The following is a 121,896-nucleotide window of genomic DNA, read 5'->3' on the forward strand; positions in this document are numbered from 1 at the left end:
CCTGGCCAAACCCCGCCCCCCCCCAGCTCAGTACTGAAGAAGGGAAGGGAGGCTGCTCTAGTGCCCCCCAGCTTCTAGCCTGAGCCACTGCAAGTATGTGCATGCATGTCTGGGATATCTGTGCAGTTAGAAACCAGTTCAGCCTAGCCAGGTTAGACTAACCTGCAAAGATTTAATCAATTCAGGCTCAGGCTTTTTGAATGTCTGTCCCTAGCCTTACAGGTTTAAACCAGTTTCTTATCATTTGAACTGGTTTATGTGTAACTTCTGTCCCCAGCCAATGTAGTCTTTGCAAATTCCTTTGTACTGGAAGAAGGAGATAAACTGATTAACTGCCCTTACACAAGAATTTCAGTTGAGGAACATTTAATAATGCAGTACTCAGTGCTATAATATTATCTTAAATTGATTAAATTGCCCTTTACATTTTCTCAGCTCTATTACCAAGACAGATCAGAAATGCCATTAGCAGATCAGTATTAAGGAAAATATGTATGCAAACTGGTAGCTGTCTCTAGCCCTTTGGCTCTGATTAACAACACATTTAAGCCATGTCTTAACTTTAAGCACATGAACAGTCTCATTAAAGTTCTATAACACTACACCTGTGGTTATTGCTTCAGAGTTTTTCTGAGTATGGATGAGATTATGAACCAGTTTAGTGAATAAGGAGTTCTGTTAGGCACAGCCCTCCCTTCCTAGTGTCATGTGTGGGTATCTGTCCTGTATGCAAGAGGATCCTGTAAGGGCAACAGAGGATTTTTTTCTTCTGTGCTGGAGTTCTGAAACTACTGCTGGATCCTGAAGCTTTCCAATAGTCCAAGTTGTTAATGCAATTTTATAGGAAGCAGTGTTGGTGCTTTCTGTATCTATGTCAGTGATTTGCAAACTTTTTAGACTCAAGGTATCTGTCATTAGACTCAGGGTACCCTTCAGATTATGCCAGCTCTTAGCTTCACTAAGTTTTTGATTATGGAAAAATAATGAAGCAATTCTTTTCTTGTAAAGAGCTCAGAAAGACCACAGCACATCAGGGCATTTTTGACCCTACGCTAATATCTAAAATAAGGTCTCATTGTATAAGATAGAGGTTTTGGTACCATTCTTTGCTACATCTGGATGTATTGTCTTGTAACAAGACTAGGATAAATTCATTCCATATTTTTTATTATCCTTAAGGTACAAAAGTATATTGGAAAAGGAGAGGTATAAGTTGTTATTTAACCTGTTTGCCTCCATTGTTTTTTCATGCTTAGTATTACTTGTTGTGGTATTACTTGTGGAAATGAAAAAAATAGTTTCCCTAATTTTTCTTTGGTTAGAAAAAATACATAACTCCCATAATAATTATGTGGTTTCTTCACAAGTTCCTGAACTATACTTCAAAATATCACCTGTATATAACAAGAGAAGAATCATGCTGCTGAATAGGGCTCATCTTTAGATAACTTAATTAATTTAAGTTGCCACTAGGACATTGTAGGTTCTGCTTCAGTAATTGTCACTCTTTTTTCATTTTGAAAAGCATAACCTCTCAGGTTTCATAATAATCTTTTCAAAATGCAACAGAACTTGTCCTTATTTAGGATGTAAATTGGGCCCTTGATTATTTCTAGTAAGAGGAGACCCTATTGCTGTTTGCAGTAAATCTGTTCCTTTTGGGAAATCTGCAATACATACTGACTGATCCCTGGACTTAATCATGTTAATTCACCTTACGGACTCTTGTTGGAAATGTTATAAAACAAGTTAGTGGATAATGTATGGAACAACCCAATTAATAGCAAATGTGAGTTTATAAAACAAATTACAAAGCTGAATAGAATTTCCATCAGTTAGCTATAAATATTACAAATTAAGTTTGTAATTAGGACACAAGTGAAAACAAAGTGAGGGAAGGAAAGAGTATGTTCCATCTCCAGCAGGGCACTTAAAAAGAATAGAAGGTTATGTTGCTGAGCACAAATGAACAAGACAATAAAGAGAGAACATCTCTGGTTTATTTGGTATTTTATAAGTCTTTGAAGCACAGATGAGCTAACCAGAGTTAATTTTTGTCTTGTAAAAACCCTGCATATTAGACTTTGGTCATGCAAAGCCAAAGTTGTTTGAGTCTATGTTCTATCCATGACTATTCCCCCAAGGAGGACTTGAATAAAATATTCCAATTTAGGTTACCTCTAAAGTGCTCTGTTTAAATGGAAAGTGTTAAATGATGGGAAATGAGGAAACCTTTGTTCCAGGATATATTTGGGTAGGTCATAATTCAAGTTTTAAATTTGAAAAAGGTAAGGCCAGGAAAGATCACTATGATCATCTAGTCTGACTTTCTGCATAATGCTAGTCAGAGAATTTCACTGATTCCTGCAGAAAACCCAAGGAATTGTTGTTGGATTAAAACATGTCCTTTAGAAAGGCATGCAAGATTCTAAATAGTAAGTTTTCCACTATATCCTTTAATAAGCAGTTCCAGTGATTGAATACCCCATCCATTTTTAATTTTTTAACTTCACAGACCTCAGCTTCTAGTTATGGAAATGTTTTATGCCACTGTATGTTAGCTCAGGGCTGTTCAACTGATGGCCTATAGGCTGCATGCAGTCCACAAGTGCTGAACTTGCGGACATTGGGTCCTGCCCTCCTCTGTCCTTACATGATTGACTCCCTGCACTCCCTTGAGTACCACTCCCACAGCTGCTGGTAGCTCCTTCCCTTGCCTGCTTCAGCTCCTGCTCTTGCCTCCTGGTGCCATCACTGCCTACCCCCAGGCCACTGGGGTTTCTGGACTCGCCCTTTCTCCTCCAACTTCCACTTCCTATGGTCCCCCTAGGAGTGGGGCAGAGGCGGTAACAGGGTGGGGTCCAAATATTGGACCCTCTGTTAGATTAAACCCTGTGTTAGATTAAAGACCTGTCTAACATATGATAGCATCTCCATTTAGGTACTTCAAGACCATGATTAAATCCTTTTCTTTTGAGTTCTTTTGGTGTCATATTGTAAGGCAGTGGTGTCAAAGACAGCCTGCATGCAGAACCGTATCATCCAGCCCACAATGCTGCCTGGGAGTCTCAGATTGGACCCATTTACCACATGTGGCATGTGCCAGACCAGCCCCCTGCACTGCCTGGGAAGCATCAGGCCAGTCTGGCGCACATTGCAGGTGGCACACAGGGCTGGCGGGGGGCTCACGCTACTCCTACACTTGGCCTCAGTCTGGAACACATGCTGTACCTAAGACTGGTCTGAGCCATGTACTACCAGTGGCATCAGCACCAAACTGGCCCCACATACTAGATCCAGTATGCAGGGCTGGTCTGTGGGCCTGCTTTCATCTGAGGACTGGCCCAGTGGCGTTCATCCAGCCAACAGGGCCTGATGAGTTTGACACCTTTGTTGTAAGGCATTTTTTCCAAGCTACAAATCATTCTAGTGACCTTTCCTCTGAGCCCTCTGAAATTATAGTTAATTCATTTGCTAGACATGCAGTATTAATATCCCAAAGATTCTGTTTATCTAAAACTGTACTCCAAAGTACCTGTCTGGACACACACGCACATTGTACAACAGAATACAGAGCCAGAATGTATGTTTAAGTTTTTTAGGACTATTTTGAGGGATAAAATGTTATATTAAATCCATGATAGATCTTATATTGGACAAGATCTGTTGTCTCCCATTAAGAATATGTGCACTGTACAGCCAGAAATCTTCTACATAAAATTCTTGCTTTACTGCTTTCAAAAAAAGTATTGATTTTGTAGCTGATTGAAACCAGTAATATAAATGTCAAAGTGTGGACAATTATATAGTAGACTCCACTTCCAATGCTATCACTTATAATTTAATTCTATTGATTTGAGAAGATTTACCCTGGATTTAATCCAGAACCACACCCGTAGACCCTGGGCAAAACTGGAGCTAAATTCATAGGACTAAAAAGGACCTTCTAAGTTCTTGAGTCCAATTGCTATTGCATGGTTGCAATTTCCATTTTCATTCCAGTTTGTAAAGAAAAAGCAGCTTGTATTCGCCAAACCAATGCAATTAAATAGTAGTTTGCTAGATAAATACAGATGGGTTCAGCTTTCAGGGTAGCCAGTGGATAACATTATGGTTTTGTGATATAAGCAAAGCTTTGTGACTGGATTGATGGAAATAGTGTGATTTTAATAAATGTCTTTTTTTTCTTGCTCATTTTTTTACAAGACTATATGTTTAAAATTTTGCCTTCTAAAATACTTCCACCCTCTTAATTTAGTTAATTCAATGATGTCTTTGGAACTCAGTAGTATTTAGATCATATTCCAGCCTTTCCCTGACCCATTTTTCACCTCAGGACCCATCAGAGAATTCTTGGAAGCTGATCACAACTCAAAGAAAAAATCTGTATTATACATCATTTAATATTGAAATCCCTCTATCCTGCCCACCCCCCACAGCTTGTTAACAACATCATGGGGAAAAAATTAATTGCATTTAATCCACAGCACTTGTCGTCTTATTCATATTTTATGACCAAAAAATGTCCAATACTGTTTAATCCATAAAAATTCCCAGAAAGTGTAGAGGGAACAGGGAAATGTGTTTTGTACAAGGTTCAGCATAATGGGGCCATGATCTCAGCTGGGAGCTCCACACACAACTGTGATACAAATAATAAGTACCATAATATTCTGAAATTTAAGAAAACAAGGCAAAGGTTCTGCCCTGAATGGCAACAGAGAGTGGATTACTATAAAAAAAAAAAACCCTGCTGCAGTTTCCTTTTATGTTTGGGCTGCAGACCTTCTTCCTCTTTGTCCAACTGCATAAATATCCTGTTGGTGCATTCTTTTCCTGTCAGCAGGGATACCTCTGTTAGGCATCCTTCTAAACTCATGTTGTAAATAGCCTGCTCAGAACAGTTTTTATTAATAGAAATGTATATGGGAGAGGGTTACTTAAGGGAAAAAAAGAAAAGAAACTCAGTCTATATGAAAGCCACACATTCAGTGCAATTACAAAAAAGTCACAAATACCTCTTCCTTTGCAGAAGGAAATTTGGCCACCACTTGGTCATTAATGATTTGAAATAACAGAAGCATTAGGTGCTAAATTGCTGACTGGAGCCAAATATTTCATTTTAGGAAAATACAGTGGGATCAAAATGTATTTCATATTTTGTTACACAGGATTCTACTTGGATATTTCTCCCCAGAAATAAATAGCATTGATTTACACTTTGCTACATTGTGTTCCTTTACTTACATTGTTAAATGCTGTCCAAGTCTAAGAGTGTTGCAAATTCATTATCATGTGAGTAGTCTTGAAAGAAATAACTAAATTGGGCAAATTTTAAACAATATTTATCTCTGTAATTGACATTCTCGTCTGAAAGCATGCAATGTTGTCTGTTTTACTTCCAATGTTCAGACTGTTTCTGCAGGATATTATTGAATTGTCATTCAATAATGTCATTGTCACAATTCAAGAAGGATGTGGAGAAGCTTGAGAGAGTACAGAGGAGAGCCACGCGCATGATCAGAGGTCAGGAAAACAGACCTTATGATGAGAGGCTGAGAGCCATGGGACTCTTCGGCCTGGAAAAGCGCAGGCTCAGGGGTGATCTGGTGGTCACCTATAAGTTTATCAGGGGTGCTCACCAGGATCTGGGGGAACATCTGTTCACCAGAGCACCCCAAGGGATGACAAAATTGAATGGTCACAAACTCCACCGCAACCTATTTAGGCTGGACATAAGGAAGAACTTCTTCACTGTCCAAGCCCCCAAGGTTTGGAATAGATTGCTGTTGAAGGTGGTTCAAGCACCCACTTTGAACGCCTTCAAGACACATTTGGATGTTTATCTTGCTGGGATCCTATGACCCCTGCTGACTTCCTGCCCCTGGGACAGTGGGCTGAACTCGATGATCCTTTGGGGTCCCTTCCAGCCCGAATGTCTATGAAAGCTATGAAATCATCAAGCAGACAGTGGGTACATCTACATGAGACTTTTACTGCATAGTTGACTAATTAACATCTCTGCATCTACATGTATGCCTCTATTAGGTTTACATATACTTCATATAGACCTTTGTAATCTCATAATTTCCAGACAAGCGATAGCTCCATCCCTGTCTTAGTCATACATCCTGAAGGACCACTTGAACTTCACTTAGGCAACTTGTACTGCCATGCAATGTAGTCTCCAGAAGCCACTCTTCCATCCTAAGGAGCCACTTATAACAAGTTAGATTGCTTTTGTTATAAGCCCCTTTCTTTCAAAAAGTTCACAGCTTCCTGAAAGATTGTTTTTCAGATTTATATTTTCCATTTTCAATCTTAATAAAATGTTAATACTTCTGGAAAGCAGAAGCAAAATCTTCTTGGTCATTTTTGATTTATAAGTGTAGGAAAAATCTCATCATAAGGGAATGTTATATGATTATCTTTGTATATTTTTAAAATGCCTGAATCTTACAATATGAAATATTGAGGCTGACAGGTCCTCTGCTGTAAGAGTGTGATTATCAAAGGAGCCTAAATTAGACACCCAACTCTCATTTCAGTAGGAGCTGGCTGACTAATCCTTACATTTCCTTGGAAATCCCAGAGTAGGTTCTCCTATTATTTACACAAAATGACTGAGTTTGAAAGATTTATAGACTTGTTTTTATTCATGAGCAGTAATTTTTGCTTATATTGTGAACTCCTGTGTTAACTGGAGAATTAAATCCCATCTCTACCATGCAGCCAGTGTTAATGAACTGTGCATTATTGAGATGAGGAAGGGCAAGGGAGAGGAGCAGCAATTCTTCTTCAGGTTGCAAAAAAACAGCTGTACTGCCTCTCAGTTCCTAAAGCAGCCTGAGGGCTCCCCCGCTAGGTGTTTACCATTCTGAAATATTCTGTGATACAAGAAATCCAATTCTAAGTGCAGCATTTTACAGCCTGTGCAGGATTTACCCCTCAGTCACAATCATAGTGGATAAGTCTGTGTTTGTGCAAAGCTTAATGCAACTGGGTTCTGGTTCATAACTAGGAGCCTTCAACACTATTAGAGCACAAATAATAATATCTGCACTAAATATTTTCATTAGAACAGGTCAATAAACAGGGAAATGCTTTTTGTAAACAAAAAATGACATTTCAAATTTGCTTTCATTCTGCATGGTTTAAAAAAAGGACAATTTCCTGGTCTTTCACATACTGAGATGTTTTTACCTAAAACTGGGGGGAAACTAGCATTTGTATTTTCAGTACAAAATATAAATTTTTTGTAAACCAAGTATTTTGATGAGAACTTTTAAAAATCATTTCAAGAGAACTTTGTAAATAGCTATAAAATGTTAGTAATATCAATGCTTTATCAAAATGCTTTCTTTTTTATTAAAAGGACATTGTTATGTACCAAAAATAGTTATAAGAGAAAACATTGATGATGTTTATTTTCAATATAGCAAACTCCCTTTGCACTCATCCTTTAAAACAGAAGCAGATTGTTTATTGAATTCTTAAAGCTTATATCTCAAGAATTGCAAGCTCAGTAAGGGAAAAGTCTCCCTCCTGTGGAGTTTATGGTCTCTGCAGATTTCCTCCTGCAGAGGATAGAAGGAGAGTCTTCCTTTACGTCAAAGTTGGCCCAAACTTTAAATAAGCTCAAAATTTACCATTGTGGATGCAAAGGGCAGCCATCAAACAAAGAGAAGTAGTTAGCCATGTTAGTCTGAAGTCAGGCAGAAGGCAGAGTAGACTGGAACCATATAGACTTACTAAATTATATCTGCATAATCTTTCATAAGCAGTGACTTACTTTATCAGCTGCTATCTGATAGCAGCTGATGTAGTAAGCTGCTGATTACAAAAGCGCATGCATCTCTGATTTAGTTAGTCTATAGCAGGGGTGCTCAACCCGCAGCCTGTGGGCTGGATCCAGCCAACGAAGCCATATAATCTGGCCTGCAGAGCTCCCTCAGGTCCAAAAATTTGGCAGTGGGAGACCAGTGGCAGCATTAACTTCTGGTCCCCTGCTGCCAAATTTCTGGGCCCTAAGTAGCCCCACAGCCCAGATAGTGTGGCCCTGTGCACTAGATCAGGCACACAGAGCAGGATGGGGCCAAGACAGCATAGGATTTGGTGGGGGCATGCAGGGCCAGGTGAGGACAGTGGAGGCTTGATCAAGGCATATAGGGCTGGCCGGAGGAGCCTTGGGCCCCACCCAGGCACGGGCAGCATGAGCAAAGGTAGCATGGAGACCAATCCTAGCATACAGGGCCAGGTGGAGGCAGCATAGGGGCAGATCCCAGTCTTCAAGGCCAGGCCAAGGCAGTGTGGGACACGAATGGGACATGCAGAGCTAGCCAGGGGTGGCATGGACCCGATTCAGGCACACAAGGTTGGGTGGGGGCAACAAAGGTCTAATCCAGGCACATGGGGCTATGTGAAGGCAGTGCAGGGCCTGACCACCATGAGGCCAGGGGAGGCAGTGGTGGGACCAGTCCTGGTACACAGTCTGATCCAGCCTGCAGACTGGCCCCATGACACCGGTGGAGCCAAAAGACTGAACACCACTGGTCTATAGGGTGCAAATCCACCCTGACTTCTGCAGTAACCAAACAGAAATGGATTGAGGAAGCCTTGGGAGATTATGGCCCTTGTGAAGTCAGCTCACCATTCACATTAACAGTTCACAAGTCAGTTCACGGGGCATGAAACACAATAACTCCACAAAAAAAAATCTGAAAGTCCAATCAATGGGTTTTTTGAGAGAGGGAAAAAAAGAATATTCTATCTGTCTATAGAGAGATTTAAAAATGTTCCTTATTACAGAACAAGTAAAGACATTATTTTAAATTAAGTGCTAATTAATTAAATTTACCACTTATTTACAGTGGAAGAGAACCAAAGACTGGTACATCAAGCAAGAAAATCATTTTCATCACCCTAGATAGATATCTAATATTGTAGTTAAAAGACTCTTTACCTCATTTTTAATCATAGCCTAACATATGAATTCAGTTTGTTCTGAGGTTTATTGCCCATCATGCATTCACAAAATTATGTTTTCAATATTCGTGTAGCATTATCAATCCACAAGAGCATTTGTTGCCAAATTTCACGTATGGGAGGGGAAAAACCAGTAAAGCATAAAAAGTGCTGATTAAATGTTGATAATTGTTACCTTTTTAAAGTTCTCTTTTAATGCTTAAACTACTTAGGATCTTTCAAAAAGATTTTGCATCTAGATGCTTTTTGCAAGATGATTTATGTCATTCTCAAAGATCTGTATTTTTGTTACGGATCACATACTCAGAGGTCCCTGTGTGCTCTGGCGCTTCCATGATGATCATAACACTCAGTCAGATAGGGTCATCTTCCACTATTCTGAAGTATTATTCTGCTAGGATTTGACCTGCATTACAATATTGTCTGGATGTTAATATAGGCAAAAGCAGAAATTATGGAAATATATATGACAAAGGAATGCTGCACATCCAGTAGTTTTAATGTGATCGATTTCAATTTACAGGGCTAGCAACAAATATGTATATAATATACACACGCAAATGCGCGCGTGCACACACACACACACACAATGTATAGGATTGATCAGTAGGAATACAGATAGATTACTCTTATTAATAAATGTACTGTGTATATCTCTTAAGATTGCAGGAATGTGGCCAGGAGATGATTACAGAAAATAGATGTTTGAGGTATAGTAAAGGATTGTTAATTGTTCCAGTTAAACTAAATTATATTCTGGACCATATTCTTGAAAGAGGTTTATTTACTTTTACTTGCGAGCATGGGAAGATTCAGTATTATGAGCATGCTGCACTGGAATAAGTCAGATACTATTAGGTCCACAGGAACAATACACACTTCCTCAAAAATTAAGATAAGGACTAATTCTATTCTATTTGTAAATCAATCCACTGGCTTCACAAGACTTAGAGCCAGATTTCACTATACTTATTAGACAGCTGTGTACCCAAGTGGGGTGAACAAGGGAGACAGAAAAACAACATTTGCTGGCACTGCCATGCAGCTATGCCAGGAGCACCAACAGTTGGAAGTTGCCACTGTTTTTGTGCAGCACTACTGTCCCAGGTACCCACCTGCTGTTACACCTCTGCTATTAGGCACTCAAGTACATTTAGTTTTGTAACATGCTCCTTGTAGACTTAAACTAAGTCCCAAAAAAGGAGTGGGGAAATGGACTTGGAGTAACAGTTTTCATGAACTTGAGCGGGGTAGAACAGAATCACACTTAGGTGCCCAAGTCCACATATGTACTTAATAGATGGAGTAGGTTCTGGCCCTTATTCTACATTTATACCAGGTTTGTAGAGTAGAAACTGTTCCAGTTGTTATTAAGGTTTAATATTGTTCCATAATAGTTTGACTGCAAGGCTTCTGCCCTCAGCTGGCAGGTTTCTGACTAGGAGTGAAGGCTGATCTAGACTTACGTAGATCTAGCTGACCTAGCCTCAAGTTAAGAATCTCATCATTGCTTTTACCCACACTCATATCATGCAAAGCTTTTTATCAGGGGACGTGGGGCTGCACATGTGCCCTGATAAAAAGCTTTGCATGATATGAGTTCACATGCTATTTATCAGATAATTGTCATGTTAATGCCACCATAATGTTGCAACGTGACCCGTTTCTGATCAAAAGAGTACTTGGCAGGTAAAATTTATATTCAATGTAAGTCATTTCAATTTATGCACCACACAAACAAAAAACCTAGATACTCTGTAAAGCCAGATGCATCTGTAGAATTAGATTTAAAGAGCATAATCTGCTCAGAGTAACAGCTCTCACTGCAAATGTAATTACTCCTCTCTTAATCCATTTTAATTAGGTGAGCAGAAAATAGGTGGGCCAGTTTAGTAAACAAACCTTGATAAATGTAATCAAGAAAGACATTACTTCAAAATTACTTGCTAATGTTTTTTCCCCCCTGCTATTTGGTAAATTGAGCTCAACTGTCTATATTTAGCAAGAAGTAAGAATATTTATTTATTTTATTTAAATTTTCTGTATTCCAAGCCAAATTAACCTAAACAAATTACAAATCCGTGAGTCAGTCCAGAACCACAAGTGGCCCTACTACCAGCAAACATCCTCCACCCCCATCTGGAGTTTCAGATGTTCCCAAAATCTTTGGTGGGCATTCTACTTGCAGGCCCAAGCCCAGAGGCTTGGGGTTTGGATACCCCCGAGTTTTGCTTGCCTTCAGCCATAGGGCTGCAGGAGCAAGCTAGGAAGGAGCCTCCCATTTCCATAAAGTGGGCATAAAGCCAAGACCTTCCCACTCCAGCAGCTAAGTGGGATGTTTACTCTACATTACCCTTGGCCAGTACTATCCCTGTGCCAGAAAAGTGGTCTTCCCTGGGTGCAACTAGGAAGACCACCTCTGTGGTCACAGTGTTTCCCTTGCCAGGCAAGCATAGGATTACCTTGATCTGAGCCCACAAGAGGCTGAGATATTTAACTCTGAGTCTCATTCCAGACTGCTGTGAGATCTTTTCAGGCAGGGGGTGGGCAAAATATGGCCCCCAGGCTGGATCCAGCCCTCCAGGCCAATCTATCTGACCCACAGGGCCCCTAAAATATTTAGAAAATTAATATTTATCTACCCCCAGCAGCCTGTCAAAGCTGAAAAGAGCCAGGGGCAGTAAGACCCAGGGGGATACTCAGCAGGACTGAATAGCCCAGCCCCACCCACCCCCAGCCATTTCACTCCCTTCCTGCCCCCGCACTGCTCCAGCGCCACATGGGTCCCGGCTGCATCGTCAGACCAGGGAGCATGGGGCCGTGCTGGTACATGTGTGTGTACGCAGGCAGGGAAAGTGCATGGGGGGGGCAGTCAGGGACAGTGTGTGTTTACGCAGGCAGGAACAGTGTGTGGCAGGGTAGGGACAGTGTGTGTGGGGGGGCAGTCAGGGATCACGTGTGTGTATGTGTCTGTGTGTGTGTAGGCAGGGGCAGAGTGTGTGTGTTCATAGGCTAAGTTCCACATGCACACCCCACCATACACATGCACCCACACCCCCCTCGCCCTGGCATACACACAGACCCCCCCACATCCCCTCACACATCCCAGGCACTCAGTACCCCACAAACCCCACACTCACCCACACCCCACATATCCACACACACACACATGCTCTCTCACCCACATACCCACACACCCACACCCCCCACAAACCTATATCCACCCCCACAATATACAAGAGTAAGACTTCATTTTAAGCTATTGTGCAATCACCTCTATGTGCACTACACATACAGAAGTAAATCAAGACAAAAATATTTTTAAACCAAATTAACGAATGCTGTAGATGTTTGTTTTTTAGAATATAATTTGATATTTTTCTGGTTCTGAATGGCAAAACCCCTTGCTGAAAGGAGTACTTCTGGGGGCAAGGGGAGGGACTTCTGGTGGCAAAAGTTAGGGGTTAGGGGGTGGGACTTCCAATCACGAGATGGTGACCAGGGCAGGGCACCTGTGAAGGGGCAGGGCTACAAACGCGGCCCTTGACAGCTTGCCAAAACTCAGTAAGTGGCCCTCTGCCCAAAATAATTGCCCACCCCTGCTTTCAGAGTTGCCTGTGGAGCCCAGCCCCCTGTGTGAGAAGGTTAGTGGTCTCCTTCCCCTGACACAGCCCCAGAGCTCTGTGGACAAGCAGCAGGTTGGCCACTCCTCTGAGGACTCATATGGCTGCTGCCCCCTCTGGACCCCCTCTCCCTCCCCTCTGTCAGTGCCTGTGACAACCACCTATGTGCTCTGAGCAGTGCACTCTGCAACAAGCCATGGTGGCAGACATGGGGCTGTACAGTAGACTTATCCCATTTTTCTCAAGTTTCTGGGGCCTCAAGAACAGGTGGTCAACCAAACGTTAATGAAGGACTCATAGCTGGTGCACAGCAAAGCCTCACTAAGGAAAGTGAGCAACCCCAGCTGGAGGCACGTATAAACTTTCCTCTTTCCTGACTTGGTTTATCTGAGCGTGCATCTTTACATGTAGCAGCTCCAGGCACTGGGTATCACCACTCACAACTATCACCATTTCCATCTCAGGACAGCCTCCTCTGCAGAGTGGCAGATGCAAAACAATTTCTAAACTAATGGTGATGGCCAAGTGAATCCATGTTTATCAGGATAACTGCTTTAAATAAGCTGGTAAGGGAGAGGGAAAGAAACATTCACTGCTTTGGTCTGCCCGACTTACCTGCTTTATAAAATGCTCAGGCTGATGCCTAAGGCCTGCAGGTAGGTTTACCAAAATAAAGCTTAGCAGACAATAAATAATTTAGCATCTTACTGCAAAAAGACCACACTGTAAAATAGCTACTATCTCAGGCCTTGTGATGTGCACATTCATTTTAAAAGCACATCACATTCATAGGAAAGTAGGGACCTCATGAGATTATCTAGTCTATCAACATGGTTCTATTTGGCCAGGTACAGAAGTTACATTTATTGTATGGTTGGCACTGCTTGCTTCTGACCTAACCTTAGGCACTTGGAGTAAAGCTAGAAAGTTAGAGTACTTCTGCCTCAGTCTTCTTGAACGCCTGTACTTAGCCTCTGATGCAAAACACAAAACTAAGAAAAAGGGCAAAGGAAGAGGGTGAGAGGCAGAGTAGAAGCAGGCAGTATAAGACCCCAGAGGAGCAGCTGTGTGGCAGGGGCCATGTTTGTTCCCTCAGGTACATACATGTTCATTGTTAACTAAAGGAGACAGCTGAGTGGAAATAAATAAAAAGCAAACAAGCAATAGAACCCAAACAAAGCATCAGAAAAGGAAGGAAGAAAGGGTCAATACCATGCATGTCTCAAAGACTTGGACAGGTGGATAACTAATTGAATTGCAATCGTATTGGATAAGGAGATTAGGCATTGGTTAATTTTATTTCAATTATGGTTTACAATTTGATTAGGAAGCACATGAAGCACTCTCTGTCTCATGACTCTCTAGTGTAAAGCCTTGACCATCCACATCCTGGTTGTCCCTTGCTAGTTGCTCAGTGGCTTTGGTTCTAGCCGTTGTATTCTAGGAGACATTAGTGCTAAGAGAAATAGGTGATAAATATTAGCAAACCTGGATTTGTCGAGAGCACATCGTGCCTAAACAATCTGATTTCCTTCTATGACAAGGGTGATGGGCTTTCTCAGTAAGGTGAAAGTTGTGGGTGTGATATACCTGGAGTAAAGTCAGCATTGTGACATTGTCTTCCACAACATTCCTAGAAGTAAACTAAAGATATATGATCTAAATTAAGCTATTACTCAAATGGTTTAAATAGGATGATTCTGCTTTGAGCATGGGATTAGAACAGAAGATCTCCTGATGGCCCTTCTACTCTTATCAGCTCTGTAGAGTCTGCAACAGAACTTGGAGAAATTGTTTTCATTCATTGCCTTACTGTTTCTTTGCAGACTACATAGTAATTGCAAGGGAGGAAACGCAGTACCTTGTACTTCTTGAAGACCCTAGAGGAATGGGCAGGGTACCCAAACACCATCTGATGAAGCACACAAAATAATAGCTTAACATCAATGTGTGAAGTGTGGAGTTGCAGGAACAATATTAACATAGGTTTGAAACTGCTATTTTTCCTTGTACAATTTGACCTGGTTCCCCTCCCACTTAATTAGCTAGACATTGGAGTAGCTTCTTTGATCTGAGTGACTCCTGGCTTACACTAGAGTAGGTCAGAGAAGAATAAGGCCTTTTGTCCTTCACATTGCCGTCATTTTGGCTTGACTTCAAGTGCTTAGGTAGCCACAATGTAATAACAAAAGAAAGATTGTCCAGTGAATGTAGTACTGTTAATAATTCCTACAGGAACTCGTATCCTATTACCTAGTGTTTGCATTCAACAAAAGCCATACCAGAGGTTAATTTTTGTGGATTATATCGTGACTTAAATTGCAATTATTCTTATTTTCAATTTAACATTTTCATACAAAATTATGCAATTGCAGAGTGTATAACTTGGCAGACCTTACTTCAGCTGGATTTTGTCACAGTAGAGGACTGTACTATTCCTAATAGATGTTCAAGAGCTGAAGTGACTCTTTTGGTTTTCCTTTTAGACACTTTACAGAAATATGTTAAACCATTCATGATCCTTTTATTTGAAGTATATCTCATTCAGGCTAAATTTAAAACAATTTAAGAACCTCATGACAGTCATTGTATTAGCTTAGATCATTCAATCAATCATTTCATGATAATCTGTAAGAAATGTTTAATTTTCTTAATTCAGCCATGACTTATCCCTATTTCTTCTATTTAGAAAATGATGACATGCTCAAAATAAACTATCCAAAAAAAACCTACTTTATAACTTCTGAGGCCCATGAGAGACCAGTCATCTCTTAATAGCAAGTATATTTTATCTTTGTTTTTCCTATGTTATGATGATTATGTACATCCCTTTCTAATGCTAAGAATTCATGTATTGCTTGTAACATTGCTATATGCAATAAAATAATTTAATTCCTAGTCCCAATCATTGTAAACTTGGGAAATAGTGCAGTGTCAATAGTCACATTTCTCACAGGGAAATGACTGGGGAAGAGAAAATTATATCTGCTTATTAACTGAACTTCTTATTGTTCCTCTCAGATTTTCCTCTCCCCAGTGGTGTTCAGTTAGCAGCAATAGCATTACCACCCTGCTTATTACTCAAGCTTTAGGAGCCATCTTTATTGTCTCCCTCATAATCAGTACATCATCATCATCATTTAAGCCTGGCAGAGTGGAGGGAGTGAGAGTTCTTCCATACCAGTATTTCTTGCCAAAGAAGACTTGGCACTGGCTCCAAATAGCTATAGCGAAAATGAGGCCTTGAGGTCCTCACCAAAGGACCCCTGACAGAAGGAGAGAACTGGCAGCAGATGTTGTTATAAATCCCAGGGGTTCCCAATCTTCACATTGTGACCCCTAAGATAACTGTTTTCAGGATCACAACTACTCTGTCCTTCCTAGCTAGTTAGAAGAGAGGCCAAGGGTTGTATTAGGGATAAGACTATGAACTGCTGTTCTAGTCCAAAACTGGGATGTCATGGATTTCCCATGAGTTAGGGGTCAGATTACTATTTTGGCATATGGAGGAGGCTGAGTTTCACGTAGTCTGAATTGCCACTGCAGGTGTTTTTTTGATGGTGGGAATTATGAACACACAAACTAAAGAAGGTGTAAGAAGACCCCTGCCAGTGCAGAACTATTGTCTCCAAGGCACTCTCTAGAGCAGTGTTGAGTCCAGTTGTAAATGTCCCAAATGATGGCTTTTTACATTTCCCTTGAAAGTTTGTTCCACAGCCAAGGATTTTTCCATGTGATTGCCAGTGGGATAACTTTACACTGCTGATTTTTATTCCCATAAAATATTTGTAGGGTGTTACGAAGTGAGATACGTGCAGGTGGACCTGTAACCCCTTTATGGAAATCTGCTGTATTCACTGGCTTTGGATCTCTGCACAGACAAAGATCTACCTACATGTGCCTCATTGCAGAATCAGGTCCTTAGCAAGAGATAGATAGATAGATAGATAGATAGATAGATAGATAGATAGATAGATAGATAGATAGATAGATAGATAGATATCAGAACTGAGCCACGTTTCCCTAAGCAGAACTTGACATTTTCTTTCACTGTTTGTCTCATTAAAAGAAATGGCAACCTAAAAATATCCAGACTTTTTAATATTTAATAAGACACATTTTATGGCATTTCATATTCAACCTCCTCATTTAATTTCTACTTTCAGAAGCCAGTTTTGAACATTTTATGTTTTTTATTACAACAATTTATTATATTTGCATTCTCATTACAATGTTTACTGCAACAAATAACTGCACTGCATTTAATAAAAAACTTTTTCTTTTTATATTCAGTTATAGAGAGACCTGCAATGCATATGCAAAATCAAAAGATCCCCCAAATTTCAGGGCAGATTGTTTCCATCTCCAGCTTCAAACATTTTATGTACATTGCTATAAAGATTTCATGCTCATTTTTAACGTAGCATGTGAATGCATCAGCCTTCTGCCTCTTCTTTTTTTTTTCTGCTGTCAAGTCAGAACAATTCACTTTTCTTTCTTAGTTTGTATGTTGCAAGTAGATGCCAGATTACTAAAGTTACACTAAAAACTTCTCATCTACATACCCAATTCAGATCACATTGGACCAAAACCTTCTGTTAAAGACCCAGGAGTTAACACACCCTTTACCTCTTGAAACCAAATAGTCATCTGCAACAATGTACAGAATTCCATGTTTTTTAAGTATAAATAACTGTTTATTCTTTCCTCAATATCAACCTCCTTTCTTTAATCAAGCTAATCAGTGGTAAGGTATTTGAGAAGATTACATTCAGTGCCTGTTTTTTTCTCTTACCTCCAAGAGCACTCAAGACCTGATTGACTATATTAAACCTTTCTTTACTAGTATTAACAGTTCCCATGTGGATTCCACCCAGTGGGTGTTTGTCAGCATTTCTAAGGATATACTTATAACAATGGCTTTTCATCCAGGAGAATAGTCAATGTTTTATACAACTGAGGCTTTAATCAGAGATTTCTTTCAGGGAATAAATCACCATGTATTTTAATTTGCTTCCCTGTAAGATCCACCAGGCATATCAATTCTTCATAATGCTGTCAGTAAGCATTGAAAGGAACTGAGAAATGCAGCCCCATTTGTCTCTAGAATACAGCAATAGCAAAGAAATAATGGTAGCAACCATAAGCAACATCAGTTCTAGAAGATAGATGTGGTCATCAAATGAATTGTTTGACAAGTGCTCTTGATTTTCATTTAAACTGAACTATTCAAAATGTTTGATGCAACCATTTTATCACCTGTAGAGCTTTCTATGGGTAATAAATGTACAAGATTTTTACATTTCTTTCACAATGCAATCCAAAATATAACAGCATCTTGTATTTATGCACTACCATTTCTCAAGCGCCTAACATTATTTAAAAGCTGTGAGCAAAAGCTTCCATTGATTACCTAAACAGCACAATGAATGCAACCCTCATGGGCAGAGAGGCTGCCATTTTGATGATGAATTGCAGAGGTGACTGAGACAAGCAGGAGAATCCATGATGAAGAGAAAGCATTAGTCTATTGTGTGATTAAAGCCCTAGATAGGGGCATAGGAATTGAACCCAGATCTCATATTGCCACCTGAACTTTATCTGTGACTTGGGCTACAATGAAGAAACTCTCATAGCTTCAGTCCCACAAACTGGGAGTGAAAGGGTTTTTTTCTCTGTTTTGTGATTAGAATGGAAGTCATCTGGAGCAGGAACTGACCATTACTGTGAGTTTATACAATAATGTATTCAGTATGGTTCCAATCCTCAGGCATATAATATGAAAGATAGGATGCCCCTATGGCTGCTTCCAAAAGAGGTGATTGAAAAGCCTACTATTCCATGCAGTCAATTCCTGTCTATATCCATGAGGATTTGTGGCTTGTCTACACCTCACAACCCAGTGGGCTATTCTTCCTCAGAGCTGTCCTTCCTAACTAGTTAGGAGACAGGCCAAGAGTACTCCTCTTCAGAGCTATTCCTTCCTGGAGGAGTAATAGAACCCCACTAGGCTTAGTCCTAGAACAAATACACTACAATTCTTTCCCACAGCTGTGACTTAGCAATCAATTAATTGTCTTCCCCCTCATTTAGCATACCTGCTTAGCAGAAGGCATGTTTTCCTGTGTCTTTATATGCATGAACATATGTATATACATATGCATGCAAAAAGAGGTATCGCTTAATCTGGAATGTCTCCAGGAATGCTGCATCAATACTATTATTTTTGTAGAAAATAATACAGACTTGTGGCAGTGCACTTTTGGTGCCTGACACCTTAAGAGGCCTGTACACACAGTGGCAGCCAGCAGGTGTGGTGTGGCTTAACGAGGAGATCACATGACTGCAGGAGGGCTCCTGGATTGAAGAATGGAGCTGGCCAGCCTCAGTATAAATCCAGGCCTTCCAAGCTAAGCGGGAAGTTGTTGCAGAGAGCCAGAGGGATAACATCACCTGGCTGAAGCTGTTGCTCCCAGAACACCTGGAGGTTAAGGGTAGGAACTATGGGGATGGAGGAGGTTCCTGGTCCTGGGGCATGACCTAAAACTACACCCTGCTGGGGGTGGATGGTGTGATGGGGCTGCCTGTGGTGGAGTAGTCCCTAGGAAATGCCACACCAGTGCCTCCCTAGTGAAAGGTAAGTATGGGGCACCATATAGCCCCAGCCCCTACGACCTGGTGGGTTACCCCCTAGGGGACAGGTGAAGGGTGCAGACATGTCATCAGGCCTGAGACCCAAGGGGCATAAGACTGAGAGCCCCAGTGAAGGGGCAGAGTAGTGGACCCAGAAAGAGGACGTGTAAGAAAGCAGTAGACTCAAGTGTGAAGGCTGCATACAGTAGGTTTTGCATGGGCAAGCCTGAAGGACTGCACATGGGTTGTGTAGATTAGAGTTGCATGGGTGGGCCTGAAGGACTGCATGTAGGCCAGCCTTGGTGATTGAGTGAGCTGGGTTTGAAGGGGCCCAAAAAGTTGGATCTGTATATGAGAGAGAGGGCGAGCAGCTCAATAACCTAACCAGAGAAACACTCGATTGGCCCATGCTGGGGCCAGGACCAGACTGGTCAAAGGGCCAGAGCACCCACCGCAAGGGACAGCCAGAGTCAGGGGCCTGAAGTTCTGACTGGCCTAGAGGCAAGGCCAGGGCTTTTGTGGCCAAAAGTCCTGGAGGTGGCCACTGCCAAGAGGGAAGAGGGCTTGTGGAGTTTTGCAGCCCAGAATGAGGGTAGAGAGTAGACTGCCTGAGGAGGAAGGATCCAGGTGGGGTCCAAATGTCAGTTGGGCATAGAGTGAGGCCCATCGTGGGGCTGGGGCCACATAGCGATGCCATCTATGAGGCATGGGACATGGTGTAGGGGCAGTACAGAGCCATGTATTACACCCTTGCTATCAGGGATCAAATGGGCAACCTTCCCCCTTGTAAACATCTATTTTGGTTACATCAAAGGCATGGCAGGAGAGTCAGGTGTGTGGACTGCCCTAGAGTAGTGGGAGCAGTAATAGGGCATGTGAGAAAGAAGTAGACTCAAGTGAGAAGGCTGAGATGGCCCCCTGTCACAAGACTCCATTGAGCAGTTTTTTAAACACAATGTCCATCTTTTGTATGTGCAATTCTGCTAAAATGAATTTGAATATACATGAATCATATGTAAATGCAGCAGCATCTCCCTGTGCAAAATCTGCTTCCATGTGAGGGCAGCAATAAAATCAACAAGACTTTGAAAGTAGTTGTGAAGAGACCTCTTTGACTGAGAAGATGGTGCTTATGACAGCAAAATATGAAGGGTAGAAGGGACAAGGTGGGGTACATTTTTGAAATTCTAGTGCAGGTACAAAGGTATCCTTGTATTAACATGAATGTCAAGAACATTGGCAATGTATAGGGGGTGCACGCAGATTCACACGTACCCCCTGAGCTTGGTGGTGCAATCACCTGCAGACAGTTGCCGCTCTCCCCTCCCCTCGCCGCCGACAACACCAGCGGCGTCTGCGGTCAGTCCCCTATTACCGCTGGCTGCCACTGGCAGCATCTGCAGGTGGTCGCTGACTACTAGTTGGCACTCACCACCTTCCCCCTCCTGCTGCCAACAGTGCCGCTGCCGCCTGTGGGAGCTCACCGTGCCCCCCAGCCTCCAGGGACACACAGCATTCATGATCAAGAAGTAATAATTCACGCAAGTTTTCATATTGTCTATAGGTGTACATAAATAAATGCACAAGCACACACAGGACACGTCAGCACCATTGTTACTGCGCCATCATTTAGTATGTAGATATGCCCACAGACTTTCACAATTTTTGTGTAGAAGTAAAGGTGTCTAAAAGAAAACCTTTAGAAGTATTGAAGAGACTTACCAGGAATAGCAGACACCTGAAGTGACTCTCTCAGTTAAACAATTGGCCATTGGTTTCAAAGTAGCAAGTAGTTAGCACAACTACAATAAGACTCCACTTGTGCTATCTGCCATGCCAAGTAAGGTACAGACAAGAAATATATTTGGCTACCAGCAGAACTCCATCCATCTGAGTGAATATTCCACTTTAAATTGTTGAGATGTAAGCAGCAAATCCAGCAGTAGCAAAGAAGTTATCGTCAGTTGCATCTCTAGAGTTCAATTTAGGCAATGTCTGGGAACACACAGAATATAACATGGCTTTGCTGATTCATTAAAAACATTCCTCATATTCTGCCAAAAAATATTTTAAAAATTCATTGGGCACCATGGACTACATCTGTTCCTGATGCATGCCATTCTCACCAGTGGCCTAACCCAAGGGATAAATATGGCCAGATTTGTTAAAATTTCTAGGAAGTGCTTTACAAAGCATCTGGTGTTATCATTTTAGGTTGATGAAGAGCCATGGAATACAAGGGATACTGGCACCGTAGGTTTTAAATTATCTTCAGGGGCTGAAAGAAAAGCCATTTGTGCTACAACTTTTCTGAGGTAAAATGAAGCAGAGTACAACAGAGACCAAAACTGGAATGCTAGCATTATTATAATTATTCATTTAAATGATTCCAATAATTAGTAGTGGAAGCAATATATCCAGATCTTCAGTTGATATTAAAATGACACTAAATTGGGAGCCATGGCACAATGAGAAACAGCCCATCAGTGCAGAAGACTTCTACCATTCATGTCTAGCACCTGGGCTAACAGATGGCAAGTGCTACAAAGCTGATAAATATAAATGAATTAGTCATGCAACAAAGGAATGAGGAGAAGGAGAACAGGAAAAAGCTTGAGCATATTGATCAAGCAGCAGTAGGAGCATGTTTGTAGAAAAATCCCCACAGTTTTGTTTCATTTTGCAGATGGCCTGAAGGAAAGGAACTTGATGCCAATTCCTGTTTTAGTGATGTTGTCAGGCTCTTAATTCATAAATATATGTAAAACACCTTGCAGTCTTTGGATGGAAGGCACTGTAGATATGCAAGCACTTATTATCAGAATACAATCAAATCAGTTTATCACTGTAACAGGTGTCTTCTCATCAACATATTTCTTTAAAAATAGCCTTGAAACATGGAAGAATCTCTCTCTTGGAGGGGCCAAGGGGATGCATAATTTAGACTTTATATACAATATAGCCTGTTGAAATATTTGAAAAAGTTTAAAATAAGCCAATGTGGCTTGGATTTTGCTCAAATGTACTCTTTCATGATAAGACTTTGGTTACTAGTTTATGGCCTGTTGATCTGTATCCATCGTCTGCATTCATGTTTTTATTTTGTAGCATTATGATGTGTCCCTGAACAGCAATAAGGCTGGCTGGACTCTCACTTGCAAAACTAATATTCCATGCACCAATGACGGGCAAATAATAACATATTAAAAGGTAGATATTGAAGAAGCATTCCAAAAGTAAGAATTTTTTCTTAACTGTAAACTATTGTGAAAACTTCTAGAGAATAAACTTTTCTTGTACCACTCTTGCTTCTCTTCTTCACCAAATCAAGAAAAACCAGCCACATAGAAATGAAAAATAAAGGAATGGGAAAGTTATCATAATGTCAACAATGGGCGTGTCTCATTCTGACTGTAGGGTTGAGTTGGTCAGTTCATATCTTACCTTCTCCAGGTCATCCAGATTACCAAAAAAATGTGCCTATAAGGAGTTGGCAAGTCTGACTACTCACAGGAGAAGTTATTCTGTTGAGAAATTATTTTGGACATATAGCATTCCTAAACAGATTCCAGCTTCTGGGAATTACCAGTGTGACAGAACTGTTATGGGTCTTAAGCAGAGATAGCCAATCAAGCAATTATAGGCCATCTCTGTAATTCCATAGGCATGGGAGAGTGAGGACGTCTGTCAGCTTTAAGGCTGCTGTCCCATTAGAGCAGCCCAAACCTACTGGAGAAGAGGCCAGCATCTAACACACTAATTCTCACCCAGAGTGCCACGCAGTATGAGGTATGCAAACGCCTACATATGATTCACAGGATAAACCCAGAAAATTCAAATAAGTGCCCATAGTGTCGAAAGCATTCTAACCTGTTATGGTCTATCTGAGTTCTTTGCAACAGAATAATTGATCTAGTTATTTTTCTTAAACAAGAAATGAGTGAAAGCGGAGAACTGGTACTTTCTGAGTGTAACAAGTCTAAAAAGGGTGAGAACCACTGATCTAACAAAATATGTATATATGTATGCACACATTACCTTTTATTCAATTAATCTGTAGTATGTTTTGTAAGATTAGTTCACTATGTCGTTTTTGCATGAATTAGTTCTGTTTATCTGGCATGTAGTTAAATATCTCTTACATGCATATGTAAAGTTATAATAAAATTATAATAAATAACATTAGGCTGTTGAGTAGGTACTAAAGCTTGCATGTTAATACATATCCACAATAAAGTACAATTACTGCTGCACATGCATTCTCAACTGTGACCTTTCTAGTTAGGATGAAAAATAGATGCACAGTTCACATGGTTGGATTACCTCCGAAACACTTTCATTTGTCAATGGGGGTAGAAGAAAGAAAAAGTGAGAAAACAGGATTTCTTCCAACAAATAAAGCATTTTTAAAATTTTGAATTATAGATTCATAGATGTTAGGGTCGGAAGGGACCTCAATAGATCATCGAGTCCGACCCCCTGCATAAGCAGGAAAGAGTGCTGGGTCTAGATGACCCCAGCTAGATGCTCATCTAACCTCCTCTTGAAGACCCCCAGGGAAGGAGAGAGCACCATCTCCCTTGGGAGCCCGTTCCAGACCCTGGCCACTCGAACTGTGAAGAAGTTCTTCCTAATGTCCAATCTAAATCTGCTCTCTGCTAGCTTGTGGCCATTGTTTCTTGTAACCCCCGGGGGCGCCTTGGTGAATAAATAGTCACCAATTCCCTTCTGTGCCCCCGTGATGAACTTATAGGCAGCCACAAGGTTGCCTCTCAACCTTCTCTTGCGGAGGCTGAAAAGATCCAGTTTCTCTAGTCTCTCCTCGTAGGGCTTGGTCTGCAGGCCCTTAACCATATGAATGGCCCTTCTCTGGACCCTCTCCAGGTTATCTGCATCCCTCTTGAAGTGTGGCGCCCAGAATTGCACGCAGTACTCCAACTGCGGTCTGACCAGCGCCCGATAGAGGGGAAGTATCACCTCCTTGGACCTATTCGTCATGCATCTGCTGATGCACGATAACGTGCCATTGGCTTTTCTGATGGCTTCGTCACACTGCCGGCTCATGTTCATCTTGGAGTCCACTAGGACTCCAAGATCCCTTTCCACCTCTGTGCCACCCAGCAGGTCATTCCCTAGGCTGTAGGTGTGCTGGACATTTTTCCTCCCTAGGTGCAGCACTTTGCATTTCTCCTTGTTGAACTGCATCCTGTTGTTTTCTGCCCACTTGTCCAACCTGTCCAGATCTGCTTGGAGCTGTTCCCTGCCCTCCGGCGTGTCCACTTCTCCCCATAGCTTTGTGTCATCTGCAAACTTGGACAGAGTACATTTGACTCCCTCGTCCAAGTCACTGACGAAGACATTAAAGAGTATCGGTCCAAGGACCGAACCCTGCGGGACCCCACTGCCCACACCCTTCCAGGTCTAAACCGACCCATCCACCACGACTCTCTGGGTGCGATCCTCCAGCCAATTCACCACCCACCGGACTGTGTAGTCATCCAAGTCACAGCCTCTTAACTTGTTCATCAGTATGGGGTGGGATACCATATCAAAGGCCTTCCTGAAGTCTAAGTATACGACATCCACCCCTCCTCCTGTGTCCAGGCGTTTCGTAACCTGGTCATAAAAAGAAACTAAATTGGTCAGGCACGATCTGCCTGCCACGAACCCGTGCTGATTTCCCCTCAGCATAATTTGTCCTGCCGGACTCTCACAAATGTGAGCCTTGATAATTTTTTCAAAGATTTTGCCAAGGATGGAGGTGAGACTGACTGGCCTATAGTTGCCCGGGTCCTCCTTCCTCCCCTTTTTGAAAATGGGGACCACGTTGGCCCTTTTCCAGTCCTCCAGGACTTGGCCCGTGCGCCACGATCGTTCAAATATTCCCGCCAGTGGCTCTGCAATGACATCGGCCAGTGCCTTCAGCACCCTCGGATGGAGCCCATCCGGGCCTGCCGACTTAAAGGCATCCAGTTCTTCCAAGTGACTCTGCACCGTCTCAGGGTCTACGTATGGAAGTCTGGCGCCTTGCTGCTGCCTCTCTACAACCCCAGTGACAGACTTGTCATGCCCCTCACTTAGGAACACTGAAGCAAAGAACTCGTTGAGGAGTTCAGCCTTGTCCCCCCTGTCTGTCACCAATTGTTTCTGCCCATTTAGCAGGGGTCCTATTCCTCCCTGGGCCTTCCTTTTACTCCCTATATATCTAAAAAACAATTTCTTGTTGTCTTTTACTTGGGTTGCCATCCTCAGCTCCATGGTAGCTTTGGCCCGTCTAACTGCCTCCCTACAAGCACAAGCAGAGGAGGTATATTCATCTTTGATGATCTCTCCCTGTTTCCACTTTTTATGTGCTCCCCTTTTGTCCCTTAGGCTGCCCTGGATTTCTCTGGTCAGCCAGGGAAGCCTCCTGGCCCCTTTCCCTCTTTTGCCTCGCTCGGGGATCGTCTTGCTTTGTGCCCGAAGCATCGTTTCCTTAAGGCACAGCCACCCTTCTTGGGCTTCCATTTCTTCAAATCTCCTACTCTGCAGTGCGTCCTTGACTAATCGCTTGAGTTCATTGAAATCAGCTTTCCAAAAGTCGAGCACTTTCACCCTACTAGTTACCTTACCCACTCGACGTCTTATGGTGTATTGTATTATTAGGTGATCACTGTCCCCCAGATGGTTACCGATCTGGAGGTCTGCTACCATGTCATCTCCTGTTGCCAATACCAGATCCAGTATGGCATTCCCCCTAGTGGGACCGTGTACCTCCTGTGTCAGGTGGAGGTCCTGTACACAGGTTAGAAACCTGCGTGAGCGGTAGGACTTTGCTGTCTGCGTCTCCCAGCAGATGTCCGGGTAGTTTAGGTCCCCTATAACTACCGCCTCTTTAGCTTTTATGGTCTCCGAGAGTTGCCTCAGGAGTCCCGAATCTCTTTCTTCCCCTTGATGTGGGGGTCTGTAGCAGACCCCTACCACCAAATCCCTTTCTCCTTGCCCCCCATGTAGCCTAACCCACAATCCTTCTACTTCCTCATCCTTGGATTCCGTCTTGATGAGGGTTGATGTATATTGCTCACTGACAGAGCGCAACCCCTCCCCCTTTCTTCCCCACCCTGTCCTTTCTGTACAATCTATAGCCCTCAATATGTACCGCCCAGTCATGGGATGAATCCCACCAGGTTTCCGTTAGCCCCACTAAGTCAAAGGTGTTTAGTGCAAGCAGGAGCACTAGTTCATCCTGCTTGTTCCCCATGCTCCTAGCATTAGTATATAGGCACTTGAGCCCTGCGACTGGTGCCTTTGCTGCCCCACCGCTCCGAGTCCCAAGGGGCCCTTTGATTCTTACCTTCTCATTTCTTACCTTTGCTGTAGTACTGGCCTCCCCATGGCTTTCAGGTTCCCAATGCTCTCTTTCTTCAGGCTGGGCTGTCCTTGTGGGTGCCACATGGTTTGGTGGTCCACAGCTTCCCCCGCCCTTATCTTCCCCTCCCCCCGACGAGCCTAGTTTAAAGCCCGCCGGAGGAGATCCGCCAACCTAGAAGAAAACACACACTTACCTTTGGGGGACAGGTGAAGCCCATCCCAGCTGAGCATGTCCCTCGTTGTGATGTGCGGGTCGTTGGCCAGGAAGCCGAAGCCTGCCTCGAGACACCACTGCCGAAGCCGCCAGTTGGTCTCTCGGATACAGTTCTCCTGCCGTCTTCCTCGTCCGGTCACTGGTAGGATGGAAGAGAATACCACCTGTGCACTGTTCTCCCTCAGCACGCCGCCTAGAGCACTGTAGTCCGCCATCAGGTGATCAGGGGTTCTCCTGGCCGCATCATTAGTACCCACATGGACTAGGACCATGGGGTAGTAATCGGTGGGCTTGATCCTGGCCTGGATTACCTCCGTCACATCCCGAATCTTTGCTCCAGGGAGGCAGCATACCTCTCATGTTGAGGGGTCCTGGCGACAGATGGGCTCTTCCATGCCTCTCAGGATGGAGTCGCCTATGACGAGCACTCGTTGCCTCCTCCTCTGCGTCCTCTTGGATCTCTTGATCTGTTCGGAGTGTGAAGAATGTGGTGTTTCTTCCTGCCCAAGGGTTTCCTCCTCCCCTTCTATCTCCTGCAGGGTCGCCAGGGCCTCGTACCTGTTCTCCAGTCGAACTGGAGAAGCTGGTACCAATTCACTGCAAGCTGCTCCGGTCCTGGCTGTGACCGTCTGCCACTCTGCTGTGGAGGACACTCCCCGGGCTGCTTCTTCCTTCAGTGCCTGGTCCTGCAGGGAAAGGAAATAACTGTCAATTTCATCCTCCACCTCCCTGATCCCCCTCAGCCTGCTAACCTCCTCCCGGAGCTCCCTCACCTGCACCTCCAGAGCCCTAAGACGGGCACTGCCGGACAGGTGTGGGGGCCCCCAATCTCTGCCCCCCCCTGGCCCTGCTGGGGATCCCCCGCAGGCCAGGAGGTAGGGGGACATCAGCTCCGCCATGGGCTCGGTCTGGGTGGAGGCCTCAGACCAGCCCTGGGTAGGCTTGTCCCCCTGGGCAGAGGCCCTAGCAGCACTCCTCGCCGACACCATTCTAAGCTGCTGTTTGTAGACCTGTGTGGTGTCTACTCCCTACCCCTACAGGAGTCTCACTCCTGGCCCTCCCGGCCCGCCTGCCAGCGCGAACGCCTGCACAAACGCTGGCATGCTCTCACAGAGCGCGCCTGTTTGCGCTCTCTGTTCACGCTGCACGGCTCGGGAGCGCGGCTCCCTACCGGCTCAGCTATATGGGACCCGGGGGGCTTTCCCTTCGGATCCGGCTCAGCTGCGCTGGGTCCCTCCGCCCCACTTACCTATTTTCAATCAAAAACAAAAGTTTGGCTTTGACTGAGAAGCCACTTCCTTGGAGGAAAAAATTCTTATGAGGTCTGCAACAGGAGATCTTAAGATGCTGAAAAGTTATGGTTTAAACCAGGGGTTGGCAACATTTGAGCAGTGGAGGATTGTAATGGAACCCAGTCTATAGTTAGCCACCACCTGCAACCAGGGTGCTATTGTTATGTCCCGCTGGGAGTGCTGACACGTGCATTAATGCATTTTTCCTAATTCACATTAAATATAGTACCTCTGGGCAGTTCTACATGTGTTCCAGGGGTGGGAGGGGCCACACTTTAATTAGAGAGGCTCTGAGAACTGCTCTAATTAAAGTGCAGCCACTTCTCATGTATCAGCACCCCCACACTTAAAAATTGCAGCAGGGGTGCTTGAAATAAAGTTCATTGAACATTCAACAAGCTTTAGTTCAAGCACCCCCACCTCCATTTCTAAGCGCAGGGACGCTGATACACAAGACTCAAGAAGCTGCTGGAACACGGTAATTGCCACACTCCAGCAGACTTGATTAATTGAGTTCCAGCCTCCACACTTGTGTATAGGTGCCCTCCAGCATGAGGTACTAAATAAATGGACATTAGGCTACCCTAATGTGCAGTACTGAAAGTGCGTATTTTTTTAAGTGACTTAATGCTCAGTAGCCTATTTTACTGCACATTCACGCAACTGAACAGTTTTTCACATGACACTTTAATGCACAGTAAAATAAGATACTGAACATTAAAATGCATGTGTAGATGTGCCCACTGTAGTTCACCCTGTGCCATGGATTCCCCCACCACCAAATGCCACTGAGCAGCTTGTGACACGCTTGCTGCTGAGGCACCTTCCCCACCAGCAAACACTGCTGACTTGCTCTGCCACCGAATCATGGCAACCATCCTAGCTCAAAGGCCAGTTACAATCCTTTTACATACTGGATCCAGCCCATAGGCCATAGATTCTCCAAACCCGGTTTAAACTGAACTGCTGTGCATCTCTATAGAATAGACTTAAAATACCCAAAGGGAAAAAAGTTTAAGGTGTGAGTTAGGATTCTGGAGGTCAGAGTTCAGTTTCTTGTACAAACAATGTGGCCTCACCCCCTATGGCCTTGGGTACAGTGTATTCTGTTTCATGCATACCCTTGGGCATGCACTTCCCCAAACTCAATGTAAGCAATGCCCGCTAACTATAGGAATAGATTCAGCTAAGCTTTTTTGTACCATATTAAGGCTTGTACTTTTATGTCTCAGAGTGCCTTCTGCATCTAATACCAGGCTTCAAACTGACAGGACCTAATCAGCTCAGGGCTCGTTTAGAAGTTTGATTTTGACAGCTCCTATCAGTTTCACTAATTGCTCACTTAAAGGGAATACAAATATTATAAAGTAAACAGCGGGACCAAAGAGCTCCTTTGACCTTAAATGCTTTATGCACTTAACTGATATGCAGGTAATTTGGAGGTTTTTTTACAATGGAATCATAATCAAGAGAGCAAAAACTGGAACCAGGATTTCATAGGATTAATAGATTTTCAGGGTTACAAGGGACATCAGTAGATCATCGAGTCTGACCCCTGCCCTGGAAGGAGAGAGTGTGGGTGTCAGATGACCCCAGCCAGGTGTTTATCCAGGCTCCTCTTAAAGACCTCTAAGGTAGGGGAGAGCACCACCACTCTTGGAAGTCCATTCTAGATTCTGGTAACCCTTACCGTAAAGAAGTTCTTTCTAATGTCAAGTCTAAATCGGCACTCTGTCAGTCTGTGGCCATTGTTTCTAGTTACTCCAAGGGGTGCCTTGGTAAACAGAGCATCTCCTATTCCTTGCTGTCCCCCGTTGACAAATTTGTAGACTCTCACCAGATACCCTGTCAGCTTTCTCTTCCAGAGGATGAAGAGATCCAGGTCCCTCAACCTCTCCTCATAGGACCTATCCTGCAGGCCCCTAACCATACAAGTGGTCCTCCTCTGGACGCTCTCAAGATCATCCACATCCTTCTTGAAGGAGCAGTCAGCCAGGTCGGACCATTCCAGGAGGTTCCTGGCCGAGACACAGGACCTCCGCTTAACCCAGGAGGTGCACAGTCCCACTAGAGGAAATGCCCTGTTGGACCTGGTCCTGGCCACAGGCGATGATCTGGTAAGGGGGCTGCAGGTCCTTGACCACCTGGGTGATAGCAGTCATCGCTTGCTGGAATTCAGCATCCAGCACAGGCTGACAAGGGCCTGCAGCAAGGCAGTAGCCCTAGATTTCAAGAGGGCCAATGTCACGGCGGGGTCCTCACAGAGGGCCGTGATCTCCTTAAGGTCCCTCGCTCCGTGTATAGGCCGGCCCAAGGCACCCTCTAATTCTCGCCCGCCACGTCTTGTTGGAAATATATTAGGGATGCTGCCTACGACTCCCTGGACACGGCTACTCGGGACCTCTGCCCCGCGGTTCTTCCGGACCCCCTGGGGGTCTCCCGATACGGTGGGTGTTCCTCGGACACCCTAGCCTTATGGGCCATGCGTGGCTCCTACCAACCCCTAATACCACGCCCCAAGCCTCGCAGATGTAATGGACATTGTTCTGTCTGTACACCCGCTTCCCGGGCCTCCTCTATAGTGTAGCCCACTCTGGGCTCTCTCTCTCTCGTACCCAGTCTCTCGCTGGGACTCTCCTGATGGTGCGGTCCCGCTCAGGGACTCCCTAGCGGGCCCCGGCCCTTCCGGCCAACCGCACAGGTACCCTCTCCGACCCTGGCTCACCGCGCTGCTACTCCCTGTCTTCTCAGGGGCAACTGCAGTGCCCTGCCTCGGTCTGAGGGGTGTTGCCGCAATAGCCTGCGGCCAGGCTTGCTATGCCCGTCTCGGGCTCCTCGATATGGCCCCTCTAGGGCTCCTCAGTAATGGCCCCTTTCTAGGGCTCCTCAGTATGGCGCTCCCCCTCTTTGGGGCTCGCCGCGCCCCCACGGGACTTCTCAATCATATACAACTCTCTAGCGGGCCTCCGGTCTTATGGGCCAACCGCACGGGCACCCTCTCTGACCCTGGCTCACCGCGCTGCTACTCCCCGTCTTCTCGGGGCAACCGCAGCGCCCTGCCTCAGTCTGAGGGGTGTTGCCGCACTAGCCTGCGGCCGGACTCGCTATGCCCATCTCGGGCTTCTCAGTATGGCCCCGGTCTCTAGGGCTGCTCAGTATGGCGCTCCCCCTTCTCTGGGGCTTGCCGTGCCCACGCTGGGCTACTCAATAACGTACAATGGTGCTCCCCCCTCTTTGGGGCTCACCGTGCCCACTGGGCTACTCAATAATACCGCCCCTTTCCTGGGGCCGGAGTCTATGTTCCCCCACACGCAATCCGGGGTCTAGGTCCCCGTCCGCAACCTACAGGGTGTGCCCGCGACCCACTGGCCGCGCTCCTCACCGCCAGTTGCTCACGCACTGGCGTGCGAGCTGCACCTTCCCTGGCACTATGAAAATAATGCGCCCTCTTGGCACTAGGGCACCCCGCACTCTCTGGGGTCCCTGTGATTGAGGCCTCCTCCAACCCCTACAGCCTCACCCAAGCCTCCGGGTGTAATAACACAAAGCAAAACCACAAGCCCCTAGGCTGTAAAATAAATGCAAGCTCCAGCCATCTGGCTATAACTCAAACCCGAAGCCCTATGGCCATAACACCTTACTCCCTATGACCATGGTACCTGCTGCTAGGCTCCTTTCCACATCCCCACTCCCAGAGCTCCTGCCTCTCCAGCTGCCAGCAAGGAACTGCCAGCCTGGCTTCGACCCTGGACTTTATAAAGGCCAGGCCCTGCCCCCTTCTGGCCAGCTGGCTCCCCTTAGTTGCTCCAGCAACCCGCAGCTGTGCTCAATTGGCTCTGCCAGGGTTCTCTCCCTGGCAGTTTCTCCTCTCTAGGAGCAGGCACTAAGGTGCCCTGCGACAGCCAACTTCAACAAGTTGAGGAGATTGGTGGGAGAGGCGCTGGGTTTCTCGAGGGCAGGGGAACTCAGTGCCCAAGATGAGTGGTCATTCCTTAAGGAGACGATACTCAGGGCCCAAGGGGTGATGATCCCAACAAGAAGCTAGTGGGGCAAGAGTGCCCAAAAGCCCCCCTAGCTCACCAAGGACGTCCAGGAATGCCTGGTTGCCAAAAAGGTGGTGTACACCCGGTGGAAATGAGGGCTATCTCCGAAGAGGAATATACCTCCACTGTTCGGGCCTGTAGGGGGGCTGTTAGGAAAGCTAAGGCAGACATAGAGCTAAGACTAGCGTCCAAGATCAAAGATAATAAAAAGTCCTTTTTCAAATATATAGGGAGGATGAAGAAGGCACCAGGAAACGTGGGGCCCCTGCAAGATACACTGGGCAACCTGGTGGTTGTGCCAGGGGAGAAAGCAGACCTCTTTAACAAATTCTTCACCTCTGTTTTCTTGTGCAGGGACCGGGACTCCCCCACCGTGATTCAAGACAGACTCGAGGGGAACGCCTCCAGATCTAAGGTTGAGGAGGACCAGGTTAGAGTGCTTCTGGAGGGGATGGACGTGTTCAAATCAGCAGGTCCAGATGCTCTCCACCCCAGGGTGTTGAGGGAGCTAGCAGGGGTTATTGCAGGGCCCTTGGCACGGCTTTACAAGCGCTCGTGGTGCTCGGGCCAGGTGACAGATGATTGGAAGATAGCCAATGTGGTCCCCATCTTTAAAAAAGGGAGGAGGGAGGACCCAGGCTACTATAGGCCTGTCAGTCTTACCTCAATCCTGGGGAAACTCTTTGAGTAGATCATCAAGGAGCACATCTGTTATGGGCTGGCATCGGGGACAATGCTCAAGGGCAACCAGCACGGTTTCATTAGGGGCAGGATATGTCAGACCAACCTGATTGCCTTTTATGATTAGGTCACAAAAGCATTGGATGCAGGTGTCGCCATGGATGTAGTCTTTTTGGACTTCAGCAAGGCCTTTGACGCTGTCGACCACCCCATCCTCATTAAAAAACTAGGCGACTGTGGCATCGATGCCTACACAGTCAGATGGATTGCAAATTGGCTGAAGGGTTGTACTCAGAGGGTGGTGGTGGACAGGTCATATTCGACCTGGAGGGAAGTGGAAAGCAGAGTCCCCCAGGGCTCGGTTCTTGGGCCCGCGCTGTTCAATTTCTTTATCAGCGATTTGGACGATGGGGTGAAAAGCAACCTGTTTAAATTTGCTGATGATACCAAAATTTGGGGTGAGGTGGGCACGCTAGTAGGGAGGGAAAGACTGCAGCAAGACCTGGATAGGTTGCAGGGGTGTGCTAACAAAAACAGGATGCGTTTCAATACTGACAAGTGCAGGGTGCTGCACTTGGGCAGTAGTAACCAGCAGCACACTTATAAGATGGGAAACTCCCTCCTTGAGAGCACGGAGGCAGAAAGGGATCTTGGAGTCATTATTGACTCCAAGATGAACATGGGCCGACAATGCGAGGTCACGGTCAGCAGGGCTAACTGGACCTTATCATGCATCCGTAGGTGCATCTCAAGTAGGGCCAAGGAGGTGATCCTCCCCCCCTACGCGACACTGGTCAGGCCACAGCTGGAATACTGTGTCCAGTTCTGGGCATCCCACTTCAAGAGGGATGTGGACAACATTGAGAGGGTCCAGAGGAGGGCCACCCGCATGATCCGGGGACAGCAGGGCAGACCCTACAACGAGAGGCTACGGGACCTGAACCTGTTCAGCCTTCACAAGAGAAGGCTGAGGGGGGACCTGGTGACCATCTATAAACTCACTAGGGGGCACCAGAAGGGTTTGGGGGAGACCTTGTTTCCCCTAGCGCTCCCCGGGATAACAAGGAATAACGGCCACAAGTTGTTGGAGAGTAGGTTTAGATTAGACATCCATAAGAACTACTTCACAGTTAGGGCAGCTAGGATCTGGAACCAACTTCCAAGGGAAGTGGTGCTGGCTCCTACCCTGGGGGTCTTTAAGAAGAGGCTTGATACCTACCTGGTTGGGGTCATTTGAGCCCAGTTTTCCTCCTGCCCAGGCAGGGGGTCGGACTTGAAGACCTACAAGGTCCCTTCCGACCCTACTTCTATGATTCTATGATTCTATGAAGTGCTATGCAGTTAAGCAAAGGATGCACTTATTCAACCCGTATGTAACTGGAGTACACTGTGTATCACTTACTATCTGGGGATAAAAAAAGACTTCCTTTCACCTGCCATTTACAATGTTTTTTAAAAATTTATAGAGTATACTGGGTCAGATAACCTAGCAGAGCAGGTCCCCAGTGAAAATTGAGGGGTCTCTAGTAATAATAATTCTGATGAAGCCTAGTACTGTGCCCCATTTTCAATTAGTCCCATTTTATAAGAGTTCTCACAGCTTCACATGTATCTGCAGCTTCATTTGGGGTTGATTCATTCAAGAAGTTTAAGCAAACTTGCCATTTAATGCATGTGATGCAATGACTGCAGCTCAGTGGAATTAAGTTTTTGTTGTTGCTTTGAAGTGTGGAATTGTCTATTAAACAAGAGACTTTTCACATCCCAGTGTTCCTTTCTTTAACCAAATAATCTGATAAAATTATTCAAAAGTTCTTCCTGGGTGTGTCACCAGTACCCAGAACGTACAAGAATTGAGACTTGATGAGCTCCACTCTCGGTGGTTTCAGTAAAGAACCCATTAGTGGTTGCTTGTGACATCAGGAGACAGGACTGAATGGATTATCCTGGATCCAGTCCCATCTCCTTTGTTCTTATGAAAGAAGCTGTGATTTCAGGAATGTATTGAGCTGAATTGCTGTTTTCTTATAGATTTAAGGTAATAAGGAAAGAAAAGTAGCAAAAATGACTGAAAAAATGTGGTTCCCTAAATTAGTCACATGGTGGCAGTGTAGTTTAAACTGTCCCTGGTGAGGTTAAACAAGTAGCAAAGAGCTTGGGCCTGGATGTGAGATTGTTCAGCAAGAAGGCAGGGGCCAAAATGTAAGTTAAATCAATCTCTCCCTCCTACATTTTTATATAGCATCTGGAACAAAGATCCCCAAGTGCTGTGTACAATGAAAGAACATTAGTCATGTGTTCCTTTCCATACATTCCCAGGAAACCCAGGAGAATATAATTGTGTATTTCAAATATCTGTAAAGACATCAATCTAGAGGAAGGCTCTCCTGACCAGCTGTGTCATCCACCTTGATCTGAATGCCATAAGCCTTGTACATACTCTGATCTCTTCTGACAAGAAGTTTCATGCAAAATCTACTCTTGCTAAAAATGTGCCATTCCCCATGTCTCATAGACCTCAGTGGAAATTATACTGAAGAGGCTAAATCCTACAGTTTTTATTTAGGCTTCATTGTCTTTAGTGGGAATTTTGACTAAGGGTTTCAGGATTTGGGCCATACACATGAACAAAATAAGATGCAAGTTCTAAACTGAATTGTTATTGGTTTCATTAACTAGAAAATTGGAAAATAAAGTATTAGATCAAGTATTTACCATATTCTGACCCATTGAGCCTTTTTAGAGAACTCTTTACTATCCCTCTAAGAATAATATGAGTTACCTCAGCAACTGGCACCAGTGAACTGCTTCCTTCAAAAGCAAGTCTCATTTTTTTCATTTCAGTTCAAAAAGGTCATTTTCACTTATCGGTATGGACAGATTACAACTTTCCCACTGAAGGATTAATTAGAGACAAAATATGAGTAGATGTGATTGTAATCTTTTTATTTGTATTTATAACCAAGTCCTTGAACGCAGACAGTCATGAATGACGTATCAGGAAAACCTTTTTCAGACCCATCAGACTCCGTACTACTGCCCATTTCTCAGGAATTCCCAAGATTAGCCCAAGAATTGACTTGCATTAGAGAGAGAAAGCAGAAAGCAAATAGTCTTTCATTTGCTACATATTCCCCAAAAGACCCTGTATCATAAAACTAACCACGTGACAACATTTTTTTCGAAAGTGTGCAGTGCTCAAATGCCAAAAATCAACTGGTAAACTATGGGTAAGGCTACATTACCATCACCATGGAACTTAGTACATGTTGCAAAATTTGTCTGAGAAACAAGATAAATTTGCCCCTGATGAGTTTTGTGCTGCCACAGCTGTAGACTGCTGTTTGCAGGTACCTGAGCTAGCTTGAGTATGTTTACATTACACTGGCATCATCTGTTGCCACCTGCCTCACAGTTTTCAAAGCTTTAAATCTGCTTCTGACTTCTTCCTTGTGTGAAGCCAATTTACCTTAAATTGCAAAGACTATCCAAATTTCATGCTTGTGTTATTTTGCATTAGGGAGAGGCTAGGAAGGGAGGCAAATTGCACCATTAAATGCAGGTGTAAACGGTTTGCTTAGGGAAGTGACTACTCAGTAACCATCACTCACCCGTGCACATCCCAGTCATTCGCAGTGTTACATGAATGGATACTGTGTAGTGTATTGGAAAAAGGCTTTGTAAATCTTTGAGATTTAGAAAGAGTTTAAAGTCCTTCCTAGTACACCTGTGTCTTCCCCATTGTTTCTTCTCCCCTCTACCATCCCCATATTTTCATTTTTCACGCCTCCATTTTTGCTATCCCTTTTTCTGGTTACTTATCCCTCTATAACCAGTTCCTTACATGCTTCCAGTTTTCTCCTGTCCAAAAACTCCTTGTCTTCCTTTTCCTAGAGCCACCTACCCTACACGTATTTTAAAATCTCCTGTTCCTACTGAGTCACCCTTCCCAAATACCCTTGAATAGAAGAGGTATTTAGTTTGAGTGTGGGGCTCCCCTTCTCTTATCTTACACTGAAGTCACCACTGAAGAACAATGTTATAAACAAGGGTGGTTAGGTTTTCCCCAATGATGTTCTGATCCTTCCTATGCATGGCTTGCTTCAAACAGGAGATGGCAGCAGAAAGGGCAGAGGGCCAGCAACAGCAAAAGAGAAGCAGTAAGGGCCAGGCAGGGAGCTGCAGTGAGCAAAAAAAATGGGAGACAGGCAGAAAATGAATAAGCACACAAAGGGCAGCAATTCTTCTGGTATAACAGGTAGGTTGGTATGGCAAAAATGCTGGCAGGAAATACTGGCTACCCCAGCCCAATATGAGCCCTGATCTCTACAGCTGCTATAGGGAAGATACCTAGTAATGTAAATTCTAACCCTGTTTCTTCACCATCTACAAGTTTTCCAAGATGTTGCCTTCCAACCTAAGAACACTGGCACTTGGTCCAAAGATTTTTTTTTTTAACTGAGCAACATAGGATCATCCATCTTCCTTTTAAATCTACATACTTCAGAAGGTGGAGTTTAAGAATATCCACTAATACATTTAAATATATTTGCATCATGTACTATTTATACCTACACTATGATGGCCTCTACCTTAGTTGTTACCATGCAGAAAAGAGATGTGGGAGTCTTTGTGAACAGTTTGCTAAAAACATCAGCTCTGCTCAGCAACTGTCAACAAAGCGAACAACATGTTAAGAATTATTAAGTAGGGAATTGCAAACAAAACTGAAAGTATCATCATGCTCCTTTATAAATCCATGGTGCATCTACACCTTGAATACTGTGCCCAGTTCTGGTCCTCACACCTCAGAAAGGATATAGAAGAACTAGAGAAGGCACAAAGAAGGATAGCTGGTGGTATGGAGGGGCTTCCATAAGAGGAGAGATTAAAAAGGCTAGGACTATTTATTTTAGCAAAGGGACATTTGAAGGGGGACATGATAAGAATTTACAAAAATCCTAAACAGAAAAGAGGCAGTAAGTTTAAAACTAACAGAAGGAAGTTGTTTTTCACACAGCTTATCATTAAAGTGTGGAGCCCATTGCCACCAGATGTCAGACACATTTTTGGAGGAAAGGGATATCAGCAGCTATTGAACACGAGAGTTAAGGATACAGCCTCTGCATCAGAACTTCCTAGATCGTTCCCCCTTTCAGCATTCACTCTCTGCCCCTATGTGACAGGATGGACCTATGGCCTGACCCAGTAAATGGCAAATCTTACATTCTTGTTTTTAACCATTTTCAGCATAATGGCTGAAAACAGTGGAACTTTGGTTTGGGAGCCACTTGTACAGGCATTGGCAGAGCTAAGATTTTGAAAAGGAAGGGGGGAGGATGCAGATGATCTGGCATATCATCACATACAACACAACACCTATTTCCTCCAGGTCAAGAGAAATGAGAAGCTTTACTAATATGCTAGGGAGCCTAGCACTCTATTATTCAGTATTATTCAGCTGAAGATTAAAGCAGAAACAAATATAACTATTGGAATATGCGCTACTTTGCTAGTGTATTTGAGTGGCAGAAACAGTGTGTCACAGACCAAACCAAGAATCCAGAGCCACCTGCTCTGCACAGAAACACATGCCTGAGTTGCAGTGGAACCTGCTGATCCCAGATTGGCCTTGTCAGCCATTTTTGGAGCCATAGATAAGGAAATCATGGAAGACAATCATCCCCAGTAGCAAGGGATTGCCGATGATGATGGCTTTGCTAGCTTATATATTAAATTTAAAAAACATAACATAATAGGCAAATATAGGAAAAATAGTCAAAAGACAGTGTGTCAGTAATCCTTCAGTCAATCTAGTTAAGTGCACATCTCTCGTTCATGTTTCAGGGGTGTTGGTTGTAGACATGGCAATCTAAGGTTCTTTGGGTAAATGTGATGTCTTTGTTGGTCTAATAAAAAATATCACATTCACCCAAAGAGCCTGGTCTGCTGCCTCTCATTCAGCCTGAGTATCTTGACAGTGCGTCCACTGCTTCACTGTCAGTCATTTCCACAACTGACTTAATATAACCACACCTGAGTTAAGCTAGAATTAAAACAGTCTGTGAAACTGTGAAATAGAAGACAAACTTTACCAGGGATGACTAACAGCAACACTGCAGGAGAAAGGAGAGTTGGACTAGTGGAATATCAAGCCCCTTAAAGAGAGGGTGGTTAACACCTGTGGAGTGGAGAGAGATCAGCAGGAATCAGGGGGCACATCTACATGAGATGCTTACTGCGCATTAGCCTAATAACACTGTGCAATAGCATGCCGGTTAAAAACCATGCTAATAGCCTACTATGCAGTGTTATTAAGCACAGTATCACAAAATAACCATGAGCCAGCACTACTGTGCCATAACTCTACCTACTGCACACTCAGTTAGTGCTTCATTAAGGAAGTACTAAACTAAACGTGCAGTAACTAGGGCTCATTAATGAATGTGTAGGCATGCCCAGGGAGATGATCATGAGCCATGAAGTCACTTGACTCGCTCAGCCCTGCCTGATCAGAAATGCTGCCAGGCAGTTGGTTTTAAACTTTGGGAAAAGCAGGAATCAAAGGGGGTGCAACTGCCACCCCTGAATCCACCCCTGTTTGCAGGTACTTGTTGTGTCAGGGTTGAGGGTAGTCTTATGTAGAGTTTAGATGATGGTTGCATGGGCTGGGTTGGACTAGATCAGTATTTCTCAACCCGTGGGTCACGACCCAAAAGTGGGTCGCAAGAATATATGAAAGGGTCAGGAACAAACTTTAAAATTGGATTCTCCTTTAAAGGAGAAAAACATGGGAAGCCGTGTCTTTTCCCTTGCAGGCTGGCAAGGTTCCAGCTTGCAAGGGGCTGCTTGGGGCCCCCTATGCCCCACAGCCCCCCCACACCCCCACACCCCTATCCCACACACTGGGGGGGCTGGGGCCTGGGGGGAGTGGGTTGGGAGTGAGGGCACTGGGTTGCGACTGGCCATCAATGTTTACAAATGGCACAAAAAAGGTTGAGAACCACTGCTCTGGATAATGCTGGAGATCCCTACCAGCCCTGCTTCTCCATGTGCGTGAAAAGAGGCAGACAAGGTCCTTTGGGCAGATGTGATATCTTTTATTAGACCAACTAAATAGTTGGAAAGATTTGTTCTTTGAAAGCTTTTGGGCACAAACACCCTTCTTCAGGTGTAAGGGAGAGTGTGGTGTTGTTTTGTGTGCTCTCTTATTAGTCTAATGAAAGATACCACATCTACCCAAAGAACCTTGTCTGCCTCTGTCCTTCGACCAGGGGTAGGCAACCCTGGGCAGGGGTGCCGGTGTGGCACTCGAAGGGATTTTGCTTGGCACACATGCCTCTGGGTGGATGGTGGGAAGGGGCCAGGGTACACGGCCACAACAAGGATCGGGCCCCTCATGGCTCCCCTGCCATCTGCCCCTGGCACACCAACATCTTCCAAGTTGAAGTCATGGGTGTTTTGGGCATTCTGCCTTAGTATTGCCAGCTCTGTTTAAATCTATTCTGCGAGGTTTCATCATATGACACAGTGACATGAATTACAGTGCACCAACCTCACGTCAAGAAGGAAAATGCACATTTTAAAAATCCACAGGAGTACTGTATACATCGGATTCACTGTTTAATATTTATTTTAATGAATGCCCTATCATTCATCGCCCCCGTGACTCTCCGCGGCTCCTGGAGATCTCTCTAATTCCTGGAGATCCCAGGGCAGCCTGGAAGGCGGGCAACCCTGTGCCTTAGCCCAGCACGGCTACAGCCAACGCGAGTGGGAAAACTGGGTCTTTGGTTGTAGCCGTGTTGGTCTAAAGACCTGGGCAGACAAGGTTCTTCGGGCGATATCTTTTATTAGACCAACGCTTTGAAGCATTTTTTTAATAAACATTTGAATGGGGACGCCACCTCGCATTGCGACCTGGGTGGAGCGGGCAACTCTGCTTTCCTTTCAAAACGGCTTTTCCTACTCGTGGCAGGCGAGGTTCTTGGAGCCATGTCTTTTATGAGAGTCGCTGGGGGGAAAACAAGTTTATAGTACACTTTTTTCCCAGCCACTCTCAGAAAAGATAGCGCCAAGAACCTCCCCTGCCACGAGTAAGAAAAGCCGTTTTGGAAACGAAAGCAGAGTTGACCGCTCCACCCAAACCGCGGTGCGACGTGCCGACCCTTCCCAAACGTTTAGGGGGAAAAAACCGCTTCGAAACGAGGAGGACACCAGCTCCCGCCGCCACCCGAGCGGGAAGGCAGCGGGCGGCACTGGCCGTCCGGGCCGGGCAGCAGCCGCGGGGCGGGGCGGGGCGGGGCGGGGCTATGCCGGGGGGGGCGGGGCGGGGCGGGGCGGGGCTGTGCCCCGGGGTAGGCGGGGCCGAAGCTGGGGGGGAGCTATCCGGGGGGGGCGGGGCTGTGCCCCGGGGGGGGGGCCGGGGCTATGTGGGGGGGCGGGGCTGGGCGCTGCCCCAGGGCTACCTGCGCGGCAGAGCCGGCCGGGGCCCGAGTCGTGCGGCCCCGAGCTGAAGCGGCGGCGGGCGGCCCCGCGGGAGGGAGGATGGCGGGGCCCGAGCCGGGCTACATCCGCACGGTGCTGGGCGCGGGGCCGCTGGACAGCTCCACGCTGGCGCTGCCGTCCGAGGCCAGGCTGAGGCGGGCGGGTGGGGAGGACAAGGCGCTGCGCATCCAGCGGCAGGTCCAGCAGACGCTGGCCCGGCGGAGCTCCCCGGGTGAGTGCCCGGCCCTTGTGCCCCTCCCCGTGCCCACTCCCCAGCGCTGCCGGGCACGTGGGTCCTGAGCCTGCCTGGCTGGTGGGAGCCCCTAGTGCTTCGTGCTGTGCGGCAGGGCAGTCCTGGGCGCCACGCACCGCGCAGCGCACCGCTCCCCCCCTCCGAAGGGCACCCCAGCGCCTGCGAACCCAACCCCGTGCTGCCCACTTCCCACGCCCGAGAGTAAACCCAGTGCCAGGGGTGGGCATGGATCTGCCAGCCCATTGAAACAGGGACTGCAGGGCTGGTCCAGCCATTAGGGAAACGAGGTGGTCACCTAGGGCACCAAAATTTGGGTGGTGCCAAAATGATACGCAGGACAAAATAACAGGAACATCATTCTAAATGACAGCCCTGGCTAGCTACGGCTCCACCTTGGTCTAAGACCTGTGGTTGGGGAAGGGGAGAAAGACCTCTGAAAAGGTCTCTGAGGTTCTAGAAGTTCATTGTAGACTTCATATTTTCGTCTGTGTTGGAAGTGGTGGGGGCACCGAGGTACACGGTTCACCTAGGGCACCAGTTACCCTTGGGCCCACCCTGGGAGAGCGGGTACCAGCCTTCCCATTCCCGGGGTCTCTTTCCTCCGTTCTTTTCTTTCTTCGCCTCTGTGAGCTGTTAGCCCTAGGCGTGACGTGAGCTTCTGTTGGTTTTCCCCTTGCTTTCAAGCATGAGTGTGTAGCCCTATAAATGGGAGGGAGGGTTGGTTTTGTTTTCCATCAAAGAGGCTTCAAAGTGCCAGTCTGAGTTGAAAGACATTGGGGTTTATGTGCTTAAATCCTTCTTGAAGATCTTGAACTTTAGTTTTTTGGGGGGAGCAGAGAGGGGGTGTTAACATAGTTTCATAGTTGTTAGGGGCTGGAAGCGACCTTACAGCTCATCGGGTCCAGCCCCCTGCACTTAGGCAGGAAAGGCTGCTGGGGTCAGATGACCCCAACAAGATGAACATCAAGACTTTTTGAAGATTGCCAGGGTGGATGACTGTACCACCTCTCAGCTATTTTCTTTTTTGGTTAATATAATATCACTTCCATCCTCTATCTTAGCACCTGTAAGCTTTGCAGGGACCTTGAAGAAATGACTTTGACATGTATCTGATGGGACCTGTCCCCTTATTACAATATTTTACCAAAAAAGTCTTCCCACACATGACTTTTTTTTATTTCAATGCTCTTGTTTTCTTCCCCATTTGATTAAATGAACTACATGCTTCACACTTCGCCACTTCATCTCCTTTTGCTTTAATGGGGTGACTTCTGGTTTACAATCGTTAGAGAGCAGTCTGGCTTCTTTCCCACTATTTTCAGTGTGATTGTTAAAGGTCTTGTTTGCCTAGCTAGTCCTGTTTGTTAAAGAAAGAAGGAAGGAAATAAAGAAAGCGATAGTTTGCTTTGTTTTCTGGCCCCAGATATAAAAATCAAGCAAACAAAAGAGAGGCTTAGCAAAACACGCATGGGGAAGAAGCAAAAAAGAAATATAGAACAATAATTCTATTCAAGACTAGTATTAACATTACACAGTGATGTGCAGAGACCGCCATGGGCAAAAGTAATTGATCCGTGTCTTTACAAACTTTTAGAGTGAAGCCCAAATCCTTCAAAGGATCTGTGTAGCAGTACCCTTGCCTCCACCTAGATTTGGTTGCATCCTGTGAGGTGTTGAGAGCTTCATGTGAACTGCTGAGAAAGTACCTTCAGCTTGCCACTGCTTCAGCTTGAGTAGTATAAAGAGGATGGGTATGGGGCTGTGCTTTTAAAGACATTGAAAAGCTGAAGTTGCAATGCTCAATAATCAAAAAAGCTGCTTCAATTGTATTTTTCTATGTAAAAATATAAATGACCTGGCTTAGAATATGCCGTTGCTTGGTTGTTGCTAGGAGTTGTATGTCTACATGGAAATAGCCACATTATATTTGTATAAGAAAATGAATGGTTGGTCCAGCACCCAGCTAAAATATTAGTGACCAAAAATTAATAGGATACAGCCACAGTCCTACAAAAAAAAATTCTATGGAGAGCACCCATCTACCCTGGTTTTTCTGAGTTTCACAGTCAGGTATGTGGTAGTTGTAGGCGGCATGTCAGTTCTATTTCCAAATATTGTGTGTGCTTGCAATACATATATAAAAAAAACCTTCCAACCATTTGTGAAAGTTGTGTTGTTTGTTATATTTAAATGCATTTTTTTCTGATAATGGAGACAAGATGTTTGAAAAATGCAGCGTAAGGTAATAAATGAGGGGATGTGGTGGCTTGAGGCAACGCCTGCATCAACAATACATAAAGAACTATGAAAGTCAAATTCTTCTAGCTTTTTCTAGCTCCTTGGGTATTTACACTCATGATGGGTGTGGGCTTGGGATGGTTTTGTTTTGCTGCTGCCTTTTTCTTCCCCCCACTAAAGTTCAAGTACTTTAGACATTTTACATTTTTAAGATGCCAGTAACTTTAAAAAGTAAGTTTCAAAAACAAGGATAGTAGATAAAATGCCTGTGAGCTGTGCACTGGTTATACAAATAAGGACTTTGCACCTAGTTAGATCCTCTTTTAGACTTCTTTGTTATATGTATATGCACTTGTGTTTATCACATCTCTGTTGGTTATTTCATCTCTATCAGTTATTTCAACCCTGAAGCTCAGAAAGACCAAAACGAAGTGGAATTTGCTTCATTGTTGGGGTTTTGTTTTTTGTCTGTTTGTTTTTTTGGTCTGTTTTTCTTTTCTGGGTTCTTTTTTGTTTTTAGTTTTTTTGTTTTGGGCAGGGGGGGGTGTTAACTAAATAAGCCCTGTCCAAAGGCTTGCTCAATGTTTGCCTAAAGTTTGCATGACATTTCAATCTTCATGTTGTATTTTATTTAGAGATGCTACTCTTTTAAGTGGAGAAAAATACCCATTTCCTTTAATTACATTATCTTTCAGATTTTGATACTACTGGCTAAATTAATCAAGGGCCTGATCCTAAACCTTCTGAAGTCCCAGGGAACATGAACAAAAAAAGTATCAGTTCCCTTTGGCATAAAAGCCCAGTCTGTAAACACTTCAGACCTAGTTCAGCAAGATAAGCACATACCTAACTGATATACTCATGTACTTAAAATTAGGAAAGCATGTAAGCACTGGGTCCCATAGGACTAAAATGGTACAATGGTATATACTGTACTGGGGGGCAATCCTTATGCTCTATGCACCTGTAAGTTCTACTCTATGCCATAGGAGAAATATACAAATATATAGCATCAAACAGTGCAACTTTTTTTAAAGGATCAAATGAATGGCACCAGCATAGCCTTAAAGGCTTACATAGGAAGGAAAGAATGGATTTTTTTCTCTGCTTTTGATGTTTCGTGATTCATATGCTTATCCTGAAAGGTTTGGTTTTGTAGAGGGAAGTGGGGAAGGAAGGTTTTGTTCTTTTTTTTTTTTTTTTTTACATTAGAAATTTAGGCCCATTTTAAAATTTGTGCTCTTTGTTCTTTGAGAGAATGTAGCTAATCTTGAAGTGAGAATTCTCTCAATTGCTAAAGGATTAAAACAAGGAGCTGCTTCAGTTCCTTTGTTAATAGACATACATAGTCAGTGGAGAATAATTTTCATTGTTAAATGATTATGTAGATATTTATTATTATTTGCCAAGACATTAAGTGGCATGTTTCAAGCTGTTGTGTAGTCAGTTGCTATATATTTATAGGTTAAATGCTTGGATTTGTTTTTTTTGACAAAAACTTAAAACATTCCAGTGAAATTTCTGAATGTCTCTATACCTATCTGGTTCTACTTGAAGACTGGGATGTTGTAGTTAATGGTGTCAAAAATATTACACAGTAGTAAGCCTGGAGTTCTCCTCAGTTTGTGTGTGTAACTTAACAGTATTGGTTATTCCATGTGCACTTTGAGCATTTTGCTCTTTTTTTTGCTATTTTGGATCTCTGGTGTCTTCATCAGCCTTTCAATTCTGTATCTGGTGTATTTCAGTATTACCTTTGGGCTTGTCTGCCCTTCTTTACACCTATTCAATTCCAAAGAGTGATGTGATTGCACAGTCTCCCAGTATATCTTTTTTTTAAAAAGCCTTGGGTGTTGCTGTCTGTGTACATATTTACACTGTATGAGTCAGATTTTTTTTTCTTTTTGAATTATAGACCTATATCTTTTCCTAATGGACAGTTTTGGATGTACACCTGTAAGGCAGTTAAGAATTAGAGAATCAAATATTTCCCTTACATTTCTCTTTTCTATATAGTTCATGCTTTGTTTTTAGCTGATTTTGTCTTGTCCAGTTTTGAAGGTCTAAATGTCTGTAGAAGTTAGATCAGGTTCAGTAGGACAGACAGAACATTTAATTTTCCTGTTAAATCCTCCTAGTGAAAGGCATTTAGATAAAAGGAGCATTTGCTGAAGAGTGCCATCTTTTGTTCCTGTCCTCGTTGTTATTTTTTTTGCTACTGCTTCCTAAAGAATTAAGCAGGGTGGGGGAGGGTCCTTTTAAATTATTGGAAATGTAATGTATGGCCTAGATCTGCATTGGCAGGGAGATGGACAGGATACTGTCTCTAGGTTCTATGATTCTTTGGCATTCCAGTATAATTTGGCAAAAGTTCAGTTGTATTGGTGTTTCTTGAGTGCTGGAATGTGAAAAAGACAGAAGAAAAAAGGAAGGCAGGAACCCAAAACTTTCAAAGAGGCTTTTTCACCAACCTTGAGCAAGAATAAGGAACAGGAATTCATGATGTGAAAAATCAAGACCCATGGTAGGATCATGGCCCAAGATGGCTTGTTCATATACTAATATCTGCAGGACTTCTTGATTCCTTCTTGATTGTAACTTGTCCAAAGACAGGTAAAAATACTTTACAAAGCCTCAGAAGTGAGAAGTGACCACATACCAGATTTGAACTATCTAGTGTCTGAATTGCTTTACATAAAGAATGTCTGTCCTATTCATCTTTTGTGCAGTCACAGGGGCACCAGATTTGCCTTATTATCATTGTATTTTTAGGATATAGGTTAATTGACTTGACAGATACAAGCAAGGCACCATGGCCCATGGTTATTGGTTATTTATTGGGAGAAATTAAGTACATATGCGTTTTGAGACACGTAAATAATCCTAGTCACATGCCCAAGGAAGCAAGGAGGGATGCTCGAGAAATACTCTCCAAAGATATCTACAATAGTCCGCTCAGCCTCTTTAGGACTCCTCCCACACATCTTATTTGCCATTTTTTCCAGTGTTATCACAACTCTTGCAATGTTGGTGGTTTGTTACTTTTCTTCCCCAAAGACTCAGTTGTTGGAGTCTTGGAAATTACATCATTTTGTTGCTGTTCTTAACAACAACAGCCTCCACAAGAGGAGGCTGAGAGGGGATCTGGTGGCTGTCTACAAACTGGCCAAGGGAGACCAGCAGGCAATGGGAGAGTCCCTGTTCCCCGGAGCACTACCAGGAGTAACAAGGAACAACGGCATAAGCTGACAGAGAGCAGATTCAGGCTGGATATCAGGAGGCAGTACTTCACAGTCAGGGCGGCTAGGATCTGGAACCAACTTCCAAGGGAAGCGGTCCTCGCTTCTACCCTGGCGGTCTTTAAGAGGAGGCTAGATAGACACCTTGCTGGGGTCGTCTGACCCTAGCATTCTTTCCTGCCTGTGGCAGGGGGTCGGACTTGATGATCTGCTCAGGTCCCTTCCAACCCTACCAACTATGAAACTATGAAACCAACATATAAAACCTAAGATTAAATTTCTACCTTTCTTTGTTGCAGACAAAAGACTGAAAACATTAACCCTAAAGGAAAACAAGAAGTCTCTAGACCTTATTTTTAAAAAGCCCACTGCTTTTAGGAGGGGAGTGACCAAAGCTCCAGCGCTGGGTGCTGTCCTTTGGGGAGGGGACACAAAAATAGCAGCCGCTGCACTATCACCACACCTTCTGCCAATGCTGCACAGGGTGCTCAAGCATCTAGTTACGCCAGTGGGTTTTAAACTCGTTTTTCTTTTCAGCTGTTTTTTAAGCTGATTGAATTAGAACTAACTCATAATTTTTGTCTCCCTGAGGCTGACGAAACTGCAACATTTGAGACAAAGCATATAGCCCCAGACAGCACAGAACCCAGAGAAAAGAAGGCAGATGCAATACCTCCTTCAAGGGAGACAACCCAAGCGTAAATCAGGTCTCCTCTTGTGAGCCAAATAACTGTGCAATGTTTAAGTTAGCCCCTCTTCCTTTAAAACACTAATTTTTGACACAAGTAGGTGGATCATTTTCTTACAAGCCACACTTTGTTTTGCACATATCTAAGGGAGAAATGCCATCAGCATTGTTTACTGGTGTTGTAAAAACAACAAGTAGATACTATGAATGTAATGTGAAATTCCACAACCTGATGACTATCCTGTGTTTGCTGCTGAAAAAAAATGTTTTGTTTGCTGAAGCATAGTTTAACAAGACAGCTGAAGGTTAAACCACTTGGCTGGTAAAAGTCTAAAAGCTTCTGTTTACCAAAAAATCTCTAAATGTTGCAATTTCTGATCAACAATATTTTGGTTATGCAAAGGCTGTGCAAAAGCCTGACACTTATACTAGTTTAGTTAATGAGGATCTATGGGGATCATTGTTGTTTTATTATTTGTTGTGTACAGACAGTGGATTCAGAGCAGCCCAAAACGTGCAGGAGGCTTGGGCCTTGTTCAAGGACTTTTATGTTCTAACTAGATAAGTAATAGACAACAATATAAGCTGGAATTTCAAAGGTCCCGGGGAAATTTGATACCCAGCACTCATTGAAAGTCAAAGTGAGCTGGACACCCAGATCCCTTCAGCCTCTCCTAAAATTCCAATCATAAAGCACGAAACAAACAAGAAATGGAGTAATGATACTGGAGGAGTTGCTTCAAGAAGGATTTTTAAGCAATAAATAAATAACTGGACTTCTTTGGGAGGTGTGTTAGTCCTGTGAGGTTTCAAAAAACTTGTGTAATTTTGAAAGAGACAGATTATTATACTACATTTTAGTACTACTTGGCACTCAGGACAGCACTGCTGTGTGATCTAAAAATAAATCAAATAAAGTGCATGAACGTTTGGGCTTTCTTATGGCACTACTTATTCAAGTTCTTAGGTAACCCTTGGCTAAGAAAAAGACCCTTACACTTATGTCAAAAAGAAATGATCACATGCCTGCTGTGACCAGCCTACATGTTGCCATTCCAGGGACACAAAGTTGTCAGTCAAGTAAGCCTTGTTTATGGGGGTTTTGCCAGAACAAAGCAACTGAAGCCTCTAATTGAATTCGCCCAATTGGCTTTACACTCTGCTTTTCAGCATGCACAAGTTCGAACTGAAAATCCTTAATAATTCTTCTTTAAAGCTAATTCAGTGTTCTTGGTCTGTCATGTTCTTGCCAAGTCCCAACCATAAAATAATTACCAAGGTCAGATTTGAAAAGCTATTTAGGTGCCTAAGGATACCTATCGTACCTAAGCAAGTTAGGTGCCTAACTCCCACTGAAAGCCAATGGCTGTTAAATACATGCTCACTTAGATGTTCTTGTACACCCTACCCTTATCTACGTATTTGGCATGTTACTGCCTTTGCAAATGTAGCCCCTAGAGTTTGAGATGGAGACTTTTGGCTGACATAGCCATGTCATGTTTTAGGTTGGTTTTGCCTAGCATCTAGAATAGTCTTTGCCATTTGAATCAAAGTAATGTTACCATTGAGTTCTTCAAGATTCTCCTTTGCTAAACACTGTTTTTGCATCTACATGAATTATTGCATAACATGCTAACCCAATTATGACTGCTAGAGCAACTTTTCTTGAGCTTTTGACTTTTGCTTTACCTTTCATAGAAGTATTTTGTATGTTTTACATGCATGTGGAGGTACTCACAGGTATGGGATCCCTTTGAGCAGGGATTTCAGTAGAATCCATTACAAGGTCATTCATTTTCTTTTCAATCAAGGAACTTTAAGAAACATGAAATTAATTAAAGGATAACAACTGGGAAATTCCTTTTAATTAAGAGAGAAATCAGATTGTAACCCAAGAATCACAAGAGATAACACTATTTTTCCTTCAGTGCTAGTCCTTGGAAAGAGACAGAGAAATGTGTACAGCATGCCTCCCACACTTTCTATAGGATTATGAAACCTTTCAGATATGGATTGGAAGTGTCATTAACCTCCTTTCCTTTCTCAGGGTTGTATGCCATATGTCTTCATAATCCATAGATTTTGCTCATGGTCTTTTAGTGCACTCCGGGTGCAGCATTCAAGGGATTAACAAAGCATTGCCTGCTTCAGGATGTTAACAGGAGGTTAGAGCCCAAAGAAACAATCATCAACAGCTGAGTTAAGAAACTATTAAGTACCAATTCTACAGACACGATGTGCTGGTATTTTCACGATCAAAATTGTAGCTGCAGTATTTTAACAAATGATAGCATGCACATATAAATAAATATATTTTGTCATTAACACTTTGCATTGCATCTGTACTTTTCTTACATCTGTGCTCTGCTTGCATATTTTGTGTGTTGACTTCAGGCCCTGTTTTTAACTCCATGTGTATCTTGAGAGTGACTATAATAGAAAGCAATACCTATGTAAGATTGAACATGTTCTTTTAAGTATCCATTCATTGCCATAAGCTCTGTATGTATATGACTCTGTTACTTAATTTAAAAAATCATCATACTATAAAATATTTCTAAATATATTAGTTGCTGTATCAAAATATGTTTTGTGGAATAGTTGTATTGGCTTCCATTCATAAGACAGCTAAAATATATACTGCTTTATAAAAATGCACAACTACACAATTGAAAAAAATGACCCATTGCCATCAGAAAGCCTTGCTTATCCACAATATGAATGTAATATATTGAATTCCTGATACTTTTCAATTTTCTACTATTTAATCTCCATGTACCAGTATCATAGACTGACCATACGTGTCACCATAAATTGTCCTTTTACAACAAAACAGTGTTTATTAAGTTCATACTTACATTGCTCTTTTTCAATTACAGGTAGTCTTCATCGAACCACCAGTGTTCCAGAGTATGTTTATAAACTAGGCATGACTGAAAGTGATTTTGTGTCAAGACCTTCATACGGAGGCACATATTATCAATCTGACAGGGTGAGGAAAATGAAGGGAAAAAAACAGAAATGACTTGCAACTGTTATAAGTGAGGCCAGTCATAAGTCTAAATACTTCATCTTAAAAAATTGGGGAAAGTGAGGAGAAAAGCAAAAATAAAAAATATTGAAAGTTTGAAAAGTGTGGCCCAGGAAAAAATGTTTAAAGGAATTGAGTTTGTGTAAGATACAAAAGAGAAACAAGTAGAGAGGGGCATAATAACAGTCTTCTGGTTAAAAGAAAAAAAAAGCTATTATCCACTGGTAATGGAAAGAGCAGAAAGTGGCTCAATTTGCTGTAAAGGAAATTGAAGTTGGATACTAAGAAAAACTTTCTGTTTGGGTGCTGAAACTCTGGACCAGATTTCCATAATGAAGCTGTGAAATCTATCTCTGGAAATTAGTAGGAACAGGTTTTACAAGCATCTTTCCAGGTGTACTTGAGCAGTGACAGGACACAATGGTGTGCCATCAGAAATGAACAGGCGTGCTGCGGAATTTTGCTGCAGCTAGGAGCTACAATGACCTCATAAATATGGGGATGAGGAACACCTCAACAGGTGTGCCACAGAAAATTGTTAACAATATAAGCATGCCTTGGGCTGGAAAAAGTTGGGAAACACTGCTCTAGAGGTTCCTCTTAGTCCTGTGTTGCTATATTTCTATTAACAACATCACAGAATATGCTTTTCTCTGACCTAGCCAACATTTTTCATTTTTTGCAGGGTCTTGAAGGCATAGATAGACATTTAACTGCAGATGTAAATGTTGCTTCAAAAACTCAAGCCTAAACTGAGATGCCAAGCAGTGTAGGAACCCCTTTGAATATACAGGTCATAGTGACTTACTAACTCAAAGTACAGTTTCAGGTATTAGAGATGTAAGTAGAATCTGATGTCCTGACTTTCAGTCCCTGGCTAATGACTAGAAAATACTCCCTCTTAGTTTCACTGGGAAGTCACAAAAGTGTAATAAAACCCATTTTCATCCATACTTCTAGTGGAAATCACAGTTTATTGACCTGCTCAAATAGAAATTAGCAACCTTGTTTTTGTTGTTATTGTGAAACCAAAGTGCTATCTTCTTTGTGACTTTTGTTATTTTTTTGCATCTTTTTTGTGCAGGCAGGCTCACCAACTACTTTTACAAATGGCTGGGGGAATAAATCCTTACAATATAATGTTTTCACAACAGTAGAAGAGAGGTCTCAAAGGCAGCCTCTAAAGAGATTAGAGATTTGTCCCCAGAGTAGCCCCGAGAAGATGGTATTTGTGCACAATGATTTCTATTACAACAGAGGGAATCAGTCTGGATTCACTCAAAGGCATGGAGATAATAGGAGGTCCAATGTTGTTGTTCCACCAAGATACGCTCGCTCTGACATCATGAGTTACAGTAAGGAGGCTTCTATAAGCAGAGGACATACTTATCCAAGACAATTCTATATAGGGCCCATTAATAACACAGTCTTTGACAGTGTCCCTACTAGCCCTACTGCACCTTTGTACCAACAAGATGGGAACAGTCGCAGTATGACCAACGTCTTGGAGAAAGAGAACTACTTGACCTTGGGTAGTGCCATGGGACAAGTCAGATCAAATATTGCATCCCAAATTGCATCTCAGACCAGGCCATCCTTGAGGTCCAGCTGGCACCAAAGCACAGCCAGAAGCACACAAACCATAAGAGAAGTTTCCAAGCCAACTTCAGTGACAAGTGGCGCTGCAGAGACTGACAGGAGGAGGATGGCAATGACAGCTGCTATGGCGGCAGCAGGAACCGGGCTCTTACAGACGGAAAGAGTAGCCACTGCTGGATCTCAACTAGGGTAAGTAAGCCTGAGCCTAATTCTCCTCAAGTTTACAGCAAGAAATCAGAAGCTTTCATATGGATTCTGCACCCTTGTGTTTTCCAGCTGAATAGAAAGAATAGGTGTACCTCTGGGCAATAGCTCATAAGTAAGTGCAGAGCTTGAAGGTTGGGGTTAGAAATGTGGCATTTGCACCAAATTGTTTGCAATCTAGCTTATGTTACAATAATATATTGATAGGCTTTGTACCAATGAATAGACCAGATCAGTTCAACTCTGGTTTCTCTTAGAGTTTGTCAGAAACGTTCTGATGAAATACTTTGTTATTAGAACATACTAGTTCATTAAAAGAAAAGTTTCTTAGAAACACTTTGATTTAGTGAAATTTGTATGAAAAAACAGACTGGGTTTCCTGAGTACCTTACCTTGCAACCCAGACCAGGAGGGACTGGTTCATGGCAGTCCCCAGCATATGGACTGCTATGGTTCTGGGAGTCGTGTGGCTTCACAACTCTTTATCAGGCAGCCTGAAAAACCTAAGAACCTTGGCTCAATCTTTGCTCAGCAGGAAAGAGCCTGGAAGACCAGGAACCTGAATGCAGCCGTGACTTCTAGCCTCCCAGTTCCATAGCAACAACTCTCAGAGCTTTTAGCCTCCTCCATTTGCAGAGGGTGACTCCCTCACCCCTGGAGAAATTCCCCAGGTTGCCCTGACTTCTAAAACTTTAAACAGGTTTCTCAGTATTTAGATTTTTTTTCCAAATGGAAAAGTTTTCTGAATTTCCTTTCCACAGGAAATTTCAAAATTTTTAGTCTGTGTTCCAATTTTGAAATGTTGGACTATCCCTCAAAATGGAAATTCTGAATTTCAGCCAGCTCTGATTCCTATGATTGCTCAGAATGAACTATTGAATAAACAGAAAGTGTTATTTGTACAGTTTGTCCTTTTTTACTTCTTATTTGCATACATGTTATTCATGTCATTTAGTAGCAAATGATACTTGTTTTGTGATAGCAAAGACTGTTGCTAGGGAATTTTCCTGTTTCTACAATCACGTAACCTTTGGACTCCTTCTCCCCCACTCCCCCAAACTGTTTTTTGGCTTGCTTGCCTTTATGTTTACAACCTCACTTGATGGAGTCTTGCTACAGGACTTGACCATTTTTCCATGTACAGCCAGTGTTCAGACATTATAATATGCAGTACTAGAGCAGAAGATAGAAAGGTGGCAGAGACTAACAGTTCAAATTTGAACTGTACTCTGAAAATGTATCGTATGTCTCTCTAAGAGTTCTGCATTTACCCAAGGAATAAAAGCCTATATAGAACAGGATAGCTTGTATTAGAGGCTAGAGAAGACTTGATATAAAACACAAGGTAAATTAACATCTAGACAAGCAAACTGTCGTTAAATACTCAAGAAGGGATTGGCTACATTGGCTTGTATGAAATAAGATTTGTAGATGTATTATTCTGTTCAAGCACCTTAAAACAAATTCTGCCTCCTAGACATGTTTAGTCTTTGTTTGCAATTCACCGTGGTCCATAATCACATAGTTAGTCTGCTTGTGCCCACTGCACAGCTTAAAGTTGAATTGAGTGTTTAAAAGACTTTGCTTTGTTTCACCACTGTAAGTCCTCAGTAACTTTGCTGAAGTTGAGTCAATTCACTGTCAGCCTAAAACTGAATTGTTATGAAGTTATATCAATAGAAGAGAATGTTATTTGGCCCTGCAGATGCTTTTTTGTAACAGTAATCTCCACAAATAGAAGATTTAGAAAAGGATTTCTCTTGGAGTAAATGCTGGAGTATTAATTGCTTTGAACCAAATCCTCCAATCCTCCATCAGTTTCTAATGACTCCTTATAGTTAGACCCTACACAAATTATGCCAGTGTGAGCAGAATTAGGATTTGGGCCTTATTTCTGTAAAATAAAGTAAGCAAAATTCTGGCCCCATTGATGTCTATTGCAAAACTCTCTGACTTCAGTGGGTCCAGGATTTTACCCAAACTGGAGTTCCCTTCCCCAAAACCTCTCTCTGACATGTAAGTAAAAACTGCAGCTTTTGGCCACATAAGAAAAGCTCACAGTGATTATTGTTCAGCTATGAAAAAGAGAATATTTAAAAATTTAAGGTTTCAGTTCTGCTTGTAGTGAGGTCAAGGTTTACTCCTTCCTTTTTTGATTGCAAGGTTGTAGAATGTTATACCCACAGTGATAGTCAATAAAATCCGGTTTCAAGTCATTTGATTTTTCAAGTGGCATGTAAGTTTGTATTCAGTTCTCAACTTGTGTCCCTTAACAATCAAGACAATATAAAATAATTATACATGTTAAGTGAATTGACAAATAGTAGACTATATCTGCATAGAATTTAAATTGCGTACAAATGCATTTTAAAACTAATACCAGTAAGGCAATGCACAAGAATCTTTCTCACACTAAAGATGTGTAGGGCTCCTGGCATACTGCTGCTCTTGGATGTTACAAAGCTGTTTAGGAAGCAACTTTCTCTTTGAGTCAAATGTTGATTTATACTGAGGCGACCACAAAAGGATCAGACAAAAATTGTCTTACAGCTCCTGTGTATTTTGGTAATTAAGGTAAGCTGGCTAGCTGTCTCTTAGAATGACCTGGAAGTTAATTTACCTATTTGCTAATCAGTAACATAGGTTAGGGACAGACATTACACATAAACTGGTTTAAATGATCAGAAACTAGTTTAAACCTATAACAGAACAGATGTTCAGTGCACATAAACCAGTTTCAAAATGGCTGAAACTAGTTTAAAATAAACCTGTTGAATGTAGTACCAGACTTAACTGATTTGGGTCATACCGATTTATGCAATGTCTGTCCCAGACCCCTTCCTGGTTTAAGTTTAAACCAGCGTCCCCCAGCATCCCAGATGCTTTGCAGCCCTGGGCTGGGCTGTCTACTCCAGAGAGAGCTGGGCTGGGCTGACCTGGACCAGGCTGGGCTATCTGCTCCCTAGCCAGAGCTCTGGTGGAAATTGCAGGCACAGCAGGGTCTGTTTGGATCCCTCTGCCCCGCCTTCCACCCCCCCACTGCCACTTGCTGCTCAAGCAGGGATCACCCCGCTCCCTCCCTCCCATTTCCCACTGCACGAACCCTAACTGACATGTGGTACGCTAGCTAATGCTGAAAGGTGTCTGTGTGTGTGTGTCTCCGATTTCACTGGGACAGGACAAAGGCAGGCAGGAATGACTGCTTAGGGCTTTTTGGAGCAAATCAACAGGTCAGCTGGTAACGTCCCTCCATTCCTTCCCTGGAAAAAGCTGTTTAAGAAGAGCTTGAACTAATGAGAGAGGCTTTTGTTTTCTTGATAGGCTGATAAACACTGTGTTATCAGCTCCCTGCTGGCTCCCTCGCCTGTCAGGTTTACTGCAGACAGTATGAAGAAGCAGGGAGAGGGAGATTGGAAAGCTCAGTATCATCAACAGATACATGTACAACACACAAGCAGTCCTCCCTCCCCCTCTCCCTTTGTATTAGAGTGCTAGCCAGGGGCTGGGGGCTGGCAACATTCCTGCCCCTTGAGCAGTGAGTGGCGAAAAACCTAGAACAGTGCAGGCCAGGGTAGGGGTTTAAACCGCTCCCTAATCAGAGCATCCTGCCATGTCCTGGCCATAACCCCCCCCAACTCAGCACTGTGGAAGGGAAGGGAGGGCTGCTCTAGCACCCCTTGGCTTCTTGTCTGAACCACTGCAGGCACGTTCCTGCATTTCCTCAGTCCAGAGAAAATGTTTGTACACTTGCAAACTGGTTCAATGTAGGCAGGCTAGACTAACCTACACAGATTGAATCAATTCAGGCTCAGGTTTTTTGAATGTCAGCCTCTAGCCCTTGTATTTGATCATTTGTAAAAGTACAACTAAATCAGGGCAACAAATTTAGATTTTTTGAAACTGTGTTTTGAATTTTTAAATATGCCTTGCAGGGGATCACTGACAGATTTGTTTGCTCAGTAAGAAAAAATGCAAGTGAATTACAAATCCGACTATACTGAGACCCATTAAAACTGGCCTTATTTGCTATCTGAACTCAAATGATGAATAGTGCTAGCACTGCAGGACATAGTAAGGGTGCACAAGAGACACTTATTGTTTTTAATTTTGAACCTGTGCAGATTTTTATTTCGCTGTTCCCTCTGACCTTCTCAGGCAGTTTCCCTTAATTCCAGCTTTTATTTGTGCCCTGTCTTTTACAGAGTTGCCCTGCTGTTATTGAGAGCATGTGTTTGTCCTACTGAGCATTCCTTATCCTCTACATTTTAAATATATCTACTCAAAATATTAAGTCAGAGATGAAAAAAGAAAGAAAACTGCATGATTAAAAAAAGAAAACATAATAGGAGTTAGAATCTACAAGATATAAAAGTATAATTTCACTTGTGATGCAAATGTCGGAATTGATCTCTGTTCTTGCACCTAAAGTACTCATGCGTTAAGCCCTAAATCAACCACCAGCACTCACAGATGTTAACTTAGGCTTTTTAGGGCAGCACAAAAGCCAAGTAAACAGATGTCTGTGCCCCTCATCACACTACAGATGCCCAAAATTGTGGCTGCAACAGTAGATAACATAAATGTGTGCCACTTTGTGATGGACAGCTGTTTGCTTTATGGTGGGAGAGTGTTGGGCTTCCCAGGGCATGTGTCTGCCAGCAGGGAGCCTAAAGTTCCTCTGTTTGCAGCTGTCCTGCAGGATTGGGTCCCTGAAGCTCCAGGAGTGGCAGGGACCCAACTCTGTGGAACAACAAGTAATGTCTTTGTCGCCTGATGAAGCAGATCAGCTGTGTGTCTGGTCACATCCCTGCACAGATTATCTGCTTTATTTGGCGATGTCTGTTTATAGCTTTCCACTCAAAGCTGCTAAAGAAAATTCCAACTAAATTTAATTTCATTAGCGTTTTCCAATTCAGCAAACTAGAAATGTTTCTGGGAAAAATGTTTTAATATCAATTTTTTTTTGACAGAACATTGCCTGTCTCACGCACTCTTCTTCTCTGCAGTCCAACTGGTAGAGTGAGGGTAAACCTAGTCTTCTAGGATATGTAGCTGCAGTTCATTGTGCAGACTGAAACTTGGGCTTGGCTACCTGCTGGGGCAGCTGGAAAGCATCACTTTGAAAACATTTGTATTTCCAAATCTAAATATTGCATTCTTTCACTTTCTCAAAAACATCAATTTTCTGGCCTTTTGCCCCATTTAGGATTTTAAATAATACTACAATTTCAAAAACTTAAAAAAAAATTGGAACTGAAATTCCTTTTCCTGGCCAGCTGTCTGTAAATGAGAAATATTTTTGGAGGGTAATGAGGGACTTTTTAAAAAATCTGTTCTAAGTTTATGCTTAATGTGCATGCATAATGCATACATATTTTATTAGTATAGATCCCTTGTAGGTAATTTTTATAAAAAAAATAATGAACCTGATGACTTCTCCTTCCATCTTTTGTTTTAGTTGTCTGATGTAATTGTCATTCAGGCAAAGATGCTAAGAGGTAGCAGGAAAATGGACACTTAGGCTGTGTACAGATATTTGGGGAGGTTAGGGGGAGGCTGGATTGAGTTAAAAATAGCCACCCAATCAAACATAAATCAGGATGGAGGGTACTAGTGGGGGTGGGGGGGATCAGGGAGTCTGTAGGGTTATTGGGGTCAGGCAGGATCCACAGGGAAGATGGGGGGGGTAGGGGGGAGTGAGCTTTGGTGGGACAAGCGGAGAAAAAATGTTCTTTCAGAAAAAAATGTTCTCCACCCTCCTGCCCCTCACCAGGGACTAATTTTTATCCCCCCTGAACCCAGACAAATAACCTATTCCGCATCCCACCCCCCCCAACCAACCTAGCCCCCATCCCTTCCCCCACTGCAACTTACTTCCTTAGCTCCCAGCATTAGGTGAATGCTGATAAAACCGGTATTAACTGTGGCTTGTGGAATGGGGGGGATTGCTGGGCTGGTAGGGGGGAGGGTTGTACATCTGGGGGTGAGGCAAGGAGCTAGGGGGCTAAAAATAGCCTGGTGTCAGGGGAACAGGTAGGAAAAGCACAGTTCTGGGGCTGGGGCCAGGAGCTGGGCTTTTCCAGCCTTGGGGCTGCACTGGGAACTGTACAGAGGTTCAGGACAATTAGATCAGTTTAAAAAAGGCCAACCAAATCTAAGTTAGACTACCTCAGAGGCAGGGATAATTTAGATTGGGTCAGCCATTTTTAGACCAATCTAATCTTCCTGAATCATTTCCGCAGCTTGCACTTAAATCAACCTACTAGAGATCCAAGTGTAAGGTTCACACCTGGGCAAACTAATTTAGATCAGGCGACCAATTTTAATGCAATATAACCTCCCCAAAGGTCTGTGTGCAGTCCCAGTTTCTGAATGACACTGTGAAAATATTTACACATTCAGTTTAGTAAATGGCATTGTCATTTTTTGTTGGTTGTTTGTTTTGTTCTACCTTAAGCAGGCATTTTCCATCTGCTTGGAACTAGAGTATTTTGTATACACCCAAGAAAAAAAGGTCAATGCTTCAAGCACTCCATGAATACAGCAGAAAAAAATGGATAGAACACTAAAACAGCTACAGTGACTATATATTATATAAATGGTACTGGTGAGAAAAGTAAACATTGAAATACCTGATGGTCACTAAGAGCCCCTATAATTTTAACTCATTGTCCTTCATTAGGGCCTACACTTTCATGTACTGTTCATCCCCTACAGGAGCTGAATGCTTTGCCTTTTTGAACTTCTACTTTTGTTTGTAATTCCAGTAGTGTTTATTTTGTACTGAATCTCCTCGGCTAGGGACAGATATTGCACATACCCCAGTTTAAGTAATTGCACATACACCAGTTTAAGTGATCAGAAACTGGTTTAAACCTGTAACAGGACAGATGTTCAGTGCACATAAACCAGTTTGAAAATGGCTGAAACTGGTTTGGGATAAACCCAGTTGAATGTAGTATCAGACTTAACTGATCTGGGTCAAACCAGTTTATGCAATGTCTGGCCCAGACCCCCTGCTAATTTAACTTAAACCAGACTCCCCCAGCATCCCAGCATGCTCTTTGATCTAGGCATGGCTGTCTGCTCCACAGCAGAGCTGGCCCCTCCCCTCTGCTCCTTGGCTGCAACTCCAGCAGGGACTTGCAGGCACAGCAACGTCTGCCTGCTTTCCCCCTCCCCTCCCCACTTCCTGATAAGCAGGGATCCCCTGTCCCCTCTGCCTTGTACAGAAATTCAGCATTAGCTAACAGACACATGCTGTGGCAAATAGCAGTGTTGGCTTAGGACTTTTTGGAGCTAATCAAAGCTCAGCTGGTAATGTCCCTTCGTTCCTTCTTTGTTTAAAAAGAGTTTGAACTAATGAGAGAAGCTGTTTCTTTTCTGCTGAGGTGATAAGTGCTCATAACTGAGCTGATAAATGCTCTGTTATCATTCAAGGGGGGGCACCCTTCCCTAATCCTGCCAGGGCCTGGCCACACCCCCCTCAGTTCAGCCCTGGGGAAGGAAAGGAGGGCTGCTCTAGTGCCCCCTGGGTTCTAGCCGGGGCCACTGCAGGCATGTTACAAAGTGATTCAGCCTAACCAGGTTAGACTTACCTACAAAGATTGAATCAATTCAGGCCTGGGTTTTTTGAATGTTTATTCCTAGCCCTCATTTCAGAACTACACTTGTCATGTGTTCGTTTTTTTCCCCAAAGTATTTTGCATGCCACTGTGAATATCATGATCTTCTGTTACTGGAAAAGACAATCAAGTTTTAAGTAAACTTAAAGAGTTTTGAAAGAAATGAATAGCCTGGTTTAAAAAAAACACCTATCACCTGCATTCAGATGCTCTGCCATGTTGGTTCACTACATCTTCCATGGCTATATTGTAGGAGTCCAGAAAGGGAGATGACCATGGAACATGCATTCAACATATTGGATAACGAAAATACGTCATCGCCATCATCACTGTCCAGGATCCTTGCTGCAGTTATCTTTATACAGCATGAGTGTTTTCAGAAAGCAGAAGCCAGACGAAGAGTGAGTAATTACCCCCCTACCAATTCCATGTCTGTAGAGCAAGGAACATTGCCTATGATGTGCTGTACTGCTATGGAAAAGAGGATTGTCATTTAAGAGACCTCATAAGAAATGTATTAGGCCAAACACTCTGCTGGTATAATTTTCTGTAGTCCCATTAAGTCAATAGAATGGTACCAGTTTACACAAGCAGAAAACTTTTAGCCATCTCTTTTGGGTTCCCAGAAGGGTAATTTGAGAAGCAGCGTGCTTGTGACTATGTTAGAAATCATAGGAAATTAAGTAATTGCAAGCTTATTGTGAGCGGGCTGTAGTCTTCTGCTTCAGCATCTCATTGGGTTATTCTGACCTCCGGCTGTACCTCCCATTCGTCTGCCATGCCTTGATGAAACATGAGTGTTTGGGAGGACTGATATTCTTGACTAGGCAATCAGCTTGACCCGTGGCAGTTCCTCCGTAGGGCTCTACCTTCCCTACACTCTCTCCATTTCCTCTTGGGCTGATGGTCAGTATTCTCCATGGATGGCGATTAGAGACTATTCTTTGCCTCTCTCCCCCTAGTCTTCAACTCACAGCATCCATTTCTACTCCTCCATGGCTAGGGACAGACATTACACATAAACTAGTTTAAGTGATCGTAAACTGGTTTAAACCTGTAACAGAACAGATGTTCAGTGCACATAAACCAGTTTGAAAATGGCTGAAACTGGTTTGAGATAAACCTGGTTGAATGTAGTATCAAACTTAACTGATTTGGCTCAAACCGGTTTATGCAATGTCTGTCCCAGTTCTCTTGCTGATTTTAAGATAAACCAGACACCCTCAACATCCTGGCATGCTCTCTGGGCTGGGCGGGGCTCTCTTTTTCACAAAAGAGCTGGCCCTTCTCCTCTGCTCCCTGGCCAGAGCTCTGGCAGAGACTTGCAGACACAGAGCGTCTGCCTGGTTTCTTGCTGCTGAGCAGGGATTATTCCCTCCTCTTCTCTGATTTACACAGGCATCTCATTAGCTAGCATACCACATGCTGGCTTTGGTTTGTGCTCTGGGAGACAACAGGCAGACAGGCTTTTTGGAGCTAATCAACAGGTAGCTTAATGTCCTTCTGTGAAAGAGCTGTTTAAGAAGAGCTCCATTAGTTTATGGAGAGAGGCTTTGTTTTCTTACTGGGTTGATAAACACTCCCTGCTGGGCTGCTTAGGAGGTGGGGGGAATAATCAGAGCATCCTGCCAAGGCCTGGCCATGCCCCCTCAGCTCCGCCCTGTGGAAGTGATGGAGGGCTGCTGTAGCACCCCCCCTGGCTTCTAGCCTGAGGCATTGAGGCATGTGCCTGCATTTCTGGGATGTCTACCCGGTTACAAGACTGATGTAACCTAGCCAGGTTAGACTAACCTGCAAAGATTGAATCAATTCAGGCTCAGGCTCTTTAATATCTGTCCCTAGCCCATCAGTTCAGCAGATATATAAACATTCCCATCAAATCAAAACAAAATTATCTTTGGGAACTCATTCAGCTTTCTTCCCCTTTCTCCCCTGGCCTTTTGACTGTGGCTTCTTAACATGTGAGAAGCTGGACCCTGTTCTTATGAGAACAGGGTCCAGCTTCTTTCTTAACTCTAACTAAAATCTTTGGGGAAGGGTTTTTTTTCACCTTCTTCTTTCCCCCAGCATAATTCTCTGCCATGGATGCACCAAATCAAAGAACTGGTCACTTAGCCGTGGGCCTTGATCCCCTCTTTTCCTTTACAAACCAAAACTTACAAATGAATCTCTCAGACTTCCTTTCCCTCCACTCAGGCACCCTCTGCTCTAGACTTCCCCTGCCTCCCACCCCCCCAGTCAATGTTTACTTAGCTTTTGAGGAGAGTTCATTGTTCCTTGCTCAGGCTGGTCCTGGTCCTGGCAGTTCCAGAGGGTCTGTGTGCAGCTTCTCCTCTGAGGTCTTCCCATCCGGCAGGCTCCACTGGTCTTTTCCAGTGCTGGGGACACTGAACGCAGAGTTCTCTCGGCAACTTCCTTTTAAATTGCCCGCTCCTCACTGCCGGTTCCCAGCAGCATGTGTCCTCATGTTCCCGGGATTGCTGGCAGCTGTGTTTTTTTTCCCATGCTCCATAGCCACGCTGTGCATCCAGACCCAAACTGGTGAGTTCCCAGCCAGCATGGCTGGTTTCACAGGAGTGTAGCAGGGGCTGGGCCTCTGTCCCTGCCACCCTCATCTAGTCCATAGCCCTTCTGTGAGACAGGATTAAGTATAACTACTAGACCATCCCTGACATGTTTGTCTAACCTATTCTTAAAAAACTCCAGTGACAAGGATTCTTTAAGCTCCCTCTGCAGCCTGTGCCAGTGCTTTAACCTTCTTTATCATTAGAAAGCTTTTCCAAGTATCCAACCTAAATATCCCTTGCTGCAAATTAAGCCAACTATTTCTTCTTCTGCCTTCACTGAGAAGCACCGTGCTTGTGACTGTGTAAGAAATCATAGGAAAATAAGTAATCGCAAGCTTATTGTGAGCAGGCTGTATTCTTCTGCTTCTCTGAGCATTGAGTATAATCAATCATTATATTCCTTATAACACTCTGGGCATGTACAGATGTTCCCACGTGCTACAAACCTTGCCAGAAGCATGATGTAATTAAGTTGGGGTGTGAAGGGACTAGCAGGTCTGGGGTTGTGGTAGGATCAGGGGTTGTCCATCTGGGGTGGGGGGCGCATGGCGTGCTGTGGAGTTGGAGGGCTAACTGTATCTTAGTCAGGGTTGCGGAGGGAGAGCAGTAAAAGTACAGCCTTGGAGCTGGGGTGAGCAGTTGGCCTTCATAGATTCATAGATGTTAGGGTCGGAAGGGACCTCAATAGATCATCGAGTTCGACCCCCTGCATAAGCAGGAAAGAGTGCTGGGTCTAGATGACCCCAGCTAGATGCTCATCTAACCTCCTCTTGAAGACCCCCAGGGTAGGGGAGAGCACCACCTCCCTTGGGAGCCCGTTCCAGACCCTGGCCACTCGAACTGTGAAGAAGTTCTTCCTAATGTCCAATCTAAATCTGCTCTCTGCTAGCTTGTGGCCATTATTTCTTGTAACCCCCGGGGGCACCTTGGTGAATAAATCCTCACCAATTCCCTTCTGTGCCCCCGTGATGAACTTATAGGCAGCCACAAGGTCGCCTCTCAACCTTCTCTTGCGGAGGCTGAAAAGATCCAGTTTCTCTAGTCTCTCCTCGTAGGGCTTGGTCTGCAGGCCCTTAACCATACGAGTGGCCCTTCTCTGGACCCTCTCCAGATTATCTGAATCCCTCTTGAATTGCGGCGCGCAGAATTGCACGCAGTACTCCAACTGCGGTCTGACCAGCGCCCGATAGAGGGGAAGTATCACCTCCTTGGACCTATTTGTCATGCATCTGCTGATGCACGATAAAGTGCCATTGGCTTTTTTGATGGCTTCGTCACACTGCCGACTCATGTTCATCTTGGAGTCCACTAAGACTCCAAGATCCCTTTCCACTTCCATGCCACCCAGCAGGTCATTCCCTAGGCTGTAGGTGTGCTGGACATTTTTCCTCCCTAGGTGCAGCACTTTGCATTTCTCCTTGTTGAACTGCATTCTGTTGTTTTCTGCCCATTTGTGCAACCTGTCCAGGTCTGCTTGCAGCTGTTCCCTGCCCTCCGGCGTGTCCACATCTCCCCATAGCTTTGTGTCATCTGCAAACTTGGACAGAGTACACTTCACTCCCTCGTCCAAGTCACTGATGAAGACATTAAAGAGTATCGGTCCAAGGACCGAGCCCTGCAGGACCCCACTGCCCACAATCTTCCAGGTTGAAACTGACCCATCCACCACGACTCTCTGGGTGCGACCCTCTAGCCAATTCGCCACCCACCGGACTATGTAGTCATCCAGGTCACAGCCTCTTAACTTGTTCATCAGTATGGGGTGGGATACCGTATCGAAGGCCTTCCTGAAGTCTAAGTATATGACATCCACCCCTCCTGCTGTGTCCAGGCGTTTCGTAACCTGGTCATAAAAAGAAACTAGATTGGTTAGGCACGATCTGCCTGCCACGAACCCGTGCTGATTTCCCCTCAGCATAATTTGTCCTGCCGGGCTCTCACAAATGTGAGCCTTGATAATTTTTTCAAAGACTTTGCCAAGGATGGAGGTGAGACTGACAGGTCTATAGTTTTCCGGGTCCTCCTTCCTCCCCTTTTTGAAAATGGGGACCACGTTGGCCCTTTTCCAGTCCTCCGGGACTTGGCCCGTGCGCCACGAGCTTTCAAATATTCCCGCCAGTGGCTCTGCAATGATGTTGGCCAGTGCCTTCAGCACCCTTGGATGGAGCTCTTCCGGGCCTGCCGACTTAAAGGCATCCAGTTCTTCCAAATGACTCTGCACCATTTCAGGGTCTACGCATGGAAGTCTGGCGCCTTGCTGCTGCCTCTCTACAACCCCAGTGAGAGACTTGTCGTGCCCCTCACTTAGGAACACTGAGGCAAAGAACTCGTTGAGGAGTTCAGCCTTGTCCCCCCTGTCTATCACCAATTGTTTCTGCCCATTTAGCAGGGGTCCTATTCCTCCCTGGGCCTTCCTTTTACTCCCTATATATCTAAAAAACAATTTCTTGTTGTCTTTTACTTGGGTTGCCATCCTCAGCTCCATGGTAGCTTTGGCCCATCTAACTGCCTCCCTACGAGCACGAGCAGAGGAGGTATATTCATCTTTGGTGATCTCTCCCTGTTTCCACTTTTTATGTGCTCCCCTTTTGTCCCTTAGGCTGCCCTGGATTTCTCTGGTCAGCCAGGGAAGCCTCCTGGCCCCTTTCCCTCTTTTGCCTCGCTCAGGGATCATCTTGCTTTGTGCCCGAAGGATCGTTTCCTTAAGGCACAGCCACCCTTCTTGGGCTTCCATTTCTTCAAATCTCCTACTCTGCAGTGCATCCTTGACTAATCGCCTGAGTTCATTGAAATCAGCTTTCCTAAAGTCTAGCACTTTCACCCTACTAGTTACCTTACCCACTCGCCGTCTTATGATGAATTCTATTATTAGGTGATCACTGTCCCCCAGATGGCTACCGATCTGGAGGTCCGCTACCATGTCATCTCCCGTTGCCAATACCAGATCCAGTATGGCATTCCCCCTAGTGGGACCGTGTACCTCCTGTGTCAGGTGGAGGTCCTGTATACAGGTTAGAAACCTGCGTGAGCGATGGGACTTTGCTGTCTGTGACTCCCAGCAGATGTCCAGGTAGTTTAGGTCCCCCATGACTACCGCCTCTTTAGCTTTTATGGTCTCCGAGAGTTGCCTCAGGAGTCCCGAATCTCTTTCTTCCCCTTGATGTGGGGGTCTGTAGCAGACCCCTACCACCAAATCCCTTTCTCCTTGCCCCCCATGTAGCCTAACCCACAATCCTTCTACTTCCTCATCCTTGGATTCCGTCTTGATGAGGGTTGATGTATATTGCTCATTGACATAGAGCGCAACCCCTCCCCCTTTCTTCCCCACCCTGTCCTTTCTGTACAATCTATAGCCCTCAATATGTACCGCCCAGTCATGGGATGAATCCCACCAGGTTTCCGTTAGCCCCACTAAGTCATAGGTGTTTAGTGCAAGCATGAGCGCTAGTTCATCCTGCTTGTTTCCCATGCTCCTAGCATTAGTATATAGGCACTTGAGCCCTGCGACTGGTGCCTTTGCTGCCCCCCGGCTCCGAGTCCCAAGGGGCTCTTTGATTCTTACCTTCTCGTTTCTTACCTGTGTCGTAGTGCTGGCCTCCCCATGGCTTTCAGGTTCCCAATGCTTTCAGGCTGGGCTGTCCTTGTGGGTGCCACATGGTTTGGTGGTCCACAGCTTCCCCCGCTCTCATCTTCCCCTCCCCCCGACGAGCCTAGTTTAAAGCCCACCGGAGGAGATCCGCCAACCTAGAAGAAAACACTAGGGCTGCACTCCAAACTTATATATACGTTCAGCTAAATTGGGCTCAGGTTATCCTGATCTACTTAGTGCACCTTCTCAGGTGAATTAATTTAGATCAGGCCAGCCATTTTTTTGCTCAGTCTAAAATTCTCAAACAGATGTACAGTTCAGCACTTAGATCAACCTAGCTAGGTTGATCTAAGTGTAATGTTTACAGATAATAGATGTTAAGTATGTAAGAGAGGGTATCATGTTTTGTCTTGCCCTTCTCTTTTCTATACCAAGTAAACCCAACTTTCAACTTTTTCTCTGAAGTCTTACTTTCTAAATCTCTTATAATTTCTGTTGCATATCATCTGAACTATTTCCAATTTGCTTACTTTTGTACTTTAAATGTTTGATGCCCAGGACAGAACACAGTGCTGTACCTGAAGCTCTACTATATCCAAGTACTGTGGAATAATGAATTCCTCTGCCTTTCAGATGATCATTCTGTTAATACATCTTCGGAATGAGATTTGCCTTTATGGTTGGGGACTTTTTCCCCTTCTTTTTTTGCAGCTATACCTTACTGTTGAAGGATATTCCGATTTTAGTCCACAGTAATCCCCAACTCCTTTTCTGTGCTACTGCTGCCTAGCAAGTTGTTCCCCTTGTATTAGTACATGTTTAAAATAAAGATGAGATAGACCTGCTCTGCAAAATTAAGAGCTGGTCTTGCATATGTTTTAGAGTAAAAACATGTCTGAATCTGCATAGTGACAGAACCAACACCTAGATTTACATCCATATACTGAGTGAAATCGTAGGACTGTAGATTATTACCATACTACATATGCTAAAATGTCAAGATCATGGAACAGCCCAGATTTAGGAACATTCGTTTTTTGTTCCTAACAGAATACAAGCATGAAAGAAAGAAGTAAAAAATAGTAAAGCCCTTCAGTTTCTTAAATGACCATATTTTTTCAACTCCTTTTTGAGACCTGCAAGCTAGAAGTTGTAGTTAGCTTTGTTACCAGACAATTATGTTCCTTTTATAGGAGTATTGTCTAGACCGTAGTCCTTGTGCTTAGTCCTTATTTGGTCTGTGTAATAGTACTTAATCACTCCTGCTAGACTTATAACCTTTGGAATATTAAATATGAGGTAAGGGATACAGATTTCTTTATTTTAAAAAGCTCTATTTAGTCCATTTTCTGTAAAGGAGTTAGAAACCTGTGTTTTAAAATAGCTAGCATAAGCATATACCAGCAGAATCTCTGTTAAATATGAAGTCAGTGGTGTTGCACTGTAAAAATTCTGCTCCCTGTTCCCCTAACAAATTCTTCTGACTTAGGTTTATCAGGAACACCCTGTCCCACAGTCTAAAGGAGATAGACAGACAGAGAGGCAGGCAGGCATATGACGCCTCCTTAGCAATGTTTCATAACATTAGGAATCTAAGGACCAAGTGTTCTACATGATCAGTTTTCATAATACAGCAAACTCCAAATCTTGTATACATAGCTGATACATTCATAATTCACTTAACTGCATAATACATTTGTCCATGTGGGAACCATCCTTTGTTTACTAAAATGCCAACCTATGAAGCAATTGCTTGGCTCATTGTCAGCTACAGAGTACAACTCAGATGTATAACCTAACCTAGCAGTGACATTTGGGGAAGTTAAACATCATGTTCTGTGATTTTTATCTGCTTTCTGTCAGACCACACATCATCTTTTGTGGTCTTTATCTGCTTCCTATCAGACCAAAGTCTGTACTGTAAAAAACACAAGCATAACTATCATTCTTATTTTCAGTCTTGACAAAGTTTGGACCAAATAGACATGAATAATAAACTGCCCTCAGAGTTTAAGACAGGCAAAATGGTGTTTAAAAAGCATTGCTGTGGCACCTGCTTCCTGTGCTGTACATTTATGGATAAACAAAGGAGTTCAAACTTCAGGGCTGGAAGCTAGATAGTAGGTTCCTTTTCTGTTCTACTGACACACTCCTCTTGGTGGTTCAAGGACTCATTGGCTCTCTTGAAGTCTTATGGTTTCCTTGTTTTAACCCTCCAGTCTGTGATCTGTTCGCTTGCTGAGAGTGTGGCTATCTTTTGCTTGGCTCTGCATACCAATCCCATAATTTAAATAGGCCAATAGCTTTCATGGACTCTGACAAGCCCATGGTTTCTAAATAGGGTCAGTTAGTTTTCGCAAGCTCTAGAGTTCACTTAAAATGAAAATTACAGTGAAAAAGCCTGTAAAATGTTTAAAGTAAAAAAATAAAACTAAGCAAGCAATATCAAAAAGATACTTCAAGTTGAGAGCAGTCTGAAAATAGGTCAAGCTGCCTTCTGAGTGTTTTGATCCACTTATCTTGAGATGGATATTTCTGCAGTTCACTCTGTTAGAATTGAGATGGGTGTTGAAAGCATAGTGCGTCAGGTCAGTGCTGTATTAACAGGAAACTGCCTTTTATGCATTTGAATTAAAGCAAAGACAGGCATGCAGAGTACTTTGCCAGGGCATGAAAATAACACAAAGCTTTGTTTCATTTCATTTCTTCCTCTTCTCAGCACCTGCTGGTTAGATTAAGCTCTCTCTTTATTGTCAGGTTCCATACTACTGAAAACAGATATATCACATTTCTGAGTCCTGTATTTGCTGTCCATGCTACACAAGGATGAGGTTGTCCAGAATAGCCTGTTGCATTATGGGATATTGGATTAAGCCATTCCTAATGGTGTATAACTAATTCTGCATGAGAAGCTTGTTTTTGAAGAGGCCAAAGATTATTTACATCACATCTTCACACAAATGGGATATCAAGATTTACCTAAACATGTTCAGCCTGGAAGAGATTTTTGTTTCATTACTGGTGTTGTGATATAAGAAGCTCTGAATGCATTTGAGGTCAGATCTTCTCAACCTAATCTTGAAAACAAAAATTTAAAAGGGCTTTCCTCCAAATGTGTAGGAGTGATTTAGAAATTGATTATGCATTGATTTAATTTGTAATAAACTGCCTTTTGAGGTGCACTTTGGTACTGCATTTATTAAATTTCTATATGGTACACTTCAGCTAAGAAATACCTAATAAATATGTTGCATTGTCATATTTATTGTTTCTTCATCCAATCCAGCAGAAGGCAATGAGGGAAGGTACAGGATTTCTAAAATGGTGAAAAATCTTCTACTCAGTAATTCAAAGTAATTTACAACACGCCTGTAGGCACACAATTATTGTTGTAGCCATCTTACAAGCAAGGAAGCTAAAGCACTGAGTGATTAAATATTTCACTGGACATTACATAAGAACATAACTATTGCCCTGCTAGGTCAGACAAATGATGCATCTAGCCCAGTATCCTGTCTCTGACAAGAGCTGTAGTAGATGACTTAAAGAGAGAGCATATGAATAGGGTATATCTAAAGTAATCCAGCCCCTGTAATACCTTTCCTGATATCCACCATTATTGATTTTGGAATGGCAGCAGATGCATTCCTGACTGTTCTACTTAACTGCTGTTAATGGACCTATCCTCCCTGAATTTGCCTAGCCCGTTTTTTAACTTAGTTATACTATCTGCCGCTGCAACATCCTGTGGCAATGATCTCTACTAGTTAACTGCACACTGCATATAAAAAAAAATACTTTGTCTTGTTTGCTTTAAACCTTTTTTTTCTGCTAATTTCAGTGGATGCCCCATAGTTCTAGTATTCTGGGATTTGTTGAATAATAGTTTCCTATTTACTTTGTCCATATCCTTTGTGGTTTGTTTGGTTTTTTTAGACCTCCATTATATCCTCCTCAGCCTTCTCCTTTCCAACAGAAGAGTCCTAGCCATTTTAGCCTTTCTGGTATGGCAGTTTCTCCGTACCCCAGGTCATCTTTGTTGACCTTCTTTGTACCTTTTCTAATTCTACTATTCCTTTTTTGAGATGCAAGATCAGAAGTACACACAGTATTCACAGTATGTTGATGTTTTCTGTTTTGTTTTCATTACCATCCTTCATGATGCCCAGCATTTTATTGGCCTTTTTATTGCTGCTTCATATTAAGCCAGTATTTTTAGAACTATTTACAATGGCTCCAAAGTCACTTATCTGAGCTGTAACAGCTAGTTCAGAACCCAGCATTGAGTACATGTAGTTGAGGTTATTTTTTATTTGCACTCATTGACATTGACATTCATCTGTCACATTTTGCCCATTTGCATAGTTTGAGAGAGCTTTCTACTGCTCTTTACCATCACCTTAGGCTTTGACTACCTGTAACAATTTAGTACAGACTGCAAATGATGAGATTTCACTGTGCATTCCCTTTCCCAGGCAATGGATGAAAATGTTAAAACCAGGCCCAACATAGAGCCCTGTGGGTTCCCACTACAGGCAGTCCTCGACTTATGATGGTTCTAGTAACGGCGAACCACAGTTACGATGTTTGTAAATTGACACCTGGGTTTCGAAGTTCCGACCTGGGTTTCAATTTTACAATGCTGAATGCTGGATACAGGTCTGTTGGTGGAAGGGGAAGGAAAGGGCCATGGGGGGGCAGACCAGGGCCCCTACGGGGGGCTGGAACAGGGGGCTGGGGCAAATGCTGCCCAGCTGGGGCTGCTCCAGGCTCTGGGAGTGGGGACTGTAGGTGGCAGGAGAAGCCACAGCTTGTTCAGCTGCTCCCCCAGCTGCTCCCACTGGGGCGAGGCAGGCAGTGCCAGGGCTGCGCTGGATGATCACAGGAGAAGCCGCAGCTCATCCGGCTTTTCCCCCGGCTGTGCGCACTGGGGTGAGGCAGGTAGTGCCGGGGCTGGGCTGGGTAGCCACAAGAGAAGATGCAGCCTGTCCAGCGGCTCCTGCTCTTGTCCAGTAGGGCATGGCAGGGAGGGAGGAACGTATGACCCCAGATCTGGTCTGGTTCAGGAGGGGTGGGCTGCACTCGGGGTGATCCGGGGGCATACCCCCCCCGCCCCCTTGCCCTTCTGGACATATGGTTGTGCTCCTGTGAGTTTAGGCATCATTCAGGAAAAGGCTAGGAGTCTTTATAATAATCTAAAGCAACGACAAGGGGAGAGTTCTAATGCTAAGCCTTTTACTGCAAGTAGGGGGTGGTTTATGCATTTTAAAGCCAGGGCCAATTTGCATAACATCAGGGTCTCAAGTGAAGCTGCCAGTGCTGATGAAGAGGCAGCTCATGCTTTTCCTGAGACGTTGGCTGAAATCATTGAAGAGAGTGGCTATTGTGCTTAGCAAGTTTTTAATGTTGACAAAACTGGACTCTTTCAGAAAAAATGCCGTCAAGAACCTACATTGCCAAAGAAGAGAAATCTATGCCGGGGCACAAAGCTGCTAAAGATAGGTTCACTCTTTTGCTTGGTGCCAAAGCTGCACATGACCTTAAACTTAGTTTTATACCATTTGGAAACCCCCAGAGCTTTCAAGGGACATTCCAAGGATTTTCTCCCAGTGATATGGAAGTCCAATCCAAAGGCATGGGTCAGTAAGAATATTTTTGAGGATTGGTTTAATCATCATTTTGTGCCAAGTGTCAGTGATTATTGCAGCAAAAACAATCTTGCATTTAAAGCGTTGTTAATCCTCAACAATGCTCCTTGTCATCCAACCATCCTTGATGACATGCATCCTGACATCAAAGTGGTGTTTCTGCCCCATAACACCACCTCATTGTTGCCGCCCATGAACCAGCGGGTAATTGCATCCTTCAGGGCCTGCTATCTTAGGTGCACAGTTGCCCAGGCCATCAGAGCAATTGAGAAGGAAGGTGGACCAACTCTGAACAAATTCTAGAAAGGCTTTAACATTTACCATGCAGTTAAGAGCACTGGTGAGGCATGGAATGAAGTCAAACAATCAAATTTGAATGGTGTTTGGAGAAAATTGTGTCCTAAGTTTGTGTCGGATTTCCAAGGCTTTACAGACACTGTTGAAGAGGTGACTAAAAATGTTGTTGAAATGGGCAAATAACTCAACTTAGACGTTGTACCAGAAGATGTTGATGAGTTGCTGGCATCACATTTTGAAGAATTAACCAATGAGGACCTCATTGAATTGGAACAGCAAAAAGTGGCAGAGGAAGAAGATGCACCCACTGTTGAAGAGACTCCTCCTTATAAAGTCTTGACAACAAAAGTGTTGGCTGAGGCATTTCAACATTTGGAAGCTGCTTTGTCCCTGTTTGAGGAACATGACCCTAACATTGAACGCAGTGCATCAGGGTAGGGGCATATGCAGCATGTACAGCTGCTACAGAGAAACTGACAAGCAAAAGAAGAGAACATCTGTCCAAACTTCCTTGGGCACTTTCTTTAAGAAAGTAGACAAGACTCCAGGAAAACCTGCAGCCAAGACTCCGGAGAAGACTCCAGCCAAGAACCCTTCAAAAAGTCCAGCAAAGTCACCTCAAAGAAGTCCTTACAAATAAATATGATTGCTGTTTACACTATAAATACATAAATAAATACATATAGACAAGTAATATAGCTACATTTATTTATTTTATATAATTAATTGAGTACTGTATAAAATTCTGGGTTATTTGGGGTGCAAATAGGGTATCAGGCCTTGGTTCAGGAACCAATCCCCCATTTATAACATTGTTTCCTATTGGAAAATTGGTTCCGAGTTACAACGTTTTGACTTAAGACATGGTTTTCAGGAACCAATTGTTGTAAGTCTGAGGACTGTCTGTATTGACCTTCCTCAATCCAGAAAAGTGACCATCTAGTTCTCCCTTTTGCTTCCTATTTTTAAACCAGCTTTCAGTCCATGAAAGAACCTTCTTGCAATGCAGTAACAGCTCACTGCTTTTTTTTTTTTTTTTTTTTTAAGACCCTTTGGTGAAGGACTTTGCCAAAAGCTTTTTGGAAATCCAAATATATTATGTCAGCTGGATCCCCCTTGTCTATGTGTTTGTTAATGCCCTTAAAGAACTCCAGCAGATCGGTGAGACAGATAAATATGATATACTGGGGAAGAGTCACCGTGGTTTTTGTAAAGGGAAATTCTAAACGACTCACTTATTTTATTCCTCGTTATAGATTCTACCAATTTGCCAGGGATAGAATTGAGACTCGCTGGTCTGTAGTTCCGTGGATCACTTCTGGGGTCACCTTTTGGATGATGGATATTATGTAGTCACGTCCCTGCCAGTTCCCTGGCTCACAAACCACTGCTGATATTACTCATACCATTGCCAGCAGTTCTAAATTTCACATTTGTGTTCCTTCAGAACTCTCAGGTGAATACCATCTAATCCAGAGATTTATAAATGTTTAATTTATTGATTTTATTCTTAAATTTCCTCTATTGTTACTTCAGTGTAATCCAACTCTTCTGATCTGTCCAGTAGCAAGAAACAATCCAGTGTGGGAATCTTTCCAACATTCTCTGCAGTAAAAACCAATGCCAAGAATTCATTTAGCTTCCCTCCTCTATGGCCCTCTCATACCTAAATGCATATTTTATACTTTCGTCATCCAGCAGTCTCACCAGTTCTCTAACTGCCTTTCTGCATTTGGTGTATTTTTATAAGTTTTGTTATTAATGTTAGCATCCTTTGCTAGAAGTTTTTGGAATTCTTTTGACCTAGATTTTTTTGCTTTCACATTTAACCTACCTGAGTGTGTGCGCTTTCCTGTTTTCCTCATTGGTCAAGGCTTTGACTCATCAATCATAGAAAACAGCTGGAAGGAACCTTGAGGCATCATGTAGTCCACCCCCCGCTCAGCTTAAGATCATCCCTGTATGAATCACCCCAGACAAAGGTTTGTCTAACCTGCTTTTAGAGACTTCCAGTAAGATACTACAACCTCTCTAGACAATCTATTCCAGTGGTTGGCTTCTCCTCCTACCTAAATCTACTTTGTTGCAACTTCAGAGCTTCAACTCATTCAGCAAATTGTTAGCACTGAGTAAATGGAACATTTTTTAAATTCTGTAACTGAGAATGTATTTTTCCCCATGCCCAAACATTTGCAACAGTTCTCTTGGGGTTCCTTTCTTAGGTTTATTCTCTTCACGGTATTCCCAAGCTTCTACACATCCTGAATGTGCAAAATGAGGACATCCAGCGGGCAGCATGTGGAGCCTTGAGGAACTTGGTGTATGAGGATAATGACAACAAGCTGGAAGTATCTGAGCAGAATGGGATTCCAGTCCTGCTCCGTTTACTCAGACAAACCAGGGATGTGGAGGCTAAAAAACAAATAACAGGTAATATTTGCGGAGCATTATTTTGAGAGCTCATTGTGGTGCACAGGGCTGCTTCAGTATAAATGTTTGCTTACTTTACATAGGCAGACACTGGGAGCACCTATACTCGTGCTGGACATCTGCTGTATACTAATGTATACAGCAGATGTATACTACATCTAATGTATACTAATTAGCATGCGTCAGAGCAGACCTAATTAATCGAGACTAATGGAGCGCGTTAATTAACGTGCTCCAGCAGCCTCCATGTCACATCTATTCAGCATCCCCATGCTTCAAGATGATAGAGGGGCACTTGAACTAAAGCTTCATAGATTTCATAGGCATTAGGGCTGGAAGGGACCTCAGAAGATCATCAAGTCCAGCCCCCTGCCCCAGGGGCAGGAAGTCAGCCAGGGTCAAAGGATCCCAGCAAGATAGACATCCAGATGTTTCTTAAGAGTCCAGAGTAGGTGCATGCATCACCTCTGGAGGCAGTCTATTCCAGGCCTTGAGGGCTCAGACAGTAAAGAAGTTTTTCCTTATGTCCAGCCTGAAACAGTCTTGGAGGAGTTTGTAACCATTTGACCTTGTCATCCCTTGGGGCGTTCTGGTGAACAGACATTCCCCCAGATCCAGGTGTACACCCTGTTGTACTTATAGGCTGCCACCTGGTCCCCGCTGAGCCTGCGCTTTTCCAGGCTGAAAAGTCCCATGGCTCTCAGCCTCTCATCATAGGGCCTATTCTTCTACCCTCTGACCATGTGCATGGCTCTCCTCTGGACTCTCTCAAGCTCTCCACATCCTTTTTAAATTGTGGAGCCCAGAATTGGATGCACTACTCCAGCTGTGGCCTCACCAAGGCCGAGTACAGCAGGAGAATAACATCCTAGGATTTGCTTGAGAAACATCTATGGATGCAAGCCAGAGTTTTGCTCACTTTACCAGCTGTAACAGCACACGGTGGCGCACATTCATCTTGTGGTCAGTCATGACCCCCAAGTCCCTTTTGGACATGGTGCTAGCAAGCATTGCTCTGCTGAGCCTATAAGCATGCTGCAGGTTTTTTTACTCCAAGGTGGAGTACCTTGCATTTTTCAGTGTTGAGCGCCTTTAGCTTTTCATCTGCCCATTTTCTGAGCCCGTCAAGGTCGGCTTGGATCGCCACCTTATCCTCAGGTATGGACGCTTTACCACAAAGTTTGGTGTCATCGGCGAACTTGGCCAGTCCACTTCTGATACCAATGTCTACATCATTAATAAAGATGTTAAAGAGTATAGGTCCAAGGATGGAGCCTTGGGGGACCCCACTGGTCACGGCGCACCATGATGATTTACTTCTATCTCTGAGTCCAACCTCAGAGCCAGTTCCCCAGCCATTGGATTGTTATGTAGTCGAGGCTGCAGTTAGCCAATTTTTTCATGAGGAGATCATGGGACACCAGATCAAAGGCTTTTTTTAAAGTCAAGATATATGACGTCAATCTCTTCTCCCTTGTCCAGGTGATGGACAAACTTTAGTTCAAATGTCCCTGCCATTATTTTGAAGTGTGGGATGCTGAATACATGTGACATTGTGGACCGTTTAATTAGAGCGGCTCCTGAAGCCACTCTAATTAAAGTGCCCACCCCTCTACCTCGGAGCATGGTGGTGTCCAGTTCGGCTGAGAAGAATAAGAATTTAGAAATGTCGTGAGCCAATTTAGGCCCCTAGCTTGGGCCTACCCCTTAAGTTTTCACTTAAAGCAAGTTCTCCTAAGGAGTAATACTAACAATAGGCACCAGGCCACTGTAGTTTCCCCTGTATAAACTGCTTCTGAGTTCTTAGTGTAACCCTTCTGCTGGGCACTAGGAGGCAGCAACAAGGGCCAGGTTTAATTTTGGGGTATTAAATATATTTTAGCTTGCCTCGAGCACCCACCCAGACCACTTGGGAAACACTAAATAAATTACTAGGGTGTCCCACATAAACAAAACCCCCTCCTCGCGATCAGTATAAACACAAACACCCAAATTTATTACCGAGAATATAACAAAACAAAAAAAACTTAAATATAATTTTAAACCACTGTTGCTACAAAGCAAAGTCTATAGGTGGCACCCTCTTGAGGGAAGCTTCACCCATATCCAGCAGTCTGGGACCTGGGGCTCCCCAGTGGGTAGTTCTGGGGGCCTGCACCCCTATACCTGCCTTTCAGCAATGGGCTGGAGAGGGGGGCTCATACCGGAGAGTCCTGAACTGGTCCTTGGATTCACTGCACCATGGGGAGGTGCTCAAGAGTGTGGGCCCTTCTGCATTGTGAGAGGCTTTTGCTCCTGGAGAAGTGGTAGAGCACCAACCTCCACTTCCACATGGTAGCTTTGAGGGGTTAGCTGCGGCTTTCATCAGCATATCGCACCCCAAAATTCTCAGTCCCAATCCCAACTCTGCTGGGTATTAGGCCTGACCTTTCCTTCAAGTTCTTTTGCAGTTTATCTTGGCTTGGGCCTGAACTACACACTGCTTGGTTAGAACATAAACTACAAAAAGGGACAAAAGGAGGCCCAGGCCTATGTCGTTGGGCCTGAACTAGACAGCAGAAAGCCAGCCAGGCCTATACTGTACTGAGGCCTGGATAAACAACAAGTAGTGCCAGGTCTCACCCTGGCTCCAGCCGTGCCCATCTTTACCCTAGCCCAAATCTGCCAGCCAAACATATGGTTGAGATTCAGCCTCACAGCTAGGCTGAAACACCATAGCTGTAAAGCAGCAAAAAGGGTCCAGACCTATATGGCTGTAGCCTGAACATCCGGTCTCAGCTATAAGACAACGCTGAGACACTGCAGTTCCTGAACACAGGGGCCAGTAGCTGCCAGGACCCATTCCTGGGCAGTTTGCCTCACGGATTAATACCCCGACTCAAGAAAAAAAGAGAGGAAGGAAATAGGAGTCTCAAACTCCGAGACAGACTTTCTCTCCCTGTACCTGAGGGTTTCTCATCACATAGTTTTTGCTTTCCTCTCCAGTGAGGAGTGGAGGCAGACCCCCCATGGGGAGCAGGTTTTCTAGCTGTCAGTGCAACTGTGCAGCTCTTAGCAGCCCCAGGAGAAAGAGTGAGAAACCTTAGTGGAGTTGTTTTTGTATACCTGGTGTGACATCACCAAAGCCTTGTCCAGTCAGGGAGTGCCACACTTCAGCCTCTCACCCAGTTTGCCTAGAGGATCTTCTCTTTCCTTTGGCCAATGAGACCAAAGGGTTTTGTATATTTTGCCCAGATACAGGCCCCCAGCTTGCTATGTGCTGAGCCCACGGCCAGAGCAACAGGAGCCATCTTACCCACATAAAACACACCCAAAAAACCCACAATACACAACCCAGTGTGTGTGTGGGTGGTACATTAGGTTAGAAGGGTGCAACCCCTATACACAGGAGAAGAAAGTGGGGTCCAACCTCAGACCACTGGGACACTAATCTGAGAAATCCACTGGGCACTTAAGGCCATTTGCACCAATGCTGCATACCTCCACAGCAGTTCTGGACCACCTGAAGTTCTTCTGTGGCTTTCTCCAGTGTAGCTGTGTTGCTGCAAACTCCACAGCTGATAACTGCCCTAACAAACTCCTCAGAGCAGGGGTAGATGACCTTTTCCAGCTGCGGGTTGGACTACCCCTCTCTTCCCCCCGTCCCAGAGTCAGAGTTGAACAGGGAGGTAGGTAGGAACTAGGACCTGAACACTGGTCCTTGTTGCAGCACAGGGAGAGTACCCACAGCTAAAGCCCCCCACTGTGGAATGCCACTCAAGCCCCACATCCGTGGTTCAGATCCAAGGGTTCTATGGGCTGGATCCAGCATATCGCTGACCCCTGCCTTAGAGGCTCTGTTCTCTCTTCTAAACTTGAGCTGTATGTCAGAAATAGATGTCCTCACATTTGGGGTCCACTCCTCCCTAACCCTCTCCTTGATCACAGATCCCCATACCCACAAGTGACTCTTGGTGTGGGGTTGATGGTAACCAGAAAGCAGACCCATAGCAATACTGCCCTCTCCTTCCTGTGTAAGGTGGTAAGGCTCAGCTTTTACTCAGGCTTTGCAGAGATTACGTCCCCACTCCTATCAATATGAGTTTGCCAGAGTGAGGACTGTGTAAAAAATTAGTAAGGGTGTTATAATATGGCCAGGATGATTTGTCAGGGAAAGCCCCTGGATAAAAAATATTGTAGTTCCCCCACCATATATTAATTTAGTGTTTCATTAGGAGAAAAATAAGTCCCTGTTTCTCACAGAGACAAAGATGTTGCCTTTGCGCTCTGCCATAGTCAGTCAAAGGGCAAGTGCTCCCCTGTACTTCTCTATGGCAGTGGTACACAGACTAAGTACACAAACAGGAAGCCAGGTTGATTTTATTGAAGAACCAAAAGGAAAACCATGTCTTTGCTGTTTTACCTGGAGAAAACTAAAATGGGTAGGTAGAGTAAGATTTTGTTTTCGGGTCCATTTACTCTTTTAAAAGGAGAGAATTAAAAACATTGATAAATTAAATTGTCCTTAAAATAGTGTTACTCAAAGATGTCCTTTTTAATTTTTTAAGGTTATTTAAGGTTTTGTGTCCAGTCTGTGTGTTATCGCCGCTAAGTTCTGCACCCACCACACTGTTAACAAGTTTTTCACATTCAGCTATTGAAAAATGAAGTCCCTCATATAATTTCTTATGCCACATATTCTTTCAATATACAGTAGCACTTTTGCACTAAGAATTTCTGCTGCTTCTATTGCCAGTGACCCAATCACAGTTTTACATGACATGTTGGTACAAATGGCTGTGTCCTGTCTGTGCTACTAGTTCCATCATTAGTACTGTTTGGAAGCACTTTGATCATTCTAGGGCAGTTGTTTTCAATCTTTTTTGAACCCCTTTGAATTGTAAGTGTGGGTATACACAAACTTTTGATAGATCATAGTAATCTTTCACAGACCCCTTAGACATAATCTGAGGACCCCCATGGGGTCTATGGACCACAGGTTGAAAACCACTGCTCTAGGATAAAGAGAATAAAAGTAGGGGAGGGTGTGGGAGACACCAGCCCCAGGCACCAACTTAGGGAAGGGTACTAGTATTGCCCCCCACCCTCACAGAGTTCATATCTTGGCAGCAAAAGCAGCCAACCACTGCTGGGTGCATGGACACTGCTGCTTTTGGAAGAGCAACAGCTGGGGTGGGCAGACCATGCTGTGGTGGCAGCAGAAGCATCTGGGACCATTTTTTGAGTCCCCAGCATAGGTAAGACTTTGTGCAAACCCCTCCACCTCTGCTCTTGGAATCCTTGTCAATGCATCTTCTGGTATGGCACAACACCCTGCCCCACCCTTTGCCCTTGCCCTCCCCCACCATCCCCCATCCCCAGTTCTCTCACAGGGTTTTCCCAGGATCCAAATCCTGCTAGCTACACCTCTGGGCTAGGGACAGACATTACACATAAACCAGTTTAAGTGATCAGAAATTGGTTTAAACCTGTAACAGAACAGATATTTAGTGCACATAAACCAGTTTGAAAATGGCTGAAACCGTTTTGAGATAAACATGGTTAAATGTAGTATGAGATTTAACTGATTTGGGTCAAATTGGTTTATGCAATGTCTGTCCCAGATCTCTTCCTGGTTTAACTTAAACCAGAGTCCCCCAGCATCCCAGATGCTTTGCAGCTCTGGGCAGGGCTCTCTGCTCCACATCAGGACTGGTCCCGCCCCTCCGCTCCCTAGATGGAGCTCCAGCCGAGATGGTAGGCACAGCAGTGTCTGCCTGGCTTCCCCCTGCCCCCACTTCCCCTCCCCCCACCACCACTCCCTGCTCAAGCAGGGATTTCTTGCTCCCCTCTCCCACAGCATGAACCATAACCAGCATGCTAGCTAATGCTGAGAGGTGTCTGTGTACAGTAGACAAGACAAAGGTAGACAGGACAGTGTCTGCTCAGGGCTTTTTGGAGCTAATCAACAGGTCAGCTGGTAATATCCCTCCATTCCTTCCTTGGAAAAAGCTGTTAAAGAAGAGCTTGAACTAATGACAGAGGCTTTTAAACACTGTGTTACGAACTCCCTGGTGGGCTGGTCAGGAGCAGCAGGGAGAGGAGGACCCTTCCCTAATCAGAGCCTTCTGCCCAGGCCTGGCTACGCCCCACCTCAGCTCAGCACTATAGAAGGGAAGGGAGGGCCGCTCTAGCACCCCCTGGCTTCTAGCCTGAGCCACTACAGGCATGTGCCTGTATTTCTTCAGTCCAGAGGGGATGTCTGCAGTTACAAACCAGTTCAGCCTAGCCAGATTAAACTAACCTTCAAAGATTAAGTCAGTTCAGGCTCAGGCTTTTTGAATGTCTATCTCTTGGCCTGGGGATGAATCTACTGTGTTTTAATTTATCATAATGGTATTCAGATTAAGGGGTATCCTGTCTCTGCAGTTACCTCAATCACTGAACATGAATGTTTACCTGTATGATTTAGAAAATTCTGGGAAATTAATGCACAGTATGTGGCAGTTGGCACAACATAAGATGTTCCAGGATGTCCTCATGTCCCACAGACTGCAAGGAATGAGATTGACTTTACAACACCTGTTTCTTGGTTTGTTTGTTTGCGGTAGAGGGGAGGTTTAATCTAGCTGCAAGTTCAAATATTCAAAAATTTTAGTAGGCAGCAGTGTTTTCTCCTGTTTCTTTTTGTATTAAATCTCCTCATAGCTGATCCTTCTCCCAGCTGGAGACCTATGAGGAGGGACCTACCTAAGTCACAGTTTCACAGATTTCATGGAAACCACAAAATACAGCATTGCCTGCGATTACCGCAGTCACCAGGATTGGCTGTGCTTTCCTGTGAAATCAAAAAAAGTAGTAGTGAGGTAGACTGAGTGAAGGCGCCCTCCGCCAATCAGTGGCAAGCAGCAGGGCAAAGAAAGCGGTAGTGAGGTAGACTGAGTGAAGGTGCTATTCGCCAGTCAACAGCAAAGGGAGGGGCCACCAGGGCCTCTCTGCCAGTCAGCAGTGAGGGGCAGAACCGCTGCAAAATGCCCACAAAATCAGCTCTGTATGCAGTGAGCAAGCCACGAAAAACCTGTTGTCTCACCACACCTTAGGTAGGTTCCTACCTATGAGTCAGAGGGTTATTGAAACTTGAGAACCTAAGGTATTTTCAGTGATCTCAGTGATATTTTGTATTTATTCTGAACCCAGGTGGCAGCTCTGCTTCCTCAGTTGCTTAGGTTGAGTAATGCAGGGGTGGGCAAAATATGGCCCATGGATCAGATCCAGCCTGCCAGGCAATTCCATCCAGCCCATGGGCACCCACCAATTAACTGTACCCTGCCCAGCCCATGCAACTTGCTCCCACTCTGGTGCATGAAAGGGCCCTGCCCAGCCAGCATACAGCTTCCGGATGGGGCTGCTGCTGCCAGTGCTTCAGCTGCCAGGGGACCTGCTCAGCTTCCCTGGTGTCCAGCAGCTTCTCCTTGTCTCCCTGCTGCAGTGCTAACTCCAGGCAAGAGGTAGGGAAGCAGCAGGGGTTGGGGGAGCTACGGTGGGGGCAGGTGGGTGGAGCTGCAGCTGGGCTGGGGCAGGGAGTATGGGGTTGGGGCTCATGCCCAGGGGGGTGGCAGGAACCCAGAGTTTAGGTGGGGAGGGTGTGGGTGTGAGGGAAGGTGGAGGGGTGTGGGGACCTGGTACACAGCACCTCCTGGTACACAGCCCTTGCCACCAACAGCAGCAGCAGGTGACAAGTGCTTGGGGCACTTGTAGCCTGTACAGGCATTGCTGCCCAGTGGCGTGTGGCTCTGGCCAGAGCTGAACGTGGCAGCAAGGAGCGCAACCTGCCCGGCCTACCTCTATCAGGTGGGATGCCGCACAGCACACATGCAGCTCCTGGCATTCATACACCACCAAAGGAAGCCCTGAACCCTGGAGCCAGCTCTCTGCCACCATGGAAGCAGGGGGCAGGACTCCCCGCCACTTCTGGTGGAAGAGAGCTGGCTCCAGGTGGAATCCTGGAATTCTGGTTCAGATGGCAGTCCTGTGTGTCCGCCCTCCCCTCCCCCCCCCCCCCCCCCCCCCCAAGGCCCTTCCAAAAAGAGTAGTTCCAGGGGCGAGGGGAAGGATTTCCAGTGGCAAAGGTCAGGGGTTAGGGTCGGGACTCTGGTCCCAAGATGGTGATCAGGGGGCAGAGCTACCCTTGTGGCCCTTGACATCTCACCAAAACTGATTAAGCAGCCCTCCAGCTGAAATTTTTGCCCACCCCTGGTGTGTTCCAGTTTAAAAGGCTCTCCCACTCATTTTGTCACCTTACCGTTGAATGTCATGGGCCTCTGAAGGGATAATGGAATATTGCCTACATATTGCACAGTGCACCTGTGTTGTGGTGTATACTTCAGGGGAAGGGTTTTGGTGCAGAATTTCACACCAGATCCTCCCAACTCAAAATGGCAGGCTCCTCTTTTTTTTTTATCCTTTTTTCACATGCTGCGTTTTATTTAATACTTCATAATTTATGACTAAATTAGTTGAGGTGTGTGGCAATCTGAACAGTGCATGGACATTCATCTAATTATACTCTTATCATCCATCTGTGAATGGTTTGATAACTTATCATAGTTAAAAAAACCTGGACCTCTGCAACACCAGGTGTAACTCATGAGACAGTGAGACTCCCCTCCAATGACTCAAAGGCCTGTGATTTTCTGTAATAGTGATGTAATCTCTGGTTAAGACTGACAGAGGCAGGCTATGTGATTCTAGTGCTGTGTAGGAAGCGTGGCACCAAAGCTCAGTATTTGAAGTAAAGACTACAAGCTGAGTTAGCTGCTGAAGCAGTGGGGAAGGGAGGACCTCCAGAATCTAAAAGTGTTGTCTTGCAATAAATATTCTTAACAAAATGACAGAAAAAGATCTATTTTATACACATAAGAACATTCCAGGCTTACAAGTTCATCTTCATGGTTACTACTTAGTGCCAGGATTGTTAATGTTGAGCTACCTGCCTAACCTTAATTAGGTCAGTCTGGTAAGACTAAAATGTACTGCTCTCGGTTCCTAATAATATACATTGTAAGACTAGTCATCAGTGCTCCACACTCCCTCCCCGCTCCCTGCCCATCCAACCAACACGTGTATACACACAGTGCAGAGGGGAACAAAACGATATTAATAACAGGAAAAGTGGAGAAGAAGTTTCCCTGGAGAATAAGTGTGATTCTGTGATATCCCCATCTCTGTATAACCTCCTACATAGTATATGTTCCTGTAGTGATGGACTACAAATTGGGGTGGGAAGGTTGGAGCAGAGTGCAGTCTTGCCTTGTGGCATGTACCTTTTAATTGAACAAGTGCAAGCTCAGCAATGAGAAACTGTGGAAAACAATGCTGCATGCAGAGTGCTGCTTTCCACCCTAGACAGTGCAGAGAGCTGGAGCAGGGAACCATGCCAGTGTACCAGCCAGACTGGCTGTGCTGTTAGTACAGTGGTTTGGAAGCTGTGTAATGAGCTGATAGGTTTTAGCCATGTCTTACAAACTGCCATAGTCACAAAAAGGTTAAGTAATCATCTCAAGTTCACACTGAAAGGCATGGAGCTGTCGCTAGCTTCTTAATTTCATTTTAATTTATTAAAGAAAAGAATAATTGTTTAACATGAAAGCAGAGTAACTATATTTTGTTTCTTTTCTTTATATATAGAAACTATAACTCACTGTATAAATGTATATATATAGTTACTCTGCTTTCATGTTAAACGTTTTTTCTTTTCTTTAATACTTAATGATTCTTTTAGGAAGGAAGTTGCCAATGAATTATAAGACAGCGTGTAACTTGATGGGAGATGGCAAGAGCTAAGAGAAATGGCATTTTTGTTTGTTTTATAGTGAGCTTTGGAGGGAACAGAAAATAGAGGAGCTCTGGCATGAGAAAAATCAATCTTTTGAAAGGGAGCCAGAGAAGCCTGGAGGGGAGTATCTAACCTCTTGATCTTGTTATCATGCCACATAAATCTAAGAAATGAAAGAAAATTCCTCCTGCAGGCAGGATTACAGTACAAACAGGCAGAACTGTCATGAAACAAATTATAACTGGTCAGGGAAGCTCCACAAACCTTGTGCATATAAGACATCTAGGGGAAGAAAATATGCTACTATGAATATGCTGCGCTATGTACCTAAAAGCAAAAAGACCCATCGTACAAAGGTGTTTGTATGCAGGCAACTTTAATCGTGCCTGTAATCCTGCTGAAGCCAATTATATTTCTCACATGGGTAAAAATATGTTGCTGTACAAGTATTGGTAACATGTTAAGTTATATTTTGGCATTTTTTAATCTTGTATTCTAGGTAGCTGTCTCTACAATTCAACATTTACCTTTTTTCATTCTTATCAAATACAGTGTTTTGTCAAGTCCATGTGTATTCATTCTATTGTCATGTGAATTTTGTTTAATGTAAGTCCAGTGAAACCATTCTGAATTCAGATCTTGTTTTACTGCCTACTAACTGCATGGATTTGTGTGTGTGTACTTGTTTCTCTTTTTTTCGCCCTTCATAAAATTTAATTATTCACAGATGATGGCATTACTCCCAAAATAATGAGTGGGTTTTTCCATTGCTGGCAATTATTGAAGTTAAAACAGGACCTGCATCAAGATATTAAAAGAGAAACATTATCCTTGAGTTGATCAGAGGAACATCTGCCTTCACTGTACTAACCTTTAAAGGATGGAGTTCATGAAACTCAGAATAGCAAAAGAAACAAAAGCTGCCTTTGTAGTGAAGAGAAGCAGTGTATGTCCTTTGTCGGGAGAAGTGTACATCCTTTAAAATCATTGCCTTACTCGTTATAATAGAATACTGGAAAACCTAACTAGTTAAAAAAAATCCATTGACCTTTCTTCAAACTTTTGGAGGCTGTGAATGTGCACAGTACATAGCATTTATCTGAAAGCATTCATAGAGGCAGATGGCTGGAAGATAACAACATTCCAGATGTTAAATTCCTCAGAGGGTGAACAATATTTTCCTATTAAGCGTGGAAGAAACTTGCTAACAGAAATCTCCCACCTTAGTGTCTGCAATGTACGCTATGCAACATAGTCTTTAGTAAAGAATTCTTAGTTAGTTAAAATCCCACCCACTGATAAGAAGGTAGGGAGTGGAATTTCAAACAGACCAGGTAACGTGCTGATTTGGAGAATCTCCATTGCAACACCCACCAATGAAGTTTCTAAGGAGGGTCCACCAGAACTTTAAGCTGCCTAGGACTGCATAACTGCTGCCTCTGTGAACCCCAAGAATGAGTTCATACCTGAATTTTGCTGGGGTAAGAAGGCACAGTTAGCTTAATAGTGAGTTTTGCCCCTATCCTGTAGTATGTGAATCCATGCCAGGAATCATGCACAATTAGCTGAGATTCTTTGGGCAGTGTTATCTTTTCTCCCTTATGTCCTGTCTCAGCGCCTAGGGTCAGCCAAAAACAACCTCCTGCTAGTACCATCTGTGCATCAAATCCATCCAGCAAAAAATGTATGGGAGGCTGTTCTTGGTAGTAGCTCCTTTGCTCTGGAACTCCCTCCCCCATGTCATCCACCAGAGCCCAAGCCTGGACATCTTGATCTTCCAAGATCCCTTCTGGCCTTACAATCTATGAATCTCCTGGAAGCACTACAAGGCTTTATTGAGGCAGGAATTTGGCAAGCAAGATTGAGTTGGTGTAGTGTTTGGAAGTTTTGTGTTCATATATAATGTTTAATATTTTATCTGATTTTAATAAGTGATTTGGTCTTCTTCCTCTGAGGGTTTTGTTTTGAGTTTTTTGGGGGAAGGATGGCATATAAACCCAATGAGTAAAAAAAAATGAGTCAATATTTGTGATTTTGATAGTCAGGAAAATGAGTGAGTTCCACAGATTGCCAGCATAATTTTGGAGTGGGTTTAGGGCACTGGACTGGGTAGAAACAGATCTGGGTTTTGTTGTCTTGCCTTGGGCAAATTTAATCAGGTCGTTCTTTGCCTCAGTTGTCTATCCGGAAAATAGAAAAAATACTTCCTCAGTGCAGAGTGAGTGAGGAGGATACATTTATCAGTAGCTTTGAAGTGCCTTGTTGTGGTGAACCTAGAGAAGGAATGCATATGCAGACATTCCAGAGGGAGAAACTCTGTTGACTGTGTGAATCTAGAGGGAGAATCTGTCTACAGAAAACAAAGCAAAGCAGGTTGTCAGTATCTCCAATGCATGCTCTCACCTTTTTCCTCCATTTCCCTCAGGCAGAGTACATGAAACAATAGGTCCTGTTTTCATGCTCTGCTAGATACTGAAATGCCTATCCCTTGACCCTTTCTGGGCCATAAAATCTCACCACGTGGTTCAGGTCCTTTTGTCTTTTGCTGTTTTTATGCCCCTTTGACATACTACTATCGCTGCCTTCCCCCCAAGGCAGAAGAAGAGCGGTACCACTCATTCCATTGGTTTAGTCATATCACTCAACTGACTGGGTTTTTTTAATGTGCTCACCATTTGCTATTTTAGGGTCAAGATTGCAAGAAAGAAGGAAAAGTAAATAAAAAAGAACACCCATTGTCATCCCTGAAAAGGCAGAAGTAGATTTACACTTTATAGGCTAACTAAATCAGAGTTGTCTATAAGGTGCAACTCTACTCTGCCTTTTTCCTGAGTTAAGACCAACAGCTAATTACTTATCTCATCTCTCTGTAAGGTCAGAAGCACACAGTCCCTTCCTCGCATTATAAGCCAGTGGGCACTGCTCTGCCTCTCCATGCTGGTCAGAGTAGTATGAGCCAGATGGAATCCTTTGCTCCTTGATTCCCAGAAGCAGCCTTCACCTCTGGATTTTAGACTGCCTTTCTATTTACTGCTCAGTCCTATAAGAAAGGAAAAGATCTGCTGTTCACATTTAAGACCTGATGGAATATTTTTATTATAAAAAGAACCCATGGACTTCAATTTAAAAGTGATCTCATTAAATAGCTTTTCATTCTGAGAGTACTAACAAAGGATTTAAAAACAACCATTTGTCTGCACAGAAAGAACAGCAGCAACACCTGTTCTGTGAACCAAGACTAAATGAACTATTAATCATCTGACTTGCTTAATTAAAATTTGTTTTAAATCTGAACATGTGCAGTACAACACTGTAGATCAAGACATGCCTTTTCTCCTCCACCCACAGCACTCGGTTAGCTGGTGCTGGAAGTTAGCAGTAATGGTTTCATCATTTTAATGCTGGAAGGTCTGATCCAAAGCCCCTTAAAGCACATGCAAATCATCCATTTTTCAGTGTGTTTTGGATTAGCCTTGCATTAGCCATAAGCAAGTTGTGTTGCCTTTCTGATTTATTTTGGATGTTGTAGGTTTGCTGTGGAACATGTCCTCCAATGACCAGCTGAAAACCCTGCTGATGAGAGATGCCCTGCAGCAACTGACTGAGACAGTTCTCATCCCCTGCTCTGGCTGGCCAGATAGAGATTACCCCAAGTCAGGTGTCTTATCTGACCCTGATATCTTCTACAATGCCACAGGATGCCTGAGGTAAGCTCCCAATCTTATAGATGTTTTTGAACTCTGCATCACTTTAGACCTAGGGGATAGTCCTGTTTTCAGGCCTGCATATAGGTCATATTTTGATAGGCCTGATTTATGTGAATCTGAACTCAAAAGACACTGCAGCACAGTAACAACAACCTTATTGAGAAAATCCTACAACCCCTCCCAGGAGGTACTCAACAGAATCAAATCTCAGTCAAAATTAAAGGTAAACAGGGCCAGTTATGCAAAACATATTGGAAACAGTCATATTGAAATAATAAGGATTTCCCCATGGGATCATGGGAGAATCATACCCATAGAATCCTGGGCATGGTTCAGCATGCAATCATATTGTCAGTGTCATCACCTTTATCATCATCATAACAGATCTTAAAAAACAAAAAGCACCGTTAAAGTCAGTGTGGGACTGGGGAGAATTTCATCCAAGACACAATCCAACAATCACTCCAAAAATGGAAAACATTCCTGTAAAATCCTTTGAAGCTTGGCCCAGCCCTTTGTGCTTTAGAAAACAATGTGAGTGTCCAGCAAAAGAGTGATTTGGTGGGGGGGGGCAGTTGGTTTTGTTTTCCAGACCTATGGGTCAGCAGTGTTGAGCTCTGTTACTTACTGATCTAAGTGTATTGGTGAACGGTGACACCTCCATAGAATAAAACTCAGACTACAGATATCTCAGTGACAGAAGCACTGCTTTCCACCCCACTGTCCCATCTCCTGAAGACCTGAAACCTATTTCATTTTATTCAGCACAGTTAATAGGTATAATTTGTACTCATCCAAATTGCTAATAGCTGTACATTCAGGAACTTCATAAAAGTGTGTCCAATCTTTGCTCCCTCTCTGGCATACACCTGCTAAGTCCTTAAAATATTTGCACATAGATTGAGTATTTGTGCTTCTGTCTAGAAGGGTGGGTTTAAGATTGCTAGAGCTAAATCATTACTATTTGAAGGGTAATTGTCTCAGAGGTCTAGTAACATAAAAAGCAAAGCAGTGTAGTATTGGGTTTTTAATTTGTTTTCTTTTATGCGCTAGAGTGTTATGGAATATGAATTATAGTACATATCTTTTTACATCCATATGTACAGGATGGCCTGTCCTAAGCAAGCATTCATTTGACTGGTAAATAAATTCCATTATTAGAAATTGGTAATTAGTATAGGCTAGAGTATAACACTTACATGTTTGGCCACTTTGGGATGATCTCAAAAGAGGTTCCCTAACAGGACATTACCTGCTATATGGGTTCCACTGGAGTGGGGACACTTCTTGGAATTCTGGATGGATTAACAGCTTGAATGCAAGCATTCAGTATTGTGATCACATTAAGCAACTGCTTTGTCAGTGTCATCACCTTTATCATCATCTTAATAAAGGTCTAAAAATATAGGTCCACCATCTAAAAAGTCAGTTTCTGGAGAGAAGATTCCAAGCACCTGAGCAAGTACGGTGTTCCCCTAGTGAGTCTGGGATACTAGAGTCAAAGTACTATGAGTTAAAAGTACTATGATGTAGCAACCTAAAGGACTTTAGACAGGCAGGTTTTTATGGTTGCCAAGTCAGAGCTGACCAAAGCAGCACTACCACACCCTGCTCTGGTGAACCTGTCTGAGTAAGATCATATTCAAAAGGACTGCATGTGCTAAATTGACCGAGAAGGTATCAGTTTAAATTCAGCCGAGTATTTGTGTATTCAACAATACAGTATTTAGGGCCTAATCAGCTTGAGCTGATAATGAAATAAGCACTTATATTGACTGTTTTTGAGATTCAATGAATCTATGGATTTCTATTAACAATAAGGAGCTATCTGCACTAAAGAACAAAATGAGTGATTTACAAAGTGATTTATAAAATATTCATGCCAATTATGAGACAAAAACACCCTGCTCAGTTATCATGACTCCACAACAAACAAATATTCTCTCTCTCATTTACTACTATAAACAGTGCCCTTAGTTTTATATGTGTAGTCACTGTAGATAAGATACAACCATAGCAACAGAAAGTCAGTCCAAAAGAGACCTTGTGTCAGAACAAGTGACTACAACTGTACAGATGGTGAACTTTGTTATTCCCCTCTGCTTTCAGTCTGCAGAGTATAATTCACTTTAACTCTTATGTGATGCACTGAAGCATATCGTCATGACCACTTTAATGAGGGTTTCCTTTTTATTTAGTTGAGCATCCTAATAAGATTACTGCTGTTTAGACTTTTTGGATATTTTGACCTTATTGTTAGAGAAACTGTTTTCTTCATAAGCTTTTCTCTGGAGCTTGCCACTACAATATCTAATGACCATACAAACATTAACAAGTTGATTCACACAGCATTCCTCTAAGACAGAAAAATATTATCTGTTTTACAGAAGGGGTATCTAAGGCACAGAGAACTTAAGCAATGTGACCTGCACATGGTCACAGAGGGAGTTACAAAAGATATAGGTGATGATCTTGTACTTTGTGTTAAATCCCAGGCCATTACCTTAACTATCATTATTATCAGCATTTACATGGAAAATAAATGCCCGTACGTGAATCCTTTATGGGTCAACTTCAAAAACACTTTAATTATTTAATACTTATTTAACTCTTTTAATTGGTATCTTAAGAAGTTTCCCGTATTCTGAAAAGCTTGTTTAAATCTCTCCCAACCAATCAGTCAGTCCAGTAAAAGATTTTATTCACAGATACCTTTGCCTCTCTTTAATTATTTACTTTAGGTCATGGTTTTGATTTTGCAGCACTGTCAAACTACAGTCTTTAATGTAATTTTCCAAGGCCCTTGCCAGACATGCAGGTAAAGATGCAATAGGATCTAATGTACAATCCATACAATTGCACTTCCTGCCATGACACATGGGCTCCCCATGCACTGGCAAGTAGCAAACTCCCATAGCTGGGAATCCTGTCAGCTGATCTGGGCTCCCAGCCACAGGAGCACATGTGCCCCTTGTAGCTAGGAGCCCCATCAGCTGATGGGGATCCCATCCGCAAGGGCATACTTGACCACACGTACAATTAATGATGTGATAGAAACCAGCCACCACACAGTTATTACATATTTTTTGTGGAATAATTTTGTGGCTTATTTCTTGTCTTATGACACCATTAATTGCCTAAATGTGTGGCTGAGCTACAGTTTAAGTGATAATTAATCACACCTGAAGTGTAACATGTGGCAGGGGCCCAAAGATAACTCTTTTATATTCTGGAATAACAATAAACTAAAGGACACTGCATCTTTTATAGTTACTTTAGGTTGATACTCCTTCCACCTACTAGGCATGATTCAACATCCCCTCAAGTATAATGCATGTCACAAAGCATTTGGATTAGCCTGTTACATAGAGAGCTAGAGGTACTCACCATTGGGATAGTTTTCTTCTCCTTTACTCAGTCAACATACAATACAAATATTAATATCAGCTTTATGGCAACATCTCCAGGCCCTACAGGAGATTTGGACTCCATATGACGAGAAAGCGTCATTGGCCTGAACATCTTACAAGTTAAACAACACAGGCAGGTGTAAAAGAACACAAAAGCACAGGGAGGTGAAGTGACTTACCCAAATTCACAAAGGAGCAGAGATGAGAAAGAATTGGGGTCCCTGGTCCCTGAGTCACCAAATCCAGTGCCCTAGGACTTGTCAACCTGAGAAAACAACACTCACTTAACTGAAGCAATTTGTGTAATAGTGCAATGAACATGTGCAATTAATGCGCAGCAGTAAACTCCGGCACATATCACACCAGAGTTTATTGCTCCTGAGCGCTTGACCATGCACCAGGGACCACAGCAACATGAGCCAGGTCAGAGCAACCCCAGCTGACGGGGCCAGAGGGTCAGCCTGTGAGCCACACAGCTGCTCCATCCTAGCTCATTGTGCTTCACAGTAAATGTCTTGTGTAGACACTCCCAGTTTTAGCTAAACTAACACAAGAGTCTCTAGTTTAAATTAGTCTTGAGTTAAAGTAGCAATCATTTTTTAGTTGAAGAATCTTGTCCAAAGCTTGGGTTACCATATGTCCAGGTTTTCCCAGACACGTTATATTTTTGCATCCTCTAATCTCCGTCTGGGCGGGGGGGGTTGTTAATATGATCAAATGTCCAGGATATTGGTCAGCTTTGAAGTTTTTCCTGTCCACGCACTGGGGCTGCACCAGGGCAGTGGAGGCGGGAGGGATGTGCCTGCCCCTCCAGCAGGGGATGGGGTGGGGGGGCCTTCAGGGGCAGCAGGGAGCTGCGTGGCCTGACTGGTGGCACCAGGACCAGTGCCCTTGCTTGCAGGGGCAGGGCTCTGCGAGACGCTGCAGGGCTGGAGAGAGCAGTGGGGGCTGAGGGTCAGGAGTGCGGGGCAGGGGGGAAGGAGCTTTGGATTGGGATTGAGGGGCAACAGAGTGGGCAGGGGCAGGGCACTGGCATATCACTGCCCCGCACAATCATATACCCTCTCCCCCCTTGCATGACAGGTGTTCTCTTTTTTGGCACTGGAAATGTAGTAACCCCATCCAAAGCATTACCAAAATTCAAAGGAACACCTTGCCAGAGTTTTGCAAAGGAAATCAGGACACAGAGAGATTGGAGTTGCCAAATAATTTGTATGTGCATTTGCTAGAATACAGATGTATAATTAGTTCCTTTCTTTTGCAATACCTGATGGGGTTGTTGCTCGAGTTGTTAAAGTCTGTAGCCGGCAGCCTTTATCACAGCCTAAAAAGTAAACTTTGAAATTTAGTACATTACGGGCACATCTACGCACGATGCTACATCACCGTATTGATGCGCTACAGTGATGTAGCATCCACAGGTGTCTACACATAACCAGCAGCTACTTCGTCATAGCAGCGCACTCCCCCCCATTATAGCATGCCGGTATGGCAAAGTAGCTGCTAAAAATAATTGTGCACCATGCGTACAGCACAATATGGGTGGTTACTGTGCCATGCTTCCAAAAGGAAGTACTAAAACACTGTACAGTAACAACGTTGCTCCAGGGCAACATGTAGATGCATCCTATATGTGGTATAGTACTTGCGTTAAAAGTCAAATGAACCACAAAGCTGCTTTTCAAAATATGAACATGCTCTCCAAGGTCCCAGATGAATATCAGAAGATAAATATAAGTAAAAAATATTATTGATCTGAACAGTTTAAAAACTTGGTTCTTCATTTACCAAACAATTCTAAATTGGAGATTCACCTTCAACCTCTGAAAAGATTGTAGATACCAAAAGCTGTGTAGTGAACACAAGAAGTGAGCACAGCCCTGTCCTTAGTGTGTCAGTCTTTTTTTGTCAATTAGTACAAGAACCATAGAACCCTGAACGTGGGCATTTAAGCCTATGCATGTGATCTGAATGATAGTAGATTATGATTTTAAGAAAATCGTGATGTTCTTTTTTGCTACAGGGTCAGTAATCACCTTCAGTCCCCATCCACGTCTCCCCCGCTCAACCCCCACATAGTTATGCAAGAACTGTGAGTCAGAAAACTGAATGTTAGAAAACAACACTGTGTATTGTATACTGTTTCAGTAGCTGCCAGGAACCGTGCTTCAGAAGTAGTAGTATTCTCATTGCTGAAACAGAACAAACCTTTGGCAATGTGCCCTGAACAGGCTGAGTTAGTTCAATGAAAGAAAGGGTTTGTTGCCTGACAACTAGGCACATCGATAACATTGGTTTAATTATTTAAGGAACTCTACAGAGCAGTATGTCAAAGCATTCCCCGGCAGGGAGGCTGTTGTTGGAATTGTAAAGGTAATGTTTAGTTTCTTGACCTGAAAGTACTGTGCTCTGTTCTGTTTTGGCTTTATTTATCCCCAGACTGGATGGGCTGTGTCACTTGCCATCCTAAAATACTAGCAACTACATGCTAAATAATCTGCCCTTAGATAAAACTTATATGTTAATGCATAACTGACATTCTTCTGCTTCCTAACATAAAAAAGCCCTGCTCTTAACATAAAGTTCTCTGGGTTATACCTTGAATGCTAATAAGGAGTCGATCTCCTTTTCTGGCATGAAATTCATCTTTTATGACATTTCTTCAAGGCAATGTATTCTATTCATGGATAGAATGTGACAACGTTGTCTGAGCTGCTGCAGAAACTCACAGGAAGCAGGACAGGACTCCTAAAGTGCAGAACAGGAGGCCTGCTTCCTTATCAGATAGCCGGATGCTGTGGGAGGCCCTTTGTAGTCTGTGGAATGTCCATTCCGCCTTTCACTAGTCAACAAAATGACGGGTATTGGAGTTAGCATACCTCAGCTGCTAAGCTTCATTTATTTCAGCAGATGAGTACTTGCTATTTGTAATAATCATCATCCATCATCTTTATCATTTGTGTGCCCTTTTGCAACTGGAATGGCCCAAAGCAGTGTGCAACATAACTCTTTAAAGGACGAGTGATTTATATTAGGGAATTGGACTAGCATTTAGGATATCTGGTTTGGTTTCCAGCTTTGCCACAGATGTCCAGTGTAACCTTGGTTAAGTCTGTGCCTTAGTTCCCCATCTGTAAAATGGGAATAATGCTTCCTTTTTTCTCTCTCTGTCTTGGCTGTCTAGTTTGTAAGCTTTCAGGGGAAGGATCTCTCTCTTTCCCCTCTCCCTCTCAGGGAGTGCACTAGGGTTCAATTTCAACATGAATAGTACAGTAGACTATACATTTTTTCATTTGGCCTCTTTCAGAATCATCCTTTATATTTTATAATAATCCTATACCCTTACATGCAACTAATTTCTCTGTATCCCAAGGAAAGTTTCAATATAGAACTGGGCTAGAGACAGACATTCAAATAGCCTGAGCCTGAATTTATTCAGTCTTTGCAGGTTAGTTTAACCTGGCTAGGCTAAATCAGTTTTGTAACCAGACAGACACCCCAGAAATGCAGGTACAAGCCTACAGTGGCTCAGGCTAGAACCAGGGGACACTAGAGCAGCCCTCAATTGCCTTGTACAGGGCTGAGCTGAGAGGGTCATAGCCAGGCCCCAGTAGGACATTATGATTAGGGAGGGGTCTCCCCCATTTATCAGCTGTATTATATCAGCATTTAACATGGCATCAGAAAACAAAGCCTTGTTTATTACAAGCTCTTCTTAAACAGTTTTTTCCTAGGGAAAATGCACACCAGTCTCTGGCTTCTTTACTATTCATTCCATCCAAAAAGAGCACACGCCAACTGCAGATGCTTCCTCAGCCTGACGAAGGGTTTTTAAATGCAAAAGCTAGCTAAGAAAAAAATGTTGCAACTATTTAGTTGGTCTAATAAAAGATATAATCTTTACCCAATGAACCTTGTCTGCCTTTTCCAAAGGAAGGAATGCAGGGACATTACCATCTGAGCTGTTGATTTACCTCCAAAAAGCCCTAAGTCAGTGGTCTACAACCTTTTTTATGGTGAAGATAACTTTTTGAAAGTAAAGGGCACCCCAGGATCTACCCCACCAAACCCACCCCCTGCCCTGCCTCCCCCTGCCCCACCCAACACGCCCCTGGACCGTGAAGTTTTCCGGGCCAGGCCAGGGCCCAATCCCATTTCTGTGCCGTGGCTGCGCTGAGCTGCGCCCGCCTAGTGGCCAGATGTATGTGACATTGGTCCCCAGCCTGCCCAGGTCTGGAAGTCTCCGCAGTCCAGGGGGCATGGGGGGCCTCTTGCTGTTGGGTGCTCCCCGACAGAGCATGTGTCCCCTCCACATGTGCTCCAGAGGCATTGGGGGCCCATGCCCCCCCCACCTGTATGCCAGGAGGAGGCTGCTGCTGCTGCAGGGTGCCCACTGTACCCAGAGCACAGGTTGGGGGGCATGGACCCCCGAGACTTCCACTGGGCTGCACCCAGTGGCAGGAGCACCCCCATGCACCCCTGGGTCACAGAGTCACAGACTCTGCTGGGCTGGGGCCCAACACCACATTTGTCTGGCCACCAGGCCAGTGCAGCTCAGCACAACCATAGCACAGAAATGGGATCAGGCCCTGGCCCAGCCAGGTCTGGGAAGATCTGGTCATCCAGGGGCGCATGGGGGGTGCTCCCAGCAGAGGCCTCGGGGGCCTGTGCCCTCCCCACCTGTGCTCAGGACAAGGAAGCCACTACTGCAGGCTGCCCGCTGTGCCTGGAGCACAGGTGGGGGAGGGGAATGACCCCCCAGGGCCTCCAGTGGGCTGTGCCCAGTGGCAGGATCCCCCCTCCCCCACGCAGCCCTGGATGACCAGATGTTCCCAGACCCGACTGGACCGGGGCCACCCCCACGTGAGTTCCCGCTGTTTAGCTGAGCCGTGCCTGTACGTGGCCAGCTTGCAACGGGGCTCGAGGTGCAGTGGCAGCAGCCTCTGCCATCTCTGCCCCTGCAGAGATGTGGGGAGCCCCCTCCTCCACGGAGGAGCCCCCAGAGCTCCAATCCTCCCACCACTCAGCTGGATTGGGGTCCCCATCAATCAGGATCAACAGGTTCATGACCACTGCCCTAAGCGGACACTGTCCTATCTGCCTTACATAGCATTAGCCAGCATACCACATGCTGGCTACAGTCTGTGCTGTGGGAGAGAAGAGGATCTCTGCTTAAGCAGTGACTGATGAGAGGGAGGGGAAGGGGGGCACAAGGAAGCCAACAGACCCTGCTGTGCCTGCAGGTCTACCGGAGCTCCAGCCAGGTAGCAGAGGGGAGGGGCCAGCCCTGCTGTGGAGCAGAGAGCCCCACCCAGTCCCAAGAGGATGTTGGGATGCTGGGGGTGTCTGATTTAGCTTAAACCAGAAAAGGGTCTGGGATAGACATTGCATAAACCAGTTTGTCCCAAATCAGTTAAGTCAGACTACATTCAACCAGGTTTATCTCAAACCAGTTTCAGCCATTTTCAAACTGGTTTATGTACATTGAACATATGTTCTGTTACGGGTTTAAACCAGTTTCTGATCACTTAAACCAGTGTATGTGTAATGTATGTCCCTAGCCTTGGTGAAGCCTCTAGAAAGGTCTTGATGAGGTATGGAAAGCCTACTTTAGCTACAGCACACCATAATACTTAATTCAAAAGCTTATGATAAAGGGAGCAAATATATTTTTGTGGAAATAAAATGAGACATTTAGGTGGGCAGAGTTACCCAGACTAGTAAGTACTCACATTTCTATAGGTTGCAGTGGGGGGGATATGAAGTGCCATGAAGTTTTTAATGACTACAAGTGATCCAAACCTCAGATCTGAATCAGCCAAAGAAGAATGCCTTAAGTAGCAGTGCACACTCTAACATTACACTGCACTGATAATACAACGCTGGCTCAGGAGTAGACTTGGTCAGGAATTTTCCAGCTAAATAGTTTTCTATTGGAACATGCTAACTCATCAAACTGGAATATTCTACAAAAACATATCTATGTGATGAATTTCTGATAATGCACAAGCAAGTTTATATCAGAAATATGCCTGGCAGTCTGGAAAAGAACTCAGAGTTTGCAGGGTCCATAGCAGCAGCACCCCAATGGAGGCTGCAGGCTGGTTAAGGATCCCAAGCCTTCCAAGGAGCTAGTACTCTGAAGCTGCCCAGCCATGCAGACTGTGATTTCAACCAACTGTACTCAGGGCAAAGCTGATTTACCCACCCACTCACCATGTCGGGAATTCCTTGAAGGACTCTCATCCTGGCCCTTTTTGGGGCGAGATGCTTGCAGCTCCTAATTGGCCATGTACAACAGTAAGAGGAATTAATTTTCCTCTACCCCACTTACTCCTCTCCTCAAATTGTGAAACCAAGAGGATAGAGAAAGAGAGAGTGAGTTGAGCACTTGGCACACCTGCACACACATTCAGCTGGCTGGATCTCACAATAGAGAGCCAACTGCTATACAAAAGGGGATGGATAGGTTACTTACTTCCCAGAACAAGCCTAGAGCAGGGTTGAGTTCTGCCTCTGAGTCATAATTTGTTTTCTCTCCTGTTCCTTGAACAGAACAGCAACACACATGGGCGGATCTAGAATTTTGAAAAGGGAGTGCAGATGGTGACATATATCATTATATATAATACAACACATTTTTTCTCCAGTTAAAAATAAACTAGAGGATTTACAAATGCTCTAAGGCTGTGTTATTCAGTTTAACATTGAAGCAAAAACAAATATAGTTTCACTGGAATTAATTTAAAGGAGCTTCATTACCAAAGCAGCTAGCAGACAGCAGAATTGCAGGACAAAGGATAGCTTGACTGGTGGAACATCAAAACCATTAAAAATAAGACAGAGTCTAAATAGGTCAGTTGTGGGGCAGTGAGTTTAAGTTAACATACTGTGACAAAACACAATTTCAAATCATCTAAAGTGTCTTTCATCTCAGAAATTCCATGCTTATCATTTGTATGGGATTTTTTTAGTTCTTATGTGCCCCTGAAACTATTTTTGCTATGCGCAAACATAACTGTTACACATACTTCTGTCACTATAATAATCAAGTGGTGAAGGGGTGACCTGTTTCTGAGTCTAGATGAAATTGAATTGCAAAGCAATGGTAGTCCCTGGGAATAATATTGATTTTAATTCTACTTTGTATCATATCATGAGCGCAAATAATTTTATAAATATAAATACTAAGAACAAATATGACATCAAGTAAAACTAAAGTTATAATATAATATTGTTTAATCCAAGTGAATGCTACCACAGGCAAAAATACAACAAGAACCCCCTCAAGAAAACAGAGCTTATAAGACATCACATCTATTTTATTATATGTGAACTCGAGGAGGCTTTTGAACCCATAACCCATCAGCTACCTGTCATTAACAGAATTCTAAACCACCATAATTTGCAGCCTGCTGGCTCTAAATGTTTGGCTGTGTTTATTTTGCGTGACTAATTATAAAGGATTTTTCTTTTTATTTCGCTGTTTGAGACAAGCTCTGATATCAGGGTGTATTGAATGTTATTTTCAAACAGGGAACATGAAACATGGTATGGCATATAGTCTAGCCAACAGAGCTGTCTGGGGCCTCAGTAATGAGGCCTAGATTTATGACTTCAGCATTCTCTAGTTCAGACCACATTCAATAAGAGAAATGAATGTTTTTAAAGCTTATTCATTTATTAAGTTTATATTTCTCCCTTCCCCCAAAAAAGGCATATAAAAGCTGGTAAAATAGGAAATGTTATACATGTATATAACGCCTGTGCGAAGCAGCTAGCATTCACTTCGGATTCAGCCAATTCGGGGAACAGTGATTCAATCTGGTGATGCAAATCACTGTCTCAAATCAATTCAGCCGAATCTGATTTGGAGATTTGGCTGCTGCCGAATCAGCTGAATCTCCAAATCAGACAGGCCCCATCCCCTGCCTGCTCTTCCAGGCCCATCAGTGGCTGCCCCGCCTGCCCCAGCTCCCAGCACTTTGAAAAAAAAAGGTGCTGCCAAGCAGCCTGGGTGCTGCCAGGCAGGGGGGGCCGTCCCTGCTGCCCTCCACTGCCCCAAGTTGCATGGGGGGCTCTGTCATGAGCCCCCAGAAGCCCCAAGGCTGCTGTAGCAGCCAGTGAGTCTGGGGTATTTTGGTTGTTTGTTTGGTTTTTTTTAAAGGATGCTGGGGCAGGTGGGGCAGCCATGGGGTGGCTAGGAGAGCAGGCAGGGGTTGGGGGGGCTCATGGTAGAGCCTCCCATGCAGCGTGGGGCAGTGGGGGGCAGCAGGGATTGTGCCCCCCACGCCCCTGCCTGGCAGCACCTGGTGAGTGGAGGCTTTTTTTTAAACAACCAGGAGCTGGGGCTGGGCGGGGCAGCCATGGGGGGAGCTGGGAGAGCTTGCGGGGGTTGAGGGGCGCTCAGAGGGGCTGGGGGAGCAGGCAGGGGATAGGGCCTGGCAGGGGTCCCGCCCCATGGTCCCCTCCCCTGCCCCCTACTTACCAGCTTGGAGTCTGGGTCTAGCTCCCTGCTGCAGCCAGCAGGGACTGCCCAAATCGCAGAAGGTCTCCAAACTTTTTCCGAATCAATTCGGAGAGCTTCAAATCAATTTGAACTTTTTAATTGGTCCCCTGATTCGATTCAGAATTGGAGTTTCGGCCACTGAATCGGACTGAATCTCCTCCAAATTGAATCAGCACTCAGTTTGCCACAGCCCTAATGTGTGTGTGTGTGTGTGTATACACACACTTCCATAACAAAAACACTCTTCAAATGATACCTCCAACGTAACCTTACTTGCGAAATGTCTGCCCAAAAAGGTCTTCCAAGGCTGGCTAGGGCTCTGGCAGGCCACAAGGGGAAAGGAGTTCCCAAGCAGAGAAGCTACTACAAGAATGACCACTCATGTTTTTGGCCCAGCAAACTTGGCACAGAGATGTTACTTGCAGGAGGTTACTCTTAGATGACCTTAGGGATCAAGGTGACATGAGAGAAGGTGGTCCCGTACGTCTGTAGGGCCCAGATTATTTATTCATAGATTCATAGATGTTAGGGTCGGAAGGGACCTCAATAGATCATCGAGTCCAACCCCCTGCATAAGCAGGAAAGAGTGCTGGGTCTAGATGATCCCAGCTAGATACTCATCTAACCTCCTCTTGAAGACCCCCAGGGTAGGGGAGAGCACCACCTCCCTTGGGAGCCCGTTTAGGGCTCTCTAGATCAAAACCAGCACCTTGTATTGCACCTGGAAAGCATTTTGTCGCTAATACAGACTCTGGAGCACTGGAGACCACTCCCATTAAAAAGTGGACCACTATGTTCTGCACCAACTGCAGTTTCTGGATGGTCATGAAGGGCAGCCCCACATAGCACACATTAGACTAGTCTAGCCTCAAAGCAACAAAAGCATAGAAGAAGTTGTAAATTTTATATGCATTTGGGTCCCATAATTGAGACTCTAAAATGAATTACAGTTAACTGGGAAAATATGAAATTGTTCTCTGGCAAACTTTGGAAATAGAAAATGGAAAAAGTCTATGCGGTATATGCAAACTGTAAGAAAATATCAGTTGAACTTTTGGGTGAAGATTTGTTCAGAACTTATTTTATCCATGCAAGTTCACCTCTCCTCCTGCTGGCTATGTTATTGTCAAGGAGTGCTCAGAGGTTTTAAGATGGCAGCTTGAGTTAGCAAAGGCTTGTGTTATTTGTTCACTTTTTGATGATCTTGTGACTACAGCAAAGAGACCAACAACTTCAGTATCTTTCCTAAAGCTTAGCTGAGGTGGAAGAAAACCAATCTATAGCACATGTTTTCTTACCAATGTATTTCTTTCTGCACAGAAACATGAGTTCTGCTGGCCCAGAAGGAAGAAAAAAAATGAGAGAATGTGATGGTTTGATTGATTCTCTTGTTTATTACATCCAAGGAACTATTGCAGACTATCACCCTGATGACAAGGTGATTCTTCAGAAAGAAAGCACTTTGGGAGGGGGGGAAGAGAGGGAGGAGGGAGTGGAATCCCAAGATGTTCTTAAACACAGATATTCAGGAATGACTGACAAAAAAAACATAAACTTTTATTTGGCAAAGTCTTCTCAAGGGCTGCAATAACTGGAATATTCAGTACCATGAATGTCAGGGAAGATAACTTTTATACCAGCAGCTCTCACTACATTCAGTACTGAGACATATTACAATCATTCTATTCCCATGCTTTTCAAAAAAAAGGAACCAGTTGTTCTAGTATCCACCCTTTACAGTTGACCTTAGTAGCCCACAAAATCAGTGGGCCAGTGAGACATCAAAACAAAAAGGATGCTTGTATCATATGAGCACTTTACAGTAACAACTGAAGGGGCCTAATTAACACAGCTCATTTTTAAAGTGGGCTAGGTGATGTCAACAGTTGTTAGTTATTCCACCACTAGATAGAAGATCTATATAGACCCTACACCAAAGGGTGCAGAGAGTGAGCAGGGACTTCCATTTTCTCGGTAAAGAGATCATATGTCCCCTCTACAGTGTAACTTTTCCCATCTCTCCCACACATTTTTGGTAAGCAATCGACCTAAACTGCACATTCCCTCTTAAAGACTCTGGTATCTTCATTCTCTTTCTGGGATTAATGGCAATACCATATAGAACTGCCATCAACCTTATCTTACCTGTTGTCTACTCCTCCCTCCAATTCCAAACTGATTAGTAGGTGTAGCCTTCCATGCAACTTCTGATCACTTGGTCCTTTTCAATTAAACCCTAGCTTCCCTGACATCTGAACTAAGCCCATTAGATGTAGTTTAATGGCATAAATGAGGGGTATTTTGCAGTCATGTTAAGAGAAGATGTAAAAAAGGTGTGTGTATATGTATGTTAACAGCCACCAACTGCTGACAGCATTTCATCAGTCTGATGCAAATAAGGTTTAGCCACAACCTTTCTTCAATACTATTCACACATTGGGGTGTAATCTCATTCCCTGTGGGCGTGTCTACACATACCTCTTTTAAACAGGATTACCCTAAAATCACCATTTTTAAGGTGCATTAAGGGCATATGTCCACACATGCACACCCTTAATATGCCTTAAAAATGGCAATTTTAAACTAATCCCACCTAAATTTGGCACTCATATAAAGCAAGTGTCAAATTTAGGCGTAATTAGTTAAATCGCATTAGCTCATGTGTAGCGGCTTAATGCACATTAACACATCTGTATGTGGGCTAATGCGATTTAGCTAATCACATCTAAAAGTTAATGTGCCTTAATACGCATTAGCTCATTTGTGTATAGACATGTGCCTAAACCACCTTAATGCTCCTTAAGCAAAGGTGCATTAAGTTTAAGCACACATAAATGCACATGTAGATGCTCCCTGTATGAAGCAGGAGTAGCACAGCACTTCTCTCAGCAGGAAAAGCCTATGGCTGCTGCAAAGCTGCTCTCCAGTGAGCATTAGTCCATCAGGCAGAGGGGAGGAAGAGATTGAGCCAGTTTCCCTTCAATCTAGGGTTGTCACCTAGCATCCAATGCTACCACCAAGACATACAGTCAGTGGCATTTGATAGCGCTCATACCATCTCCAAGATGAGCACCTCTGAGTTTCTGAGATACCACAGGGCTTGACAGGCTAAAAAAAATCTCTCACCAGCCAGATATGAGGTGTGGCCCATGATCTAGTTTTTTCTTAGGCCACCATGTCTGGGCATATAAGATTCTAAGTCAGATGCTTGTCCCATGTCCATATTTGTCTCCTGCATATGTACCTAAAACCTTAATGACATTTACTGCTTGATTATAACAGGCCACAGAGAATGGTGTGTGCATTCTACACAACCTTTCCTACCAGCTGGAGTCAGAGCTTCCCAGCAGTTACTCTCAGCACACCTACATGCAAAGAAGAAATATCCCCATTTATGACAAAAAATTTGGTTGCTTTGGAATACGCAGCAGAAAAGTGAAAGAGGTGAAGTATGGATTAGTTTTACTTTGGACTGCCATTCGATATTTCTAGTGGCTGAACAATATTCCCATGGCAGGTGTGACAGACCTGGGGTTCTTGTTTGTTAATAACCTGACTGGTAGTGTGACCCTGCCAAACGTATTTCAAAATAAATATTATTTGGTAATATATATATGTTATTTGTGAACCACTCATGCTAGTATTGTAATGTCTGATATCCTGTTAATGAAAGCCTTTAGTATACAAGGAACCCTTTTTTTAAGAATTACTTCATTCAGTTATTACTTTTTTTAAAGATATGCAAGCCATGGTTTTGTTGCTGTTGGGATACTGCTAGTCTATTTTTCAGGAGCATGGAGCACACTCCTGAAAAGATAGCAGGATCGTATTGCATCTGTACATGATGCTTTGGATACTACTGGCCAGATCCTTGGTTTTGGTGTCTGGCAAAATTCACAAGAGAGCACTACAAAGGTGGCTTATCTCAGGGCTGCTTTTTGTTGTTGCTGGAGGCACTTTGAACCATGCCCCAGTTTCTTCAGCCCTAACCCTGATCCCAGTAACTAAAATATGGGCAAGATTAAGTTTCTTTATGTCCAAATGGAATCTTCCCTTTAGTCCCTTACATTGGCTACAAGTCCACTTTGTGCGGCTAAAGACAGCCTTATATTATTAAATAACCAAATTTTGTAAAACATGGATTGGGTTCACAAAGTGTGCCAGGAGGCAGTGTAGCTAATTTTCAGAGTACCAGCTCCCAGGCATGTTGTTACAGTCTGATAAATTTGCAAATCCATTGATTTCTGCAGAGTTAGTATTGATTTACGAGTGGATGCAAAATCAGTCCTGCTGGAGTATTGATTTTTGCTTCCTGCAATTGTGAGACTGTATAAATAATGCATATTATTGACATAGAATAAGGTGCCCCACTCCAAGATCCTTCTGGTACTATCTGGTTCACTGAAAACATTCCAAACAAGTGTGAAGCCGCAATGATATAAAAAATATCATTGATTTGCATGGGTTGCGATGTAAATTTCTTGTATTTTATAATGCTCTGATATTCTGACTTCTTGTGTATCTTTAGTAAAGATGATTTCAAAGCCAGAAAAAATATACAAAAGTAAGTTACAAGTTGTTGTTTGTCTTCCACTGATTTTGAGGCAGGCAACAAAAATCATAAATGCATTTTTATTTATGCTTCACAGTTCATTTGCAAGTAGGGATGGCTGGAAATTCTCTGATGAAACAATTTTCCATTGAAGAGTGTTGATCTATTAACAACAAAATGTTTTGCAGAGGCAGTTGTTTGATTTTGGCAAAGTTGCAAGAGGGAGCTTTCTTCTCAAACCTGCCTGCTGTCCCAATCTCTTGGCTCTTTGTGGGCCACGGGCTTCCAGGCTCCGGCTCTTTAGGTTGGAGATCTCATAGTATTCATCCAGCCCTGTTTAATTCATAATTCATCCTATTATTACCAATAATAACATTAAAATAATAGTTAGACAATAAAATCAACCTGGGTTCATGTCTAGAACGTCAAGACTGTCACACCTACAAATATATTACTCTTTTTTGGGGGGTGGGGAGGAGGGGGTCTTTGTTTTCTTCTGATTCTTTCAGTGTGATTATTAGAAATAGCTGTGCACACAAGGCCTGTGCTGTATATATTTGCTGTACCACAATACATGCGTCCAGCTACATCAATTTGACCCAGATAACTGGTGATAATAACAATGATGAAAATGCAGAGGTGGTCCTTTTTCCTGGAGAAGAATTATCAGCTTTTTTTTTTATCCATTTGGGATTTCTTTTAAGTTCTTCCACCACTAAAATAGAAAATGGCAATAAGGAGATCCCAGTTTACCTTGCTATATTGTACACAGTTCTCATGAATAGATCTGTCTCTAGTCAGCTATGTCGAGTAGCCTATTCCCACTGACTGCTTTATAAAAAGTTGTGGGAATGGCAGGTTTAGATTGCGGTGCATTTGAGGTTACCACTTCTAAAGGTCTAATCTGTTTAACTGTACAGAAGCAACAGGACACCCCGCTCCCTGAGGAAAAGAGCAATCCCAGAGGTGTAGAATCACTTTGGCACTCCACATTGATTAGGATATATCTCTCCTTAATAGCCAAAAGTACAAGAAACTACACCCAGGAAGCATCCCTGGGAGCTCTCCAGAATCTCACCGCTGGTACTGGACCGGTAAGTTGTGTGTTTTCTTTTTTCCTTCAGTTTAGGAGCATGGTGATTAGGGCTGCAGTGTGCTCTGCTTACAGCTCAGAGCTCTGACTCCCCGGGGGAAGTTGCAAATTCAAAGAAAAGATAGATAAAAAAGACACTTAAGAATACTGAGGCAGGGAAAGCCAGGCTCACCATTGTGGCTACTTTTTGTTTGACAGATAAAGAGCCTGTTGCCTCTCTGTGTAAGTGTTTCCTTTTGTGACTAATCACAGGAGACAGGCAGGAATGGAGCAGTGTGTATAATAAATATGTAAAGATGTTTGTGTTCCTGTAAAGGTGTGATTGGTTTTGTATGAAATCCCTCAGTCCCTCCCAGAATAGAAAACAACGTCTGGCACACTGACAGACGAGTTATTTTTAAAGGTGTTTCTCTTGTCATCAGCCTTCTCTGGTGCATGCCAAAGACTGGCGAGGTGACCCAAAATCAAGTGCCACTAAAAAGGCTTTTTATCACCCATCTTTTAAATAGCAGATTGCATGTAGCTGAGAATCTGGGCTAATAAGTTACACACAACCTCCAGAAACCTGAAATTGCACTACCTCAGTCGTACATATACATGAGACAACACATTTTCTGCAGTTCTGTGAGTTAATTACTCAGTAAAGTTGTTTGCTGTTTGACAGATGCCTTTTGCAGTATCCCAGACCATTGTCCGGAAGGTAAACGGCCTTCCAAGTATTCGAAATATGCTACATGTGACCTACCCAGTTGTAAAGAAGACAGCGGTCTCATTGCTTAGAAACTTATCTCGTAACTCTTCTTTGCAGAATGAGATAGGTAAGCAAAGGGCTGACATTTCCTCCCAGATTTTCTCTGTTTTTTTATTTCCCGTTCTCCTTCTTTGACTTGTTAATAGTTGCCAGCCTTGTTCAAATGCCTTTTCTATTGAGTAAAATGTGAGTTTTGCCCAGGTTGAGAACCTCAGCTCAAATTCTGTCTGTTCAATAGAATCGTATATTCCTCATCAAATACTCCCATCTGTATTATTTTCTGATAATATTAAGGGAAAACTTGAATCCATTTCGTTTTTAAGAGGGAGGATTTTCCTATGCTTCAAATATGAATAAGGTAAGGTAAGAAGAAATCTGAGTTCCATAAAGACTAAGGCTTCCTATGTAATCTTTTTGCAAATCAAGTAGCCTTTTTCCAAGTCAGCGTTTTATCTGTAAAATAGAAAACAGTGCTGCATTAGCTCAGAAGTGTTGGGAAGCCTAAAACACACAAGTTTGTAAAGTGTTTTGGAATGTAAAATGGATGCACTATAGAAAGACAAGTTGTTATTTTTGAAAGAGGTGTGTTTCTTAATTTATTTCACTAGTTTTTCTTCAAAAGCCATTTGTATCATGAAACATTTTTATATAACATGAGATTTATATTACAAAGCGTATTCACTTCATGTGTTAATTTTCTGAGGAAAAATTCAATTGAAGGAACCTCAGGCAAGCACGGTAACTCATCAGATTAACCTCTTAGACTGCGTCCACACAAATAGGGACACGTGTTTGCAGCAGCACAAACAGTGATGACGCAGATTTGTGCTGCTGCTTTGTGCTGCAGTGCACGCCCCTGCATGTGCTGTTTCATAGATTTCATAGACATTAGGGCTGGAAGGGACCTCGGAAGATCATCGAGTCCAGCCCCCAGCCCAAAGGGCAGGAAGTCAGCTGGGGTCATAGGATCCCAGCAAGATAAGCATCCAGTTTGCTTTTGAAGGTGTTCAGTATAGGCGCTTGAACCACCTCCAGTGGCAGGCTGTTCCAGACCTTGGGGGCTCAGACAGTAAAGAAATTCTTCCTTATGTCCAGCCTGAAACGGTCTTGTAGTAGTTTATGACCATTCGACCTAGTCGTCATCCCTTGGGGCGCTCTGGTGAACAAACGTTCCCCCAGATACTGGTGGTCACCCCTGATAAACTTATAGGTGGCCATCAGATCACCCCTGAGCCTGCGTTTTTCCAGGCTAAAGAGCCCCAGGGCTCTCAGCCTGTCATCGTAGGGTCTGCTTCCCTGACCTCTGATCATGCGCGTGGCTCTTCTCTGGACTCTCTCAAGCTTCTCCACATCCTTTTTGAATTGTGGAGCCCAAAACTGGACACAGTACTTCAGCTGCGGCCTCACTAAGGCCGAGTACAAGGGGAGAATGACATCCTGGGACTTGCTTGAGAAGCGTCTATGGATGCAAGCCAGCGTTTTGGTCGCTTTACTAGCCGCAGCATCGCACTGCAGACTCATGTTCATCTTGTGGTCAATGATGACCCCCAAGTCTCTTTCTTCCATAGTGCTAGCCAACATAGCACTGCCGAGCCTATAAGGATGCTGCAGGTTTTTCTTCCCAAGGTGGAGAACCTTGCATTTATCGGCATTGAACACCATCAGATTCTCGTCCGCCCACTTGCTGAGCCTGTCCAGGTCAGCCTGGATCACCCGCCTGTCTTCTGGTGTGGATGCTTTGCCCCAAAGTTTGGTGTCCCTCTGGGTCCGACCCCGGATCCAATTTTCCAGCCAGTGGATCATGGAGGACCCAAGGCGACAATTGGCCAGTTTCTCCAAAAGGTGATCATGGGAAACCAGATCGAAGGCTTTTTGAAGTCAAGATATATGACATCAATCTCTTCTCCCTTGTCCAGTTGATAGGTCACCTGGTTGTAGAAGGAAATGAGATTGGTCAAGCAAGACCTACCCGCAACAAACCCATGCTGGCTATCCCTTAAGATGTTGGCGTCGGCCAGTCCGTTAAGGATGGCCTCTTTAATAAACTTTTCTAAGATCTTCCCCGGGATAGAAGTCAGGCTAATGGGTCTATAGTTAGCTGGATCCACTTTCCTCCCTTTCTTGAAGATAGGCACCACATTGGCCTTCTTCCAGTCTTCGGGCACTACACCAGAACGCCAAGAGTTTTCAAAGATCCGTGCTAGAGGCTGGGCTATGATGCTCGCCAGCTCCTTGAGTACCCTGGGCCGGCTGACTTGAAGGTATCCAGCTTCTCAAAATGTTCCTTCACAAAGTCAGCATTAATGGAGGGCAGGGGATCACCCTCACCCGGACTTCCCTGTCCTGTAGCAGGCATGGGCGTCCCATGGGACTGATGAAAGACCGACGCAAGGTACCTATTTAATAGGTTGGCTTTTTCCTGGGCGTCAGTTGTCAGTTGCCCCATCTGGTTCAGCAGGGGTCCAACGTTGCCCCTGCTTTTCCTCCGGCTCCCCACATACCTGAAAAAGGACTTTTTATTGTCCTTGATGCTCAAAGCTAGTTGGAGTTCAGTTGCAGCCTTGGCTTTCCTGGTCTGCTCCCTACAGGACCGGACCAGTGCAGAATAATCCTCCTTGGAGGTGACTCCCATCCTCCATCCTTTGTAGGCCTTTCTTTTTAGCCTCAGGAGGTCTGCTAGGTCCCTGGAGAGCCAGGGGGGCTGCTGTGCCCTTTTGCTGCCTTTCCTCTGAGATGGACTAGACTTAGTTTGTGCATTGAGGATCGCTCCCTTGAGGAGCAACCACTCTTCTTGAACTCCCCTCTCCCTCTGGTCATGGTCCCACATTAGGGCCTCACTGACAAGCCTCCTGAGCTTGTCATAGTCGGCTTTCCTGAAGTCAAGGACTTCAGTGTTGCTGACTGACTTGCCAGCTTTTCGGCGGATGGTGAAGGTGATCAGCTTGTGGTCGCTGTCACCCAGCTTCCCATCGATCACTAGGTCGCTGACTAGGTCATCCCCCGTAGCCAGTACCAGGTCGAGCAGCGCTTTGCCTCTCGTTGGCCCATAGACTTCTTGAGTCAGGTAGAGGTCATCCACGCACGAGAGGAAGCTTTGTGACCGCTCAGATTTTGCTGAGCGATCCTCCCACGAGATGTCTGGGTAATTGAAGTCACCCATGACAACCATGGTCCTGGAGCAAGCCGCCTCAGCCAGTTCCCGGGCAAACTCCTGGTCAAGCTCAGGACTTTGGGTGGGAGGTCTGTAGCAGACTCCCACCATTGTGTCCCCTGTGCCGTGTTCCCCACGGATTTTAACCCAGAGGGTCTCCAGTCATCCACCCTGGTCACCCGTATCGGCTTGCAGGGACGTGTAGCTTTCCTTAACATAGAGAGCTACACCCCCGCCCCTTTTCTCTACACGATCCCTCCTGTACAGGGTATAGCCATCTATCCCCGTGGTCCAGTCATGGGTGGAGTCCCACCAGGTCTCCGTTATCCCTATGACATCATAATTATTAGCATTGAGCAGGAGGATGAGCTCCTCCTGCTTATTCCCCAAGCTCCTGGCATTAGTGTACAGGCAGGCAAGTGTCCCCTTGGGGGCTCCTTCCTTGCCCACAGATTTTGCCAGGGCTGGGGCAGGGGTGGGCTCCCTTAAGTGCCTTGAACTGCTGGCTTTGCAAGGATTGCTTAGCGGGCCAGCAGTGGTGGTAGTCCCCCCGTCCCCCAGCGGGCTTAGTTTAAAGCCCGGTGGAGCAGGTCAGCCAGTCTGGCTGAGAAGAGCCTCCTCCCTAGGGGAGAGAGGTGGAGGCCATCTCTTCCCAGCAGCTCGCTGCCTCTCTCGCCAAAGAGCGGGCTGTGGTCATGAAAGCCAAAGCCTTCGCGACGACACCAGCGCTGCAGTCTTTGGTTGACCACATGGATCCTCCTCTCCCTCCTCGGCCCATAGCCTGAGACTGGGAGGATCGACGAGAACACCACCTGTGCCCCCAGACCCTTTAGCCCCCCCCCCAAATCCCTGTAGCACCTCATGACCTGGCTGGGAGTGCTCTGAGCCGTGTCATTGGTGCCCACATGAATAAGGAGCATGGGATAGCGGTCTGTGGGTTGGAGGAGCTCTGGGATCCTCTCCACAACGTCCCAGATGCGGGCCCCCGGGAAGCAGCAGACTTCCCGGGCTAAGGGGTCGGGGTGGCAGATTGCCCCCTCAGTCCCCCTCAGGAGGGAGTCTCCCACAACAAACACCCTACGTTTTGTCTTGGGGAGAGCAGGGGTGGGAGCTGCAGTTGGGCCCATGTTGCCTGTGGAAGCCGGCAACTCAGCAGGCTCTGCTGGGGCAGCAAGAGGTGCATACCTGTTGCTCAGCTCCGGCTGGGCAGGGGCCTTGGTGCGGCGGGCCTTAGGGCCCTTGACCACCGTGGTCCATGCCTCTGGCTGGATAGAGCGGGAGGTCCCGGAGTCCTCCTTTGGCGTGGAGGGAGACTGTGGTCTACCCTCCGCCTCCCGGGGGAGAAGGGCCTGGCAGTAGGAGTCTATCTCCTGCTCGCAGTCCCTGATGGCACGCAGTCTCTGGACTGAGGCCTGGAGCTCCTCCAGCTGGCGTGCCAGAGACCCCAAAAGGGAGCAGACCCCACAAGGGGAGGTCACCATGCTCCCAGGCCCCAGAGCCTGAAAAAGGGACAGGCAGCCCTCGCAGCCGAGAGCCAGGGGCTCGCTCCGTCTGTGTGGAGGCCGGGACCAGGGGCTCTGTCTGGGTGGCCGTCTCTGAGGTGCCAGAGGGTTTGCGGTGGGACACATTGTCCTGCTGCTCCACGTGCTGCAGTAGATGCTGGCTGGGTCCCAGGGTGCCTCTGCGCAGGGGTAGCCAGCAGGCAGCCCCCACGTTGAGGCACCCTGTGCCCCAGCGACCCACTGCCCTGCCTGTCTGGGGTGCAGGGTGCCTCGAGACAGGGGCTTTATGTACCTCAGCATGTGGGGCCCTCGCACTGAGGCACGTGAAGACGGGAGCACCCAGCCCAGAGCTGCCTGCTTGCCCATCTCAAGGCATCCTACGCCCCAGCCAGCTGGGGAGCGGCTGGCTGGGGCGAAGGGTGCCTCAGCATAGGCTGCCTGCCCCCCTCTCTCCATGAGCTGCTCCCTGACTCACTGGGGCACAAGGTGCCTCAGCACTGGGGCTCCACAGCACATGGAGACAGGGGAGCAGGTAGCCCTGGCCTGTCTGCTTGCCCATCTCCATGTTTGTCCCAGCACGTAGCACTTCAGCATGCTTTGCAGAGTTTTTATTCTCAGGAGTTTTTTTGGCTACCAGGAAATCCCAGTAGCAGATTTTTCTCCAGCACTGCAGATTAGCAGTCTGGGGCACAGTTTAACGTGCAACATGTGTGGTTTGTGATGCAGCAAAAAAGTTTGCAGTGCCACAAACTGCACAGGCCTGCATGTCTGGATCCAGCCTTATGTTCCTGCAAAAGGTCCATTTAATCTTTACGACGTATCATAGAACCAAAAGTTTGTATGTACTCTGTATGTATGTACTCTGTAGAAATAGTGGAGAGACACTTAGTTTTCAGTGGCCACATCTACATGAGACGCTGACTGCACAGTTGTTACTGCACAGTCATTTAGTACTTGCATACCCAAATACTAAATGACTGCGCAGTAACCAATGTGACTGAGCGTTAGTGTCTTCACATGGCTTCTTGATGGTGCTGACTGTGCAGGAGCTCGTTACTACTGCTTGATAGCGTCATGCCTCAGTTCATGATGATGCTGCGCAGTAGTAACAAGCTACTGCACAATCAGCATCTCGTCTAGCTGCAACCACTAATTAGCTATGAAATAGCTAGCTTCAGATTGTTGAAATATCATTTTTAGGACTATGGGCTGAATTTGAATTCATATATGGTGTTACAAATTCCAAGCAGGTGAATTTCCAAGACTGAATGTAAATTGTGCATAATGGAGGGTAGGGTTTATCAGGAAAAGTAACACACACAGAAGTATGTAACCAAGAGTAATATAAAGTTTGGAGGAGAGTTGTTTTATTTTGCATCTTTCTGCAGTCTTCTTGTTTGCTTTACACAGTATAACTAGATTTGGGTAAAATTGTTGGAGGTATAGTTTCTTCACTGAAAAAAATGCAATTCTGGGTGGACCAAAGCTATTTATGGGTTTTAGGTTGAGTTTCGCAAATAGGTTTTTTTTGAGGAAAAAAGAGTGCTGTCTATTATTACCTTCTTTCTTCCTTCCTTTCCTTTCTTCTTTGGTGTCTACAACCTGTTTGTCTAGTTTAGATGTTACATGGCCATGTTTATTGAATATTTTTTTAATTATTTCTTAAGATAGCTCTCAAAACTTTCTTTTGTTTATACACTTTTATCTGAGGTGATATGTTTCACATTTAGAAGATATTCTAAGAATCAGATTGACTGGTCTCCCTAAAAAAAATAAGCAACTTCCTTGAATAATGTGGTCACCATCAGCTGATTTATAACATAGCAACTGTTTATGTGCTATTCAGAGGCAACATGAATCTGTAGCTTGACATTTCATTATAATTTAATCCCATCACACATGAAACTTGTCATGCTGCCTTCTGAAGTACAGTGTATACAAGAATATTTATAATGGGAAGCAGAGAATGGTGCATATTGCACAGAAAGGGACCTACAGTTCAGGGTACTCCGAACTACTGCCAGCCGCCACTTATGATCTCAGGTTAGCATTTACTCTTGACTACAACAACCTTCTGAGACTGCTGAGGGGAGGGACTTCTTTATGTATCATAGGCTTCTATACAGTACCTACAACAAGAGAATTTATTAAGCTGTACACCTGGCTAGAGGATCCTATCCGCTATGAAGGTATGTTTTCCATAGCTTGGCACATCAATCCAGCAGAACTCCAAGCCCTCTGAGAATCATAGATGATACTGCACTGGTGCACTCACTCAACTTAGAAAGCTTCTTACCCATTTTTACCCATCTTGCCTACTCAGCCCAGCGTAAAATTTACCCTGATCAGTTTAGTATATTCTTCAGTAGAGATCCATTCTTCAACTTGCTGCTCAGCTCCCAAGAAGTGCTGAATCCCCTACACTCCCGCCAATTTTGTGTCCAATTCAGGAAAGCACTGCTTTGCTAACAAGCTGCTTACTTTTAAACAATGGGACTTAAGCATGTTTAAAGTTGAGCTCCTGTTTCAGTGTTTTTCTGAACAGAGATTGGCCTAAGCAACTTCTGGATTCAGGCAAAAATACAGGAAATTCAGCATCGCACATGATATGACTAATAGATACCTCAGACCACATACAAGTGCTACACTAACCCAGATGCTGTGTGCACACTGGCTCAATTAGTGCAAAATATTTTTAGAGCCATTTCTTCATTAAATTTCAGTTCATTCATGCACCCTCATCCTTGATTTATTGGAGAGAAACATTAATTTATGCTAGTCTGACTGACACCAGAAAGCTACAGAATATATCCTAGCTAAGAAATATAAGCCATGTGATCGTTATAGCTAGACATCATTATTCCTATAATTACATAAAAAATACAATTATACACTTCAGTATGAAATTACAGTTCACTTGTTAGCACACACCCAGCACCACAGGTAGTGAAAGCATGATGTGTTGTGTGTATAATGTAGAATATACGCTATACATTTAATTGGATTCCATGTTTCGTTTTCATCCTGTAGCTAGAGAAGTTTTACCTGATTTGGTCTCCATACTTCCTGACTCTGTCCCAAGTCCTGATGAGGTTGTCAATGATACCGCTGCTTCTGTCTGCTACACCTTGTACAACTTGACCCGAAACAATTCCCAGAATGCACAGCTTCTCCTAAATACTGATGGTCTTCCAAAGATTATGAACATCAGCATAAGTGACAGGTGAGTCACATTATATAATTCCCCATGACAAAAGAAGCAGCAACATCCACTGGAAAGAACATATCTTAAAAGAATACACAGTTTAAATAATAATTAAAATGTTAATTGAATTGAACATAGTGGGTACATCTACATGTGCCATGGCATCGTGGTTACTGCACCTTTTGGAAGTACTAAATGATGGCACAATAGCAGCCAGTACTGCACTGTGCTTGCCACACACAGTTATTTTAGGCACTACATCACCATAGTGATGCACTATAATGTACACTATGGTGATGTAGCTGTGGCATCATGGGTTTTGCCCGCAGATGCTACGTCGCCATAGTGCATTGCTACAGAGATGTAGCGTCACATGTAGACACGCCAACTGGGTTATATAGTGAAATCCTTTTGAATAATTACTCCATCCAAGAGTAAACTTGCTTGCCCCTGTCTTCTTAAATGGTCCTTCAGCAAGTTAAATTATCTGTTAAAGGACTAACCCTCTTATAGTTGTTCTTTGTGACCATTCTTTTCTCATAAAACAGTGAAGACTTTTTAAGAGTGAACTTGCCCTACAAGTACATAAAATACAATACATAAAATAACGAAATATTACTCTCACCAGCACTTGGGGCCTTTCAGGGATCTCCTTCCTGGGGAATATTTCACCCTTAAATGGTATAAATACCCCTAAAAAAAGGAGGCTCCAGGGCCCTTTGTTTCCCTATGATTGCAGAGCACATTGCCACTGATAGCTCACAAGGAGGTGTGTTCTTTACACTGGCCACATCTACTCAAGGTGCTGACTGTGCAGTGATGACTTCACAGTCATGTACTACTGGTATAGACAAGTACTAAATGACTGCAGTAACTGGAGTTACTGCACAGTAGCATCACCAAGCAGCTTTTAGGTGACGCTGACTGCACAGTAGCTCATAACTGCTGTGCAGTAGCATCACATCACGCTTCGTGCCACATGATGCTATTGCACAGTAGTAATGAGCTACTGCGCAGTCAGCATCTCATGTAAACACTGCCACTATGTTCACTGGGAAGGATGGCATGAGGTCTGTTAAGGAAGCTGAGAGAAAGAACTCAGCTCTTAGGTTCAAAATAAGGAGCAACTGTTTTTAAGTGATTGTGTTGTAAAGTGTTTGTTCTATTTAAGTCCACATGCATTGTTCATGACCTGCAATGTTAGCTGTATTTTATGGGTTTTTTGTTTTGTTTGGTTTTGTTTTACAAATGGAAATGCTACATTCAGCAAAGCGGGCAAAGCTGCCTCAGTCCTCCTGTACTCCTTGTGGTTGCACACTGATCTGCACAGTGCCTACAAAAAGGTAAGGTCTGAGTATGTTCAACTGGACTTTTCAAACTGCAAAGCAGTTTTTTTCTGCAGTTTCACTCATGTGATCTGCTGTAACAGAGTATCAAGTAGGTCTGCACTATTGGTAAGTGTACCGTTCTGTTACTGCCATAAAGGAGAGGGGGCGTTTATTCTTAATTTGGTATTTCCATGTGTGCATGCTGAATCCTTCCAGTTAATAAATGCTTAGCTCCCACTGGGTATCTATTTGGAGCTTTCTGTGTGCTACCAAAGTTGACAGTAGCAATAATGTTGAGCAACACCTGAGCAGATATCAATCTAGCACGGACAGAACTAATTTGATATGAAAGGAGTATGACACCAACAAAAGCAAAGATAGGCCAGCAGGGAACTTACTCCTTCTAAAAAGCAGTTGGGGGGGGGGGGGGCAGTTTGACAGGGGGTTGGTTTGGTTGGGTTGGGTTGGGTTAGGTTGGGTTTTGGCGGGGGAGGGGTTGGCTTGGTTTTGGTTTGGTTTGGTTTTTACATGTTTGCATTAATCAAAGATCTTAATTATATTCACACAAAGGGGCAGGGTTGAAGAAAGGGTGTTGGCCATGTGAAACTGCATACTCAAAATTAGACAAGAATCAGCCATAACTGAATTAGCCAGTGAACTAGCTCACTTCTTTCCCCATTTGTTTTTTGGTTTTTTCCACACTGGGGGTCATTTAAACTTGTTTCATCATTTAGGGGGCTCTTCCCTGCACGTTTAATTTCCCTGTTCTTTTTTTATTTATTGTTTAGCCTCCGAAAATCCCCCCTAAATTTAAAATAAAGCCATCTTCCGGGGGCAGGGGGGGGTTGTTTGTTTCCTATTTTAATCCTTGATGCAAGGACAGTGTTTGCAAGATCTGTATTTTTTGGTTAGCCACAATTATTAAGACCTAGTTTTCAGAAAGTTCTGAGACCTCTGAAAAACAGGTCCATTTAAAGTGGTTTATTAGACAATGAAAAAGTAAGGAACCTAACATCACTAGTCACTTTCAAAAAGTAAATCTGGCAAACAAACCAAAGGAATAACTTGAGTAAATAAAGCCAATGAAATCCTGGAGCATTCTTTTACAGAAAGTTTCAGATGCTTTGTATGTGCTTGGAAATTGCTTGTTGTCCTATAGTGCCTTCATTTACAGACTTGTCATTTATTATAATTAGTTCTTTTGTTTGTTTCATTCCAAAGGCTGACTTCAAGAAGACAGATTTCATCAATAGCCGGACAACCAAAGCCTACAACTCACTAAAAGACTGAGGCTGGCTACACTGACATTAGAGAGATGAGAATATGTATGGATTTGTATAGTGGTCTTTCAGTGTCAGTTCTACCACTATGAACTGTGAACCATCTCAGAAAAGACTGACTTTTGTATATGACCTGAATGACCAGAGGAAAGCTATGCTTGCCTTTATCCTATTCATATTGTCCTCAATTTTACTTAACAATATAAACAGCCAAAGATGATAGTCTTTAGGATTCCTGGTGCAACCTTTCAGGCAAACTCACTAATAGTCAATGCTTCATACACTACTGCGTCTAATCTAATAGCAGTTTATGCAGAAAGGTTGGGAATTCTAACTAGCAAAATATTCTTTATAGGCTACATTTTAAATGAGGAATCCTCCAGGGCTGACTTTCAATTGCACTGCTCAGGAAGTAGTAGTTTTTTATTTACAATAATCATTACTCTTTGAGCATGTGTAGTGCTAAAACTGTACCTCCAGGCTGTGCAGTTGAACAGAACAGACAGAAGATGTTTTTTTTACTACATGCATTTTATAAAACACTGAAAGAGTTAGTTATTTGCAGGGGTCTGTATTTTTTATATTAATGTATTCACTGACTCCCAGGGCTTCTTTGCTTTGAGAGCTCAGCAGTGGCAGCAACACTGACAGACAGTAAAGTCTCCACTGTTCTATGAGAACTGACAGCCTGATCATCCCATTCTCCGCTGAACCTTCCTCTCACTACTGCAAGGCTTGGTGACTGTCCCAGCAAGAGTTTTAAATAGTATAAATACATGTCAGGTACATTGGGTTGAGCTCTGATCTGTCAATCAGTGCTAACTGAGCAAAATTGCAGCTGGTAATTCATGGATAATTTTAAGTGTCCAATTTTAAAAAGCATTCTATTGATGGCTGTATATTGGAAAGGGTGCAGAGATTGATCCCTTTTCTTTCTGACTAAGTATGAAAGCATGAGATTAGCATCATTCTTGCTTAGGACCTCATCTGAACCTGACTCGTATTCTCTCAGCTGGAATCATAATCCTCCCCACAGTGATGCACTGTAATGTGCTGATTGAAGGAGTTTGAGTTTAGATGTGGGAACAGGTAATAGGAGGAGATAGGCTTCCAAGTAACACAAGACTCTGTTTTCATTCTTTGTTTCTGGGGGGGAAGGAAGAGAAGCCAAAATGTTGAAAACATATGATGGACTCTTTTAGCAGGAATTAATGGGTTTTTCTTAGTATTCCTTGAGCCAGCAACTGTTCTTCAAATGCAAAATAAAAAGCACAAACAAAAAACACCACAAAAACCCCTCTCTAAGCCAGTTTATTAATTGGCATAAATACATAAACTGGTGTCACTCTGCTAAAGTCAGTGGAGCTGCACTAGTTTTAGGCTACCTGAGAGTGTGCCTGGAATAGGGAACCCTAGCCCTATTGCAGAGTGGAGAGGGCCAGGAGAAAGGGCAGCAAGGCACCCTCAGCTAGACTCTGGTCACCTACAGGCAGCCTCCTAAACAACATACTAACTGCAACATCAAGGCATGGCAGGAAGGAGAGAGGAGCCAGCTAAGGGAGATTGGGGTAAACAGGCATGTTCCACACAGCTGCCAGGGGGCGAAACGACTACCCTGGAAGTGCCCTTAACTGTTTATACACTTCTTTTGTCCAGCCAGCAACCTTCTTTGCCCTCCTAGTACCAGATGGTAGTAAAAGATCTGTGCACTGGTCCTCACCCGTTAGAGAATTTCTCCACATTTGGGAAATCTTCAGAGTTTAGGCTCTGGCACATTTAAGTCTGCTTAACTACTGAGCAAAATTATTTTATCAGTCCTTACCCGCAGAGTTGTATCTTACCTAAGACTGCAACCAAGCTAAAAACAGTGTGGTATCATATCCAGATGTCTCTCTGGATATGAGGCTGTTAAAATTTGCTCTCAGAGAAGTGCAGCTCTCATTGAGTTATGTAGCAATACATGCTTCCAATGCATAGTTTGTCTCAGGAAGGTTTAACAACTGTGCCCTGCCCCAGGTCATTTCTGTATATTAGACAAAGCATTTGAATTTGCTTTGAAAAACTAAAATCAAATATAACAAGTGGGAGGTTCTAAAGTATTTTGTATGTTTCAGAGGGAAGTTTTCAAGAAGCTCTAGGTCCAAAAACAATATGAGAGAAAGACAGGGTTACACGACTTCATGTAAATGAAAATATTTTCATTATTTTGAAAAAAATGGGACTGAAAACAGATATTTAAAATCTAAACTTTCCTCACAATATGTTACTCCAAGCATTGCTGTGTGCCGCTAATGATGTGGAACTGAATCTTCTACTCTTATTTTACTGCCCCAAAATGTATGAAATGCAAGCATGAGAATACATAGAGTCCAAAGAGTAAAGGTAAAGAATAAAAACCAGCACAAGCTAGGTGCAGAAGAGTGAGGAAGGGCTCTTTCACAATTGCTCAGCAGTGGAAGAGTACTGTAAAACTTCCAGTAATTTAAAAAAGAATAGAGTTTGATAAATGTTAAATATGTCTGAAGTCTCCAAGATTTAATTAGATTTGAACGTAAAGGGGAGCACAGCATACCACCGTTCAGACCATGCAGGTGGGGGTAAGGCATGGCTGGAGACCCTGGCCCAACATGAAACTCCAGGATGGCCATACAGGGGGCAGAAGCAGGAAGGGTTAACCCACCTCCCACCACCGCTTTCCCCAGCTGACCCAGGGATCGGAGGAGCCCCAGGGCTATTCCTGCCCCACTGCACTGCAGAGAGTGACAGTATGGAGTGCTCAGCTCCAGTGGCGACTGAGAGTGCTAGTGCACCCCCTGATAGCCAGCGTTCCCCGCTTAGGCAACAGGCAGGGTGCCCCCCTGAGAGCACCAGTCAGGGAGTGGGGATGGCAGGAGAAGTGATCCCCGTGGTTCCCCTGTGACTGATCGCACCAACTGGGGGGGCGGGATCCCCCTGCGGCCGATTGAGCCAACCCAGCACAACCCTCCCCCCCCCCCCCCGTCAATGCAGTTGGCAGTAGAGGACCCCCCCCCCTACCGGTTGCTGACTGACCGCTGGGGGGAGCAAGTGCCCCCACCCCACCCCCGACTCAGGAGGCACCAGTTGCCCATGCACCAAGAGGCTCAGCCAAGGACAGCTACTTTCCAATGCCTGCTCCTTTCTGCCCCACTCAGGGGGACCTGCCCTGGCCAAGCCCAGCACCCCGCACAGCTGCTCCCCTTGCCTACAGCAGGGGGCAGCCCTTGAGGCTGCTCCCTGTGTCCAGGTTATCCAGGGACAGTGGCTAGTGGACAGGTTCCTCCTCCCTACACCTGTTCTCTACTCTGCCCCCAGGAACCACACTGGCTCAAGGGCTCCATCTGTGCAAAGGGACAATGGTGGCAAGCAGCCCTCTTTTCTGTGCCTGCTCCCTGCCCAGCTCCCTTAGCAGTTAGGAGAGCTCACTGTGTGGTACAGTAGAAGGGAGGTACAACCACACCATTGAATCCCCTTTGGATCTGCCCCTGGCTTTGGAGTTAGTCCTGTTGGTACAGGATTTATTGCTGGTAACAGCATCCCTTTAACTCCTGATTGTTCAAAAACTGTTTAACAATAATGAGGAGGAAAAATCTGAACAGACATCATTTCAGTGTTATGAACGGGTGTGTAGGGAGGAAAACACAGACGTGCCTTAAAGCTGTTCTTCCTCACTGCTATGAGATCAAAAACATTTCAACAGGACTCCAAAGAAAGCAAAACATTGTTCATGGGAGACGTAATAAAACATTATCTCCAACAGAAAAATCTGCCTCTGGATTTTATTGTTGTTAATTGACCTACCTAGAACCTATAAACATCTTGCCTTCAAGCCTTATCTCTCCCTTTCAGAGGGCAAATCTATTTTTAGTTGGGTCTTGCTCTGGAGAAGCAGAATTTGCTGCAAAGCAGTGTGTACAGTTGCAGTTTAGCTATCCAGCTTGCCTGGTTATGCCAAAGGACTCCTGTAGTAATCAGTTTACAGTAGAATGCCAGCTAAAGTCTTCACTGTAAGGATAAATGATCTGCCAGTGTACTAGGCATGCCTGACGTTTTCACAGTTTGCATTGGTGTTTGGTGACCTATGTGCTTTCTGTGCAGCATATCATCATGGTATAACCTGAGCAGCTCACACAGATCAATGGAATTGTCTTCACAACAGTCCTGTGAAATTGGGAAACGTTATTATCCCCACTTTACAAAAGGGGAAACCGAGTCAGAGAGACATTAAACAAAATCCCCAAGGTCACAAAGTCTGTGGCAAAGCTGAATGTTGAATCCAGATCTCATAAGTCCTGGGCTGGTGTCTCACCAGAAGAATCTTCTCCTTCTTTAGCAGACATAATTAGTAGTTAATAATACTCTGTGAACTACCATAGAATAAAGAGTTGGATTCATGATCAGAAAATGGCTTGCTCTTTTTCTTGTTTCGCCCTTCAAACTTCCTATTTCTGCTCTTCTGGTTGGTAAGCAAGGGCAGCACTTTCAGGCTCCTTTTCCAGTTAGTACTAAGTGGGTGCATTTACACAAGATGTTTACTGCACAGTAAATGTCTTGGTGTCTACACGTGCCTTTATTAGGCTGGAGTAAACTAATTTACTGTGAAGCAGAATAGTACTTGTAAATAATTGTAAATACTTGTAATTACAACTATTTACAAGTACTATCCTACTGCAGAGTAAAAAACTCCACAGCAGGGCACATGTAGATGCTGGAGAGACTGGCTAGGGTTTGAGGGTGCTTCAACATGGGGGCTGCCTACTGGCTAGCCCCCACACCAAAGCACCTTCATGCCCCAGCCAGACCCCCTGCAGCATGTTGAGCCAGGGGGAGCAGCCCCAGGCTGACAGACTAACCCCCCAG

The 121,896-nt window shown here is 44.1% G+C and overlaps 1 protein-coding gene across 1 annotated transcript; it reads left to right on the plus strand.

The window, feature by feature from the left end:
• The first annotated feature begins 41,302 nt into the window (after window positions 1–41,302).
• PKP2 (plakophilin 2) lies at window positions 41,303–121,441 on the plus strand. Its single transcript, XM_006268639.4, has 13 exons — window positions 41,303–41,540; window positions 50,606–50,718; window positions 51,842–52,545; window positions 60,439–60,586; window positions 74,509–74,716; window positions 88,060–88,237; window positions 101,477–101,594; window positions 103,439–103,600; window positions 105,629–105,802; window positions 106,466–106,619; window positions 114,236–114,428; window positions 115,678–115,753; window positions 116,960–121,441. Exons 1-13 carry the CDS (start codon window positions 41,369–41,371, stop codon window positions 117,026–117,028), a joined length of 2,469 nt encoding a protein of 822 aa, XP_006268701.3. The 5' UTR covers window positions 41,303–41,368; the 3' UTR covers window positions 117,029–121,441.
• Window positions 121,442–121,896: the final 455 nt, after the last annotated feature.

Source organism: Alligator mississippiensis, chromosome 4, assembly GCF_030867095.1.
Source record: "Alligator mississippiensis isolate rAllMis1 chromosome 4, rAllMis1, whole genome shotgun sequence".
NCBI lineage: Eukaryota > Metazoa > Chordata > Crocodylia > Alligatoridae > Alligator > Alligator mississippiensis.

Coding starts and splice junctions, on each gene's coding strand:
- PKP2 (XM_006268639.4), top strand. CDS start 41,369: ATGGCGGGGCCCGAGCCGGGCTACATCCGCACGGTGCTGGGCGCGGGG. Junction 74,717..88,059: donor GGCTAAAAAACAAATAACAG/GTAATATTTGCG, acceptor TGGATGTTGTAG/GTTTGCTGTGGAACATGTCC. Junction 106,620..114,235: donor TTCTTTGCAGAATGAGATAG/GTAAGCAAAGGG, acceptor TTCATCCTGTAG/CTAGAGAAGTTTTACCTGAT.